At 32.8% G+C, this 144,179-nt stretch overlaps 2 protein-coding genes across 2 annotated transcripts; one reads left to right on the top strand and one right to left on the bottom strand.

Annotated features, from left to right (window-relative positions):
* Positions 1–55,577: 55,577 nt before the first annotated feature.
* LOC134718290 (uncharacterized) lies at positions 55,578–132,567 on the top strand. The gene is made up of 13 exons (XM_063580784.1): positions 55,578–55,595; positions 57,213–57,384; positions 70,046–70,144; positions 70,936–71,015; positions 71,775–71,876; positions 87,217–87,309; positions 97,829–97,904; positions 112,795–113,052; positions 116,427–116,873; positions 118,907–119,046; positions 122,344–123,537; positions 126,739–127,222; positions 128,306–132,567. Exons 1-13 carry the CDS (start codon positions 55,578–55,580, stop codon positions 128,371–128,373), a joined length of 3,231 nt encoding a protein of 1,076 aa, XP_063436854.1. The 3' UTR covers positions 128,374–132,567.
* A 7,366-nt stretch (positions 132,568–139,933) lies between these two features.
* On the bottom strand, positions 139,934–140,809 carry LOC134718289 (uncharacterized protein K02A2.6-like). Its single transcript, XM_063580783.1, has one exon. The coding sequence runs from the start codon at positions 140,807–140,809 to the stop codon at positions 139,934–139,936; it is 876 nt and encodes a 291-aa protein (XP_063436853.1).
* Between the last annotated feature and the right edge of the window lie 3,370 nt (positions 140,810–144,179).

Here is a 144,179-nt window from a genome sequence, read left to right as displayed (position 1 = left end):
CTTTTAAAACAAAAAAATAAGCCGAACAGCAACCTTGATTTTTTTCTCCAGTAAACATCAACTATCTAACCCCCCTTTACACATTGTGCTGACAAAAGTATTGCCGTAGACATTTTTTATTAACTTTTCTGTAATGATGGGGTAGGGTGGGTAGCTGAGGTCAACTTGAAAAAAAAAATACAGGGACTCCAATGTGGTTTTATGCAGAACAATTACCAGAAATCTATGGTAGTTTTTTTTATAATGTGATATGTAATATGTTGTCAAATAATGAAAGCTCGCATCTTAATTATTAGACATAGAAATGAAGAGAAACCGTATGATAACCAATAAAAATCTCTCAGAGACAAACTAACGTTCATTAAGGCAACTAGTATGATGGTCTTGATTCGGGGTTCTTAATTTCTGTATTCTTTGATATTTTAGGCCATATTTCTCTATTCTTTATACTTTACGCCAATTATCCTCTTCTCTTTATATTTTTTAACACCAATATTCTCGTTATTTTATTTATTTCTTGGTCCATTATTTATATTTTTTGTCCACTATTCTCAATTCCATAAACCCCCATCAACGCCCTAGCTCAAGTTAAAGACACCATATAGCCTTCACAAATAAGCAAAACTTATACCGAATAGGCTCCGAATGGCAAACTAATTGAATGCTTATCCCAGTTTGAATTGTGAAATTGCGGAAATTTGTTATTTTATCTATTGATCAAGCAAAATTGTTCGTAAAATACTGGCAGATGGATCTTGGTCATCAATTATAATAATTATTATATATATATTAGTTCAACCTTTTTAAACTTAAAAGTAAAGTTCACGCACCCTTATTGTTCAGATTGTTAAAGATTTTTGCATTCGTCGATATTTCTTCGATTAAAGTAGTATTGATCTGACAACCGCTGTGTATGTATACTTTAACGACCGGGCTAGTTTGTTTGTCAGTTTTAATAGTAGTTACCTCCCTTGTTAGTGTGAGTTTGTCGTTAATCTATGTATTTGTACCATCTTTATATAATATTATATTGTACAATTTAAATTTGTGATTCGTTTAATATTTAAATATAATAATGTATTCTTTATCAAAGATATAAACAAGGTAATTTGAAAGTCTTTGATTACTTTATCACCGTAGTTCAATTCAGAAGTCATGCGATCTATTTTGTCTATATTATCACGGTGGGTATGGTTGTCCTGCGAGAGAACGTACTGTGCTGGTGATTTGGTCCCGACGGGTGCTGGTGGGTCCTGATTCTGTGCTGGTGAGTTTGTTTACATTGTATCAGAACGGCAATAAAACGACTGTTTTGTTGCTTAATTTTTCTCTGATGTGTCATAAGTACCATGCAAAGTATATTACAACAATATTATATTGCAAAAGTCGTGCAAGTTCGTTAAACGGAATTGTCCTGACGCTGTGCTGGTGATCAGAAAAACGGTCCTGGTTCTGTGCTCCTATGTCCTGGTTCTGTGCTTTTATATTTTAGTTAAAAGTGGCATATATTCAAGATCATTGATGCTGTACTGTTATTGACTTATTAGCTGTTGTCTGTTTTCTTAAAATTGACATTGTTGTGAATCTACTTACTGTTATAATGAGAGAAAAAATACCCCTTTTTTTTTTGGTCTGTTAATGGAACCCTTCTTGCCCCCTTTTAAGATAAAAAAATATGTTTACGATTTTCGGGATTACGATCATTTTGCAAGATCACCAAAATACGTTGTAATTTATTCAATACTTATATAAAGTAGATGATGTGGTATGTTTGTTGTCAATGAACAAACTTCCATAAGAAACCAAAGGAAGTATGTGTTAACAACCATACGTCATCGTACGACCTTCAACAATAACCCATAAATAAAAATGGAAAAGGTTTTGCATAAAAATGGAGAGCAAAAATATAGTACTAAGGACTTTCTGAGCGTTTGAATCATGTCTTTAGCAGCTTAGACCACATTTGTTTGTGAACAATTGAGTACTGACTATAAGAATGACAATAGTATTGCGGGTTTGTTTGTTTGGTGTTTTTTTTGGGGGGGTGGGGGGGATAAGTTAGAGCGAGGTTACAGTGAAAGCTTGGAACAGTTTCCCGTAAGATTTAAAAGTTGTATAATTGTAAAAGAAAAATTATCTTATAGCTATTAAGAATCACTTGCTGTAAGATTGTTCCAACACATTTTATTTTGGTCTAAACGGTTATCAGGTATATTTTTTTTCGAAAGTTCGATAGAACACTAAAAATAAAATATGCCTTGATTATAATTGAAAATGAGTAAATGGAAAAAATACCCAACTAAAATACACTTTTATTCTAATATTGGTAATATCACTAAGCTTTTAAGTTTTGTGCGTCAAACACACCATCTCTGTAGAAATGACTCCTTACTAAGATATTTCACTTCATTCATTTTTTTTTCTGCATTTTTTTATATTGTGAATTCATAGAACTATTATATTAAAATGTGGCCTTAATTTATATATTAAGAAAAACTGAATCTAAAGCCAGATATATCAAACATTTTTGTTTCCATCTATCCGTTTTCAGGACTTTAACAATCAACAATAACACGCCTGGAAAGTAAAATGCGTACTCGACTGTCTGTAATCGACCATTTTTAGACACCCCAGGCTCCTAAAAAAACAAGCCGGGGTGGGGTTCAAAGATGCAAATTAAGTACTTATATCAATATTTTATCTTTTCGTGTACGGTTTATGACCCCTCCTCTGGCCTGTCAACTCCGAAATGTGCAAATTGCAATAGTATCAAAACATCACAGACAATGAATAATAGAGATATAATTTTGTACATATATCAAGGGGAAACTTCTTGCAAAGCATTATTATTTATAGTTCATTATTGTATTTAGTAGAAAAGGAGAATTTAGTGAAAATAGAATCACTATTTTTGTAGAAAATTCACAGACCTTTGTACAGAGATTTTTGTTATGTTTAGCATGGGATCAACACAATGGTTCATTTCCGAGTAAAAAAAATCAAAATGTCTATCTACCTTGCACATTTCAGAAAATTCAGATCAGATAACGAAACTGGTTCCAGCAACATTTATAAGCAATTTAAGATTGTGACCCTCACAGTTTCCATTCACCACAAATATTCTCGTTACAACGAATCATTTTAAATACAATAATACGTGTTGCATGCAGCCTTTTGTTTATTTATTAATATATGTATACGGATAAAGTTTTGACAGGCAGCAGGGTCATCAGGGTGAGGAGTCCATGACATCTGAAATAAATGCTAAGCATAGATCTAGAAAGCGACATATAATCATGACATTAAAAAAAGTCTCTTCTTTTCGACTTTTTTCGAACAAATTGACACATAAAATGAATTATATAGTATTGTGGAATTTTTACTTATTTTAGATACTATACATTGTTATCTGATATTGGACGAAAGATGTTGCCCTTTTATGTTATTATGCAATACAAATTCAGATCATTTGAAAACACATATTAAACAGCCAAATGGATGCACAAGAGCTAAAATAGGAGTCATTGATACTGTTGGCAACAATTATCTGGCTAATTTTATTGATTTTGTAACATTTGTTTCAAATATGACCATTTTCTTATCAAAAATCACCAGCACCGTATCAGGACCCACCAGCACAATGACAGGACCCACCAGCACAGTATCAGGACATGAATAAATTGAGAAAATGCTAAATTTTAATAAATTGCAATGTTTTTTCACAAAATTGTTTTGTCGTGTAGTTTGCAGCATAGAAAGCGGACTCTTTGAGCATTTTTGTTTTATTTTTTCAGTTCGAGATTTTCTGAAAATGAGCATTTTTGTGTTACGCTTACTGAAACAGTTTAGAGGGTCATTTTTTTAATGGTTTATATATGAACCCATAAGAAACGAAATTGAAAAATCTCAACTGTTTTCTTTCATTTTTTATGAGTGAAAACGTCAAAAATCATCATTTTCGTCTTTGTTTACATTTTTTCATTGATCACCAGCACCCGTCAGGACCGAATCACCAGCACAGTACGTTCTCTCGCAGGACAACCATACCCACCGTGATTATGTTGAAAGAACACCGCGGTGTTAACATTGGCAATATATTTACTATCAATGACTGAAAAAAGAAAGGAAAACATTTTACATTACAAATCGAGATAGAATTAAAATTAAATACAAAACTCTTCTTTAGTAAAATCCAAAAACGAAAAACGGAAACATTTTTGATTTTCATTTTGGTTTTAGAGGAATCAAAAACAAAAAATGAAAACACTTTCCGTTTTTGTTTTCGAAAAATCAAAAACGAAAAATGAAAATACTACCGTTTTTTGTATTTTGTTTTTGATATTTCAAAATGAAAAACGAATGGACGCAATTATACACGGACCTATTTCCCTCTTGTTGTTCAATTGTAATAGTTAATTAATTGTCAGGCTTATAAATCCAACCCGCTTGTCTGTCAAAGCAACTAAGCTCCACCGTGCACGTGAAATTGAAAATGATTGACGTTACACTCAATAGTCTGTTGCAACAGCAAGGCATACTATTTTCGCATAGTGCAATTAACGCTATATATTTCTCTTAAAATTTTATCATAGAGGGACATTCGTACAGGAAGTATAATAATGCTAAGTAATGGCCTCCGACTAAATATTGCGTATGAATCATATTTATATCACAGGTAAAGTTGTGTCGAAACGGTAGTGAACACGTTTTATAGTGCACAGCATTACATTTGTGTTGGTTTTATTTGCAAAATACTCAACTTTTGATCTCTCATGTGCGTATCAAATATTTAATCTTATAGCTGTTTATTTACAACATTCACAACACATAGTGAAAACTGTTTGCGAACATCTTCTCATGTAATTGATACTATGTAGAAAGTTATGAGTAAAACAATCATTTAAATGTTCACAAGGAAAAGGGTTTTTATTTTCGACTGCTGTTTATATGTCTCGTTCTTCCTTTCAATCCATCCACTAACAGTACCTTTATATTGATGTTTTGGAATATTTGTCAAATAATGTTTCTATGTGTCGCTATAGCTTCACTGGAATATTTAATTCAAAGTGATAAACTATAGAGATTGTCCTTTCCAACAGTGCATAGTAGGAGTTTATACACAGTTGGAAAAATATCCACTTGGTCTTCTATTCTATCCTTATCCAAATCATCACAGTTGGTTAATTCATTTTTGCATTTAGATATATTTTTTTTCATATTCTTCATCTTCTTTTGTCATATCCTTCATTGTCCGTGATACAAGCATTTAACAATAACCCCGCCCTTCATATAAACTTTCAGTATTTACTTTTAGTGACACTGCATTGTGGTCAATTATTTGTTTGAAAATAGGTCTAATATCACATTTTGTTTATTTGTTTGTACTCCTTTAAAAACGCAAAATAATCAATTATGGTAATATTTGTTCAATCGTTCCTACACCAAGTAATTTGTCTCGTGATTTTGTTTTTGTTTCTCAAATTATCAATTATCTCACATGATTTTACAAGATATTTAAAATGTGTAACTGGTTTATCAATTTTTTGGGATGATTTAGTGTTATATTTTGTATCTAGCAGTGACCAAATGTTGTTGAAATCACTTTCTAGGATGACTTGCCCCAGGCCGTATTAATTAAAAAAAATATTTGTATTGTTTTTAAAAAAGCTATATCTTGATATCAATCTGTTTGGAGTATAGTAAAAGGACTTATTGTCCCACTTTAAAAAAAAATAAAGTTATGATTGTCCCACATGAAAAGTTCAGATTGCCTCACATTATTTTATGAAGTAAAATGTTCTTAGATAAACAAGGTAACTGCTGGTTGTTTATCTAAATAAACACAAATTTATTATGGCATATCTAATATTAATTTTATAAAAGAATGTATATAGAAGTTTTTTTCAATCATTAGTATGTGATTAAAAAAAGTATAATATTTCTGATTTATTAATATATCTACAATGTTATTTGTAAAAACAAATGAAAATAGCTCTAAATACCGAATTTCTAATTACTTTATTTGTAAAGTTTTTTTAAATATAGAAATAATGAATGCAATTTAAAAACTAAATGCTCTCAAAAGCCGGTATCGCTCACCTGACTCACTTGGATTTTGAAATCATATAAAATAAGATAACATTTAAGAGGCAATGTCAGAGAGCACCAGGCAGGACTGTTCAACTAAAAAAAAAAATTTGGTCAAACGTATAGTTTACCCTGTCAGTATAACATACTTACTGGGAAAATATATTTTTTTTTTTTAAATTTGTGAATTTGACATTTTTTTTAATGAAATTCAATATAAGGGCTCAAACTGCTAATTTTCATTAAAATGTATAGGGAAAAAGCCAGTTTCTAACTGTTTTCAACGATCCATCATCGGAGAAAAACAATACTTATGACCAAACTACCTATATGGAAGTCTAGTATTATGTTAGTGTAAAAAATAATGAAAATAATAATTTTAGGTATCTTTTGGATTTTTTTCAAAAAATAAGGTAAAAAAATGCTAAAATAAGGAAAATTGAGAATATTGAGAAAAGCCAGTTTCTAACTGTTTTCAATTATCTATCATCGGAGAAAAACAGCATATATGACTAAACTTACTATATGGAAGTCTAGTACTATGTTGGTGTTAAAAATAATAAAAATAAAATTTTTGGTATCTCTTTGATTTTTTTCAAAAAATAAGGTAAAAAAATGCTGAAATAAGGAAAATTGAAAAAAAAACAGTTTCCAACCGTTTTCAATTATTCATTACCAGAGGAAAACACCACTTATGACTAAATTGCCTATATGGAAGTCTAGTTCTATGTTGGTGTAAAACATAATGGAAATAAAACTTTTGGTATCTTTTTTATTTAACAAAAAAAATAAGATAAAAAAAAATGCAAAAATAGAGAAAATGGTAAAATTGAGAAAATTATGCTTTGGCAAACCAAAATGGTATTACATCGATTAAGTTGCAAAATACCATTAACTTTTGCATCTTTATTGTATTTATCATGTTTAAGTGATAGTTTTTTGATGAAAAAAAATAAAGAAAAAAAGTTGCAGTCTTATCACCACTTTGTTCATTTGGTTGCCATAGCAACCATTAAATGTGCACTATACATTTCATGTCCTTTTTTGAACAAATTTTCACCATGAAAGTACTTAGTTGGAAAACGCAAGAACATTTTCATTGAATTGGCATGTAGATCATAAGTCAATGCCACAGTTACCTACAATACAATTTTTGGCTGTACTTTGACCTTTGACTTCAAAGTAAAAAGATGATTTTTGTTTACACTTTTGTGTAGGGTGCATGATTTGTTTGCCCTGTGACAAAATCTTTTGATATTTGGCACATGTGTGCAGCACCTCAAGATAATGTGTAGTGTTCCATGGACCATCATCCCCAAATTTATCCCAACCTTCCTGTTTGGGGTATTGAACCTTCTTACTAAATTTCATAGAAATCCATTCATTAAAACTTAAGTTAATGTCCGGAAACCAATGTGTCTTCAGACGACAACGATGACGACATAATACTATTATATGATCCCAAAAATTGTTTGCGGTCGTATGAAAACTGATTAGATCCTCATTTTTTAACCTAATATATTCTGAACTCCCAACTGGCATGACCATAGATCTTGTCCATTTAATTTTTTTTTGGGTGGGGGGAGGATTTAAAATCATTTTTCCAAGGTCAGCTTTAGTTAGAGGACGGACACAATATGAATACATTAGTATATGCACATATATACTTGATAGTGAAAAAATAAGCATGCTCTTGGTTTTTGAAAAAATCAAATATGATATGAAGAGTGGTTATTTCTTTATTGTAGGCTGTACCTATTACTATAAACTTTTACATTGTATGGTCTCTTAATGCAGAGTTGTCTCAATACAATTATTCTACATCTTCTGATTTTATTGTGTTCCATAGCAGTTTCTTCACAACCTTTGGAAATAGAAGCATTGTTTATCTTCATCACTTGGTTTGTATAAAAGTCAGAATAAGACAACAGATAATTCTTCCCATACGTCACTAGGATTATGACGTAAAGATAACTATGATAAGTACATGTAGCTGTGAAATTGGCAATCATATCAAATCCCCCTGTTTTATAAGATGGATAACTTGGTCTGATTAAATGTGACATATACTTAGCTACAGTGTTAACATAACAATAAGTTTATCATGTTTATTCAATCGATGGATTTTAAACAAGATTCAAATGCATGTACTGCACAAAACAAAAAATAACTAAGGGCATACCACAATGATACTTATATAAAATTTTAATTTTTTTTTGGCGCACATATTTCTAAATAGCACAGAAATATTAACACAATTATATTGAAAAATATAACTTTTGTCTTTTTTTTCCCTTTTAACAGATTTGTTTTAATATACATTGATCCCATTTTCTGTTACTCTGTAATAATTTGGAATTTTTTTAATCAAGTTCAACACATACACATCTTTTTTTTAATTAATATACATGATATAAACCCTTGCTTAACATAAATGACATATATAAATATTTGCCTATAAACACATGAAACATAATAAATATGTAAATAATTTCAGAAGAAATTGAAATATAATTTCAGACATCCAGTAGTATTTTAAAAGATAAAGATCCATAAACAATAAAGTTGGTAGTCTTATAATTGTCCTCTATCAAAATTGTCATTTTCAACATTGATGTCTCTCATTTACTGACGAAACTGCCGAAATATTACCAAAAGTCAAACATATACATAAAAAAACAAATGTTATGTTGGTCACTTTGATGGTGCCAAACTGGTTACATTTTCATGTGTGTTTTTCTTTTAGCTCAGTCACCTGAAAAAAATAAAGGAACAGTTAAGCTATACATTTATACATCAGTTTTTTGCTTGAAAATGTTTTAAATTAATTATATTAAATAAGATGAATTTGAATATTATATATACATGTATTCAAGTACACATATTTGAAGTTGAATATATTTTTTTAGAGGATTTCACATTCAGGACTTCATATACATTTGTAGTGGGAGATTAAAACCCTTCTTGCATATCTGGAGTAAATGGTCTCATTACTTTTTGTCTGTGTGTTATCTGTGTTTTAATTTGTTCAAACATTTTTAAATTAAGGTGACACGGGTCATCTAATAATTGTTTAACAGTTCAATTGTTATGCCTTCTTATTATGATTTGCATTATGTACATGCATGTACTGATGTATAATGTCTAGTATATATACTGGATTTAAGATTCCACATACTTTATCTTATATGGTACTCTATCTAAATAAAGATAAACATGTAAAAAATGTACTTTTAGAGATACTGGTACTCACTTTTGAATTTTCATATAAATGCAGAAGGTTAACTTCAAAATCAAGTTGATCCATTTCTTTAATTAAAGGCTCCTCTACATGTAAGTCTGTCAGCTGATGTATCTTTTATCTGTTTAAAGAAATAACAGCTTATCAGGTGATCAATTATTCTTTAAATTGAATTTGGAAAATTGCATTTAATATCAAATTAGTTATTTTATTATCCTAAAAACCTGTGGAAAATATATAATGATCTGTTAGCATCTTACCATATTAAAACATAGAAAACTTATGCAACCTTTCAAAGTTACAAGACTTTTTTGTATGATTAATTCTATTTTTAAATGGACAGATTAATGTACAAAATGATCTAAATGAACAATTTAGAACATAACGGTAAATTGTGATTTACTTATAACTTTACAAGTTTACTTGATATATTTGAGTCAAACTAACCTTATATGCTCACCATGATCATACATGTACATGTACAAATGTACAATGATGTATCTGTAAATACTAATGACAAGATCTCATGATCAAAATAAGCTATTTTTAATTTTTTTTCAGTTTTGTACTAAAATGTAAAAAGTTTGAAATCCTTGTATCATGTATCAGAGGCAAATTTAGGGGTGGGGGTGCCCTTTTTGGGAAAAAATTTGGTTGCTTATATAGGGAATCATTGAAGCCTGACTGGAGCAGGCCCCCTCATAGGTCAGTCAGTGGGCCCCCACTTTTGAAAATTTCTGGATCCGCCACTGTGTATATTATGTCTAGATTTTGTTTCTAAGGACATGAACATGATGAAGGACAATAAACAACAAATTTATGAAACAAAGGTATTGCCGTCCCAAAAGATCCCATCTAAATAGTGGATTAACAATACAATTATCTAAGATTTGATATACCAGTTTTATTTTTTAAAATAAATATATGCAATAACCACTTTACAATATATGTGTCTTTCGTATGTCATAAGGTCATGTAAAATATAGGTACATTGTATATGTAGCAATCAAAATTACAAAAAAATTAAATTTGACTCTCATAATTTAAAAAGCAACAATTTGCTCCTGCTTTTTAACAAATTAAGCTTACTGTTTACATGTATATCTGACATAAACATATATGACTATCCTGATAACTGTAGGATTGTCTTTTATAAATTGTGACTTGGATGGAGATTTGTATCATTGACACTCATACCACATCTTTTTATACATGTAGCTATCGTCAATGGCAGTCAGCAGGGTTAAAGAACATCAGTTGTTCGACCTGTTAGTCAAATGCGTTTTGTTTAAATATACTTTTCACTTTATAGTCTTTTGTAAAATGTTGTTTGTGCTGTTTTTAGACCCTTCTACAACGAAATTTGTTTGACATGCACACGTATAAAAATTGCGGTTTTTATCCAACGCAATCATAGGTTTGAACGTAGTTTTCAATTTAGACTCGTTTATATTCTACATGTATATATATACAAATGTATTCATTTGTAGTTGCTTACATGTACATGATGTACATGTACATATTAATGATAAACTTAATAAATAAGGTGACATGGTCTGTTGTGTATATGGAGGATACATGTAGTTGTACATGTGGTTTTCTCATTGGCAATCATCATGATCATACAAAATCTTCTTCTTTTGTAACTTTTGAGTCTGATAGTTTGTTTGTTTTTTTATTTTATATTATTATCCTATTCAACAATGTTTAAATAATGTTTGAACATGATGAATAAAATTGTATAAAATTGCATTCAGCACAGATCATAATAAATTTGAAGATAATGATTTCTTTTTGTAACTAAAAATATGGGGGAAAGTGGGGATTTATTGAGATTTTTAAAGAGGCCTCATGATTGTCAGTTGGGAAAACATTGTAATTGGTAAATGACTTCTAGTTTTCAAAATAAAGCAGCATCAAACAACAATGTGTCTAGAAATTTCACACAATAATTTGATTTTAATTCAATTTAATAAAGACATTTTGAAAAGTATATTTAGTAAAATTTATTTAATCTTCTGAATGCTTTGATCTGAGACTTTTTTATACTAGTATAATAGTCCCAGCTTTGATTGATGCCTTTTTGTATCAATTTATCCCAGAAGTAATTTCAAACTTCCATAATTTAAACTATTACCTGTTTCAACTGGTATAAATGTCGCAAAGAATTCTTTAATACATTATAATTATCATCTGCTTCAAAGAGATCCGCCTTTCCAGTTTTCAAGATGCCAAAAATTATGGCATTTAGATCTTTCTTGGTCTTTGGTGTCAGCACTGTCCATGATATATCATGTACTGTTTTAAGGTTCATCATAACCTTTTGGCTAAAATGGCCGTATTTACACCCCAAATTTTACTCTGAGCACAGACTAACCTATACACCTGGAACAGTTTTGAGGGATGGCAGGAACTAGATATATAAATTTTAAATGCATTTTATATTTCAGAAAATTTTCTAGATTTTGCTATCCATTTTTTTTCGTTCCTGCAGAAGGTGCAAAAATTAATTAAGTAGTGAACACGTTTGAGAAGCTCCCCTCATATAATCAATGTTGTGAGTAGTATTGATTTAAATGGACAATAGATGGACAATAGACACCTGTAGACAATAGGTGATTTAACAGGTTTAAACTGTGTAACTGAGTGGACCGTATCAAATGAAACTCGGGTGTTTGTTTATTTTGCTATCTTCTGCAGACTGGAAAAAAATGCACATCAAAATGCATTGAAGTTTTTAATTTTCTGAAACGTAGACTTCATATAACTTTTATATATCTAGTACCTGCCATGCCTTAAAACTTTCCTGGATGTACCAGTTTGTCTGTACTCATAGTAATTTTTGAGGCGTAAACACGGCCATATTTTTCAATTCCTTATGATGAACCTTAAGGTGGGAGCAAACTTCCATTTCCAGCTGAATCATCAAAACTACTCACGGATGGCTTTAAATTCCTCATATTCCACATTTCCAGCAAATAGTACAATAATTTCAGTCTTATAAATAATCCTCCTTCCCGTACAGAATTTGTAACTGCCTTTATTAAACCAATGTGTCTAGGAATAGATCACCCGTACATGTATGCAACAATCTCTTGATGAGGGAAATAAGTTTCCCAACACCACAAAGTTATATACTTTTGTTAAACCATATCAATATGGTCAATTATGTATAAAAATATGCAGCAGAAGTTCATTTTACCAAACAGCTGATTACAACCTTTATGATAAGTAGACGTCAGCGTGTGTTAATTTAGAACCAAGTTATTGCAGAACCGGAAGTAATTCTAGAACAAATTCATGTCTTAATACCATACATATAGATACGGCTACTAAGAACCAAATTGTAAACAACAGGTATAAAACGTTGTTATTGGTTTGGTCGAGAAAGCGTGTTTGTTTATCGGTTTTTAAATTGAAGAGCATCACTTTTGGTATGTCTAAACACCAAAAAGTCGAAAACAAACTGCTGTTTCCCGACAGCTTACTGCATTAGAACATTTACATATCAACAGATACCAGAGATGTTATAATAATTTCCTGCAGTATTCATGGTCACCTTTTAGAATATATATTGTTATATTGTAGGCTGTTTTTGTTGAGAAATTAATACCCATATTTCCCAATATGAGCAGTCAAATTTACTGAAAAATCCAATTCATTTTTGTATACATAATAACCCAATATGACTTTTAAAAATGTCATTTCCCAACAAAACAAGGTGGATACATTACAAAAACACATTTATCTCAAAAAGGTTGTTGAGCAAAATTTCCAAGTTCTGCCTGGTTTTCTCTGGCATTGCCTCTTAACACTTGACCAGTACCTCATTAGGAAAGGAACAGTTATGCTATGTTTGGTTTTATTCAATTCAGTGGTTCTCTAGAGGAAGACTTCTGTATGCATTTCCCATAATGTCCTATGTTAGTGTTGAAGTGTTGGAGTAGTACACTTACGAATTATCTATAAAAATGAGTAGGAAAAGGCTTATATCTCATCAAATGGATACAGAAATACATTTAACAAAACTTGACAGAGTGTACACAACAAAGACAGATCTGAGCGTACTCGCATTTATTGACAGCTCGTTAAAAAAATATGCACCTACATCCAAATTCATCATGTCTGTATTATACTCCATGTTTGTTGTTACTTTAATAGTACAAACTGAAAATTCAGAATTTTTCAGAATGTGACAGGGTTAAAACAGCAATAATTTAAACTCGTATTTTGAATTTTTTGTATAACATGTATAAAGCAAACAGGATTTTTCTCGATATTGCAAAAATCGCATTTTAGTCAAAACTGACAAAATCAATACACACTAATTTCCTGATTTGCTATGTGAAAAATTAAATAGTTATATATTATCATTTTATCATTTTTTTTCATCATATATTTTTATAATTTACATTGATGAGTAACCTTTAATTAACTTCAACATACTATAAAAACAAATTAATCGCTACCAAAACAATTCCCAATTGTCTCACATTTAAACTTCCCAATTGTCCCACAAGCATATTCTCGATTGTCCCACCAAATTTTATGACTTTTTTACCTGTAATTTTAAAAAGTGGGACAATCGGGAAGACAAAATATTAAGTAATGTGTAAATACTTTCATCATTTTCAATATTCATCATAATTACTCTTCCTTCTTAATCTTTATGTTCATCTATGTGTTTAAATATAGTTGTATTTTTTATCCATATTGTCACTTCATGTGAATTGCTTGTCTCATCACTTCTCAAAATATTTTCTTTTAATTCTTTTTATAATGTGAATATAAATTTATTTGTAAAATAGCTTTTTTTTACTGAATTAAATGTCAATTTGATGTTGATTTGACCAGCTTACATTTTACTATATGTTTTTTTTTTCAGGTTGTTGCAGGCCATTGTGATTGACCGTGCTTATATGTAGATTAATTTTGATTTTGGATTACTTGAAAACTCTTGATTGAATATTTTATGTGGTAAGTACAATTTTCTTATCATAATTTTGAAAATATTTTGTATATACAATGTGTCTTTAGAAACTGACATTCAGTTTTTTTTTAATTTTTAAAACTAAGCATTCGGTGTGTAGATCCCAGTATATAACACATTTTGTATTGTAAATGTGTTTGTCCTTATTCACAGTTAAGTAGGATCGCGGGTATAAGATTTTCAGAAAAAAATTAAACATTTTATTTTCATTTCAAATTTTATAAATTACCTTAAGTAGTTGTTACTTTTTCATATGGCACAAAAATAATTCCAAAAAATCAATTCGTGTTGGCCCCAGCTGACTTTTTAAATATAGATATCATTGAAAAAGCTCAAAATTATCTCCCTTTGGTGCAAAAAGGCTATTTTTTGGCATTTGAATTGAAATATCGTTTTTTACTCATCGGTGACCTATATTTTTTATTGTTGTTTTCAAATAAGCTATACATAAACTAAATAATTGTAAAATTTAAGCGATTTCTGTAATAAGTTTCTTCTTTTATTTCGATATTACCTCTTTTTCTCCTATTAGTTCTACAGGAAAAAAGGACTTTTACAATAATGTATGTTTCTTTCGAAGGCAGATTGTGAGCGTAAATTATCGGTATAAAATAAAGTTAATTTATAGAAAAAATAGCGAAATCTTATATTAAATTAAAAAAATGATTTGGACCCGCGAGCCCCCTTAAGTACATTATTTATGTTTGTCCCCAATTACGGTAGAAATATCAATTCTACTAATGAATTCAAAATCGTTAACTTTTTAGCTCACCTGGCCCGAAGGGCCAAGTGAGTTTTTCTCATCACTTGGCGTCCGTCGTCCGTCGTCGTCCGTCGTCGTCGTCGTCGTCCGTCCTCGTCGTCGTCGTCCGTCGTCGTTAACTTTTACAAAAATCTTCTCCTCTGAAACTACTGGGCCAAATCAAACCAAACTTGGCCACAATCATCATTGGGGTATCTAGTTTACAAAATGTGTGGCGTGACCCGGTCAACCAACCAAGATGGCCGCCACGGCTAAAAATAGAACATAGGGGTAAAATGCAGTTTTTGGCTTATAACTCAAAAACCAAAGCATTTAGAGCAAATCTGACATGGATAAAAATGTTTATCAGGTCAAAGATCTATCTGCCCTGAAATTTTCAGAAGAATCGGTCAATCGGTTGTTGGGTTGCTGCCCCTGAATTGGTAATTTTGAAGAAATTTTGCTGTTTTTGGTTATTATCTTGAATATTATTATAGTTAGAGATAAACTGTAAACAGCAATAATGTTCAGCAAATTAAGATCTACAAATAAGTCAAATGACCAAAATGGTCAGTTGACCCGTTTAGGAGTTATTGCCCTTTATAGTCATTTTTTAACCATTTTTCGTTAATTAAAGTAATCTTTTACAAAAATCTTCTCCTCTGAAACTACCTGGGCAAATTAATCCAAACTTGGCCACAATCATCTTTGGGGTATCTAGTTTAAAAAATGTGTGGCGTGACCTGGTCAACCAACCAAGATGGCCGCCACCGCTAAAAATAGAACATAGGGGTAAAATGCAGTTTTTGGCTTATAACTCAAAAACCGAAGCATTTTGAGGAAATATGACAAGGACAAAAATGTTTATCAGGTCAAGAACTATCTGCCCTGAAATTTTCAAATGAATCGGTCAATCGGTTGTTGGGTTGCTGCCCCTGAATTGGTAATTTTGAGGAAATTTTGCTGTTTTTGGTTATTATCTTGAATATTATTATAGATAGAGATAAATTGTAAACAGCAATAATGTTCAGCAAAGAAAGATCTACAAATAAGTCAACATGACCAAAATGATCAGTTGACCCCTTTAGGAGTTATTGCCCTTTATAGTCAATCTTTAACCATTTTTCATAAATCTAAGTAATCTTTTACAAAATCTCCACTGAAACTACTAGGCCACAATCATCTTTGGGGTATTTAGTTTGAAAAATGTGTCCGATGACCTGGCCATTCAACCAAGATGGCCGCCACGGCTAAAAATAGAACATAGGGGTAAAATGTAGTTTTTTGCTTATAACTATGAAACCAAAGCATCTAGAGCAAATCTGACAAGAAGTTAAATTGTTAATCAAGTCAATATCTATCTGCCCTGAATTTTTCAGATGAATTGGACAACTGGTTGTTGGGTTGCTGCCCTCCAATTGGTAATTTTTAAAGAAATTTTGCCGTTTTTGGTTATCTTGAATACTATTATAGATAGCGATAAACTGTAAACAGCAATAATGTTCAGCAAAGTAAGATCTACAAATAAGTTAACATGACCTAAATGGTCAATTGACCCCTTAAGGAGTTATTGCCCTTTATAGTCAATTTTTAACAATTTTCATTAATTTGGTAAATTTATGTAATTTTTTACCAAATATAGTTCTCTGTTACTAATGGGCAAAGTTCATGATAGATATAATTGTAAGAAGCAAAATCGTTCAGTAAAGTAAGAACTTCAAACACATCACCATCACCAAAATACAATTTTGTCATGAATCCATTTGTGTCCTTTGTTTAATATGCACATGGACCAAGGTGAGCGACACGGGCTCTTTAGAGCCTCTAGTTTTTCAGATCTACTTCCTCTTCCGGTCTTGTTTGCATGAGACTTTAAATACAATGTATATTTATAAAAAAAATAATAACTTAAATAACGTCACAACTAAATTCCTAACAACAGAACCAATATCGGAAACGTTACGGTATTTCCGTTTCTTTTATCAACATGTTCGATTTAAAACAAATTAATACAGACTTCGTCTCCATTCACAGGTAATGCCTGCCTCATATTAGCATTTCTGTTTAATATGATATTTAACATTCAACCTGTATTTGATGAATGATGTATGTGTTACACTCGTTCGGGATTATTTTATCAGATTAAATAAACAACAATGAAAAATACTTATCAGTAGACCTTTTCGTAAGATCCAAGGATTTTGATAATAAAATAAACGAGAATGTGATCACACTACCTACCACCAGATAACATATGTCTCTGGTGGTAACAGATATTAAAATATCCATGCTTCCTCCGCCTCATTTTTAGCTCACCTGGCCTAAAATTGTCGTCCGTCGTCTTTCGTCCGTCGTCCTTCGTCCGTCGTCGTCCGTCGTCGTTAACTTTAAAAAAATCTTCTCCTCTAAAACTACTGGGCCAAATTAAACCAAACTTGGCCATAATCATTATTGATGTATCTAGTTTAAAATTTGTGAAATGCAGTTTTTGGCTTATAACTCAAAAACCAAACCATTTAGAGCAAATCTGACTCTGGGTAAAATTGTTTATCAGGTCAAGATATGTCTGCCCTGAAATTTTCAGATGAATCAGACAACCCATTGATGGGTTGCTGCCCCTAAATTCGTAATTTTAAGGAAATTTTACTTTATTTGGTCATTATCTTGAATATTATTATAGATGGAGATAAACTGTAAACAGCAATAATGTTCAGCAAAGTAAGATTTACAAATAAGTCAACATGACCAAAATGATCAGTTGACCCCTTTAGGAGTTATTGCCCTTTATAGTCAATCTTTAACCATTTTTCATAAATCTAAGTAATCTTTTACAAAATCTCCACTGAAACTACTAGGCCACAATCATCTTTGGGGTATTTAGTTTGAAAAATGTGTCCGATGACCTGGCCATTCAACCAAGATGGCCGCCACGGCTAAAAATAGAACATAGGGGTAAAATGTAGTTTTTTGCTTATAACTATGAAACCAAAGCATCTAGAGCAAATCTGACAAGAAGTTAAATTGTTAATCAAGTCAATATCTATCTGCCCTGAATTTTTCAGATGAATTGGACAACTGGTTGTTGGGTTGCTGCCCTCCAATTGGTAATTTTTAAAGAAATTTTGCCGTTTTTGGTTATCTTGAATACTATTATAGATAGCGATAAACTGTAAACAGCAATAATGTTCAGCAAAGTAAGATCTACAAATAAGTTAACATGACCTAAATGGTCAATTGACCCCTTAAGGAGTTATTGCCCTTTATAGTCAATTTTTAACAATTTTCATTAATTTGGTAAATTTATGTAATTTTTTACCAAATATAGTTCTCTGTTACTAATGGGCAAAGTTCATGATAGATATAATTGTAAGAAGCAAAATCGTTCAGTAAAGTAAGAACTTCAAACACATCACCATCACCAAAATACAATTTTGTCATGAATCCATTTGTGTCCTTTGTTTAATATGCACATGGACCAAGGTGAGCGACACGGGCTCTTTAGAGCCTCTAGTTTTTCAGATCTACTTCCTCTTCCGGTCTTGTTTGCATGAGACTTTAAATACAATGTATATTTATAAAAAAAATAATAACTTAAATAACGTCACAACTAAATTCCTAACAACAGAACCAATATCGGAAACGTTACGGTATTTCCGTTTCTTTTATCAACATGTTCGATTTAAAACAAATTAATACAGACTTCGTCTCCATTCACAGGTAATGCCTGCCTCATATTAGCATTTCTGTTTAATATGATATTTAACATTCAACCTGTATTTGATGAATGATGTATGTGTTACACTCGTTCGGGATTATTTTATCAGATTAAATAAACAACAATGAAAAATACTTATCAGTAGACCTTTTCGTAAGATCCAAGGATTTTGATAATAAAATAAACGAGAATGTGATCACACTACCTACCACCAGATAACATATGTCTCTGGTGGTAACAGATATTAAAATATCCATGCTTCCTCCGCCTCATTTTTAGCTCACCTGGCCTAAAATTGTCGTCCGTCGTCTTTCGTCCGTCGTCCTTCGTCCGTCGTCGTCCGTCGTCGTTAACTTTAAAAAAATCTTCTCCTCTAAAACTACTGGGCCAAATTAAACCAAACTTGGCCATAATCATTATTGATGTATCTAGTTTAAAATTTGTGAAATGCAGTTTTTGGCTTATAACTCAAAAACCAAACCATTTAGAGCAAATCTGACTCTGGGTAAAATTGTTTATCAGGTCAAGATATGTCTGCCCTGAAATTTTCAGATGAATCAGACAACCCATTGATGGGTTGCTGCCCCTAAATTCGTAATTTTAAGGAAATTTTACTTTATTTGGTCATTATCTTGAATATTATTATAGATGGAGATAAACTGTAAACAGCAATAATGTTCAGCAAAGTAAGATTTACAAATAAGTCAAATGACCAACATGGTCAGTTGACCTCTTTAGGAGTTATTGCCCTTTATAGTCAATTTTTAACCATTTTTCGTAAATCTTAGTGATTTTTAACTTAAATAACGTCACAACTAAATCCCTAACAATAGAACCAATATCGGAAACGTTAATTTTGATAATAAAATAAACGAAAATGTGATCACACTACCTACCACCAGATAACATATGTCTCTGCTGGTAACAGATATAAAAATGTCAATGCTTCCTCCGCCTCATTTTTAGCTCACCTGGCCTAAAATTGTCGTCCGTCGTCCTTCGTCCGTCGTCGTCCGTCGTCGTTAACTTTAAAAAAAAAATGTCTCCTCTAAAACTACTGGGCTAAATTAAACCAAACTTGGCCACAATCATCATTGATGTATCTAGTTTAAAATTTGTGTTTTTTGACCCGGCCAACCAAACAAAGAAAAAAATAGAACTTTGGGGTAAAATAAAGTTTTTGGCTTATAACTCAAAAACCAAAGCATTTAGAGCAAATCTGATTCTGGGTAAAATGGTTTATCAGGTCAAGTTCTATCTGCCCTGACATTTTCAGATGAATCAGACAACCCATTGTTGGGTTGCTGCCACTAAATTGGTAATTTTAAGGAAATTTTACTGTTTTTGGATATCTTATCTTTGAATATTATTATAGATGGAGATAAACTGTAAACAGCAATAATGTTTAGCAAAGTAAGTTTACTCCCTGTCCGATTTGCTCTAAATGCTTTGGTTTTTAAGTTAAAAATCACCAAGATTTAAAACTGTAAACAGCAACAAGGTCAGTTGACCTCTTTAGGAGTTGTTGCCCTTTATAGTCAATTTTTTACCATTTTTCGTAAATCTTAGTGATTTTTAACTTAAAAACCAAAGCATTTAGAGCAAATCGGACAGGGAGTAAACTTGTTAATCAGGTCAAGATCTATCTGCAATGAAATTTTCAGATGGATCGGACAACCCACTGTTAGGTTGCTGCCCCTGAATTGGTCATTTTAAGGAAATTTTGCCTTTTTTTGTTATTATCTTGAATTTATTATAGATAGAGATAAACTGTAAACAGCAACAAGGTACAGCAAAGTAAGACCTAAAAATAAGTGAACATGACCAAAATGGCCAATTAACCCCCTAAGGAGTTATTGCCCTTTATAGTCAGTTTTTAACAATTTTCATAAAATTTGTAAATTTGAACTAACATTTTCCACTGAAACTACTAGTCCAAGTTCAATATAGATAGATATAATTGTAAGCAGCAAGAACATTCAGTAAAGTAAGATGTACAAACACATCACCATCATCAAAACACAATTTTGTCATGAATTCAAATGCGTCCTTTGTATAATATTCACATAGACCAAGGTGAGCGACACAAGCTCTTTAGAACCTTTAGTTAGACTTATACCTCGAATTTAACATACACGGTCATCTCAGTACCAGAATCTATGACAAACGAGACGATTTTAATTTTGAAATTATCAATCTCCCCCACCTAAGTAGCAATATACCAACTTCACCTGCATATGAGATATATATACATTTCCCAATTTATTCGGTATTCAAGAGCTTGCAGCTGCTAATCAGACTTTCTAAAACGTCAGCAGTGTCTGAGCCGAAAGTTGATGAACCAGTGGTATGTCAAAGAACGTCTCGTCCTTTTTCTAAAAAAAAATTCATTGGAAGATACCATGACCTTGTTGATAAATATTCCGTATCAACCGCACAAAAAATACACGAGTGTCTTGAAGTATAGATTCTGGATACTGACGTTGTTTATCATCTTAATAACGTGTTATAGTATTCTTTAACTGTTTAGTTTATTTTGGTGATATCTATTTGACGTGCCGTCATTGTGTTATTGTGCTATGATAACTATTTGTATTCTTGTCTTTCATTTTTTTGTGTGCTTTGCCTATGTGTATTTTTGTGTTTCTTTGTTACATATGTGTAGGTTTTTTTAGTGATTAAGAATATACCACAATATTGACTGTTTTACCCCTGTTTTGACATTTGTACCTATTATGTCTGTTTGTTTTGTTCACACATCGTTGTTAATATAATGGAATTTTTGCGACTGTCATACAAATGAGAGGTTTAGCTAGCTATAAAACCAGGTTTAATCCACCACTTTCTACATTAGAAAATGCCTTTAAATTCTAATTCGTAAACTCAAACGAACATAAAATAGCCACAAACTCTTACATGGGAGACGCCACTTGCAGAGACAAGTGCTCTCGAATAATCACCTGAGTTCACTCGTGGATGAAACCAATATCCCAATCGAACCGACCTTACTATAATTAACCAAACACGTGTTAACTATAAACAAACAACTTTACATGTTCGATTTTGTACAACTTTGATAAAAACATGTACCAAGTCAGGAATATGACAGTTCTTATACATTCGTCTGAGCTTTTGATTTCGCCATTTGATGCTTTCTTTTTTGAGTTTGTCTCGGAGTTTTTTGTAATTTTACTTTTTTCAAAAACCTTATGGCATCTCAGAAAGCATAGACGTGCACATTTTAAAATCACCATTACTGCAAATGTATTGACTGTTATGTTCTGAACTTGATGAAGGGAAAACCCTTCCAAGAGGGCAATACAGGTTAATATAATTGTTTACTGTTCCTAGCTTTCTAAACATGTATAAACATTTTGGCTTTAATTTGGCCTTTAATTTGTACTATATCTACTTCATCATTGTAACATAATGATTGCGGTTTAACAGATTGCCACAGTATTTTCGCTACACATTATCCCTACACATTTTTACATGCCACAGTTAGCATGGTTAGGTTTGAATTTTGGCACCTGTTGATTTATCAAATACGACAGTTAGTCTGTCACATGTATGCCCTTAAAATGAAGATTAGAGAATAACGGGCAAAAAATGAAGATTAGAGAAATTCGTGGTCTATTTTTTTGAAGATTAGAGAAAAAAGGGGTTAACTTTTTAAAGACTAGAGAAAAAAGGGGTGAAAAATAAATATCAACAGAATAACAGACCCCCCCCTATTCAGACCCTCTTATATAGAAATAGCACTGTATCCCCTGTTTCTATAAGTTTAATAAATATCTAATTCTTATATATAGATATAAGATTGTGTTCAGATCAAGTAACAAGAAAGTAACTGAAAATTTTCGAAGCCTTTACCGGGAGATAATTGATCATAATTTCTTAGCAAACAGAGGATTTGACGTATCATGCGGAAGTAAAAATTTCTGCATTTCCCACACAGGGCTGAGGCACTCGTCTCCCAACAAGAAAAGTGCACATGACTGCATGCATGTGTTCGTTTACAAGTTGAAATAGTAAAAAACAAATATACTATTCTACAAAAAAAACATTTCCAATTGACTTTCTAAAACTACATGTGTCACAAAGTTAACGAAGGAAATTGTAACTCTTTGTACTGAATTACATGCATGTGTGATAGATCCGTGTTTTATTCGCTTGGCTTTATAATAATTAATAACTATATATACATGTATCTGATCTAATTTTCTATTATTTAAACTACATCTATACATTTACGCTACAAATCTACAACTTTCAGATTATGGCTTCACGTGCTGTTCTCATCTCAGGCTTAAGTCATGAATATTTATTAGCTATGTAGGCGCAAGGCCATGATTTGTATAGTCTATAGTCACTATACAAATCCTTGGTAGGCGTGTCAAAATCGTATCATACGCGATAATGACCAGCCAGTGCACACTGTAATGATTTCATTAACCAGTATCAAACAGATAGATATGAGGTGAATCAGTTTGTAGGCACGGCACCACTCCCCCCAATTCCAGACCCTCACTGATGTGAATCAGTTTGTAGATACGACACCCTTCCCCTCAATTCCAGACCCTCACTGAGGTGACAAAGGAAAAGATCCTCCTGTTCGGGTAATGGTAGCATTCAGTCAATATATTCATTGGCAAATTTATGTGAATCAATTTGCTCCATTTGACTATTTTTTTTATAGACACTGGCATTCATGAATAAAACAACGAAATTTTGTCAAATCATTTTAAGACAACTCGGCCCAGTGTTTAAGACAATCAAATAAAACAAATGTTTGGACGTTTTTATACTAAACATCTCTATATATACCGTGAACAATTATTTATTATTTATTTGGCGATCAAACGGGCCCGAGGCCGCGTCTTACGTCCTGTACGCCCCCTTTTCCCCCTTAGAATCAACTACTGAGACGCTTTCTTAAATGGGACCAATCAGTGTTTCACAATGTTCCGAAGTGTCAATGTTCCAATCAGTTTTTCAACCTGGTCAGATCTTTCAATCTAATCCGAGTTTCTTTAAAACTGGTCCGAGTTTTCCTGGTCCGACTTGTCCCAATCCCGTCATTCACAAAGCTTCCTGTTCTCGGAATTTATACAAAACTACGGATTTTTAACCAAGAAGATGTCATTTCAATGACTTGAAAGGGTAGGTTTTAAATATTTATGTTATTTCTGAATCACGTGAAGAAATGACATAGACCCTAATGATTTTATCTCATTTTAAAAATATTAATTTACATTTTGAACACAAGAACAGGTCGATGGACACATTTCCGGGTTTCCATATCTCTTCTTCTTTGCATTTGGACGAAACTTTATAAATGATGACTGAGAAGAAATTTTCAATTGAAGATTTAACTGAGTATTTTTATTTTATTCAAGGTTAAAGTATTTATGAAACCAAATTTGAAAGTTGACAGTAAACATGGTAAAACTTGGTGCGTTGCATTTGAACTGTTGAAGAGTTTTTAGACGCCAGGCGGAGTTATCTGCCTTTAACAAATACATTTGTCGTTATCTATAATACTAAAATTACGAGGTCCAATTTGTCAGCCGTCATCACGTAAAAACGACGAATCAAAGAATTCAACTTTATATATAACTAATATAGTACAAAAGTGTAGATTAAAAATTACACCACTCCAGGCACTTTTGTTTTCCACGTAATTAATATTGCCAATAATTAAAAAGTTCCGGGTCGAGTCCGATACCGATACCAATAGTATATTCACCTGTTACCTATTACCTTATCTGTACGTTCCACATCTGACAGGCGCACCAACAAACGGTGTATTCAGGATTAATATTCTATATACACGGGTCATAATCACAGGGTTGAAACTCCTAAATAGTCAAATTGTTACTTATTGTAGTATTTTAATCAGTAAGAATTTCTAAGATAACAATACGAATACTAAAAATCTGGATTAAAAATAAGGCGTATAGGTACAGTTTTCAATTTGTTAGCGGGCATGACGTAAAACAGCGAATCAAAGAATTCAACTTTATTTATAACTAGTATAGGACAAGGATGTTGATTAAAAAATACTCCATTCCAGGACATTTTGTTTTCCAAATAATTAATATTAGTAATACCAATAATTGATAAGTTCCAGTTCGACGGGTTCAAACAGAAAGATTTGAAAGCAGAGAAAACTGTGTATCTTATAATCGGCATGACTTTATCAGATGACAATACTAATACTAAAATAAGGCTTGCGCATAGTTTTATACTTTAATCCGGCGATATCACGGGTGTGTTCTAGTGTTTTTGAAACACATGAACCGTAAGCCATGTTTTAGGGGTTCAGTGCCACTGAAACAGTAAAATAAACAAAATCAAATAATTATACCCTCAAAATTTGCAGCTATCATGATGTATACATGCATCTTATTGTGATTATCAACCATCCTCCAATCCCCCCCCCTTTTCTTTTTCTTTTTTTTCTTTTACGTAGAAGCCCATTTCCCCTTGAAGTTCAGTCCTGTACATTTTAATTTAAAAATGCAATCCTTCTTATAAGCAAACGTCTGAAATAGTTTTTCTTTATAATCGAAGAATAGAAATTCTTTCCTGCAAAAATCTGCTCCAATTCATGGGTTTTCTGAAATAAATTGACGAACAATGTGTTAAAATACTATATTAACAGCATAATGTTCGTGTGAATGCATAGAACGATAATAGTTAACCTGTAAAATATATAAAAGGAATCAAGAAAAAAAGTTCCCCTCATGCCTTAGGTGCGGTCCACTTGATTGAGAAATAAAATTACATGACGTAGAAATTGCTCCTAAATTCGTAAATATTGCTGATTTCCTGTCTGTAATCAAAGGAGTCGATTTTGGCCTTAAATTTCAAGTTCATCTGACAAAAGATTTTAGACACTTTTTAAACACTAAAGTGTATATCAGTTGATTCAATAAGTTTATGTGAAAGACTTTAACTGATTTACTCATTAAAAACTCTCTGATTCTAGCTAAAATATGAAAAATCTATCAAATATGCCCAAAAATGTCACTTTTCAGATGGTTTTTGTCAAAAATGAAAGTCATGAAAGTGGCCACATCCGTATTCAACCACAACCTTTAGATATGTTATGTATTATCATACAATACAACTTACATTTCAATATTAAGAATGAACACGAATGCGGCCACATTCATTTAAGACGGAAACCGTCTATAATTTAACTAAAATGCTAAAATTGTGAACATTTCAGTAATTTAGCATGACTTTATGATGCTAGTACCCAATATATGTGCATTGTACATGTATTGTCGAAAACAGCCCATATTTATGTTACAGTAGCAGAAGCATTTTACTTTCCAATGAATAACTAATATATAAAAAAGAAGATGTGGTATGATTGCCAATGAGACAACTATCCACAAAAGACCAAAATGACACAGACATTAACAACTATAGGTCACCGTAAGGCCTTCAACAATGAGCAAAGCCCATACCGCATAGTCAGCTTTAAAAGGCCCCAATAAGTCGATGTAAAACATTACAAACGAGAAAACTATAGACCTTATTTATGTAAAAAAAATGAACGAAAAACGAATACGTAACACATACACAAACGACAACCACTGAATTACAGGCTCCTGACTTGGGACAGGCACATACATAAATAATGTGGCGGGGTTAAACATGTTAGCGGGATCCCAACCCTCCCCCTAACCTGGGACAGTGGTATAACAGTACAACATAAGAACGAACTATAAAAATCAGTTGAAAAAGGCTTAACTCATCAGATGGACAAAAATTCAAGTGGACGTAAAAGTAAACATTTTAACAATTTTGTAAAACTGCTATATTTTTGGGCCAAAAGGGGGCCATACTGAACCTACTCCTTTGTAAACATGCATTAAAATATAATTATGTGCTCCAGTAAACAATGTTTACGTAAGATGCATGCATGATCCATCATCAATGACCTGTAAATCATAAAACCAATATATAGTGTAAACAATGTTTACGTAAGATGCATGCATGATCCATCATCAATGACCTGTAAATCATAAAAACAATATATAGTGTAAACAATGTTTACGTAAGATGCATGCATGATCCATCATCAATGACCTGTAAATCATAAAAACAATATATAGTGTAAACAATGTTTACGTAAGATGCATGATCCATCATCAATGACCTGTAAATCATAAAACCAATATATAGTGATCGTGTTTCTCCGATCAATACACATGTGCTCTGTTCAACATTCTCCCTGAATAGAAATTAATATTATAACTCCAGACATATATATTTGACTGTCACGTGACTCCAAAACAACCTCCTGCACGGGGACCTAAAACATTCCATATCCAAATATAAAAAATGAAACTTCCATGACAAAATGTTACTTAATTTTTTCTTCCAAGTTCAAACAAAATGCACACACAACACGTAAAAGAGAACATGAACTACAGGCTCCAATATACATGATAGAAAATAGAGTAAATTAAAAAAAAAAATAAGATGTAAGGACTTTTATTCATAGGATATCCTGACGCGGTCCGCTTGGGAGTGCAGGATGTATAAGTACGCAGCCACGTCGTCGGTCAGAATATTTACTTTAAGTCCTAGGCCTTGCTAAGAGAGAGGGAGTGCCATGTAGACTTTAAACCAATCAATCCACTTACCTATCAATCAATCAACTAACCAACCAACCAACCAACCAACCAACTATCAATAAATCTGTGTAATACAGGGGGCAAGATCACATTTGTTTCTATTTTTGCTTGTTCAAAGTGACCCTATCCCATAGTGGATCAGTCAACCAACCAAGCAACCAACCAACCAACCAATCAATCAATTAAAAAAAATCAATTATTCAGGTGGGGAAAGACTGTTAAAATGGTGGATTTGAAATTAAAAAAAAAAATTAATTAAATGCAAAAAATAAAAATATGTGAATAATAAAACTATTTTAACAAATTAAATACATTTACTTGAAATAAATGTTTTATAGGGGATAAACTAATGCCGATTACAACTGGGACAAGTTCTTCTGTATTTTCACTTAATTGACGAAGTAGTTTGAAAGATAAATACTTTTCTTATTGTTTACGAAAAATTATTAATAAGTAGTCAATACATTAGTGTTGAAATTTAAACAAATACAGTCGAAATGCTGGGGCTTTACTTGACCGCTAAGAAAACAACGTGTCTAAGGTTGACAGATCATAATTAATCCTAATAAAAACAATGTTGGCAATTTCAGTTCATAAGTAATCCCTATAACAAAAGTTACCCGGGTCTCAATAAAATATAGTCACATTGTTTTGAACTTTTCTAAATTTATTTCGTATTTACACCTACATTTCAATATGGCAGCAATAGCTGTGAAAGGGCTTACTTTTATAGTTCTGATTGTGGAATCTATTGTACACGAAGTCATATGCTTGTGCCACCTGAAGACCATTACTAAGCAAAAAATAAAACTGATTTTAAGACAAATATTGCACATAAAAATAGGAGTAAGCAATTTTATAGGAACAGTATAATTTTTGAGCCCTGCATGTGATTTCCGTTTGTAATGAGAACATGGAGAAGGAGATTTATATTCCACTTTTCACTTTAAAAAGTGACTATAAAAATAGGCCTATCCAACCTATAACCTATAAATATGATGATCCAACAAACCGAACTCGCGTATCTCTTTTCAATCAATAGTTTTAAGAAATTTTATGAATCATACTTGTTTTCACAGCGTCCCCACGCTATTATCATCCTGAAAAAATTCAACATTTAGATGTCATTTTTACACTTAACATGCTTAACATGCTTAAGGCGGGATATGGTGATTAATAACAACTGTCAAAGATTGAGATATCTTTTATCATTATAGTAAGCGTGTTTACATTCAGGATTATCATTTCGAATAACTATAAAAAATAAAAAAAACAAATTACAAATATTATACTTTCAAGACGCACTTCGCTCCGAGGGAGGTACCTACTCAACGGAATCAGTACCTCCCTCGGAGCGAAGCCAGTTGAATATTGGTACGGGATGGCCAATGGGGTGTTGTCCAATTTGGAAATGAACTGACATTTTATGAGCTACATTTTGTACTTCCATCATTTCTACATTATTACCACTAGAAACTTCTATAAGGACCACTACACAGACGTGCAAGAATAGCAGATAACCACATCGTTAATAACTTTATTGACTAACTCTCTCTTTTAACTAAACTAGATTCTTATTTTACTTTCACTTTCACTTTCTATTTATATCTATAACGTCGTCATAACAACCTCTATTGTTCAGGCAAACCGCACAACCGCAAAATTTGTACTTCACTGTTTGATTTCATGTATAATATTGTCCTGAAGACGCCACGCTTGTTGGCGAAACATGTCGACCACAATAAATTAATCACCATGCGGTAATTGATGGGTGTTGTTGTCTTTAATATCGTTTATTTTAAATAATAGTGCGAGTGGGGCATCCTTGTACTATGGACACATTCTTGTTTCATCAGCAACTAGGCCGACCTTGCCCTGTGGAATGTTTCTTTCCGGGACACTATACATTTTCCTTTCTGCTTTTCCCGGTCGTATTTGGCATTTTGGTGGCATATCCTGAGCCACCCAGAATTATTTGTTCTATTTTTAGCTCACCTGTCCCGAAGGGACAAGTGAGCTTATGCCATCACTTGGCATCCGTCGTTGTCCGTCGTCTGTCGTCTGTTGTCGTCTGTCGTAGTCTGTCGTCGTAAACTATTTCAAGAATCTTCTCCTCTGAAACTACTGGGCCAAATACTTTCAAACTTTAACTGAATGTTCCTTAGGGTATCTAATTTATAAATTGTATCCGAAGTTTTGATCTATCAACAAACATGGTCGCCAATGCCATTGCTAAAAATAGAACATAGGGGTCAAATGCAGTTTTTGGCTTATAACTCAAAAACCAAAGCATTTAGAGCAAATCTGACATGAGGTAATATTGTTTATCAGGTCAAGATCTATCTGCCCTGAAATTTTCAGATGAATCAGACAACCCGTTGTTGGGTTGCTGCCCCTGAATTGGTAATTTTAAGGAAATTTTGCTGTTTTTGGTTATTATCTTGAATATTATTATAGATAGAGATAAACTGTAAACAGAAATAATGTTCAGCAAAGTAAGATTTACAAATATGTCAACATGACGGAAATGGTCAGTTTACCCTTTTAGGAGTTATTGCCCTTTATAGTCAATTTTTAACCATTTTTCGTAAATCTTAGTAATCTTTTACAAAAATCTTCTCCTCTGAAACTACTAGGCAAAATACTTCCAAACTTTAACTGAATGTTCCTTAGGGTATCTAGTTTGTAAATTGTATCCGAAGTTATGATCTATCAACAAACATGGTCGCCATTGCTAAAAGTAGAACATAGGGGTCAAATGCAGTTTTTGGCTTATAACTCAAAAACCAAAGCATTTAGAGCAAATCTGACATGGGGTTATATTGTTTATCAGGTCTAGATCTATCTGCCCTGAAATTTTCAGATGAATCAGACAACCTGTTGTTGGGTTGCTGCCCCTGAATTGATAATTTTAAGGAAATTTTGCTGTTTTTGGTTATTATCTTGAATATTATTATAGATAGAGATAAACTGTAAACAGCAATAATGTTCAGCAAAGTAAGATTTACAAATAAGTCAACATGACGGAAACGGTCAGTTGACCCCTTTAGGAGTTATTGCCCTTTATAGTCAATTTTTAACCATTTTTCGTAAATCGTAGAAATCTTTTACAAAAATCTTCTCCTCTGAAACTACTGGGCCAAATACTTCCAAACTTTAACTGAATGTTCCTTAGGTTATCTAGTTTGTAAATTGTATCCGAAGTTATGATCTATCAACAAACATGGTCGCCATTGCTAAAAATAGAACATAAGGGTCAAATGCAGTTTTTGGCTTATAGCTCAAAAACCAAAGCATTTAGAGCAAATCTGACATTGGGTAATATTATTTATCAGGTCAAAATCGATCTGCCCTGAAATTTTCAGATGAATCAGACAACCTGTTGTTGGGTTGCTGCCCCTGAATTGATAATTTTAAGGAAATTTTGCTGTTTTTGTTTATTATCTTGAATATAATTATAGATAGAAATAAACTGTAAACAGCAATAATGTTCAGCAAAGTAAGATCTTCAATTTAGTCAATTTGACCAAAATTGTCAATTGACCCCTTAAGGAGTTATTGCCCTTTAAAGACTTTTTTCACAATTTGTTCATCATGTTGACTTACTTTAAAAAATCTTCTCCTTTGAAACTGCTGTATCAATTTCAGCCAAACTTAGGCTAAATGAGTTTCAGAGTACCTAGTATAAATTTTATATTTTATTTCCTTGTATGTCAAGAAACATAGCTACTATGGCTAAAATAGAACATAGGACAAAATGATTATTTTTTTGGCTTTTGAAGAAAAAAGGACGATCCAAAAAACATTTAAATAAATTGAAAAGCCAAAATAATCAATGATGAGAGATTTAACCAAAAGAATTAAGGTGAGCGATTCAGGCTCTTGAGAGCCTCTTGTTTAAATATGTACAACAGGACCTGTACAAACCAGTTCAAATTCTTGGAATCCCAGATTGCGTAATTGAATTTGATTGGCTAAGATAGAATAATGCTGAAGAGATTTTGCACTTTCTATTTTGGAAACGCCAAGAATTTTTTGTTACTAGTACGTCTGGCATATTGGGTTAAAACTTTTGATTGCCACGGGTGTAAATGCTCTAGTCCCGGGCGTCGGCTAGTGGATATTTTTAACTGCTGTTTTACTTTTTAGCTCACCTGGCCCGAAGGGCCAAGTGAGCTTATGCCATCACTTGGCGTCCGTCGTCGTCCGTCGTCTGTCGTCGTCCGTCGTCTGTCGTCTGTCGTCGTAAACTATTTCAAGAATCTTCTCCTCTGAAACTACTGGGCCAAATACTTCCAAACTTTAACTGAATGTTCCTTAGGGTATCTAGTCTATAAATTGTATCCGAAGTTTTGATCTATCAACAAACATGGTCGCAATTGCTAAAAATAGAACATAGGGGTCAAATGCAGTTTTTGGCTTATAACTAAAAAACCAAAGCATTTAGAGCAAATCTGACAAGGGTTGACACTGTTTATCAGATCAAGATCTATCTGCCCTGAAATTTTCATATGAATCAGACAACGCGTTGTTGGGTTGCTGCCCCTGAATTGGTAATTTTAAGGAAATTTTGCTGTTTTTGGTTATTATCTTGAATATTATTATAGATAGAGATAAACTGTAAACAGCAATAATGTTCAGCAAAGTAAGATTTACAAATAAGTCAGCATGAAGGAAATGGTCAGTTTACCCTTTTAGGAGTTATTGCCCTTTATAGTCAATTTTTAACCATTTTTCGTAAATCTTAGTTATCTTTTACAAAAATCTTCTCCTCTGAAACTACTGGACCAAATACTTCCAAACTTTAACTGAATGTTCCTTAGGGTATCTAGTTTATAAATTGTATCCGAAGTTTTGATCTATCAACAAACATGGTCGCCATTGCTAAAAATAGAACATAGGGGTCAAATGCAGTGTTTGGCTTATAACTCAAAAACCAAAGCATTTAGAGCAAATCTGATAGGGGAAATATTGTTTATCAGGTCAAGATCTATCTGCCTTCAAATTTTCAGATGAATCAGACAACCCATTGTTGGGTTGCTGCCCCTGAATTGATAATTTTAAGGAAATTTTGCTGTTTTTGGCTATTATCTTGAATATTATTATACATATGTAGATAGAGATAAACTGTAAACAGCAATAATGTTCAGCAAAGTAAGATTTACAAATAAGTCAATATGACAGAAATGGTCAGTTGACCCCTTTAGGAGTTATTTCCCATTATAGTCAATTTTTAACCATTTTTCGTAAATCTTGAAATCTTTTACAAAAATCTTCTCCTCTGAAACTACTGGGCCAAATACTTCCAAACTTTAACTGAATGTTCCTTAGGTTATCTAGTTTGTAAATTGTATCTAAAGTTTTGATCTATCAACAAACATGGTTGCCATTGCTAAAAATAAAACATAGGGGTCAAATGCAGTTTTTGGCTTATAACTCAAAAACCAAAGCATTTAGAGCAAATCTGACATGGGGTAATATTATTTATCAGGTCAAAATCGATCTGCCCTGAAATTTTCAGATGAATCAGACAACCTGTTGTTGGGTTGCTGCCCCTGAATTGATAATTTTAAGGAAATTTTGCTGTTTTTGTTTATTATCTTGAATATAATTATAGATAGAAATAAACTGTAAACAGCAATAATGTTCAGCAAAGTAAGATCTTCAATTTAGTCAATTTGACCAAAATTGTCAATTGACCCCTTAAGGAGTTATTGCCCTTTAAAGACTTTTTTCACAATTTGTTCATCATGTTGACTTACTTTAAAAAATCTTCTCCTTTGAAACTGCTGTATCAATTTCAGCCAAACTTAGGCTAAATGAGTTTCAGAGTACCTAGTATAAATTTTATATTTTATTTCCTTGTATGTCAAGAAACATAGCTACTATGGCTAAAATAGAACATAGGACAAAATGATTATTTTTTTTGGCTTTTGAAGAAAAAAGGACGATCCAAAAAACATTTAAATAAATTGAAAAGCCAAAATAATCAATGATGAGAGATTTAACCAAAAGAATTAAGGTGAGCGATTCAGGCTCTTGAGAGCCTCTTGTTTAAATATGTACAACAGGACCTGTACAAACCAGTTCAAATTCTTGGAATCCCAGATTGCGTAATTGAATTTGATTGGCTAAGATAGAATAATGCTGAAGAGATTTTCCACTTTCTATTTTGGAAACGCCAAGAATTTTTTGTTACTAGTACGTCTGGCATATTGGGTTAAAAATTTTGATTGCCACGGGTGTAAATGCTCTAGTCCCGGGCGTCGGCTAGTGGATATTTTTAACTGCTGTTTTACTTTTTAGCTCACCTGGCCCGAAGGGCCAAGTGAGCTTATGCCATCACTTGGCGTCCGTCGTCGTCCGTCGTCTGTCGTCGTCCGTCTTCTGTCGTCTGTCGTCGTAAACTATTTCAAGAGTCTTCTCCTCTGAAACTACTGGGCCAAATACTTCCAAACTTTAACTGAATGTTCCTTAGGGTATCTAGTCTATAAATTGTATCCGAAGTTTTGATCTATCAACAAACATGGTCGCAATTGCTAAAAATAGAACATAGGGGTCAAATGCAGTTTTTGGCTTATAACTAAAAAACCAAAGCATTTAGAGCAAATCTGACAAGGGTTGACACTGTTTATCAGATCAAGATCTATCTGCCCTGAAATTTTCATATGAATCAGACAACGCGTTGTTGGGTTGCTGCCCCTGAATTGGTAATTTTAAGGAAATTTTGCTGTTTTTGGTTATTATCTTGAATATTATTATAGATAGAGATAAACTGTAAACAGCAATAATGTTCAGCAAAGTAAGATTTACAAATAAGTCAGCATGAAGGAAATGGTCAGTTTACCCTTTTAGGAGTTATTGCCCTTTATAGTCAATTTTTAACCATTTTTCGTAAATCTTAGTTATCTTTTACAAAAATCTTCTCCTCTGAAACTACTGGACCAAATACTTCCAGACTTTAACTGAATGTTCCTTAGGGTATCTAGTTTATAAATTGTATCCGAAGTTTTGATCTATCAACAAACATGGTCGCCATTGCTAAAAATAGAACATAGGGGTCAAATGCAGTGTTTGGCTTATAACTCAAAAACCAAAGCATTTAGAGCAAATCTGATAGGGGAAATATTGTTTATCAGGTCAAGATCTATCTGCCTTAAAATTTTCAGATGAATCAGACAACCCATTGTTGGGTTGCTGCCCCTGAATTGATAATTTTAAGGAAATTTTGCTGTTTTTGGCTATTATCTTGAATATTATTATACATATGTAGATAGAGATAAACTGTAAACAGCAATAATGTTCAGCAAAGTAAGATTTACAAATAAGTCAATATGACAGAAATGGTCAGTTGACCCCTTTAGGAGTTATTTCCCATTATAGTCAATTTTTAACCATTTTTCGTAAATCTTAGTAATCTTTTACAAAAATCTTCTCCTCTGAAACTACTGGGCCAAATACTTCCAAACTTTAACTGAATGTTCCTTAGGTTATCTAGTTTGTAAATTGTATCTAAAGTTTTGATCTATCAACAAACATGGTTGCCATTGCTAAAAATAAAACATAGGGGTCAAATGCAGTTTTTGGCTTATAACTCAAAAAACAAAGCATTTAGAGCAAATCTGACATGGGGTAAAATTGTTGATCAGGTCAAGATCTATCTGCCCTGAAATTTTCAGATGAATCAGACAACCTGTTGTTTGGGTTGCTGCCCCTGAATTGATAATTTTAAGGAAATTTTGCTGTTTTTGTTTATTATCTTGAATATTATTATAGATAGAGATAAACTGTAAATAGCAATAATGTTCAGCAAAGTAAGATCTACAAATAAGTCAATTTGACCAAATTTGTCAATTGACCCCTTAAGGAGTTATTTCCCTTTAAAGACTTTTTTCACAATTTGTTCATCATGTTGACTTACTTTAAAAAATCTTCTCCTTTGAAACTGCTGTATCAATTGCAGCCAAACTTAGGCTAAATGAGTTTCAGAGTATCTAGTATAAATTTTATATTTTATTTCCATGTATGTCAAGAAACATAGCTCCTATGGCTAAAATAGAACATAGGAGAAAATGATAATTTTTTTTGGCTTTTGAAGAAAATAGGACGATCCAAAGAACATTTAAATAAATTGAAAAGCCAAAATAATCATTGATGAGAGATTTAACCAAAAGAATTAAGGTGAGCGATTCAGGCTCTTGAGAGCCTCTTGTTATACTTTATACTTTATTATATTATATATATTACATGTAAAAAATGTATTAGGCCTAGGTTGAAAAACGAAAACAGTTATGGTTCTTTCTGTTTCCCTTCATTTGCCACTTTAAAAAAATCTGAACTCCTGGTTTTCTTTTGTAAATTTCTTTTACCTCGAAATTTTCCTATTTTGTCTCTATGAAGATTCATTTATGGAAAATGTGTAACTATAAATGGATTAAAAGATTAAATGAATAACAAAAAGTGTACATCTGCTCTTAGCAACAGTGTAAACATTCTGATCAGGATCTTTTAAGTTCTTGCATGTGATTTTAAACGCTGCAATGAAACAGGCTATGAGTAAGAGATCTTTTCTTAGGTGTTGTGTACCCCTTTAAGGAGTAATTGCCCTTCAAAGTCAATTTTTTACAATTTTTATACAACCGCAAACAAAAATTTTGCGTCATTTAATGGTATCATGTTGTCGTCTGCGTCGTCGTCGTCGTCCGAAGACACATTTAGTTTCAGGGACGATTCCAGGTGTTTTCAAATGGGTCCTTTGAACTTCAAATTGGGAATGTTTATCCCAATTGGGAATTTTTATGCATAAGATCTAAGACGAAATAATATCATTTTCCTGTAAAAGCGGAAAATGTAAATTAAGTTTAACATGTACACTGATTTAAGAAGTTGTAACATTTTGAATAATTATGGATGGGCTACTGATTATGATATATATGATTCTGAGCTCATAGATATGATCACCAGATTACTTGAAAGTTATTGGATTGAGACCAGGGAAGTTGTATTACATGAATATCATTGCACATGATACACTATCATCTTAGCTATGGTAACCTAGGTCTTTTACATGTACAAAAATATCTATACCAGCTAACATAAATCGTTGGCAAGCCGTTTTGTATTTATTCAAATCTCAAGATATCTCATTTACTATATAAGATATCTTCTATAATTTCATTTATATAAGATGTCTTATGTATTATATAAAATATCTTATATTTTATTATATAAGATATCTCATAAAGTTTATAAGATATCTTATATACGTTATATATGAGATATCTTATAAATATATTTTAGACAAGACATCTTTTATAATTTACAAGATATTTTATATAGTTTATAAGATATCTTATATAGTTTATAAGATATCGTATATAGTTTATAAGATATCCTATATAGTTTATAAGATATCGTATATAGTTAATAATATATCTTATATAGTTGATATCTCATATAGTTTATAAGATACATGTATCTTCAGGGATGATTTCACTATATAGTTAAGGGCCGCTTAGCGGCCCTTAAATTGGTCAGCGGCCCCCAAAAAAATTATGTGAATATAAATTCCCAATTCAGGAAAATAAAATAAAGATTGGTATTGCCATAAAAATTTCCGTCACTGATTACGGTAACTATAATTTTTCATAGTTTGTAGTCAAAACGTGGTAAAATCCGGATAACATAAGAATGTTGACTACAATCGCATTTTATTAACAACGATTTAATTATGTCAACATGAGGTAAACAATTTTAGCAGCTGGTTTCAATTGATTAAAATATTATGGCAGTATTAGATCTCGTATAAGTAGATCGCTCAGCAGGTTGATCAAAAACATGCTTTTTGACAAACAGGTGTCAAAGCAGACATCGACGAAGAGCAAATTAAAATTTTTGTATAGCATTGATGAATAAATTTTAATGGGCGCCGATCTCGTAAAAGCAGATCGCCCGTTATGTTTTTGTTGAAAAAAATGTTGATGATAGACCATTCATGAAATGAGCCCCCCTCCCTGAAATACGATGTCTTTATTATGGAACTGTTTCAAAAGATATAAAAATGATCCAAATAATTTTAAAGTTCACTGGTTCAATTGCTTTAAATATCTTATTAATTGAAGTAATTAACTTTTGTAATTGTTTTTCTTAATTCGACAATTGGCCAGTTCAATCTGAAATCCATTTAAAATCAAGGTAGGTTTATACAGACATTGACAGATGATCTGTTGAAAAAAATACCCAATGGATGATTTTTTTCAGTGGTGAATATGGCAGTTGTTTTGCTATATAATCTAACCTCAAGATATATCATAAACTTTATAAGATATCGTATATAATAGTTCATTAGATATCTTATATAGTTTGTAAGATATCTTATATAGTTCATGAGATATCTTATATAATGTATGAGATATCTTAAATAGTTTATAAGATATCTCAAATAATTATCTTATACAGATGATATGTTGAAAAAAAAATACCCAATGGATGATTTTTTTCAGTGGTTAATATGGCAGTAGTTTTGCTATATAATATAACCTCAAGATATATCATAAACTTTATAAGATATCGTATATAAAAGTTCATTAGATATCTTATTTAGTTTGTAAGATATCTTATATAGTTCATGAGATATCTTATATAATGTATGAGATATCTTAAATAGTTTATAAGATATCTCAAATAATTTTCTTTATCAGATATCTTAAAAATTATGTAAGATACCTTATAAACTATATGATATACATGTATCTTATAAACTATATAAGATATCTTATATAAAGTATATTTATAAGATATTTCATATAATTTATAAGATATCTTATATAATTTTCTAAATATGATATCCACTTAACTATATAAGATATCTTATATGAAAAATATTTATAAGATATTTCATATACTTTATAAGATATCTTATAAAGTTTTAAAACTTTCTTAAATATATAAGATATCTTATTAAATATATAAGATATCTCATATAATATATGATAGCTTTTAAAAATGAATTATATAAGATATCTCATATATATTAAATGATATCTCTTATATATTATATAGGATATCTTATATAAATCTTATATATTATATAAGATATCTTATATATTATGAGATAATTTGAAATTTGAATAAATAGCTAAACGGCTGGCCATAGGTTTATATTTGCTGGTATATTTGTTTTTGTAATAGGCCTCGTTAACCAAAGTTAAGATGATAGTGCACCATGTGCAATGATACTCATGTATTACAACTTCCCTGGTCTCAATCCAATAACTTCTTCAATCAGTGTACACATGTACAGGTGAAACTAAATAATACATTTTCCCTTTTTACAGGAAAATGATATTATTTTGTCTAAGATTTTATCGGCATAAAAAAATCCCAATTGGGATAACAATTCCCAATTTGATATTCAAGGGACCCATTTGAAAACACCTGGAATCATCCCTGATCTTATATAGTTTATGGGATATCTTATAAAGAAAATAATATAAGATATATCTTATAAACTTATTAACTATATAAGATATCTTAATATAAACTTTATAAGATATCTTATCAACTTTATATTTAATAAGATATCTTATATATATACTTTATAAGATATCAACTAAAGTTATTAAGATATCTTATATATATACTTTATAAGATATCAACTAAAGTTATTAAGATATCTTATATATATACTTTATAAGATATCAACTAAAGTTATTAAGATATCTTATTAATATATTTCATATAAGATTTCTTATATAGTTTTGAAGATATCTTTAAGATATCTTATAAACAATATAAGATATCTTATAAACTTTATAGTTTATCAGATATTTTATATTGTTTATAAGACATGTAATATAATTTATAAGATATCCCTTATATTTAAAAAATTATTTTGAAAATAGTAAATTTCATAAACTTTATAAGGTATCTTATATAATCTATAAGGTATTTTATATAATATCTTATAAACTATACAAGATATCTTATAATGTGTATAAGATATCTTAAAGTTAAATTAAAAAGCAAAACAGCTTGCCATATAAACCACTGAAAAAAATCATTTATTTGGTATTTTTTTCAACAGGTCATCTTTATAAATTTACTTTGATTAAAATGGAATTCTAATTCAACTGACCCATTGTCGTATTCAGAAAAGCAATAAAAAAGTGTATATACTTAATTGATAAGATACTTTAAGCAATTGACCAACATTATTTTTCAAAAACGCTCAAACTTTTGTCTTTTTTAGGAAATATAGCAAAATGCTCTATTTTACAAAAGAAGTTTTCATCAAGTTATATAACCAGCTCTGCTGGGCGATCTGCTTTTACGACATCGGCGCCCATTAAAATGTATTCATCAATGTTATATCAAAAATTGAATTTGCTCTTAGCCGAGGTCTGCTTTGACACCCATTTTGACAAAAAGCATGTTTTTTATCAACCCGCTTGTCGATCGTCTTTTACAAGATCAAATACTCCCATAATATTTTAATCAATTGAATCCTGCTGCTAAAACTGTTTACCACATGTTGACATAATCAAATCTTTGTTAAGGTTCCATTAAAGTCAAAACATAAGAAACTTCATTAACATCTAAACTTTGCCTATATTTTTCAACCTATAAAGAATATAAAGTCCCAAACTTTTCCGGAAATTTAATTTTTTTTTTTTTTCATGAATTGGGAATTTATATTCACAAATATTTGTTTGGGGCCGCTGGCCGATTTTAGGGCCGCCAAGCGGCCCTAAACTATTTAGTGGAATCATCCCTGCAGTTTCCGGATAATAACTTTTGTTTTAGTGAATGGATCTCTATAGTTTTACCAGAAGGTTCAATACCACTAAAGGAAGTTTGGGATTGATTTTGGGGGTTTTGGTCCCAGGAGTTTAGGAATTAGGGCCAAAAAGGGGCCCCAAAATAAGCAGTTTTGTAGTTTTCAAACAATAACTTGTGTTCAGATTACACTTCTTGTAAATTATGTATAAAGAAATATCAGGTTTTGGACTAATTACAAAAAAAAGGGAGGTGGAAGTATTTTTTTTTTTTTTTCCAAATTTCTCAAATTCCAAATCTTTAAAGTTTGAAGAAGAAATCTTTAATTGCACAATATTGCGCAATATATTTGTAAGATCTTGACATTTGTTTTGTGTCAAAAACTAATATTATGTCAAAAATTTGATCACAACCCAAATTTGGAGCTGTATCAAGGTTGAATGTTGTGTCCATACTTGCCCCAACTGTTCGGGGTTCAACCTCTGCGGTCGTATAAAGCTGTACCCTGCGGAGCAGCTGGTTCGTAAATTTTTGTAATCTTTTACAAACTCCTGAAACTACTGGACCAAATTTAATCAAACTTGGCCACAATCATCATTAGGGTATCTAGTTTAAAAAATATGTCCGATGACCCAGCCTGGCAACCAACATGGCCCGCATGGCTAAAAATAGAAGATAGGGGTAAAATGCTGTTTTTGGCTTATATCTCTTAAACTAAAGTATTTAGAGCAAATCTGACATGGGGTAAAAATGTTTTAGATCGATCTGCCCTGAAATTTTCAGACGAATCAGACAACCTATTGTTGGGTTGCTGCCCCTGAAGTGGTAATTTTAAGGAAATTTTGCAGTTTTTGATTATTATCATGATTATCTTAAATATTATTATAAAAAATGATAGATAGAGATAAACTGTACACAGCAATAATGTTCAGCAAAGTACGATCTACAAACAAGTCAATATGACAAAAATTGACAATTGACCCCTTATTAAAGGAGTTATTGCCCTTTATAGTCAATTTTTAACAATTTTTTTGGTTAACTTTTTCAATCTTTTTCACAAATCTTCTCCACTTAATCATGTTAATCTACTGAGCCAAATAGAATTAAACTTAGCGACAATTTTCAATGGGGTATCATGATAGGAAAATGTATCTGCTGACCCTGCCATCCAACCAACATGGCCACCATGGCTAAAGATAGAACATAGGGATTTACTATAGAAGTCTAAGGGAAAATTGTAAAAAAAATAAATTCAAATGGTCACAATAGAGAACTTATTTAAATAATAATAAGGGGTCTTCAGTAACTTTTGTTATCCAAGTTACTGAGATGCCCTGCTTTTAACTTAACTACCATGTACTGGGCCAAATTAAACCAAACTTGGCCTCAATCATTATTAGGATATTTTATACTATTTATTATGATTTAACATGTTTAAACCTTATTTTACATGATTTCAAAAACCACAGTAGATACAGGTGAGAGAAACACGCTCTTGAAAGCCTCTAGTTCAGGTTTTAATTGTTGAATAGTCTTTGTCCTAAATATGTATTTTCAACCCTTCCCCATAGGCTTCAAATTTAATAATGCATGTCATGCATGTGTAGATCATTACATGGTAATCACATTTTAAACCTTTGTACCAGATCACTTTATGTAATCTCTTTCCCGCCATTTTAAGGCTTGTGCATTTCGCAGGCTGTTGTAAATTGATGTCAGCAACACAATTTAATTAGCACGTCTAGTATATCAAATGGTCGTCCCCTTAGACAAATGTCATTATCAAAATAAATTTCATCTAGGCTATATGTTATTAAATTTTAATAATGTATCACTAATCATAGATGTGGGTGATTGGTTTTTATCTTTTTGAAGATTTGAATTAGTTGTGATAACAATGTTAATCAATTGTTTAACAAAAACACTGTAATATAACAAATAGACAGGTACATGTATGTGAACCATAGTCTTCACTCTTCGAATTACAGAATTCCCAGTATCTAGCCCCCTCCTTTACTCTAGCAATCTGAAACATGAATTAGATATCACGTGCCTGTCTTGTGTACACGTACATACCACTAAATACACACCTGCATTCAAGAAATTTCGATTAAATAAGTACACAATGTTCTTTATAAAATCTGTTTTACGAGGGAACTGTATGACCTTCACTGTACATGCTGTATAGTCAGCGAATTTTATTGGCATTCCATTCTTGAAATTACATTTTATAATATTGGACCCAGGATTTTGTTGGTTTTTTTTACAGGTTAAAATCTGTCTATAAATAAAATCTTTGTATTTTTGCCAGACGCGCGTTTCTTCTACAAAAGACTCATCAGTGACACTCAAACAAAACAAAAGTTAAAAAGGCCAAATAAAGTACGATGTTGAAGACCATTGAGCATGTTGAGGACCAAAACTTCCTAAAAGTTTTGCCAAATACAGCTAAGGTCATGAAGGTAATCCTGAGGTACAATGAGGTAGAAAAGCCTAAGTATTTCAAAAATTCAAAGTTTTGTAAACACTTATTATTATGACCATATCAATGATAATTTACATGTTTAACATTTTATATAAATCTTTATTTGCAGATTCTTATCAGACTAATTAACTGGTGGCAGATAGGGTAATAATGTATGTAATATAAAGTGGCATTAAAGCCATGAAGACAAACTATACAATAACATGCTGAAGTTGCAATAAGAGTTTGACGAAGGCCCACATGTAATCCCTTATTGACAATTGCAGAACTCTGGCAAACAGATTTCACATCGGGTATTTAACATGTTTAATCATATTGATAATTATACAGAAGCTTTACTTAGACAAGTTTCTTTCAAAACAACAATTATAAGGCAAAGTGTACACAATTAACTACTCCACAGAATTGTGTATGCCCGGCCGTAACGGAGGGGGCATTAAGTTTTACCCTTGTCTGTCTGTACGTACGTACGTCCGTACGTCCCAAAGTTTGTTTCCGTTCTCTTACTTTAGTTTGCCTTAACAAATGTTATGAAACTTATACACAATGCTTGTTACCACAAAACACAAATCAAGTTTGAATTTTGGTGGCGTTTTCTAACCGTTCTAGAGTTATGCCCCTTTACAAATGGAAAAATTGCTGAATTTTCATTTCCGTTCTCTTACTTTAGTTTGCCTCAATCAAATGCTTATTACTACAAAACACAGATCAAGTTTGAATTTTGGTGGTGTTGCTTTAACCGTTATAGAGTTGTGCCCCTTTACAAATGGAAAAATTGCTGAACGTTTCCTTTCTCTAACAAGTTAGCCTCAACCAGATGTTATGAAACTTATACACCATGCTTTTTACCACAAAATACAGTTATTCCCCTTTATAACGTTATATGATATGCAAGCGGGGCATCATCTATGTGCCATTGACACATTCCCCATTTATTTAACTATCACATGTTTGGATTTGGCTTGTAAAAATACACCAGAAAATGAAATAAAAAAGGGGTTAACTGTTTTCTTTTTTGAAACACGAGATTTTGAAAATAACAATATAACATGCCAAAAATAAATAGATTATATATAAGGGAAACTGATGAAATTTGGCAAGAGTTTTTACATGGTCGTTATTCTATTTTATTTATCCATAAAGTTTTTACATGGTCGTTATTCTATGTTATTAATCCACAAAGTTTTTACATGGTCGTTATTCTATTTTATCAATCCACAGAGTTTTTACATGGTCGTTATTCTATTTAATTTATCCACGGAGTTTTTACATGGTCGTTATTCTATTTTATTAATCCACAGAGTTTTTACATGGTCGTTATTCTGTTTCATCAATCCACAGAGTTTTTTCAAACATTGGTTTATTATGTATATGATTCAAAATAGAACAACAAATGGATTGATGTAAAGGAAGTCCTTAGCAACCCTGATTGTTTTCAAGGTATATCCTGTGGAATTTAACCTTTAACGAATACTGTTAAATTGATTAGAAAGTTAGCTGACTTAAATTTTAAATGAATACTTTTGCTGCCCAAAAAATGCAAATTTGCATAATAAATGTACTGCAAGTGATAACAAGAAAATTACTGTTGGCTTCCAATAGTCAATTTCAATCATCATTTTACAGTCAGGGGACTTTTTTAAATGAGTGATTTTTTAAATCACTGATTGATTCAAGTAACATTGTGTCCACAAATGTTGGAAGTAAGAGTTGTCTTTCTTTAATAATCACTTATTTAAGTAGTACAAATAAATCACTAGACTTAGTGATTTAATTTTATTGTAGCTTTAAATGTACAATACTAATGATCCAGGGACTAATTATGTTGTAAAATTATCAGAACTAACATCTGTGTTGATAAGATGACTGGTCATGTCAGGTGATGACCTTGTTCTGAATCTGGGATAATGACATGAAAAATCACTTGTTTAAAAAATTGAAAACAACATGTTCAATAATTTCATGCGTCCGGAGGGCTTTTCTGGATTTACCTTCATCAGGAACACTCAGAGCCAAACATTTGAAATCCAAGGATGTATAAGTACCGAAACAGTTGAAGAGCTATATGACAAATAATACCTAAAACAAATAGCCAAATTCATCTAAGGTCAACTTTGCCTGAGTGAGTTTAAACCTTAGTTTCTTTGTAATCTCGAAATTTGTAAACGGATAATTTTAGAAAGGTTTGTTATAAATCATGTCAGTACCGAAGTTTAAATATCATACCTCTATTTTCTTCAAAAAAATCACTTCTTTAAGTATTATAATTTTAATAACCCTCACTAATTTCAACACCCCCTGAACAGTAAAATTTTATTACATAATCTGTAAGATGAAACCTTGAATTGAGTATACCTATCAGTTAACCATTATTTGTTCCACATGCACAGCTGATAAATTGCGTATTATTTTGAATATGTTTTTTACTGTAATGAGGTCAAATGTAGAACCCCCTTTAACAAACTAACAAAACAGAACCGATCAAACTTTCAATAATTTTCATGATTAGATTTTTTTGTTCATGTTGTTTCTTTTACATTGTTGTAGTTAATGCCCCTTAAAAATATTTCTCTTTAATTACAACTCTTGTGTACAAACATGATAAAATGTTGTGTTTTTCTTTCACAGGATATAATGGCAAGTTGGGATAAGGTAAGATTTTCTTCTTTAAAGTCAATGGTCATGTGACCTATGTCATGTGACCTATGTTGTCTATAAATTGTACATAAAGACACAGGAGTGTAGTATTCTCAGAGTCAGTCAGAGGGAGAATAGGAGAAATTAAATTGACTACAGTGAACAGAATTTCAATATACAAAATTATCGCTATTTTACGAAATTTTCCCTTTGATCTTACTAACTGATAATTTCCTTTCTCAGCACTGTAGAGTGATACCAAAAATTATCGCTAGACACTAAGGGCGCACCTGCCAATGCAATTGTGTTTTTCTTTTACAAGATATATAATGGCAAGTTGGAATAAGGTAAGATTTTCTTCTTAAAAATCAATGGTCATGTGACTTATGATGTCTATAAAATGTACATAAAGATACAGACGTGCAGTATTCTCAGATTCAGTCAGTGTCATGTGACCTATGTCATGTGACCTATGTTGTCTATAAATTGTACATAAAGATACAGGAGTAGTATTCTCAGAGTCAGTCACTGTCATGTGACCTATGTCATGTGACCTGTGCTGTCTATAAATTGTACATAAAGATACAGGAGTGTAGTATTCTAAGAGTCAGTCAGAGGGAGAATAGGGGAAATTAAATTGACTACAGTGAACAGAATTTCAATATACAAAATTATCGCTATTTTACGAAATTTTCCTTTGATCTTACTTACTGATAATTTCCTTTCTCAGTACTGTAGAGTGGTACCAAAAATTATCGCTAGAAACTAAGGGCGCACATGCCATTGTCAATGAAATTGTGTTTTTCTTTTTCAAGATTTAAAAGCAAGTTGGAATAAGGTAAGATTTTCTTCTTAAAAATCAATGGTCATGTGACCTATGTTGTCTATAAACTGTACATAAAGATACAGACGTGTAGTATTCTCAGTCAGTCAGTGTCATGTGACCTATGTCATGTGACCTACATGTATATCGTCTATAAACTGTACATAAAGATACAGGCGTGCAGTATTTTCAGAGTCAGTTAGTGTCATGTGACCTATGTTGTCTATAAATTGTACATAAAGATACAGGAGTAGTATTCTCAGAGTCAGTCACTGTCATGTGACCTATGTCATATGACCTATGTTGTCTATAAAATGTACATAAAGATACAGGCGTGCAGTATTCTCAGATTCAGTCAGTGTCATGTGACCTATGTCATGTGACCTACATGTATATCGTCTATAAACTGTACATAAAGATACAGCCGTGCAGTATTTTCAGAGTCAGTTAGTGTCATGTGACCTATGTTGTCTATAAACTGTACATACAAGATACAAGTGTGTTAAATAAGTATTCTAAGAGTCAGTCAGTGTCACGTGACCTATGTCATGTGACCTATGTTGTCTATAAACTACATAAAGATACAGACGTGCAGTTTTCTTAGTCAGTCAGTGTCATGTGACCTATGTCATGTGATCTTAGTCATATGACCTATGTCATATGACCTATGTCATGCGACCTATGTCATGCGACCTATGTCATGTGACCTATGTTGTCTATAAACTGTACATAAAGATACAGGAGTGCAGTATTCTCAGGGGAGAACAGGAGAAATCAACATTACTACAGTGAACAGAATTCCAAAGGGAAATAACTAATTTTTTTAAACATTTTTAAAAGACATTGTATAAATGATAAATGACATTTTATGTTTTTTCTCTCCTTTCTTTGGTCAAATGTTGGTAAATTGTTTGAAGAATTTTCTGAATGTTATATGTATAATTTTATGAAGTGAACTCCTCTAATTAGATAGTAATCTATTTTTATTAAAGGATATATTTCATTACATTTAAAGTTGTTGGCATGGATAGAGAATTTGCAGATCTATATAAGTTTGTGTCACTTGACAGCCTCTTGTTCTTATTGTTGAAGACCGTACCATTGCCTATAATTGCTTACATCCACTTCATTTGAACTTAAGTGGATTATTGTCTCATTGGAAATCATATCTCCTTATTTTTATAAATATACAATGATTTCATTTTCTTTTACAGGATATAATGGCAAGTTGGGATGAGGTAAGTTTTTCTTCCTAAAATTCATTGTCATGTGACCTATATCATGTGACCTATGTTGTTTATAAACTGTATATAAAGATACAGGTGTGCAGTATTCTCAGGGGGGAGAACAGGAGAAATCAAAATGACTACAGTGAACAGAATTTCAATATACAAAATTCCAGGAGACAAAAAAAAAGAAACGTAAGATATTGTAGGACATTCACAAGAGTGATACCAAAAATGCACGTGCCATTATCAATGACATTGTGTTTTTCTTTTTCAAGATATATATATAAAATGGCAAGTTGGAATAAGGTAAGAGTTTCTTCTTAAAAATCAATGGGCATGTGACTTATGTTGTCTATAAACTGTACATAAAGATACAGGCGTGCAGTATTCTCAGAGTCAGTGTCATGTGACCTATGTCATGTGACCTATGTCATGTGACCTATGTTGTCTATAAACTGTACATAAAGATACAGGAGTGCAGTATTCTCAGGGGAGAACAGGAGAAATCAGTAATGTTACAGTGAACAGAATCACAAAGGGAAATAACTAATTTTTTAAAACATTTTCAATTGACATTGTATAAGGGATAAATGACATTTTAAGTTTTTTTCTTGTTTCTTTGGTCAAATGTTGGTAAATTGTTTGAAGAATTTTCTGAATGTTATACATATATAATTTTATGAAGTGAACTCCTCTAATTAGATAATAATCTATTTTTATTAAAGGATATATTTCATTACATTTAAAGTTGTTGGCATGGAGAAGTTGCAGATCTATATTAGTTTGTGTCCGTTGACAAATATACAATGATTTTATTTTCTTTTACAGGATATAAGTGCAAGTTCGGATGAGGTAAGTTTTTCTTCTTAAAAGTCATGTGACCTATGTCATGTGACCCATGTTGTCTATAAACTGTACAGAAAGATACAGACGTGCAGTATATTCAGATTCAGTCAGTGTCATGTTTGAGATACAGCAGGTTGGATTTTTTTAATTTGAATTTATTTTCTTTCTAAAATGTAAGCAAAATGTGTACATCATTTTTACAGTATCTATTTAAACAAGAGTAACTTTGTTATAAAGTTTATCTAATTTGCTTGTATACGGTGGAATGTAATAAAAGGACATGGTTAGAGGATAATCAAAATACCGATTTTATCAATTTCAATATTTAATAGTAATGTGACATCATGATTACAACATTAATTAATGTATTTATCATAAAATTACAACTCCTGTATACAAACATATTTAACCCCTCCTCATTCTTTATGTGCCTCTCCCATGTCGGGAGCTTGTTGTTCAGTGGCTATCACTGGTTCTTGTCTGTCATATTTGTTTTTCGTAAATAGATTTGTTATAAATTAGGCTTAAGTTTTCTCAATTGAATTGTTTCATATTTTTTCATGTTGGGGCCTTTATAGCTGACTATACAGTATGGGTTTTTAACCAGATTTTTGAAGTAAAAATCAGTTATCGATTTTTGGATGTACAGCTGTCGTGCGGGCAGGCGGCTGCTAATTAGTGTCCATTCATTTACAAGAAAACGCTTTAAAGATTTTTTTTCAAATTTAGATATGTTGTTTCCTGTGACTAAATGAAGGTCAAGGTCAATTTTCATGATTTTAGCTTTTCTTGATGTTCAGTTATAGCCCTTTCCCAAGAATTCAATTTTTGATGGTTTAATTCATTTCTGTACAAAGGGAAATAACTATTTTTTTTAAAGATTTTTAAAAGACATTGTTTAAATGATAAATGACATTTTATGTGTTTTTCTCGTTTCTCTGGTCAAATGTTGGTAAATTGTTTGAAGAATTTTATGGTAGGTTTGTTTTTTATTCTTTATAAACTTATTTTCTGAATGTTACATATATAATTTTATGAAGTGAACTCCTCTAATTAGATAATAATCTATTTTTATTAAAGGATATATTTCATTACATTTAAAGTTGTTGGCATGGATAGAAAAGTTGCAGATTTATATTAGTTTGTGACAAATGAAAGAAAAAAATTGAACCTATTAATTATATTTGATTATAATTTGACAATAGATATAACATTGTGTTACATCATATCTAATTTTAGAGAACTATTTTTAGTGATTAAATCATATCTAATGTTAGAGAACTATGTTCTACCATATTTCTGTTCAAAGGGAAATAACTAAAACTTATTCAATGAACAAGTAACAAGTCGAGAACTCTAAATTTCCTGACGTCAGAATAAATTTGCATAGTAATTTTCAAAACACAAGGCCCAAATGGCCTTGAAAAACTGACCAATCGACTCAATGAACTACAATGCATTGTGGGCTACTACGAGTTTACTACAACTCGACATGCTCGAAAACACGTGGAATTATTGAAAAAAACTGTCAACTAATATAGAGTCTGGGACTCTCAAAATAAATGTTTTTGTTCTGCGAATATGTTCATTGTAAGATATATAACATAATCTTCAATTTGCATGATTGAAAAAGTATTGCTTACGAGCTTCACTGTTCGACTTTAATTTCTTTCTTGCCTTGTAAAAGAAGTTAAGTAGGTTTTTGTCGAGCCTGCAACTTTTGTTGCAGAAAGCTCGACATAAGGATAGTGATCCGGCGGCGGCGGCGTTAGCGAACTTCTTAAAAGCTTTATATTTTAGCAGGTGAAAGACCTGGATGCTTCATACTTTGTATATATATGCCTCATGTTACGAAGTTTCCGTCAGTCACATGTCCAATGTCCTTGACCTCATTTTCATGGTTCAGTGACCACTTGAAAAAAAAGTTCAGATTTTTTGTAATGTTGAATTCTCTCATATTATAAGTATTTGGTATGTGCGTACCTTGCAAGGTCCTCATGCCCATCAGACAGTTTTCACTTGACCTTGACCTCATTTCATGGATCAGTGAACAAGGTTAAGTTTTGGTGGTCAAGTCCATATTTCAGATACTATAAGCAATAGGGCTAGTATATTCGGTGCATGGAAGGACTGTAAGGTGTACATGTCTAACTGGCAGGTGTCATCTGACCTTGACCTCATTTTCATGGTTCAGTGGTTATAGTTAAGTTTTTGTGTTTTGGTCTGTTGTTCTCATACTTTATGCAATAGGTGTACTATATTTGTTGTATGGAATGATTGTAAGGTGTACATGTCTAGCGGCAAATGTCATCAGACCTTGACCTCATTTTCATGGTTCAGTGGTCAAAGTTAAGTTTTTGAGTTTTGGTCTTTTTATCTAATATTATATGCCAAAGGTCAACTATATTTGGTGTATGGAAATATTTTATGATCTGTATGTCAGTCCAGCAGGTTTCATTTGACCATGACCTCAATTTCACGGTTCATTGCACAATGTTTTTAGTTTTTGTGTTTTGGTCTATTTTTCTTAAACTATAACTATAAGTAATAGGTCAACTATATTTGTTGTATGGAAGCATTGTTAGCTGTACATGTCTGCCAGACATGGTTCATCTGACCTTGACCATATTTTCATGGTTCATTGGTCTTTGTTTAGCTATCTTGGTTAATGTTAAGTTGATGTGACAGTTGTAATAAAGCTTTATATTTAGGACTATCAACATAATATCAATGATTAGTAAAGAAGGCGAGACAATTCAGCGTGTGCACTCTTGTTTTCCATTGTTATGCATTGTACCTGTGCAATAATTTCACGACGTGAAACCGTGAAATTTCGTATGAAGTGATTACTGTCAAGTATGAAATGTAATCTCTTTAAAACATATAAAATGTCATTCCAAAAACAGTTCTGCCTCAAAAAACACAAAAACTGCCACAGAAACACTTCTATATGTACTGGATGTGTAAACTTTTTATCAGGATCTGAACATCATAATATTCAGTATGCTAAAAATAAGTGTTATTAAAGCTCGGACGGTAAATAGCTTAACATATTTTGTAGTTTCATCACTCGATGCATAACATTGAGAATGGAAATTCGGAATGTGTCAAAGAGACAACAACCCGACTATAGAACAGACAACAGCAGAGTCTGTCATAGGTATTTTTATCTTTCGGCTGCTGTCCTGTGCAATATCTCCGATTATATAAATCCTCTGGATCATAGTGGGTGCAATATTACCTATAAAGTTAGAAATACGACGATGAGGTATGAGTGCCAATTGAGACATCTTTCCATTCAATACACAATCTAGTAAAGTAAGCAATCATAGGTTCGTTGCTGAAAAGTAAGCTATAAAGGGACCAAAAATTATTTGTGTAAAATAACATAAAAAAAACGGCCTTATTTTATATACAAAAATAGAAATTTTTATATCCAATGCATAAAAGAAATATAGTAGGTTTAGGTGTAACGGTGCAATTTTCACAAAACATATCAAAACATATCAAATTTCCCACTTTGTCGAACATAAACATGGATAACATCATTAATGATTTTATTAAGATTGACAAATGTTCGAGTCCGAGTCTGTTTAAAATTAAAAAAAAATCTAATATCTCCATTTGAAAAAAGATCTTAGCAAAGACGAAAACCATATGAAACAACAGTTGTTTTCCACTACCGTCAGAGCAAAGGGAACAGTTTGAAAGTGGCAAATACTGAAATATGTCAAAAATCAATACTTTTTGTAAACACTGTCATGTATGTAAATACTTTATAATGGAAACCCGGACTTCTGAGGGATGTTTATATACAAAAATAAGGAGATGGGGTATGATTGCCAAAAGGGACAACTATCCACTTAAGCACAAATAAAGTGGATGTAAGTAATGATAGGCAACTGTAATGCCTTCAACAATGAGAAAACTCCATACCGTATAGTCGGCTATTAATGGCCACGATTGATGATTATACGCTATTGTCTCTTAAAGACAAATATATAAACACATTTTGTCCTCGATTTAAATTACTTTTTAAACATAAAAGTAGGTGCAATATATATTTTTAAACCCAAAAAGTTTAGTGACCCCATCAGATACTTGACAAACTCTTAGTCTTCGTCTTTTGTATGAACACAAAATTCATGGATCACACATTTCTCTTTAACTATCTATACGAAAGTTTCTGCACTCATGAATTTTAGCATCGGCTGTCATGGCTGTAATCGACGGCTAACTTTACACTTGTATGTTTGTCTGATGTGTAGTGTAATTGTGTTTTTCACTGTTGTTTCGTTGCTGTCTGGTGGACAAATACATGAATTCTGCATGTCATCATCAAACACGTGCATAGCTATATATCTGGTAAATCAAACACTTTTTCTTCGCAAAGAGAGAACTCATCATTAATCTGAGCATGGAACGAATACTTTATATCACGAACTATAAATGTGGATACAAAAAATGAAAAACTAAGCGAAATTGTTAATCCCGCATTGCACGACAAAATGTGTTGTATTTAAGTAAGTATCACATGTTCTTGGTTGATTGTAAACACGTAGTAGTCCATAATGCATTGTTGCTCATTTAGTGGATTGGTAAAAAAACCAGGTAACAATAAATTGCGTCACACGTAAATAAACAATTACACGTGCGAGAACATAAATATGCTAATTCATGCATTTCCATATAAGGTAGTGTTCCTGACCTGAGTAATGATAACATCAAAATTTCTTTTTGACTTTTTTTTAAAGTCATGTGTGTTATGAAGGTAGATGTCACAGTTGTTATGTGGTAATTTCTTTTTTGCTGTGTGTGTTAATGTTTATTTTTTTACATGATCCTGTTTGTGTTTCAGATTTGCAAATATCATTTTCATTAATAATTAAAAATGTAGTTTCAATAAATTTTAGGGAGGAAGCTTGATGGTTCGTGGCATTCCCTCTTAATTAGAAAATAATCTATTATAAATATTCAATCAGAATCCCAATTCAGAGCTGTTTTAAGCTTAAATGTTGTGTCCATACTTGTTCAACTGTTCAGGGTTCGACCTCAGGGATGATTCCGCTATACAGTTTAGGGCCGCTTAGCGGCCCTTAAGACAGCTAGCGGCCCCCAAAAATGTTTGTGAATATAAATTCCCAATTCAGGAAAATAAAATAAAAATTGTTTTTTCCGTGAGAGTTTCCGTCACCGATTACGGCAACTATATTTTTTCAGTTTGTCGTCAAAACGTAGCCGCCGGATTCAATTGATTAAAATGTTATGGGAGTAATTTATCTCGTAAAAGAAGATCGCTCAGCAGGTTTATCAAAAACATTTTTTTGGGGACAAAATGGGTGTCAAAGCAGACCTCAGCAAAGAGCAAATTCAAATTTTGATACATTGATGTATAATTTTTATTGGGCGCCGATCTCGTAAAAGCGAACTGCCCAGCAGATTCGGTTATGTAATTTGATTAAAAATTGTTTTGTAAAAGAAATTATTTTATATTTTGCTCTATTTCCTCAAAAGACAAAATTTGAACGTTTTGGAAAATAATGTTGATTATAGACCATTCATGAAATCCATTTGAAACAAGGTGAGTTTATAGAGATGATCTGTTGAAAAAATACCCAATGGATGATTTTTTTCAGTGATTAGTATGGCAAGCCGTTTTGCTATTTAATCTAATTCAAAACTTTATAAGATATCTTATATAATAGTCCATTATATTTCTTATATAGTTTGTAAAATATCTTATATAGTTTATAAGATATCTTATATAGTTTATAAGATATCTTATATAGTTCATGAGATATCTTACATAAATTATGAGATATCTTATATAGTTTATAAGATATCTCATAATTTTCTTTATCAGATATCTTCAAATTATTTAAGCTATCTTATAAACTATGTGATATATCTTATAAACTATATAAGAAATCTTATATCAAGTATATTTATAAGATATCTTATATATTATGTAATATATCTTATAATCGATATTAAATATCTTCTTTATTATATAAGATATCTCATAAAAAAGATTATTTAAGATATCTTATATATGATATAAGATATATTATTATAAGATATATTATTAGAGATATCGTATATAAATTATAAGATATTTCATATAATTTATAAGATATCTTATATAATTTTCGTAATATGATATCCAATAAACTATACAAGATATCTTATATAAAAATATAAGATACTTCATAGTCTTTATGAGATATCTTATAAATTTTAGAAGATAACTTATAAAGTATATAAGATATCTATATAAGTATAAAGTATATAAGATAACTTATAAAGTATATAACATATCTTATAAAGTATATAAGATATCTTATAAAGTATATAAGATATATTATAAAGAATATAGCATATCTTATAAAGTATATAAGATATCTTATAAGTATATAATATATCTTATTATTTGTATATAAGACATCTAAGTATAAAGTATATAAGATATATCTTATAAAGTAATAAGATACATGTATCTTATAAAGTGTATAAGATATCTTATAAAGTATATAAGATATCTTATAAAGTATATAAGATATCTTATAAAGTATATAAGATATATTATGAAGTATATAAGATATCTATTAAAGTTTTTAAACTTTATTAGATATCTTATTAAATATATATGATATCTCATATAATATAAGAAATATCATATAATATATGATATATGATATAGTATATAAGATAGCTTTTAAAAATGAAATAATATAAGTTATTTTATATATTGAATGAGATATCTTATATATTATAAAAGATATCTTATAAAAATCTTATATATGATATAATATATCTTATATATTATGAGATAATTTGAAATTCGAATCAATAGCCAAACTGCTTGCCATAGGTTTATGTTTGCTGGTATATATGTTTTTGTAATAGGCCTCGTTTACCAAAGTTAAGATGATAGTGCATCATGTGCAATGATGATCATGTATTACAACTTCCCTGGTCTGAATCCAATAACTTCTTTAATCAGTGTACATGGTGAAACTTTAAAATATACATTTCCGTTTTTACAAGAAAAGGATATTATTTTTTCTTAGATTGTATGCATAAAAAAATCCCAATTGGGATAAAAATTCCCAATTTGATGTTCAAGGGACCCATTTGAAAACACCTGAAATCATCCCTGGACCTATGCAGGAAAATCTGGTTTGCTGTCACTTGACAGCCTCTTGTTCTTATTGTTGAAGGCCGTACCGTTGCCTATAATTGCTTACATCCACTTCATTTGAACTTAAGTTCATAGTTGTCTCATTGGTAATCATATCTCCTTATTTCTATAAATATACAATGATTTCATTTTCTTTTACAGGATATAATGGCAAGTTGGGATGAGGTAAGTTTTTCTTCTTAAAAGTCATTGTCATGTGACCTATGCCATGTGTCCCATGTTGTCTATAAACTGTACATAAAGATACAGGTGTGTAGTATTCTCAGAGTCAGTCAGTGTCATGTGACCTATAAAATGTGTCATGTGATCTATGTTGTCTACAAACTGTACATAAAGAAACAGGCATGCAGTATTCTCAGTCAGTCAGTCATGTGACATATGTCATGTGACTTATGTTGTCTATAAAATGTACATAAAGATACAGGTGTGTAATATTCTCAGAGTCAGTCAGTGTCATGTGACCTATGTCATGTGACCTATGTTATAAAGATACAGGTGTGCAGTATTCTCAGGGGGAGAACAGGAGAAATCAAAATGACTACAGTGAACAGAATTTCAATATACAAAATTCCAGGAGACAAAAAAAAAGAAACATAAGATATTGTAGGACATTCACAACTCTTTATGTCGAAGAAAATCTGACAACGCCATGGAACAAAATGAAAAACAATCAAAATTCAACGGTCTACATTAGTCATTTCAGTGCCATTTATCAGTCAGAGCTCAGACATAAACAAGTCGATTTTTGTTTTTGACTAAAAAATAAGTCGAAACATGTATTTATTTTAAAAATGTAGTTCAATTTTAGACTTATCTAAGTCAGAAAACGACAGACTTGTTTAGGTCTATTTATGTTGGTGAAAAAACTTAATGTTACTTTGTGGCCAAACTACACCACCTATGACAGCAAAAACCTGTATGAGAGTTCACAACGACTTGAGTTATCTATATTTAATTATCTAATTGACCATCCTTACTAAACACAGATGTTTTACCTCATTAAGTGTGATTCCAGGTGGTTGCATTGTAAGGTTAATTAACATTATCTCTGATTTTTTAGACTCGCATTCATATTTTTCTTAAGAAGAAAAAGCATTGTCTTTCAATGTTGTCTTTATTTGATTTAGATGCATGACCTTTTTATAAATATGCGTGGGTCTTGAAGTTAACTAATTTTGATAACTTATCGACTTGTAGGAGTCGATATTTGGAACTTTTTGATTCTGGTCGATTATTTCTTGCTTAACAATATTTGACTTATTCAAGTCATATTTTGTCTTACATTAAAGGGAGACAAATCCTAAAACTTACAAATTTAGACCATTATGAGTCAAAAGCAGATTCAGACTTATTTATGTCTGAGCTCTGACTGTTTATAGCTGACTATGCCATATGGGCTTTGATCATTGTTGAAGGCTGTACAGTGACCTATAGTTGTTATTTTCTGTGTCATTTTGTCTATTTTGTAGAATTGACTCATTGGCAATCATACCACAATTTCTTTTTATATTCAAAACATTACATAAAAAAGTAAATATCGAGCAACACAAACCTCAACAAAAACTTAGGCTGATCTCAAAACTGATGCATAATACAATTGTCTACAGACTTTTCTAAAAAAAAACTGAATTTATACACAACATTTCACTCCTTCTTGGTAATCACTGTATTTGGTATAAACTGTTGAAACTGTAAAAATGTAGCTTGTTAAATTCAATTATTACATTTATGATACATTTGTATGTTCTAGAGGAAAATGTAAAAGCTTTGTTTTGCTTACAGAAACTTCTTACAGCTGCAGAGTATGGGGATATAAAAGAGGTAGAATTATGTGTAAAGAACAGAGCTAACTTGGAATGTAGAGATAAAGTAAAATGTTTAACACATTTACAGATATTTATTATATATAGTACACATAATGTGGATCAGTTAAACACTGCCCTTGTTAGTGTTAGTGATTCAGTGTACAATCTATTTATTGCAAATACTCTTGTCTTCAAAATATTAAGAAACATAGTATTATGATATATTGTGATTAACTTTATTACACTGATGAATATCACTCCAGTTTGTATGTCTGATACTTCTAAACTGTATACAATTGAAATATTGATTTACTTTATTACACGTAACATAGTATTCTACACAAAAAACATTACTTTGGTTCCAAAAAAATCTTGCATGACCATGACTTGAGACATGACACCTGACCATAAAACTTTCATTGACCACTCCTGTTCTAAACATGACATGTTACCCCTGATTGTACAACATTCATTAACCACTTCTGTACTGAACATTACATGTGACACCTGATCATAAAACCTGCATTTACCACGCTTGAACTGGACATGACATGTGACCCCTGATCAAACCACATACATTTACCTCTCCTGTACTGAATATGACATGTGACACCTGATCATACAACCTGCATTTACCACTCTTATACTGAACATGACATATGACACCTGATCCTACAACATGCATTTACCACTCCTGTACAGAACATGACATGTGACACCTGATCATACAACATGCATTTACCACTCCTGTACAGAACATGACATGTGGCACCTGATCATACAACATGCATGTACCACTATTGTACTGAACATGACTTGTAACACCTGATTATACAACATTCATTTATCACTCCTGTACTGAACATGACATGTGACACCTGATCATACAACATGCATTTACCACTCCTGTGCAGAACATGACATGTGACACCTGACTATACAACATTCATTTATCACTCCTGTACTGAACATGACATGTGACACCTGATCTTACAACATGCATTTACCACTCCAAAACTGAACATGACATGTGACACCTGATCATACAAAATGCATTTACTACTATTGTACTGAACATGACACGTGACACCTGATTATACAACATACATTTATCACTCCAGTACTAAACATGACATGTGACACCTGATCATACAACATGCATGTACCACTATTGTACTGAACATGACTTGTAACACCTGATTATACAACATTCATTTATCACTCCTTTACTGAACATGACATGTGACACCTGATCTTACAACATGCATTTACCACTCCAAAACTGAACATGACATGTGACACCTGATCATACAACATGCATTTACTACTATTGTACTGAACATGACACGTGACACCTGATTATACAACATACATTTATCACTCCAGTACTAAACATGACATGTGACACCTGATCATACAACATGCATGTACCACTATTGTATTGAACATGACATGTGACACCTAATTATACAACATACATTTACCACTCCAGTACTGAACATGACATGTGACACCTGATCATACAACATGCATTTACCACTCCTGTGCAGAACATGACATGTGACACCTGATTATACAACATTCATTTACCACTCCAGTACAAAACATGACATGTGACACCTGATCATACAACATGCATGTACCACTATTGTACTGAACATGACATGTAACACCTGATTATACAACATACATTTACCACTCCAGTACTGAACATGACATGTGACACCTGATCATACAACATGCATTTACCACTCCTGTACAGAACATGACATGTGACACCTGATCATACACCATGCATTTACCATTCCAGTACTAAACATGATATGTAACACCAGATCATACCACATACATTCATCCCTACAGTACTAAACATGATATGTAACACCTGATTATACAACATTCATTAATCACTCCTGTACTGAACATGACCTGTGACCCCTGATCATACACCATGCATTTAACACTCCAGTACTGAACATGACTTGTGCCATCTGATCATACAACTTTCATTTACCACTCTTGTACTGAACATGACATGTGACACCTGATCATACAACATTGCTTTACCACTCTTGTACTGAACATGACATGTGACACCTACATGGTGTCACTCTTAAACTCAACACCAACATGTGACATAGCAATGACACTCTTATACTCAACATCAACATGTCACTTAGCAATGACACTCTTATAGTCAACACTAACATGTGACATCGCAATGACACTCTTATAGACAACACCAACATGTGACATAGCAATGACACTCTTTACCTCAACACCAACATGTGACATGGCAATGACCCTCTTAAAGTCAACACCAGCATGCGACATAGCAATGACATTCTTATACTCAACACCAACATGTGACATAACAATGACACTCTTATACTCAACACCAACATGTGACATAGCAATGATACTCTTTACCTCAACACTAACATGTGACATAGCAATGACATTATTATACTCAACACCAACATGTGACATAACAATGACACTCTTATATTCAACACCAACATATGACATAGCAATGACACTCTTTACCTCAACACCAACATGTGACATAGCAATGACATTCTTATACTCAACACCAACATGTGACATAGCAATGACATTCTTATACTCAAAACCAACATATGACATAGCAATGACATTCTTTACCTCAACACCAACAGTTGACATGGCAATTACTCAACACCAACATGTGACATAGCAATGACACTCTTTACCTCAAAACCAACAGTTGACATGGCAATGACACTCTTATACTCAACACCAACATGTGACATAACAATGACACTCTTATACTCAACACCAACATGTTACATAGCATTGACACTCTTATACTCAACACCAACATGTGACGTAGCAATGACATTCTTATACTCAACACCAACATGTGACATAGCAATGACACTTTTCACCTCAACACCAACATGTGACATGGCAATGACACTCTTATACTCAACACCAACATGTGACATAACAATGACACTCTTATACTCAACACCAACATGTGACATAGCAATGACAAGCTTATACTCAACACCAACATGTGACATAACAATGACACTCTTATACTCAACACCAACATGTGACGTAGCAATGACACTCAAATAGTCAACACCAACATGTTACATAACACTCTTATAGTCAACACTAACATGACACTTAGCAATGACACTCTTATACTCAACACCAACATGTGACAGAGCAATGACACTCTTTACCTCAACACCAACATGTGACATAGCAATGACACTCTTATAGTCAACACCAACATGTGACATAACAATGACACTCTTATACTCAACACCAACATGTGACGTAGCAATGACACTCTTATAGTCAACACAAACATGTGACATAACAATGACACTCTTATACTCAACACCAACATGTGACGTAGCAATGACACTCAAATAGTCAACACCAACATGTTACATAACAATGACATTCTTATACTCAACACCAACATGTGACATAGCAATGCCATTCTTTACCTCAACACCAACAGTTGACATGGCAATTACTCAACACCAACATGTGACATAGCAATGACACTCTTTACCTCAACACCAACAGTTGACATGGCAATGCTACTCTTATACTCAACACCAACATGTGACATAACAATGACACTCTTATACTCAACACCAACATGTTACATAGCAATGACACTCTTATACTCAACACCAACATGTGACATAGCAATGACATTCTTATACTCAACACCAACATGTGACATAACAATGACATTCTTATACTCAACATCAACATGTGACATAGCAATGACACTGTTTACCTCAACATCAACATGTGACATAGCAATGACATTCTTATAGTCAACACCAACATGTGACATAACAATGACACTCTTATACTCAACACCAACATGTTACATAGCAATGACACTCTTATACTCAACACCAACATGTGACATAGCAATGACATTCTTATACTCAACACCAACATGTGACATAACAATGACATTCTTATACTCAACATCAACATGTGACATAGCAATGACACTGTTTACCTCAACATCAACATGTGACTTAGCAATGACATTCTTATACTCAACACTAACATGTGACATCGCAATGACACTCTTATAGACAACACCAACATGTGACATAGCAATGACACTCTTTACCTCAACACCAACATGTGACATGGCAATGACCCTCTTAAAGTCAACACCAGCATGTGACATAGCAATGACACTCTTATACTCAACACCAACATGTGACATAACAATGACACTCTTATACTCAACACCAACATGTGACATAGCAATGATACTCTTTACCTCAACACTAACATGTGACATAGCAATGACATTATTATACTCAACACCAACATGTGACATAACAATGACACTCTTATATTCAACACCAACATATGACATAGCAATGACACTCTTTACCTCAATACCAACATGTGACATAGCAATGACATTCTTATACTCAACACCAACATGTGACATATCAATGACACTCTTTACCTCAACACCAACATGTGACATATCAATGACACTCTTATAGTCAGCACCAACATATGACATAGCAATAACATTCTTTACCTCAAAACCAACAGTTGACTTGGCAATTACTCAACACCAACATGTGACATAGCAATGACACTCTTGACCTCAAAACCAACAGTTGACATGGCAATGACACTCTTATACTCAACACCAACATGTGACATAGCAATGACATTCTTATACTCAACACCAACATGTGACATAGCAATGACACTCTTATAGTCAACACCAACATGTGACATAACAATGACACTCTTTACCTCAACACCAACATGTGACATATCAATGACATTCTTATACTCAACACCAACATGTGACATAGCAATGACACTCTTATACTCAACACCAACATGTGACATAGCAATGACACTCTTATACTAAACACCAACATGTGACATAGCAATGACACTCTTATAGTCAACACCAACATGTGACATAACAATGACATTCTTATACTCAACATCAACATGTGACATAGCAATGACACTCTTATAGTCAACACCAACATGTGACATAACAATGACATTCTTATACTCAACATCAACATGTGACATAGCAATGACACTGTTTACCTCAACACCAACATGTGACATAACAATGACATTCTTATACTCAACACCAACATGTGACATAACAATGACATTCTTATACTCAACACCAACATGTGACGTAGCAATGACATTCTTATACTTAACACCAACATGTGACATAGCAATGACACTCTTATACTCAACACCAACATGTGACGTAGCAATGACATTCTTATACTCAACACTAACATGTGACATAACAATGACATTCTTTTACTCAACACCAACATGTGACATAGCAATGACACTCTTATACTCAACACCAACATGTGACATAACAATGACACTCTTATACTCAACACCAACATATGACATAGCAATGACATTCTTATACTCAACACCAACATGTGACATAACAATGACATTCTTATACTCAACACCAACATGTGACATAACAATGACATTCTTTTACTCAACACCAACAGGTGACATAGCAATGACACTCTTATACTCAACACCAACATGTGACATAACAATGACACTCTTATACTCAACACCAACATGTGACATAGCAATGACATTCTTATACTCAACACCAACATGTGACATAACAATGACATTCTTATACTCAACATCAACATGTGACATAGCAATGACACTGTTTACCTCAACACCAACATGTGACATAGCAATGACATTCTTATACTCAACACCAACATGTGACATAGCAATTACACTCTTATACTCAACACCAGCATGTGGCATAGCAATGACACTCTTATAGTCAACACCAACATGTGACATAACAATGACACTCTTATAGTCAACACCAACATGTGACATAGCAATTACACTCTTATAGTCAACACCAACATGTGACATAGCAATGACATTCTTATAGTCAACACCAACATGTGACATAGCAATGACATTCTTATAGTCAACACCAACATGTGACATAGCAATGACACTCTTATAGTCAACACCAACATGTGACATAGCAATGACATTCTTATAGTCAACACCAACATGTGACATAACAATGACACTCTTATAGTCAACACCAACATGTGACATAGCAATGACATTCTTATAGTCAACACCAACATGTGACATAGCAATGACACTCTTATAGTCAACACCAACATGTGACATAGCAATTACACTCTTATAGTCAACACCAACATGTGACATAGCAATGACATTCTTATAGTCAACACCAACATGTGACATAGCAATGACATTCTTATAGTCAACATCAACATGTGACATAGCAATGACATTCTTATACTCAACACCAATATGTGACGTAACAATGACATTCTTATACTCAACACCAACATGTGACGTGGCAATGACACTCTTATACTCAACACCAATATGTGACGTAACAATGACATTCTTATACTCAACACCAACATGTGACATAGCAATGACACTTTTTACCTCAACACCAACATGTGACATAGCAATGACACTCTTATAGTCAACACCAACATGTGACATAACAATGACACTCTTATACTCAACACCAACATGTGACGTAGCAATGACACTCTTATAGTCAACACCAACATGTGACATAACAATGACACTCTTATACTCAACACCAACATGTGACGTAGCAATGACACTCAAATAGTCAACACCAACATGTTACATAACAATGACATTCTTATACTCAACACCAACATGTGACATAGCAATGCCATTCTTTACCTCAACACCAACAGTTGACATGGCAATTACTCAACACCAACATGTGACATAGCAATGACACTCTTTACCTCAACACCAACAGTTGACATGGCAATGCTACTCTTATAGTCAACACCAACATGTGACATAACAATGACACTCTTATACTCAACACCAACATGTTACATAGCAATGACACTCTTATACTCAACACCAACATGTGACATAGCAATGACATTTTTATACTCAACACCAACATGTGACATAACAATGACATTCTTATACTCAACATCAACATGTGACATAGCAATGACACTGTTTACCTCAACACCAACATGTGACATAGCAATGACATTCTTATATTCAACACCAACATGTGACATAACAATGACACGCTTATACTCAACACCAACATGTGACATAACAATGACACGCTTATACTCAACACCAACATGTGACATAACAATGACACTCTTATACTCATTACCAACATGTGACATAGCAATGACACTCTTATACTCAACACCAACATGTGACATAACAATGACAAGCTTATACTCAACACCAACATGTGACATAACAATGACACGCTTATACTCAACACCAACATGTGACATAACAATGACAAGCTTATACTCAACACCAACATGTGACATAACAATGACACGCTTATACTCAACACCAACATGTGACATAACAATGACACTCTTATAGTCAACACCAACATGTGACATAGCAATGACAAGCTTATACTCAACACCAACATGTGACGTAGCAATGACACTCTTATAGTCAACACCAACATGTGACATAGCAATGACAAGCTTATACTCAACACCAACATGTGACATAGCAATGGCACTCTTTACCTCAACACCAACATGTGACATAGCAATGACACTCTTATAGTCAACACCAACATGTGACATAACAATGACATTCTTATAGTCAACACCAACATGTGACATAGCAATGACACTCTTATACTCAACACCAACATGTGACATAGCAATGACACTCTTATAGTCAACACCAACATGTGACATAGCAATGACACTCTTATAGTCAACACCAACATGTGACATAGCAATGACACTTTTATAGTCAACACCAACATATGACATAACAATGACAAGCTTATACTCAACACCAACATGTGACATAACAATGACACGCTTATACTCAACACCAACATGTGACATAACAATGACAAGCTTATACTCAACACCAACATGTGACATAACAATGACAAGCTTATACTCAACACCAACATGTGACATAACAATGACACGCTTATACTCAACACCAACATGTGACATAACAATGACACTCTTATACTCAACACCAACATGTGACATAGCAATGACATGCTTATACTCAACACCAACATGTGACATAACAATGACACTCTTTACCTCAACACCAACATGTGACATAGCAATGACATTCTTATACTCAACACCAACATGTGACATAACAATGACACTCTTTACCTTAACACCAGCTTGTGACACATCAATGACACCCTTTACCTCAACACCAACATGTGACATAGCAATGACACTCTTATACTCAACACCAGCATGGGACGTAGCAGTGACACTCTTATAGTCAACACTAACATGTGACATAGCAATGACACTCTTATAGTCAACACCAACATGTGACGTAGCAGTGACACTCTTATACTCAACACCAACATGTGACTTAGCAATGACATTATTACACTCATCACAAACAAGTTACAGATCACACTTATAGGCAATGCAAACTTGAAAAAAATACAAACATGGCTTATTGCAGTTTTTCACTTATACTCACCACAAACATACACCATTGCTATATTACCCTTATACTCACCACAAACATACACCATTGCTATATTACCCTTATACTCACCACAAACATACACCATTGCTATATTACCCTTATACTCACCACAAACATACACCATTGCTATATTACCCTTATACTCACCACAAACATACACCATTGCTATATTACCCTTATACTCACCACAAACATACACCATTGCTACATTACCCTTATACTCATCACAAACATACACCATTGCTATATTACCCTTATACTCATCACAAACATACACCATTGCTATATTACCCTTATACTCACCACAAACATACACCATTGCTACATCACCCTGATACTCACCACAAACATACACCATTGCTACATTACCCTTATACTCACCACAAACTTACACCATTGCTATATTACCCTTATACTCACCACAAACATACACCATTGCTACAATACCCTTATACTCACCACAAACATACACCATTGCTACATTACCCTTATACTCACCACAAACATACACCATTGCTATATTACCCTTATACTCACCACAAACATACACCATTGCTATATTACCCTTATACTCATCACAAACATACACCATTGCTATATTACCCTTATACACATCACAAACATACACCATTGCTATATTACCCTTATACTCACCACAAACATTCACCATTGCTATATTACCCTTATACTCACCACAAACATACACCATTGTTATATTACCCTTATACTCACCACAAACATACACCATTGCTATAATACCCTTATACTCAACACAAACATACACCATTGCTATATTACCCTTATACTCCCCACAAACATACACCATTGCTATATTACCCTTATACTCATCACAAACATACACCATTGCTATATTACCCTTATACTCACCACAAACATACACCATTGCTATATTACCCTTATACTCATCACAAACATACACCATTGCTATATTACCCTTATACTCATCACAAACATACACCATTGCTATATTACCCTTATACACACCACAAACATACACCATTGCTATATTACCCTTATACACACCACAAACATACACCATTGCTATATTACCCTTATACACATCACACACATACACCATTGCTATATTACCCTTATACACACCACAAACATACACCATTGCTATATTACCCTTATACTCATCACAAACATACACCATTGCTATATTACCCTTAAACTTACCACAAACATACACCATTGCTATATTACCCTTATACTCACAACAAACATACACCATTTCTATATTACCCTTAAACTTACCACAAACATACACCATTGCTATATTACCCTTACACTCACAACAAACATACACCATTGCTATATAACCCTTATACTCACAACAAACATACACCATTGCTATATTACCCTTATACTCATCACAAACATACACCATTGCTATATTACCCTTATACACACCACAAACATACACCATTGCTATATTACCTTTATACTCACCACACACATACACCATTGCTCTATTACCCTTATACTCACAACAAACATACACCTTTGCTATATTACCCTTATACTCATCACAAACATACACCATTGCTATATTACCCTTATACTCATCACAAACATACACCATTGCTATATTACCCTTATACACACCACAAACATACACCATTGCTATATTACCCTTATACACATCACAAACATACACCATTGCTATATTACCCTTATACACACCACAAACATACACCATTGCTATATTACCCTTATACTCATCACAAACATACACCATTGCTATATTACCCTTATACTCATCACAAACATACACCATTGCTATATTACCCTTATACTCATCACAAACATACACCATTGCTATATTACCCTTATACTCATCACAAACATACACCATTGCTATATTACCCTTATACACACCACAAACATACACCATTGCTATATTACCCTTATACTCATCACAAACATACACCATTGCTATATTACCCTTATACTCACCACAAACATACACCATTGCTATATTACCCTTATACTCAACACAAACATACACCATTGCTATATTACCCTTATACTCACCACAAACATACACCATTGCTATATTACCCTTAAACTTACCACAAACATACACCATTGCTATATTACCCTTATACTCACAACAAACATACACCATTGCTATATTACCCTTAAACTTACCACAAACATACACCATTGTTATATTACCCTTATACTCATCACAAACATACACCATTGCTATATTACCCTTAAACTTACCACAAACATACACCATTGCTATATTACCCTTATACTCACAACAAACATACACCATTGCTATATTACCCTTAAACTTACCACAAACATACACCATTGCTATATTACCCTTATACTCACAACAAACATACACCATTGCTATATAACCCTTATACTCACCACAAACATACACCATTGCTATATTACCCTTATACTCAGCACAAACATACACCATTGCTATATTACCCTTATACTCATCACAAACATACACCATTGCTATATTACCCTTATACTCATCACAAACATACACCATTGCTATATTACCCTTAAACTCACCACAAACATACACCATTGCTATATTACCCTTATACTCACAACAAACATACACCATTGCTATATAACCCTTATACTCACCACAAACATACACCATTGTTATATTACCCTTATACTCAGCACAAACATACACCATTGCTATATCACCCTTATACTCACCACAAACATACACCATTGCTATCTTACCCTTATACTCACCACAAACATACACCATTGCTATATCACCCTTATACTTACCACAAACATACACCATTGCTATATCACCCTTATACTCACCACAAACATACACCATTGCTATATTTCCCTTATACTCACCACAAACATACACCATTGCTATATCACCCTTATACTCACCACAAACATACACCATTGCTATATTACCCTTATACTCACCACAAACATACACCATTGCTATATCACCCTTATACTTACCACAAACATACACCATTGCTATATCACCCTTATACTCACCACAAACATACACCATTGCTATATCACCCTTATACTCACCACAAACATACACCATTGCTATATTACCCTTATACTCACCACAAACATACACCATTGCTATATCACCCTTATACTTACCACAAACATACACCATTGCTATAAAACCCTGATACTCACCACAAACATACACCATTGCTATAAAACCCTGATACTCACCACAAACATACACCATTGCTATAAAACCCTGATACTCACCACAAACATACACCATTTTTATATTACCCTTATACTCACCACAAACATACACCATTGCTGTATTACCCCATATACTCACCACAAACATACACCATTGGTATATTACCCTTATACTCACAACAACACATATGATATGAAGCAGCTGGTAGACACCCAACATTTTACACGGTAATACCACTAAATATTTTATAAGCTTTGATCATTATTTTGAATCAACACAAAATACTGTTAATCAGACAAGTTTAATGGACAGCACATATTTGTTAGTAACATTTTTGTCGTAACACATAACTGAATCAGATAGCTAAGGTTTTATTTTGTTTCCTGATGAAAAATTATTTTGTTAACATCTGATTTTAATGAGAAGTTGATGAGAACAAGTTGTGTTAACATCTTTAGTTAGATAATACTAATTCTACAGATCTAATGTAAAATCTCTTTTAAGAATAACAAATATTTGACAGAATTATATAAAGTGGGGTCTTATTTTTCTTGTCTCTTCGCACTGAATCAGAAAATATAACTTGTTTTGATGTTTCTTGAAAAAAATATTTTTTTTAAAAACTGTTGATCATTCTATGTAATCATTGTTAATCAGACAGGTTTTATGGACAACAGATATTTATTAGAATTATATAAAGTGGGGTCTCATTTTAATTGTCTTGTCCAGCTGAGTCCATTGATATAAATATTGTTTATGTTTCTAGAAAAAAGTTTTTTTTAACCTGACAGTTCTGATGGAAGTTCTGACATCTCACAATAAAACATGTTGTTTATTTGTTGTTTATGTAGAATATAAATACAAGTGTGACTGGTCATTTTATTCAGTTTTGACCACTGATTCATGTGATATATATTTTGTTTATATTTATTACACAACATTGTCCAGTTTATGACACAAGTTTTGATGTCTGTTATATGTTGATATTACAGTATGGATGGACACCATTAATGTTGGCGGCTGGGGACGGACACCTGGAGGTCGTGACTTACCTCTTCACTCACGGCAGTCAGTTAGACACTACAGACCTGGTAATGATAGATATAATCACCTTACTCTGACCAAACATCACTTTATACAGAATCTACACAAAATCATGTTATTAATCAGACAGGTTTAATGGACAACAAATATTTATTAGAATTATATAAAGTGGGGTCTCATTTTATTCGTAACACAGAACTGAATCAGATAGTAAAGGTTTTATTTTGTTTCTTGACAAAAAATTATTTTGTTAACATCTGATTTTAATGAGAAGTTGATGAGAACGAGTTGTGTTAACATCTTTAGTTAGATAATATTAATTCTACAGATCTAATGTTAAACATCTTTTAAAAATAACAAATACTTGACAGAATTATATAAAGTAGGTTCTCATTTTTCTTGTCTCTTCGTACTGAATCAGAAAATATAACTCGTTTTAATGTTTCTTGAAAAAAAGTTTTTTTTTTAACTTTGATCATTCTACGTAATCATTGTTAATCAGACAGATTTAATGGACAACACATATTTGATAGAATTATATAAAGTGGGGTCTCATTTTAATTGTCTTGTCCAGCTGAGTCCATTGATATAAATATTGTTTATGTTTCTAGAAAAAAGTTTTTTTTTAACCGGACATTTCTGATGGAAGTTCTGACATCTCACAATAAAACATGTTGTTTATTTGTTGTTTATGTAGAATATAAATAAAAGTGTGACTGGTCATTTTCTTCAGTTTTGACCACTGATTCATGTGATATATATTTTGTTTATATTTATTACACAACATTGTCCAGTTTATGACACAAGTTTTGATGTCTGTTATATGTTGATATTACAGATTGGATTGACACCATTAATGTGGGCGGCTGTGTACGGACACCCGGAGGTGGTGAATTGCCTGGTCACTCACGGCAGTCAGTTAGACGCTACAGACAACGTAATGATAGATATAATGACCTTACTCTGACCAAACATCACTTTATACAGAATCTACACAAAATCATGTTGTTAAACAGACAGGTTTAATGGACAACAAATATTTGTTAGAATTATATAAAGTGGGGTCTCATTTTATTCGTAACACAGAACTGAATCAGATAGTTAAGGTTTTATTTTGTTTCCTGATGAAAAATCATTTTGTAAACATCTGATTTTAATGAGAAGTTGATGAGAAAAAGTTGTGTTAACTTCTTTAGTCAGATAAATCTTATGTGAAACATCTTTTAAAAATAACAAATACTTGACAGAATGATATAAAGTGGGGTCTTATTTTTCTTGTCTCTTCGTACTGAATCAGAAAATATAACTCGTTTGAATGTTTCTTGAAAAAAGTTTTTTTTTCAAATTTGATCATTCTACTGAATCAACATAAAATCATGTTGTTAATCATACATGTTAAATGGACAACAAATACTTGTGAGACTTATATAAAGTGAGGGTTGCTATTATTTGACTTGTTACACTTATATAATTAAGAGTTTACTATTTTTTTACTTGTTTTGTTTCACTGAATCAGAAAATATGCATTGAATTTATATCTTAATCTACCATTTAATAGTTTATACACAAATACAATTGGATATTTTCTTACCCGATGTTATATTTCTTACATTTGGTAAATTGTTTGACTCCTCTCATGATTTTGTTATCACACACCATTAACATATATTGTTATAGGATGGACTAACAGCTTTACATTATGCTGCTGGGAATGTACAGATTGATACAACAAAATGTTTAATAGATCAAGGATGCAGTCCTTGGGTGAAATCAAAACAGGTAACATTCAGTTTTATTCTTATTAGATAGATAGATATTTTATTCTCTAAAAAATAAATACAAGTCAACAGAGAAAGTACAATTACAATATAAATACAAATACAATAGTCATGATAGTTGAGGGTAAACAGCTGCAGATAAAATATAATAAAGTACAACTTTTAAGTTTATGATGAAATACCTGTATAATAAACAGGTTAAACTAAATATGAAGAAATCAGTCTGTGCGTTACTTTTACATGAAGGGACTAACCTTTTTGTTATTACACTTAATGAATGAACACAGTTTTCTTAAGGAGGCTCACGGGTATAAGATTTTCAGAAAAAAATTAAACAATAATTTTTCATTACAAATTTCATTTATTACCTTAAGTAGTTATTACTTTATTATTATGGTACAAGAATCATTCCAAAAAATCAATTCTTGTTGGCCTCAGGTGACTTTTAAAATGTAGATATTATTGATAAAGCTCCAAATTATCTGCCATTGGTGCAAAAATGCCATTTTAAACCGGATTTTTGTGACAAAAATGTCGGTTATTGATTTGGGGATGTACGGCGGGCGGGCGGTTGGGCAATCGGGTGGGCGGGCTGCAATCAAATGTTGTCCATGCATTAACTCATGAACCGTTCAACCAAAGCTTTTAAAATTTTAATATGTTGTTACTGACAACTAAATGAAGGTCAAGTTCAATAATGGCGATTTTGACTTTTACCGTTCAGGAGTTATGGTTCTTGAAAGATTGAAAAATGGAGTTTCCAGTCATGTCCGTGCATTTACGCATGAACTGTTCTTCCAAAGCTTCCCAAATTTTAATATGTTGTTACTGATGACAAAATGGAGGTCAAGTTTAATTATGACGATTTTGACTTTTACCGTTCAGGAGTTATGGTTCTTGAAAGATTGAAAAATGGTGTTTCCAGTGGTGTCCGTGCATTTTCTCATGAACCATTCAACCAAAGCTTTTGAAATTTTTATATGTTGTTACTGATGACAAAATATAGGTCAAGTTCAATAATGACCATTTCATCACACTCCACCAACACACCTAACACCAATCCTACACTACTGACACAACTACCATCTCATTATACTCCACCAACACACCTAACACCAATCCTACACTACTGATACAACTACCATCTCATCACACATCACCAACACACCTAACACCAATCCTACATTACTGACACTACAACCATCTCATCATACTCTACCAACACATCAAACACCAATCCTACATTACTGACACAACTACCATCTCATCATACTCTGCCAACACACCTTACACTAATCCTACACTACTGACACAACTACCATCTCATACTCTACAAACACATCTAACACCAATCCTACATTACTGACACAACTATCATCTCATCATACTCTACCAACACACCCTACACCAATCCTACACTACTGATACAACAACAATCTCATCATACATCACCATCACACATAACACCAATCCTACATTTCTGACACAACTACCATATCATCATACTCCACCAAAACACCTAACACCAATCCTACATTACTGATACAACTACCATCTCATCATACTCCGCCAACACACCTAACACCAATCCTACATTACTGACACAACTACCATCTCATTATACTCTACCAACACACCTAACACCAATCCTACACTACTGACACAACTACCATCTCATCATACTCTACCAAAAAACCTAACACAATTCCTACATTACTGACACAACTACCATCTCATCATACTCCACAAAAAAACATAACACAAATCCTACATTACTGACACAACTACTATCTCATCATACTTTACCAACTCAACTTACACCAATCCTACATTACTGACACAACTACCATCTCATCATACTTTGCCTATTCACCGTACACTAATCCTACACTACTGACACAACTACCATCTCATCACACTCCACCAACACACCTAACACCAATCCTACACTACTGACACAACTACCATCTCATCATACTCCACCAACACACCTAACACCAATCCTACACTACTGACACAACTACCATCTCATCATACATCACCAACACACCTAACACCAATCCTACACTACTGACACAACTACCATCTCATCATACTCTACCAACTCAACTTACACCAATCCTACATTACTGACACAACTACAATCTCATCATACTCCACCAAAAAACCTAACACAAATCCTACATTACTGACACAACTACCATCTCATCATACTCTACCAACTCAACTTACACCAATCCTACATTACTGACACAACTACCATCTAATCATACTCTGCCAACACACCTTACATTAATCCTACACTACTGACACAACTACCATGTCATACTCTACAAACACATCTAACACCAATCCTACATTACTGACACAACTATCATCTCATCATACTCTACCAACACACCCTACACCAATCCTACACTTCTGATTCAACAACCATCTCATCATACATCACCAACACACTTAACACCAATCCTACATTACTGACACAACTACCATCTCATCATACTCCACCAAGACACCTAACACCAATCCTACATTACTGATACAACTACTATCTCATCATACTCCGCCAACACACCTAACACCAATCCTACATTACTGACACAACTACCATCTCATTATACTCTACCAACACATCTAACACCAATCCTACATTACTGATACAACTACCATCTCATCATACTCCACCAACACACCTAACACCAATCCTACACTACTGACACAACTACCATCTCATCATACTCCAACAACACACCTAACACCAATCCCACACTACTGACACAACAACCATCTCATGATACTCTACCAACACACCCTACATCAATCATATACCACTAATACAACTACCATCTCATCACACTCCATCAACACACCTAACACCAATCCTACATTACTGACACCACTACCATCTCATCATACTCAGGGATGATTCTACTATATAATTTAGGGCCGCTGAGCGGCCCTCAATTCCGCCAGCAGCCCCAAACAATTGTGTGAAAATAAATTCCCAATAAGAATTTTTTTTAAAAACATTTTTTTTTCTGGAACTGTTTCCGTCACGCATTTCATGGATTTAGGCAATTACAATTTTCCCCATTTGTCTTCAAAGTGTTTTAAATTCCGAATAAGAATGATGTAAACAAAAGATTGCTTAGATAAGGTATGTTATCATAATTATGTGGTTATCTGAGACGTTTGTCAGTACCTTATTTCTCGTAAAAGCAGACCTTTAAATGAAATATGCTTTTACGAGATCAAATACTCCAATAGCATTTTCTTTAATTAAATTGAAGAAAATGCTATGGAAGTATTTGATCTCGTTAAAGTATATCGATAATAGAGGCTTTTTGTCAAAATGTGTCACGTGAAAGCGGACATCAACAGGGAGTAAAACTTATAAATTTAATGGGCGCCAATCTCGTAAATTCAGATCTCTCAACAGAACCTATAATATGTTTATAAAAAATATAAATCAATATTTCTGCCTTGCTCTCAAATCAAAAGTCCCAGAGAGGGGGATTTAGGGGGCCGCCCCCCCCCCTTTTTTGGGTAAAAATTTGGTTGCTTGTATAGGGAATCACTGAAGCTTAACTGGAGCGGGTCCCCTACTAGGTCAGTAAGTGGGCCCCCACTTATGAACATTTCTGGATCTGCCACTGAGTCCGTCTGTCTGAGCATTTTTGAAAATACATCATTGTACAATGTACATGTTGATAGATCATTCATGATTAAATAGTATATCCACACATTATGGAACAGGTGAAACTTGATACAATTTACGTTTTTACAGTAAAATAATAGTATTTCATCATAGAATTTATGCGGAAAAAAATTCCCAATATGGAGAAAATTCACAATTTTGATGGTCAAGGGACCCATTTGAAAACAACTGGAATCATCCCTGAATACTCCACAAAGACAACTAACACCAATCCCACCACTAGTAACCCGTATTTAACTTGATCGGACAAAAACGTGTTAACGCTGTTTAAATGAAATTAATCGTCATTTGATAAAGATTGACAAAAATTAAAAATCATTTTTAATTTATTTCAATGTATATCAAATCATTTTAATGCCAGTCAAATAGCTTCGCTTGCAGTCGTTCAATTTAAATCAAGTTGGTGGTAAGTTACGTCAAACAAATAGGCCACGCCCCCGTTAAACTATTTCAAACTGGTATCAATTCGTTTTAAACCGTGTTGCGACCCGAGCTTTTAACAGGTTAATCACTCAAGCAAAACAACATCGATGTATCTTTCGTTTATTTGTTTCAAACTTTATCGACTTAAAATTATATATAAATGCGTGTATTCTTATTAAAGTAATATACTTCACAATTTAAACAACTGAATGATCAATACACGTAACATATAAGGAATGTAAATAAAAAAATTATAAAATATTGATGCACGGTTTAAAAAAATCAAAACTTATGAATCTGTTAAAAATAAAATAGTTAGATGTTTAACATATTTTTGATTTGCCCAAATGCAGTAGATCTTTATCTCACATATTCGTTTCAAAACTCGCTGAGTGCTATGAAAACTTGTGACATGTAAGTAACGTATGGTCCATTGCAATGTCTTACGAAACTTTAGGTATTCCTGTATATTTCCTTTTCTCAGTTTCTGTCTTACTATAGTGTACTCGTTAATTAAATATAGACACGGAAATTAAAGTAACTTACAAAAATTATTTATTTTTCACATAGTTTAAATCGACGTATCTTATAGTTTCGGTCAACAACAAATATTCCCTAGCTGCATATTGACATATGAAATAGCTTGTAATAAAAACAATGATGTGTTAAATAATAAAATTAATGAACATAATGTTGACATTTGTTGAGTCTTGCACACAACATTGTAAATGAAGGAACAGCTCAATAAACTTTTAAAACTGTGTCAAATTGTAATATCGGTCACTGACGCGAAACGGGCGTTAATTGTGGAAAAGTACACACTACGAAAATTGTGAATTGTGGTTCCGATCTGTAAAGGTATTATTGTGCTGTCATGCACCGTGACTTACAACAAGTCTTGCTATAAATGAACATATATTCTGTTTATTTGAGATCAATTTTAGTCTGCGATAACGATGGGTTGGTTGATTTAAGTTTTACGACCTTGACTTGCTCTAAGTCGACATTCTCTTACGTCTAATGCATTTAAAAAAAAAACCGTATATTTACGTTCAGGGCATATAATATAAGTCTACCTACAAAATTAAAATAAACAAGAATGGAAAAGAAACAATCATGCACTGTTGCTTTGATATATTTTTTATTAACTATATTTAAGGGGTAATGTCTAAAAAAAAACTAACTGTCGTACAAATAAAATATTTCATCTAGGTGCTTTCGTTGAAGTTCGCGTTACATATCAAAATGAATGTCATTGGTCGGAACTTTTGCAAACTTTCAATCATGGTGTTCTCATCGAGGTCCGCGTTCATTTTTCAATTCAATACACAATATTTCATCTAGGTGCTTTCGTTGAGGTTCGCGTTATTTAGTAAATGAATTTCATTGGTCGGAACATTTGAACACTTTCAATCCAGGTGTTCTCATCGAGGTCCGCGTTCGTGATTCAATTCAATACACAATATGAAGTCCGATATGGTAAAAAAAAATATTTTAAACTCTACGATGTCCGAGTGAATAAATAGAATTTAGAAAATAAAACACTTTTACGATTCTTCAAACACAATACAAATACTATCCTTTTCGCTGATGAATAATTATTACTATGATTTGTATACTATTCAATTTGGGAACAGTATACCTTACAATATATATGTTCCTGATTTGATTTATTCCTCGAGAAAATAAATTTGATTTATTCACTTAAATCAATAATTGATCAACTTGAACTTTGAAAAAGTTACAATTATATACCTTTTCACGTCCTTTAATTTAAGGTAATTTAATCCAAAAAACTAAATAAAATTAATTGTATTATTTAATTTAGATTCTTTATTTCTCATAAAACCAAGTTAACGGTAAAAAGAAAGATATTTTTACATACAATATTAACATACAGATTTTGCGTATGACAATTTGCACAACTTGAAACGAGCAACAAGAATGAGCGATTGGTGATCAGACTTGAGAACATACTTTTATTTATATATGATTCAAATTAATTTACACAAAATTTTCAAAACACAATATTTTTTTAAATAAATAAAGTGCCCAATTTCGAAACATTTACTCTGCTTACATAGTTAGGTTTAAGAAAAGGTCTTCTACTTTCTGTTAGAGTTGTGCAGTTTAGAATATAGTGAAATATATCAACCAATCTCTTGAGAGTTACAAAGTACATAGTACCTTTCCTGTCTCATAATTCTACGCCATCTACCGGTTTCTATAGGTAACCGATGATTTTCAGTTCTAAACCTTCATAACGTTATCTTATCTTTATAACGTAATACGTCTAAATATTCTTCAAATTCAAAGTTTTCTTTAAACAGTTTTAAACATAATACTTTTGGAGAATATTCCATTTCTGATTTCCAAGTCTACTGAAAATGATAAAACAATCTGTTTGATAGTTTGGATTAAAACTATAGTTACTCTGATTTAACCAAATATTTTAAAATCCATATTTTTTCAAGATATTTTTTATAAAAATCAACCAATCGAAAGTATAAATCTGTATTACCAAAGTCTATATAAACTATAGGTATACAATTATATCAACAGCAATAATATATATAATACATACATAAACACAGACTATGTGACAGCAGAAGGTGTTGTAGAATAAACAAACATTATTTTAACATTTCGGATCTAAGCTCAAAAGATCTCAATGTAAATTTACCTAAATTACACAATTCTTTTACATTATTAGTACTCATCAGTTAAATAAATTTGTACATCGACGGTTTTTTCCAATAAAATGGCTTCATATAAATTGTTCTAAAACCTTGAAAACGTGGACATTTGAGGATGAAATGAAACTCATCATCTGTATCATTTTTACAAAAAGTACATATTCTATTATTTCTTGCTATACCATAAAATCTTCCACTTCTATAGCTAAGAAAATCCACCATCTACGTTGAGTTTATAAATATATCTATATAGTTTACTATCAGAACTGTTTACAATGTTAGACCAAAAAATATACCATACGGTGTTCCACATATACTGACATAGGATAAGCGCCTAGCTCTCCATAAACCATAAAGCTAGGGTTGATTCTTTTCAAGTTTAACTTTCTAATGCATCAATAAAACTAAATCTCCAAATTTCACAGCCAAATAGCAATATATAGGCCTTAAAATCTTATCAGAAAGATCGTACTGACATTTAATTACTGGTAGATTAACTAAAATATTTGCTTCGTTTTTTTATTAATCAATCGATAAATTGAAGATCTGAATGCAATAAAAACATAAATAAAGAAAATATTTGTTTAACGCCATTATCTTTGACTATCCTACAGGTATACTAGCCAGGAGACTGTACAATGGCGGATCCAGGTTTTGTTCTGTAGATAAGAACTCCCGTTTGTTTGACGAAATTATTTTTCGATTGGGACATATCCCCAGTGATCAGTGGTTGTCGTTTTTGTATATATTTTTCTATACGTGTTGTACATCAATCAGGCCGATAGTTTTCTTGTTTGAATTGTTTGAATTCATATTTGTAATTTTGGGAAATGATATAAACGTTTATGCGGTTAGGTTTTTGCTCGTTGTTGAAGGCTGTACGGTGATCTAATTCATTGGCAAGTACACCACATCTTCTTACATTTATTCGTTAAATCATGTAGATCTTCATCAAGCCTAAATAAATAAATGATTTTGAAAATGTACTTATTGTAACTATACAACTTTTAATTCCAAATAATTATGTTTATCTAACATAGAATTATTATCAGCGGAGACATATATACACCAATTCTAAATTGGTTTAAAAAACAGACACATTATAATTGTCACATGAATATGTAATAGTGTGTTTTTATGTAAAAAAAATCTGTGAATATCTACCACCACTGTTACGGCCATAAGAGATCAGCTGTTCTCGCGAGCTTTGAATAAACAAATCCAAACCAAAACAAGTACATAAAATGCATATTTTTAATCACAATCTTAATATAGAAACACTTAAATTGTGATACACATTTTTATGAATAATTCAATTTTATTAAATCTTTGTCAATCAGGCATGTACAGCAGCATCAAGGGATTGTAAATATACAATTCCTAATATACAATTCCTTGGCAGTATGACTTTGTATTCTTCTATATTGTGACCTTATTTGAACTAAAAGAAAAAGAAGAAGAAGAAGTCTGGAATTATCGCTATCTGTTCGACGGTCTAAAGATTACAGTGTGTTATCCATCTAGGTGTTCTCGTTGAGGTCTGCGTTCTAAATCTAAAGCATTTCATTGGTCAGTAGATTTGCAATCTTTCAATCCAAGATGTTCTCAATGTAGTCCGCGTTCATGTTTCAATAGGATAAACTATATTGTAAGTTTTCGAACCGAGTTAACAAAGTAGATTTTTTTTATCCGAAAAAGACGGATTTTCTACATGTTTTACAATAAATTTGTACAACGATTGATTATTGCTAAATGCATCAAATTGTCGAAAGTACGAATATAGAAAAATCACAGATTTATATTAAAACTAGAACGTTCAAGAACAGTTAAAGAAATCATCACAATTTTTTTATTGTTAGTTATTTTGTACAAATATAACTATAATGCGAACCCGAAGTTGTAATAAAATTAACGGTACCAATTTTCTTGCACCAGATGTGCATTTCGACAAAACATGTCTCTTCAAAATAGCACGTGAAATCGCAACTAAGCGTGAATTCTTTGGAAAAGCGACGGAATACCTATTGTCAATTTCAAGTTCTGTTTCGACATCAATGTAATATATGTCACTGGACGTTAAAATTCAATCCTTAATTTCGTCTTCGTCAAATAGTGCTGTTGGTTTCTTTTTATTAACATTACATACTAGTATACATGAATACACCCCAAGTTATTCCCATGTAAAGTCATTTACTAGATATTTAGTGCAAAGTAAATTTTAAAGAGAAATTTAAGTCGTATTAGTTCGATAATGCTTCAAAATAAATATAAACTGAGGATACATGTATAACTGCCATATTCCGAATTCCCGACATTCATTTATGTAAATGAAGAAAAGATAACTATGATCGGTATCTGTGTGAATCTACGACTCAATCAAGCTTCATACAGAATATGAATTTTCTTGAATATGATTGCCAATGGAATAAACCATGCAGGAGATTAAACTAGCCCAATTAATTTGTGTGTGAACTATAACAACTGAAATCGTAATTATGCTGTAGTGTACGCTGGTGGTTTCTGTAATATGAAGGCGTATGGCAACCATTCTACCATACTTAGTTCAAAATTTTAAAGTACACCACAACCCTTTTCTTTGTCCATAATACGCTCAGGAACATATTTCTTACTATTGTGCATGGATTGGTAGTAAATGCAACTTTTTAACTGTAGTCCATTTGATATCAAAGTATCATACTACTACTGAGGCTATCGTGCAATACCCCCACTCCGCATTCATAATAGTTTAAACATACATAGTTTAAATTTTAGATCCTTCCTTTATGGTTTAGTTCAACCTGCAACACATTTTATTTAATGTTATCAATGGTAAACATGTAAAATGAAACAATAACTTACTGTAATACTAAAATATATATATGTTGTATGGTCATACAAACCGAAATCACTACTAGACTAGGTGTTGACACGCTCAAATTAACAAAATTGTGTTTCAAAAAACCAATGCACAAAATTGATATCATAGGATTTAGTTAAACATTTAAACCAGTTCAAGGAATGTATTACTTGACAAGAACAATTAAAATGTAGGACAAATTCGGCTTACCATACCCAACTATATCAGTCCTATTCAGGACCGATAACTCTGTCGATAGATATTATCGGGTAAACAATATTGTTAAAACCAGACCAATCGTATTATACGTCTCTGTTGGAATGTATACAATAACTATTTTCTTTTTACACAATTTAAACTTTATATCGATGCATTGCCTAGATTTAGCTTTACTGAATATTGAATTAAAAAATAAATAACAGTAAAATCATATTCAATGATCGAAATTCATTTAAATTAAAATTTGAATCAGAATATTTCTTTGAAATAATTATAGAAACATATAAATATTTGAGCGCCTTTTAAGCAAAAAATATTTTTTTAAAGAATTTTTCATGATATTCATATTTTCCTAAAGTTTATTATGAAATATGCTTCTTCTGATATGACTCGGGAAGGAGAAGATTTTTATTTGTACATTTATGAAAACTTTTGTATATTACAAAATTTAAACTCTGGTAATACATGTATACACACTGACAGGATGTTGAATGTCACCTGGTTGCTTTTGCCTGCACGTCTACCTGACAATATATTATGATGTAACATTATAACCCAAGTTAGATTTCACCTGTTCGGTCAAGGAATGAAATTTTGAAGGTATAGAATATTTATCTATTATAACTGGACATAATTTTCTTTTTCTTAGGATGAAAACATTTTTTTTTTCAAAGGAATGTATACATATATTTCTACAGAAAGATAAAATAGACAGAAAACTTGAAAAACATCTTTAAAAAACGAAGAGAATTTTGTTTTATAATAGATATTGTAAACTATTTTTCTGGTAGCAGTATATACATATATCTCCTGGATGAATATCTGTCAAAATAAATGTTCCCGCGTGTTACACTTAATATATTTTTTTTTATTAAGAAATTTTGAAATCAATGATATCGAAATATCACTATAGGAAAATAACAGAATCATCAGAGATTCTTTATACAAAATTAAATATAATCTAGGAAAGTCTTACTATAGAAATCATTGATTTGATGCAACATCTTCTAATCATTTGATACATCAGCCGCCATTTTGAAAAATCTCGGAAAATTCCCTTTTTTAAATCGATGTTTGACCGAATTTGACCTGAAATTAAACTGTTTTAAGTACTATTTTTCGCCAGCTATATGTTTGAATATACTTAATCGATTTGCAAAGTTTGTGTTTAATTTACAGAATTTCTTTATTTATTGTAAAAGTAGACATGGGTATCGGTAATTTAGCATTGAGTCAACGGAGAAATGACGAGAAAAAGTGCATGTTTTACGATTCCGATTTGACCGAATTTAATCAAAAATTAAACTGTTAGGACCAATATTGTTTGATAGAAATATGTTTGAATATCAAGGATTGATTTGCAAAAGTAAGAAAACGGGTCAGGTTTATGAGAAAATTAAACTTTATTGAAGCATATATGCATTTTATATGGGGAAATATAATACAAAATGGCGGCTATTATACGTCACAAAAGTCACGTGATGTCTAACTTAGTTGGATATGAACACGTACTTTGTTCAAATAATAGTACCAAACATGTGACAAAATGACGGGTATGTAACAGAAGTATCGCAATCACTGATGGATTGGTGGATAGCTACTGTTTGTTCAACGTTCAGTGACAAGTATCTCATGTGCATATTACAATACCAAACAATTTGATAGGAAGACAAGCCTTTGTTTCAACTTTGTTTTAAAATTTCCAACATAAGGCTGTTACGGCCCAGATCAATGTTCTTAAGCATCACATATTTTTCTTTCATCTTATTGTTAGCTTTCTTAAATAAATATTTACATATTATAGACTATATTTTTTATTATTTCTTTTTTGTTCAATTTCAGTTTAAAATTCTTTTTTTTTACCATATTGGACTTCTTATTGTGTATTGAATTGAAACACGAACGCGGACCTCGATGAGAACACCTGGATTGAAAGTTTGCAAATGTTCCGACCAATGAAATTCGTTTTACTATGTAACGCGAACTTCAACGAAAGCACCTAGATGAAATATTGTGTATTGAATTGACAAATGAACGCGGACCTCAATGAGAACACCTGGATTGAAAGTTTGCAAACGTTCCGACCAATGACATTCATTTTGATATGTAACGCGAACTTCAACGAAAGCACCTCGATAAATTATTTTTTTGTACGACAATTAGTTTTTAATTTGGACATTACCGCTAAAATATAGTTAATAAAAATTATCAGAGCAACAGTGCATAATTGTTTCTTTTCCATTCTTGTTTATTTTAATAATGTTTATGTTGATTTCAATTTGGTAGGTAGACTTATATAATATGCCCTTAACGTAAATAAAATGCATTAGACGTAAGAGAATGTCGACTTAGAGCAAGTCAAGGTCGTAAAACTTAAATCAACCAACCCATCGTTATCGCAGACTGAAATTTATCTCATATATACCGAATATATTTTTATTTATAGCAAGACTTTTTGTACGTCACGGTGAATGACAGCACAATAATCCCTTTACAGAATCGGAACCACAATTCACAATTACCGTAATGTGCTGCTTGTCCGCAATTAACGCCCGTTTCGCGTCAGTGACCGATATTACAATTTGACACAGTTTTAAAAGTTTTTTGAGCTGTTCCTTTATTTGCAATGTTGTGCAAGACTTAACTGTTTATTAAATTCAACAAATGTTAACATTATGTTCATTCATTTTATTATTTAACACAACATTGTTTTTATTACAAGCTATTTCATATATCAATATACAGCTAGGGAATATTTGTTGTTGACCGAAACTATAAGATACATCGATTTAAACTATGTGAAAAATAAATAATTTTTGTAAGATACTTTAATTTCCGTGTCTATATTTAATTAACGAGTACACTATAGTAAGACAGAAAAAAAAAAACGGAAATATACAGGAATACTTAAAGTTTGTAAGTCATTGCAATGGACCATACGTTACTTACATTCACAACTTTTCATAGCACTCAGCAAGTTTTGAAACGAATATGTGAGATAAAGATCTACTGCATTCGGGCAAATTAAAAATATGTTAAACATCTAACTATTTTATTTTTAACAGATTCACAAGTTTTGAATTTTTTAAACCGTGCACCAATATTTTATTGTTTTTATTTAAATTCCTTATATGTTACGTGTATTGATCATTCATTTGTTTAAATTGTGAAGTATATTACTTTAAAAAGAATACACGCATTTATATATACAAGTCGATAAAGTTTGAAACAAATAAACGAAAGATACATCGATGTTGTTTTGCTTGAGTGATTTACCTGTTAAAAGCTCGGGTCGCAACACGGTTTAAAACGAATTGATACCAGTTTGAAATAGTTTAACGGGGGCGTGGCCTATTTGTTTGACGTAACTTACCGCCAACTTGAAATAAATTGAACAACCGCAAGCGAAGCTATTTGACTGGCATTAAAATGATTTGATATGCATTGAAATAAATTAAAAATGATTTTTAATTTTTGTCAATCTTTATCAAATGGCGATTAATTTCATTTAAACAGCGTTAACACGTTTTTGTCCGATCAAGTTAAATTCGGGTTACTAGTGCACACTACTGACACAACAACCATCTCATGATACTCTATCAACACACCCTACATCAATCATATACTACTGACACAACTATCATCTCATCATACTCCACCAACACACCTAACACAAATCCTACATTACTGACACAACTACCATCTCATCATACTCATGATACTCTACCAACTCACCTAACACCAATCCTACATTACTGACACTACAACCATCTCATCATGCTCTACCAACACATCTAACACGAATCCAACATTAGTGACACAACTACCATCTCATCATACTCTGCCAACACACTTAACACCAATCCTACACTACTGACACAACTACCATCTCATACTCTACAAACACATCTCACACCATTCCTACATTACTGACACTACAACCATCTCATCATACTCTACTAATACACCCTACACCAATCCTACACTACTGATACAACAACCATCTCATCATACATCACCAACACACTTAACACCAATCCTACATTACTGTCACAACTACCATCTCATCATACTCCACTTACACACCTAAAACCAATCCTACATTACTGACACAACTACCATCTCATCATTATCCACCAACACACCTAACACTAATCCTACATTACTGACACAACTACCATCTCATCATACTCCACCAACACACCTAACACTAATCTTACACTACTGACAACATAACCATCTCATCATACTCCACCAACACACCTAACACCAATCCTACACTACTGACACAACTACCATCTCATCATACTTTATCAACACACCCTAAACCAATCCTACACTACTGATACAACTACCATCTCAGCATACTCCACCAACACTCCTAACTCCAATCCTACATTACTGGCACAACTACCATCTCATCATACTGCACCAACACACCTGACACCAATCCTACATTACTGACACAACTACCATCTCATCATACTCCACAAACACACTTAACACCAATCATACACTACTGACACAACTACCATCTCATCATACTCCACCAACACACCTAACACCAATCTTACATTACTGACACAACTGCCATCTCATCATGCTCCACCAACACACCTAACACGAATCCTAAACTACTTACAAAACTACCATCTAATCATACTCCAGCAACACATCTTACTTCCATCTAATCACATTCCACTAATGCACCTCACACCAATCATACACTATTTAACAAAACTACCATCTAATCATACTCCAACAACACACTTTACTACCATCTAATCACATTTCACCAACAGATCTTACACCAATCATACACTGTTTACAAAAGTACCATCTAATCACATTCTACCAATACACCTTACACCAATTATACACTATTAACAAAACTACCATCTAATCATACTCCAACAACACACTTTACTACCATCTAATCACATTCCACCAACACACCCTACACCAATCATACACTTTTATCAAAACTACCATCTAAGCATACTCTGGCAACACATTTTACACCAATCATACACTACTAACAAAACTACCATTTAATTATACTCCAGCAACACATCTTACACCAATCATACACTATTAACAAAACTACCATTTGATTATACTCCAGCAACACATATAACTACCATCTTATCACATTTCACCCACACACCCTACACCAATCATTCAATAATTTCTTTAACAGCAAAATCTCAAATATTATTCATTGATCTCTTTATAATGTTACTTCATATTTGTTGTTGGTTGAGGTTCACTGGTTTTTATTTCAAGTATATATAAATAAGACAACATTCTGCATTGTATAGGTAAAATTAATGCAACAGTTACCTATTATTTAATGTTTTACAGTTTTTGAAATAAAAAATATATATGTGTATAATTAATGAAAGATTATTTGATTGTATTTCAGGGTAAGACTCCTTATGATCTGGTAAAAATAGACAGCCTTAAGGATGATGAAGAGAAAAAAAGGAAAAAGGAAGAAGTGATGGACTTCCTTAAGGTAAATAGTCTTGTCTTACTTTAAAAGATATTTACAGATTATGAGAGACAAAACAGACTTGGTACAAAGAAATTACAATTAAACAGTTGACTGTAGTTTTCAATGTCATTGTAGTAATTTTTTAGTTGACAGTTCCAAACTTGTTGCCTAATACATGAATATACATGTTGGCATATGTGAAAGACTAATGTTTAAAATCTGTGTTCTCATCTGTTGGATGTCTCTTATTTTAAGTTCACCTGGCCCAAAGGGCCAAGTGAGCTTTTCCCATCACTTGGCGTCCGGCGTCGTTAACTTTTACAAAAAGCTTCTCCTCTGAAACTAATGGGCCAAATTTAACTAAACTTGGCCACAATCATCATTGGGTATCTAGTTTAAAAATTGTGTCCGGTAACCCGCCAAACCAACCAAGATAGCCGCCATGGCTAAAAATAGAACATAGGGGCAAAATGCAGTTTTTGGCTTATAACTCAAAAACCAAAGCATTTAGAGCAAATCTGACATGGGGTAAAATTGTTTATCAGGTTAAGATCTATCTGCGCTGAAATTTTCAAATGAATCAGACAACCCGTTGTTGGGTTGCTGCCCCTAAATTGGTAATTTAAAGGAAATCTAACTGTTTTTGGTTGTTATCTTGAATATTATTATAGATAGAGATAAACTGTAAACTGCAATAATGTTCAGCAGAGTAAGATTTACAAATAAGTCAACATGACCAAAATGGTCAGTTGACCCCTTTAGGTATTATTGCCCTTTATAGTCAATTTTTAACCATTTTTCGTAAATTTTCGTATTCTTTTACAAAAATCTTCTCCTCTGAAACTACTCGGCCAAATTTAACCAAACTTGGCCACAATCATCATTGGGGTATTTTGTTCAAAAATTGTGTCCAGTGACCCGCCAAACCAACCAAGATGGCCGCCATGGCTAAAAATAGAACATTGGGGCAAAATGCAGTTTTTGGCTTATAACTCATAAACCTAAGCATTTAGAGCAAATCTAACATGGGGGTAAAATTGTTTATCAGGTTAAGTTCTATCTGCGCTGAAATTTTCAGATGAATGGGACAACCCGTTGTTGGGTTGCTGCCCCTAAATTGGTAATTTTAAGGAAATTTAACTGTTTTTGGTTGTTATCTTGAATATTATTATAGATAGAGATAAACTGTAAACTGCAATAATGTTCAGCAGAGTAAGATTTACAAATAAGTCAACATGACCAAAATGGTCAGTTGACCCCTTTAGGAGTTATTGCCCTTTATAGTCAATTTTTAACCATTTTTCTAAAATTTTAGTAATCTTTTACAAAAATCTTCTCCTCTGAAACTACTCGGCTAAATTTAACCAAACTTGGCCACAATCATCATTGGGGTATCCAGTTTAAAAATTGTGTCCCAAACCAACCAAGATGGCCGCCATGGCTAAAAATAGAACAATGGGGTAAAATGCAGTTTTAGGCTTATTACTAAAAAACCAAAGCATTTAGAGCAAATCTGACAGGGGTTAAATTGTTTATCAAGTCAAGATCTATCTGCCCTGAAATTTTCAGATGAATTGGACAATCTGTTGTTTGGTTGCTGCCCCTAGATTGATAATTTTAAGGACATTTTACTGTTTTTATACGACCGCAAATTTTGAAAAAAATTTCGTCGTATATTGCTATCACTTTGGCGTCGTCGTCGTCGTTGTCGTCGTCCGAATACTTTTAGTTTTCGCACTCTAACTTTAGTAAAAGTGAACAGAAATCTATGAAATTTTAACACAAGGTTTATGACCATAAAAGGAAGGTTGGTATTGATTTTGGGAGTTTTGGTCCCAACATTTTAGGAATTAGGGGCCAAAAAGGGCCCAAATAAGCATTTTCTTGGTTTTCGCACTATAACTTTAGTTTAAGTTAATAGAAATCTATGAAATTTTGACACAAGGTTGATGACCACAAAAGAAAGGTTGGGATTGATTTTGGGAGTTTTGGTTTCAACAGTTTAGGAATTAGGGGCCAAAAAAGGGCCCAAATAAGCATTATTCTGGGTTTTCGCACAATAACTTTAGTTTAAGTCAATAGAAATCAATGAAATTTAAACATAATGTTTATGACCACAAAAGGAAGATTGGTATTGATTTTGGGAGTTTAGGTCCCAACAGTTTAGGAATTAGGGGCCAAAAAGGGACCCAAATAAGCATTTTTCTTGGTTTTCGCACCATAACGTTAGTATAGGTAAATAGAAATCTATGAAATTTAAACACAAGGTTAATGACCTTGAAAGGAAAGTTGGTATTGATTTTGGGAGTTTTGGTCCCAACAGTTTAGGAAAAAGGGGCCCAAAGGGTCCAAAATTAAACTTTGTTTGATTTCATCAAAATTGAATAATTGGGGTTCTTTGATATGCTGAATCTAACTGTGTATGTAGATTCTTAACTTTTGATCCCGTTTTCAAATTGGTCTACATTAAGGTCCAAAGGGTCCAAAATTAAACTTAGTTTGATTTCAACAAAAATTGAATCCTTGGGGTTCTTTGATATGCTGAATCTAAAAATTAACTTAGATTTTTGATTATTGGCCCAGTTTTCAAGTTGGCCCAAATCGGGGTCCAAAATTAAACGTTTTTGATTTCATCAAAAATTGAATAAATGGGGTTCTTTGATATGCCAAATCTAACTGTGTATGTAGATTCTTCATTTTTGGTCCCGTTTTCAAATTGGCCTACATTAAGGTCCAAAGAGTCCAAAATTAAACTAAGTTTGATTTTAACAAAAATTAAATTCTTGGGCCTCTTTGATATGCTGAATCTAAACATGTACTTAGATTTTTGATTATGGGCCCAGTTTTCAAGTTGGTCCAAATCAGGATCTAAAATTATTGTATTAAGTATTGTGGAATAGCAAGTCTTTTCAATTGCACAGTATTGTGCAATGGCAAGAAATATCTAATTTCACAATATTGTGAAATAGCAAATTTTTTTTTAATTAGAGTTATCTTTCTTTGTCCAAAATAGTAAGCAAGAAATATCTTATTGCAAGAATTTTTTTTAATTGGAGTTATCTTTCTTTGTCCACAATCAACTTAAATCTTTGTTATATACAATATACAATGTATATTCACTTTTTACTACCAACTGATAAATTTAATTAATCTTTACCATTCAGTGATAACAAGCAGTTTTTTTACATTTTATTTACAGTTTATTTTATGATTTATTTAAATGAGTAGTTATTGTTGCAAACTCCATTAGAATATTTTAATTGAGATTAGTTTTGGAATAAGGGAAAGGGGGATGTGATTTAAAAATTGGGTTCAATTTTTCTAATTTGAAATTTCATAAATAAAAAGAAAATTTCTTCAAACATTATTTTGAGAGGATTAATATTGAACAGCATATTGAATTGCTCTAAGAGAAAACAAAAATTTTAAGTTCATTAGAACACATTCATTCTGTGTCAGAAACCTATGCTGTGTCAACTATTTAATCACAATCCAAATTTAGAGCTGAATCCAGCTTGTATGTTGTGTCCATACTTGCCCCAACCATTCAGGGTTCAACCTCTGCGGTCGTATAAAGCTACGCCCTGCGAAGCATCTGGTTGGTTTTTATCTTGAATATTAATATAGATAGAGATAAACTGTAAACAGCAATAATGTTCAGCAGAGTAAGATTTACAAATAAGTCATAACGACCGAAATGATCAGTTGACCCCTTTAGGAGTTATTGCCCTTTATAGTATATTTTTAACCATTTTTCGTAAATCTTAGTAATTTTTTACAAAAATCTTCTCCTCTGAAACTACTGGGCCAAATTAATCCAAACTTAGCCACAATCATCTTTGGGGTATTAAGTTAAAAAAAATGGGTGGCGTGACCCTGCCAACCAACCAAGATGGCCGCCATGGCTAAAAATAGAACATAGGGGTAAAATGTAGATTTTGGCTTATTACTCTAAAACCAAAGCATTTAGAGCAAATCTAACATGGGGTAAAATGATCTATTAGGTCAAGATCTATCTGCCCTGAAATTTTCAGACAAAACAGACAACCTGTTGTTGGGTTGCTGCCCCAGAATTAGTAATTTTAAGGACATTTTTGCAGTTTTTAACCGGATTTTTGTGACAAAAATGTCGGTTATTGATTTGGGGATGTACGGCGGGCGGGCGGGCGGGCGGTTGGATAATCAGGTGGGAGGGCGGTCGGTTATCAAATGGTGTCCGTGCATTAACTCATGAACCGTATAACCAAAGCTTTTAAAATTTTAATATGTTGTTACTGACATCTAAATGAAGGTCAAGTTCAATAATGGCGATTTTGACTTTTACCGTTCAGGAGTTATGGTTCTTGAAAGATTAAAAAAGGAGTTTCCAGTGGTGTCTGTGCAATTACGCATGAACTGTTCAACCAAAGCTTTCCAAATTTTAATATGTTGTTACTGATGACAAAATGGAGGTCAAGTTCAATAATGACTATTTTGACTTTTACCGTTCAGGAGTTATGGTTCTTGAAAGATTGAAAAATGGAGTTTCCAGTCGTGTCCGTGCATTTACGCATGAACTGTTCTACCAAAGCTTCCCAAATTTTAATATGTTGTTACTGATGACAAAATGGATGTCAAGTTCAATAATGACGATTTTGACTTTTACAGTTCAGGAGTTATGGTTCTTGAAAGATTAAAAATGGAGTTACCAGTTGTGTCCGTGCATTTAAATATGAACTGTTCTACCAAAGCTTCCCAAATTTTAATATGTTGTTACTGATGACAAAAATGAGGTCAAGTTTAATAATGACGATTTTGACTTTTACAGTTCAGGAGTTATGGTTCTTGAAAAATTAAAAATGGAGTTACCAGTTGTGTCCGTGCATTTAAATATGAACTGTTCTACCAAAGCTTCCCAAATTTTAATATGTTGTTACTGATGACAAAAATGAGGTCAAGTTTAATAATGACGATTTTGACTTTTACTGTTCAGGAGTTATGATTCTTGAAAGATTGAAAAATGGTGTTTCCAGTCGTGTCCGTGCATTTTCTCATGAACAATTCAACCAAAGCTTTTGATTTTTTTTTATGTTGTTATTGATGACAAAATAGAGGTCAAGTTCAATAATGACGATTTTGACTTTTACTGTTCAGGAGTAATGGTTCTTGAAAGATCGTAAAATGGCGTTTCCATTCACGTTGTTGAATGTACTCATGAACCATTCAATCTAAACTTTTCAAATTTTAATATGTTGATACTGATGACAAAATAGAGGTCAAATTTGATATTGACGATTTTCACTTTCACCATTTATCAGTAATGGTTCTTGTGATTTTGCCAGGACACAAATAAATGTTAATAAATCCGGTTTGCTGTCGTTGTGACAGCCTCTTGTTGGTTATTATCTTGAATATTATAATAGATAGAGATAAACTGTAAACAGCAATAATGTTCAGCAAAGTAAGATCTACAAATAAGTCAACATGACCAAAATTTCAGTTTACCCCTTAAGTAGTTATTGCCCTTTATAGTCATTTTTATGCCCCATCTACGGTAGTTCGTCCGTCCATCTGTCTGTTCGTCCGTCCGTCTGTCCCATGTCAGGTTAAAGTTTTTGGTCGAGGTAGTTTTTGATGAAGTTGAAGTCCAATCGACTTCAAACTTTGTACACATGTTCCCTATGATATGATCTTTCAAATTTTAATGCCAAATTAGAGTGTTTACCCCAATTTCACGGTCCATTGAACATAGAAAATGATAGTGCGAGTGGGGCATTCGTGTACTGTAGACACATTCTTGTTTAACAAATTTTCATAAATTTTTGTAAATTTTTAGAATATATTTTCCACTGTAATTACTGGGCCAAGTTCATTATAGATAGAGATAATTGTAGCAAGAAGAATGTCCAGTATGCTAGATCTACAAACACATCATGATCACCAAAACACAATTTTGTCATGAATTTATCTGTGTCCATTGTGTAATATGCACATAGACCAAGGTGAGCGACACAAGCTCTCGAGAGCCTCTAGTTTTATACACCAGTCAAAATTTTGACGAGACATATTATGGTATACAAATGTCCGGTGTCTGTCTGTCTGTCCGGCATACACATGTCGCACCATAACTTGAGAACGCCTTATTTAAATTTCATGAAACTTAATATAGTTGTTTCTTATGATGGTCAAATGATTTGTATACTTTTTGGTAAAAATAAGATTTAAACTTTATGAGTTACGGCACTTTGTAACTAAAACAGTGGTGTGATTCTTTTTCACATGTCGCACCGTATCTCAAAAACGATTCTTGATTATTGCTTGATTATTGCTTAAAACTTTACACACTTCTTAGTTACATTATAATCTGTTTATCACTTTTTGGTGATGATTAAAAATTTCATTTTTGAGTTATTGAGTATTTTGTAAAAAAGGGGGAGTTTTTTTTTACATGTTGCGCCGTATCTCAAAAATAATTTATGATTATTACTTAAAACTTTACACACCTCTTTGTTATATTAATCTAAAGATCTGTATACTTTTTGAGTATTTTGTAAAAAGGATCTGTTGTAAATAGACTATTTTCATATTACTGACTTTTGACTCCGGATATATGTTCCATTTTTGTCTCGCCTGTGACGAAAGTCACAGAGTGAGACATAGGTATTACTATCTGGCGGCGGCGTTAACTATTTGTATAAAACTTTATATTTCAGAAGGTAGAAGACCTGGATGCTTCATACTTTGTATACAGATACCTTATGTTAGGAAGTTTCCGTCTGTCATATGTCCATTGTCCTTGACCTCATTTTCATGGTTCAGTGACTGCTTGAAAAAAAATTGGATTTTTTGTTATGTGAATTTCTCACTTATGAGTAAAAGGATAACTATATTTGGTATATGGGTTCCTTGCAATGTCCACATGTCCGTCAGATAGGGTTCACATGACCTCCACCTCATTTCATGGATCAGTGATCAAGGTTAAAGTTATGTGATTAGGTCCGTTTCTCGGATACTCTAAGCAGTAGGTCATCTATGTATGGTGTATAGAATGATTGTAAGGGGTACATATCAGTCTGGCAGGTTTCATCTGACCTTGACCTCATTTTCACAGTTCATTGGTTAATGTTAAGTTTTTGTGTTTTGGTCTGTTTTTCTAATACTATAAGCAATAGGTCAACAATATTTTGTGTATGGATTAATGATTGTAAGGTGTACATGTCTGTCTGGCAGGTGTCATTTGTCCTTGACCTCATTTTCATGGTTCATTGGTCAATGTTAAGTTTTTGTGTTATGGTCTGTTTTTCTAATACTATAAGCAATAAATCAACTATATCTGGTGTATGGAATGATTGCAAGGTCTACATGTCTGTCTGGCAGGTGTCATTACTTGACCTCATTTTCATGGTTCATTGGTCAATGTTAAGTTTTCATGGTTTGGTCTTTTTCTTGTGTACTATAAGCAATAGGTCAACTATGTTTGGTGTATGGAATGATTGAAAAGTGTATATGTCTGTCTGGCAGGGTTCATTTGACCTTGACCTCCTTTTCATGATTCGTTGGTCAGTGTTTAGTTTTCCTGTTTAAGTCTGCTTCTTAGATACTATAAGCAATAAGGTCAACTTTATTTGATGCATGGAATGATTGTAAGGTGTACATGTCTGTCTGACTTGGTTTATATGACCTTGACCTCATTTTCATGGATCATTAATAATTTTAAGTTTATGTGATACTTGTAGTGAAACTTTATCTTTAGGACTATCAACATAAAACCAATCATGGTTAGTAAAGCAGGCGAGACATTTCAGCGGGTGCACTCTTGTCAGAAATATTCCGTGTTACTTTTCTAAAAACCATATATACTTATATTGGGTAAATGCCCCCCAGACTAGGCAAGTTAGTCGGGGGTCAAGAGACCTTTTGTCTATAATTTTGAAAACCATTATAAAGAGAAAATCTGACAAGAGCTAAAATATTCAGGATGTTGAGCTCTGCCAATTGTCTATACTTGTCAAAACCATCAGATGACTTCTTGTAGGATTTATTGCCCTCAAATGACAAATTTAACCATTTTTTTTGTTTTTGCCTACTATCTTGAAAACTATAATAGATACAGCGGTGAAGATGATGAACAAGACAAGTTCTACAGATAGGTCAACATGGTCAAAATTGTCTATAGACTCCTTATTAGAGTTATTGCCCTTCGCTGATGATTTTGACCAATCTTTCCGTTTTTTGCCTTCTATCTTAAAACTATATTAGACAGATAGAAAATTAGCTAGACAAAAATGATCAGCGAAACAAAATCTACAATGAAGACAATATGGAGGAAATGGTTAGACGACTCCTTTTTGGAGTTATTGCCCTTAAAAGACGATTTTCACTTATTTTTGTGTTTTGTCATAAATGATAGAAAATTATAATAGATAAATATACACTTTAAATCACAAAATGATCAGCAAGTCAAGATCTACTAACAATTCAAATTTTGCCGATATAGTTAAGTAGAATGACTCTTTATAGGAGTGATTGCCCTTAAATGAGGATTTTGTTTATCTTCTTTTGTGTTTTGAGCAAAAACTAAAGAAGTTAGAGAGAAACTAAATAGGCTAAATGATAAGCAATACAAGATCATATAAACTGATTTTTGTCGTGAGTTCTATTCTTGTCTACAATGTTGGAGAGTGTCCATTGTTGAATATTCACATAGACCAAGGTGAGCGACACAGGCTCTTTAGAGACTCTAGTTAAAAGTTATCTAGTAAATAAAATCTAGTTAATCCTGCAGCCATATTAATTTTTATGCAAGGAGAAGTATTTATATATTAATCGAAATTCTCAAAACAGAAAGAGTTGTTCAACATGTTCAACAAGAAAAAAAAGATATAAATATATATATCTGTCATTTGTGAATAGATGTCTTATTGGCAGTCTTACCCCAGATGTCTATAGTTTTATACCATATTCATTATACATGTATTAGAATATTATTATTAGTATATTAGTAAAACTTTATAAAACAAATTCTCTTAATAATACAATAAATATGTCTCCTGTCTTACACACTTGATAATATATAAATTAATGCATAAATATGTTGTCTAAATTTTTTCTTCACTGTAAAAAGACACTTTAAATATCACTATTTTGAACTAAATGTGCATACACACTTATTCAAAATGGTGGAAATTATAATGCAATGTACTTACCAAAAGATGTTTCCATAAATATTTGTTAAAACATCAATCTTCCTTAATCCAAAAGTCATGCCATCAGAAGAATACATTGCACTATTCAATGTCTATACAGTTATTAGTAAACATCCATTGTAAAATTCTTATTGTATTCATGATAGCTAGAAGACATCTTTGCTTGCCATGTGCATGCTCAAGCCCAGTTCAAATTTTAACTTTGTTTGAGGTTTTTTAGGGTGACAGGTGTGATCCCTTTAACATTTGCCCATAATGATAACTATTAATTACCAAAATCTTGAATATTTGATATATCTTATAATAAAAAAATACTGTTTGTTTTTTTTATTTTTATGTTATGAGTTATACTTAAGTAAATACCTGTAGAAAAATGTATAAAAACATATGCTTCCCTTAATTTTGCCTCAAACTCTGTGTACATTTACAATAAAATTTCCTGTCTTCTTGTACTTTACACATGTACACAGAGATAAATTGAAAACAGATGGGGCACATAACATTTATATCACCAGCTCATATTTCTAATTGCTCAACTTTTGCTCAACTTTTGCTCAACTACATGAAAAGTTAAACCAAAGATCAATTTGGTCAACTTTTCTTCAACTACAAAAAAAATCAAAGTCTAAATGCTCAACTTTTGCTCAACTATATGAAAACCAAAGATCAATTGCTCAACTCTTCCTCAACTTAAAGGCCAGGTTCAGTTGAGGGCCAGTTGAGCGACATCTATCAAACATACAGTGCTTGGCAAGGTTTGAGTTGAGCTATAAAATTGAGAATGGAAATGGGGAATGTGTCAAAGAGACAACAACCCAACCATAGAGCAGACAACAGCAGAAGGTCACCAACAGGTCTTCAATGCAACGAGAAATTCACGCACCCGGAGGTGTCCTTCAGCTGGCCCCTAGACAAATATATACTAGTTCAGTGATAATGAACACCATACTTAACTCCAAATTGTACACAAGAAACTAAAAGTTAAAATAATACAAGACTAACAAAGGCCAGAGGCTCCTGACTCGGGACAGGCGCAAAAATGCGGCGGGGTTAAACATGTTTGTGAGATCTCAACCCTCCCCCTATACCTCTAGCCAATGCAGAAAGGTAAAGGCATAACAATACGCATTAAAATTCAGTTCAAGAGACGTTCGAGTCTGATGTCAGAAGATGTAACCAAAGAAAGCTGCTCAACACCTAGCCCTCAACTATTCTTCTTAAAACAGCTAGCCCTCAACTGTCCTCCACATAGCCCTCAACTAGCCCTCAACTTTTTTTTTTCTGTAGGGGTATTAAACTATTTGACAAGTTTTCACATGTGACATGATAGTCTATAGCATATTTTTCTTTTGTAGACTGTCATGTCAAAGACATCCCAAGAAGTAACTCCTGACACCCATTTACAGGAACCTGCAGCACTACTAGTTGAAGGTAATTATCTAATGTAAATTATTCAGATACCGACTGAAAACATTTATAATTACTTGTTTCTAATAAACGGATATTTGTTGTCCCAAGTACATCCATACTTTTCTGAGAGTATTGCCACAGTGGGATATAGCTGATCTGCTTAAGACAAGTACATGGATGTTTTATGTTCTGCCTACAATAGTAGAGGGTCATGATGTTTTCTTGTTTGTGCGTCTCTCCCAGTTATTTGAAATAAATATGTAGTTTGTGATCACATCAACTTGAAACTTAGTTAATATATATATAACTCAAGCAATTGAATATTTGATAAAAATTACGAATGGAAACGGGGAATGCTTCAAAGGAACTTCAACCGAACTTCAACCAGATCAAAAAGCATAAAACAGCCCAAGGCCTCCCATCGGTCTCTAACACAGCGAGAAAATCCCACACCTAGAGGCTGCTTCAGCTGGCCCCTAAACTTTAATGTATACAAGCATGTTTGCGCCTGTCCCCAGTCAGGAGCCTCTGGCCTTTGTTAGTATTGTATTATTTTAATTTTAATTTCTTGTGTACAATTTGGAAATTAGTATGGCGTTCATTATCACTGAACTAGTATATATTTGTTAAGGGGCCAGCTGAAAGACACCTCTGTGTGTGGGAATTTCTCGCTACATTGAAGACCTATTGGTGACCTTCTGCTGTTGTTTTTTCTATGGTGGTTGTTGTCTCTTTGACACATTCCCCATTTCCATTAAAGTTCAGTGAAAATGGACATCTCACTAAAATAAAATATCAGTATTCACAAAGTGTAGAATAATAAAATGAATTAAATAGATGGACAGGATATCACGCAATTACGTATTGAAGGGTTTCTTTGCAAGTACAAACTGATGGACGCCACTGGTGGATCAATAATTGTTCTCATGGACGTTTGTTGAGATTTGTGCTCTATCTGCAATTTTATGTTTAATGTTTTTAATGGACTTGTGTCTGTCTTTTCATGTTGACTCTAATGCTAATAAGGGGAAGTTGAAATGCTGAAAACCAGCCATCAGCTCAACTGGATTATACAGAATAAGTAGTTGTTTGGCATATTGATACATTGACACTTGGACGGATAGACACATTGACCAGTTGACCTATTAAAAAATTGACATATTGATTAATTGACATATTAAAACATTGACAGATTATCATCTCAAAATTGAGGTATCAAAAGAGGATCAAATTCAAACATTGACACAAAGACATATGGACACATTGACCAGTTGACAAATTAACACATTGACATATTTATACATTGACAGTTCTAAAGCTTTTTACACATCAACGCCTTGAGAGATCTACACATTGACACATTGACAGATCAACACTTCAACAGACTCATATACTGACACATTGATGTATCCACACTTCGACAGATCAACACAATAACAGACTCGTATATGCATCGACACATCAGGCCTCTACAATAACTTTTGTTCAACTTGTCCAGTAGGACAAGTACATACCAAAACTTACTTGTCTGAATGAAATTCTTACTTGTCCAAATTTTTTTTAACCCAAAATAACCTTTTTACATTTTAAGTTGATTAAAGGAACAAAACGAATTTAAATAATAGAATAGAATTTGATGAATTTCTTTTGAAATACTTTTCAAAAATATGAGTCAAGTACAACTGAATCTAGTCATGTCACAGGACTTAGGTTCTAGTTTTCACCAATGCCAGTCTCATCAGAATCTAAACATTAGGCACCATCTGATAGGCCTGTACACTCATCATTGCTCATTGGAATTGTATCCTGGTTTTTAGCTCACCTGGCCCAAAGGGCCAAGTGAGCTTTTCTCATCACTTTGCGTCCGGCCTCTGTCGTCGTCGTCCGTCGTCGTCTTCCGTCGTCGTCGTCCTGCGTTAACTTTTACCAAAAATCTTCTCTGAAACTACTAGGCCAAATTAAACCAAACTTGGCCACAATCATCAGTGGGGTATCTAGTTTAAAAATTGTGTCCGGTGACCCGGTCAACCAACCAAGATGGCCGCCATGGCTAAAAATAGAACATAGGGGTAAAATGCAGTTTTTGGCTTATAACTCAAAAACCAAAGCATTTAGAGCAATTCTGACATGGAGTAAAATTGTTTATCAGGTCAAGATCTATCTGCCCTGAAAATTTCAGATGAATCGAACAACCTGTTGTTGGGTTGCTACCCCTAAATTGGTAATTTTAAGGAAATTTTGCTGTTTTTGGTTATTATCTTGAAAAATATTATAGATAGAGATAAACTGTAAACAGCAATAATGTTCAGCAAAATAAGATTTACAAATAAGTCAAATTACCGAAATGGTCAAATGACCCCTTTAGGAGTTATTGCCCTTTATAGTCAATTTTTAACCATTTTTCGTAAATCATAGTTATCTTTTACAAAAATCTTCTCCTCTGAAACTACCGCGCCATATTAAACCAAACTTGGCCACAATCATCATTGGGGTATCTAGTTTAAAAATTGTGTCCGTTGACCTGGTCAACCTACCAAGATGGCTGCCATGGCTAAAAATAGAACATGGGATGAAATGCAGTTTTTGGCTTATAACTCAAAAACAAAAGCATTAAGAGCAAAACTGGCATGGGTTAAATTGTTTATCAGGTCAAGATCTATCTGCCCTGAAAATTTCAGACGAATCGATAGTCAATTTTTAACAATTTTCATAAAATTTGTAAATATTTACTAACACTTTTAACTGAAACTACTGGGCCAATCATTATAGATGGGGATATATGTACGCAGCAAGAATGTTCAGTAAAGTTAGATCTACAAACATATCACCATCACCAAAACACAATTTTGTCACGAATCCATCTGTGTCCTTTGTTGAATATTCACATATACAAATGTACCAAGGTGAGCGACACAGGCTCTTTAGAGCCTCTAGTTTTAGTTGAAAAAAGTTTTATTCAAATGCAATCAATAAAAAGAAGATGAGGTCTGATTGCCAATGAGAAAACTCATATGGTATTTATTAAATAAGAACATAATAAGGTAAGAAAATGAGATACTGATTTGTCTTGGTCCCAAATTGTCTCCTGTCTTGCCAAACTGTCTATCAACCATGTCTTCTAAATATGTGTCTTACGGTGCCAAACTGTCTTAAACTTCCAGCTAAACCTGTCCAGGTGACGAACTGTACTATAAAGTTGCCTTATCTATAAAGCGCAGCATTGATTCGGATCAGTAAGACTGGTTTCCGAGAATAGTATACTTTTGACCTGTTAAAAAGTACCTGACAAAGAACCAGTTAAAAATTATGGATTGCAAGTCGAAGCAAAAGATTTTGCATTTGAATAGACAGAATACAGAAACCACTTGACAGAAACATGTCAAATTAATATTTGTTTTGTTTGTTTGTTGCTTATAATTATACTTTGTTCATTAAAGTTGGATGAAGTTTATTTTCTGCAGAATAATTGTACTTGTCCCAACGGACAAGCTTGATACAGCTTCTACTTGTCCGACCTTTTTTCCCTCTGGTACCGGACAATTGGACAAGCATTATTGTCGAGGTCTGCACATTCCTATATTGACACACTGACAGATTAACACTTTTACAAATTCATACATCAGCACATTGAAATATCGAAAAACTGACAGATCAACACGAAACAGACTCATCAATTGGCTTATTGCTACACTGACAAATCAACACATAAACATATTCATACATCAACACATTGTCATATCGATACACTGACAAAACAACACTTAAACATATTCATTCATCAACACATTACCATATTGACACACTGACAGATAAGAAAAAATAACAGACTCATATATCGACTCATTGACATATTAAAACTCTGACATATCAACACATCAACTGACTCATACATCAACATTTGATATATCAACACATTAACAGATCAACACATTAACAGACTCACACATCAACACATATACATATTGACACATCAACATATCAACACATTAACATACTAAAACATCTACACATTGATACATCGACACACTGACAAATCTACCCATAAACACTCATACATCAAAACACTGACAGATCTACATATAACAAGACTCATACATCAACACAATGACATATTGATACCTTGAGAGACCTAAAAATCAATGCATTGCCATATAAACACACTGACAGATTAACACATTGACAGATTAACACATTAACATGATCAAACATTAATACACTGATATATCAATACATTAACACTCATACATCGACACATACACATATTGACACACTGACAGATTAACACATTAACAGACTCACACATCAACACATAAACATATTGTCACACTAACAGATTTAACACATCAACACATTGACATATTGATACACTGACAGATCAAAGAGGGACGGAAGATACCAAAGGGATAGTCAAACTCATAAATCTAAAACAAACTGACAACGCCATGGCTAAAAATGAAAAAGACAAACAGAAAAACAATAGTACACATGACACAACATAGAAAACTAAGGAATGAACAACACGAACCCCTCCAAAAACTAGGGATGATCTGTCAAAATATTAACAGACTGGTACATCAACCCATTGACATTTTGACACACTGGCAACTCAACATATAAACACACTCAAACATTAACAAGTTGACATATTGACACACTGACAAATCAACAAATAAACAGACCCATACATCAGCACATTTACATATTGACACATTGACAAACTTAACACATTAAATGATTCACACTGACAGATCAACATATTAAAAGACTCGTACATCAACACAATGACATATTGAACAGACACATTGACATATTGACACACTGACAGATCAACATATTACCAGACTCCCACTTCAACAAATTGACATATCGACACACTGACAAATCAACACTTTAACACACAATTGTCATCACACTGATAGATCAACACATTGACAGGCTCAAACATCAACACATTGACATATTGACACACTGACAGATCAACATATTACCAGACTCCCACTTCAATTATTTGACATATCGACACACTGACAAATCAACACTTTAACACACATTTGTCATCACACTGATAGATCAACACATTGACAGGCTCAAACATCAACACATTGACATCTTGACACACTTACATATCAACATATAACCAGATTCATACATCAACACATTGACATATTGACATACTTACATATCAACATATAACCAGACTCAAACATCAACACATTGACATATTGACACACTTACATATCAGCATATAACCAGATTCATACATTAACACATTGACATCTTGACACACTTACATATCAACATATAACCAGATTCATACATTAAAACATTGACATCTTGACACACTTACATATCAACATATAACCTAATTCATACATCAACACATTGACATATTGAAACATTGACAGATCAACACTTTAGCACACATACATCATCACGCTAATAGATCAACACATTGATAGTCTCAAATATCAGCACATTGACATAATGACACACTGACATATCAACACATTCCCTGACTCAAACATCAGCACATTGACATAATGACACACTGACATATTAACACATTCCCTGACTCAAACATCAACACATTGACATATTGACACACTGAATATCAACATCTAACCAGACTCAAACATAAATACATTGACAGATGAACACATTAACAGACTCATACATTGACACATTGACAGATCTACACATTAACAGACTAAAATATTCACACCTCGCCAGGATCATACATCAAAACATATAGACACTCTTGACATATTGAACCACAAACATAAATCTGTACTATTACTCTTTTCTGTAATACAACATTTTTTTTGAAAAGGAAGTAAGAGTTATCTCCCATTTGGTACTACAAATAATAACATTTATTGAAGAAAACCATTATCTTGTTGGTTTTTCTCTTTCTTTTAAAGACTAATAGTGTTAAGAGTAAAACAATCAACAACAACAAATTTATCAAATTGAAGTTATTATGTTAATTGTTTGCTTGACAATGAAAGATCAAATAAAATAATATAGATAACTTGGACTATTAAATTAAAAGAAATGTCACTGATTTCCATTTGTTTCCATCATATGTTTGCGATTCATAATATTTTAACAAATGTTAACCAACAAAAAATATCAAAAAGAAAAAAGACGTTTTAAATTGAAATTTTAGGGGGACTTTTCTTCAGAATCCAGGTTAAATAAAAACTCAGCTATTGGTCATTTCAAGACAAATATGCTATCTGCTATTTTAGGATTATTCAAATCTTACTACATATTTGCTTGATTTTATTTAAAAAACAAAGTAAACAACAACATTCAAAAATATAAATTTCTTTGTACATATTTAATGTCACAAATCAAAGCAAGTTTTTAATAATAGCATTAGCAGAATTAAAACACTTTACAATCTTCTATATGATTAGCTATATAAAACCAATAAGAATGTCTTTGTTTAGATAACTTCAATAAAATCAAAACAATATCCAACCGCTACCCCAAATATGTTTGTGTTTATATATTGGCATTTTCAGGTATGCCTTTGCTCAATATTTTTTTTCAAAGAAAAGATAAACTGATTAATGCAATAAATAGTCAAATTTTTACCTTTTCTAGGGATTGGGTAATAAAGGTTAAAAAGTTATGCTACTTACATTTGCAAAATAAACTACTGCCAAATTGAAAGAAGTTTTAATGTAATTTAAATTTGAATAAATTTCAGATTTAAAGATCTTTTAATATAAATTAAATTTCAATAAATTTCAAATTTAAAGAATTTTAAATATAAATCAAATTTGAATAATTATGTGATTTAATTACATGTAAATTCAAATAAATTTCTTGTTTATGACTTATTTAAATTAGAACTTCCATCAAATTTAATGCAATTTAAAGTCAATATAAATCCTGTATAGCTGATGTACTTACAAAACAATAGTGCAAATGAAAAATAAAGAAAAGGCAGAATTTGTCTTTGAAAAGGGATGTAGGAGATTTATTTTTACTTTAACCCAAATATCTGGTTTGGAAATATCTAATAACTGTAAACTAACTTATTTTCGCGGATACTTTATTTCGCGTTTAACCCTTTCTTGACCACTTCACGGCTTTTTAATTTCGTGATTTTCCAATTTACTTGATGAAGTTTAATAAGGAAAGATCCAAGGTTTACATTTTAGCGACGATTTATATTCGCATTATTTTTCAACTCGCAAAAGTCGCGAAAATAAATCGCTCGCGCAAATAAGTTGGTTTACAGTAAATAAAAAACAAAAATTAGGCAAAACAGGAAATTTCAATGATTATAACTTTGTAGCTACTGAACACATAAAATTGATCCTCCAACTTTTCTGATCCACATTTACAAACTATAAGAGTTGAAAGGCATGGATTGCTGCTCTGTTTATTTACAGCAAAATAGTATTTGTGGTTTCAAATGGCAATGTGCAAATGTATAATTTGTCAGTAACATTGAAGACTGTATCTTTTAAGATGAAACTTAAACTCTAATTCAAAGAATACACTTCATTCATTTGCAAAGCTCAATACTATTTTGAAAGTATGCCCTTACCTATATGTAAAGAATGACAATGCATCTGAATTTATAAAAATATTAATTAATAATATCCCTTGCTAGCGTTATTCATTGTTATTTGTCAATTTAAAAACTTAAAAAAAACCAATAAAAAACACATAACATTATTTACATGATTAACATAATTGTTAAATTCAAAAACAATCGAACATTAATTAAAATGTTATGGGATTTCATTCCAAATGCTGTATGTAAGAATAACATATAAGGTGTAATGTAATATTTTAAATATGTACAATTGAATAAAATAGCACACAAATAAACTTTTATCAACAAATTTATGTAATGTCATGCAAAAATTATCAATATTGAATGTACTTGGACAATTCAAGAAAATGATAAGTTTATATGTTTATAAATATATTTGGTGTATTTACTGTCTCCTGATTATTTAAAAGTTTAGTTTTATTTTCAATGTTTACAAATTTTATGGCGACACACCCACTCTGACGTTGTGTATTAATTTTAATACATCAACATATATGTACATTGTTATTTATAATATATATATAAGTAATATAAAAAGTTCTTTGAGCCTTATTTTTGATAGAAATTTATTTATAATGAATGGCAATAACTTATTTTGATTTTATTGAACCATAAAATTAATTTTCAACTATTCACATTTTACATAATCCTCTTGGCAGTCTAGAAAATGACTTTAGTTTATCCATGTAAGATTTAAAAATCTTGTGACAGTCAACATGGTCAAACCCGAAGTCTTGTGATCAGGCGAGTACTGTATAAATTTTCCTGTGATCATTTTTAGTCCTCCTACAAAATACAACTACTTCCGTTTTAGATAATTTGCATAAAACAGTGAAGGATAAGTCTAAAGAGTCTCAAATGATTCATGTAGAATCTAGGGAGAGAATGACCCTATGAACTATGAACCAACCAATCACAAGCGGTTTTGAGTTTTCCTGCTTTAAACCGGTTGTTGTTGTATTTTGTAGGAGGACTTAAACGATAACATGAAAATTTATTGACAAATCTTGTGTATTGGGGGTAAGGGGTACTCTAAGGGTAAATACAATGCATATCATCTGAGAGATAAACTTTTCATGAATCGAATGGTGTATAAAAATTTGAGACTGAATTGACAGAGAAATAAGAGTTTTAAGCGGAGAGGTGAACAAAAGTAGTTGGGTACCTTCTCGTAAATATACGTGGATAGTGGGTCTTCCAATTGATAGACACAAGTGCCTCTGGTTTGATGCGTGCACAACAGTGACGTCTAGCTGATTCGGCGCGATCACTGTCTTACAAAGGACGAGTTTGAATATTGTACTGTGTTTTACTTGGTGGAATGTCAATACACTCACAGTTACAGTTATTCTTTACTTGCTTCCACAATAATTGTTGCATGGTATTCTTTGAAATTTCTCGGCAGTTATAGTTCTCTTCGGACATGCTTTTTTCAGAAATTCGTCTGGTTGAATAGCGTATATCAGCCCCTCAACTTCTTTTTACATAAATACTAACTTTGGCTTCAACGCCTTGTTCGTCCTTGTCTGGAGAACTTGTTGTAGTTCCAGTTTGGCAAGCATTTTGGAGACTTATCCATCCACTTTTAACTTGTAATCTCTAGTGATAAATTTTGCCGTTTGACATGTTTTTTTATTTTGTGACCGGGTAGGGGTCTCATACTATGGCTCCATATTATATTATGAGATCATTTCCTAAAGGTCTAGTTCATTATCCAATCTGACACAAATTTCAATAACTGGAATACCACCCAAGTTAAATATATGGTGAACCGCTATAACAGCATAATTACTTGGAATTGTGTTTAATACCATGATGGTTCAATGGAGATATACATTTTACATGAAAGATTGTGGTTAAGTGTAAAATAAAAACAAAACTAGCTTACTATGATAAATGGTTAAAGAATGCATATCAAATTATATGGGTCATGGGCAGAGTTATAAAATATCAATATGGCAGAGAAGTGGTTTCAAGTTTCATATAAAGGGACCTGACTGACATGAAATAAAAAATCAAAAGAGTATCCCTATTTGTCTAATCTTCAAGGTGAAATAAAACAAGTATAACAATATTATGCTATTGTGTAAATCTACAGAAATAGAATTGCTTCAAGTAACAGAAATTACTATGTCACTAGTAACTTATTTAATGTTATGTGGGTAATTAGGGCCCCGCCTTTTAGGCGGGTCGCCCTATAGTGATCAGTCTGTCCGTCCGTCCGTCCGTAAACACTTTAACTTTGTGTCCGCTCCATATCTAGAGAACCAACTTCCTAGGTCAAAGGTCATGGTCAAAAACTTTGGTTTCAGTTGACAACCCCGTGTCCTGTGGTGAAGATCGTGTCCGCTCCATATCTAGATAACCATTATGATTTTATACTTAATACTTAACATGTTTATTAACCAACACCAGAGGGTGTGTCATGATGTTTGTACAACTTCTTAGGTCAAAGGTCAAGGTCAAAAACTTTGGTTTCAGTTGACAACCCCGTGTCCTGTGGTGAAGATCGTTTCCGTTCCATATCTAGATAACCGTTATGATTTCAAAGTTTATACTTGACATCCATTTTAACCACCACCAGAGGGCGTGTCATGATGTATGTACAACTTCCTAGGTCAAAGGTCAAGGTAAAAAAAAACTTTGGTTTCAGTTGACAACCCCGTGTCCTGTGGTGAAGATCGTGTCTGCTCTATATCTTGAGAACCGTTATGATTTCAAATATTATACTTGACATCCATTTTTACCAACACCAGAGGGTGTGTCATGATGTATGTACAACTTCCTAGGTCAAAGGTCTGTCTGTCTGTTGGTCTGTCCATCGCTAACAAATTTGATCCACACTATATTTTGAGAGGACAGTTGTTATTATTTCATACTTTATACCTGACAAACATTTTCAACTTAACATATATATTAACCAACACCAGAGAATGTGTCATAATGTATGCATCCTCTTTGACACATTCCCCATTTCTATTCTCAATTTTATCCTAGGTCAAAGGTCAGTCCGTCGGTCTGTCCATCCGTTCATTGTTCTTAACAAATTGTGTCCGCTCTACCTCTCGAGAACAGTTAATATTTCATACTTTATACTTGACCGTCTGTCTGTCGGTTTGAATATTGACCATTTGTTAATCAATTCTGGTGTCATTGTTTCTCAACAGATGCTTGCAGGATCTCCTTACAGTGATCATTTCCAAATTTTTGCTGATTTACAATTGTAAACAATTTTGTATAAATTTTATTACAAAATTTTCCTGATAGAAATAATTTGCTTCTTTGTGTTATATTTTTCTTAAATTAAAATCATATATTTTTCAAAAAGTTGCAGCCCCTCATCAAATTTTGTTAACATTTAATTAGCATTCTTTTTTGGAGGGTCATAATATATTAAAGGCATAATTCTAAAAATATGTGACAAATAGCTAATGAGCATCACCTAGATTATTATTACTGTTTGCAAGATCTCCTTACAGTGATCATTTCCAAGTTTTTGCTGATCTTCAATTGTAAACTAATTAAGCAATATTGTGTATAAGTTTTTTTACAAATTTTATTCCACAGTTTTCCTGATAGAAATAATTTGCTTCTTTGTGTTATATTTTTCTTAAAGTAAAATCCAAATTTCAAAAAGTTGAAGCCCCTCAGCAATTTTTCATTTTTTAACATTTAATTGGCATTCTTTTTTGGTGGGTCATAATATATTGAAGGCATAATTCTAAAAATATGTGACAAATATCAATTGTGCAGCACCTTTAAACATATTGTTCAAACATCAATCCATATATCCAGAAGTCACCTTAGAGTAGTCGACAATGAGTTCACAGCATGCAGTCATATCACTATTATACTATGAAAGTAATTTGAGAATATTTATCAGTTTTAACTTAAAATCTAAGAATAAAACCACACATGAGACTATGTAATAACTTCAAATAATGCTTCATATCAGATTATCCATTCAACTTATTTACCCCACATTATTGACAGCGGGGCCCACAGAGATGGCTCCCATCTCAATGGTAAAATTGAGAATGGAAATGGGGAATGTGTCAAAGAGACAACAACCCGACCAAAATAAAAAAAACCAAAAACAAAAACAAAAACACAACAGCAGAAGGTCACCAATGGTCACTCAATGGTATCTAGTTAGTCCTATAACATATGACCTCGGGAGCATTATTTCAAAAACTATTTCTATTTACTGTTCTGATAAAAAAAAATTACTATCAATGTGTCACACTTCGCATTCAAAAAACGTTTAACATTGATTAAGAATGCGAAGTCATATGTAATAGGACTAGTGGGGTATAAAAGCCTTATTGTTACAACAGGCTCTTCATAATCATTTGGTTTGAAAAGATACTAGTAGTCTGTATTCTTGATTTAGAAAAATGTAATCGCAAGAAAAAAAATACACAAAACTTAGAATACTTTAGATAATTCAGGTAGTCTTTATTGAGTATGTACAAAAGAACAGCCAGTAGTCATTGGATAGTGTAGATCATTTAAATAGTCTTGACCCATTTATTAGTACAAAAGAACATCTAGTTATCATTGGATATTGTAGATCAATCCAGTATTATTGACATATTTATTTGTACAAAAAACAGCCAGTAGTCATTGGTTACTGTAGATCATTCAGTTAGTCTTGACCTATTTATTTGTACAAAAAAAACCAGCCAGGTGTCATTGGATACTGTAGATCATTCAGGTAGTCTTGACTCTTGACCTGTTCATTTGTATTAAAAAAAAAACGTCAGTTGTCAACTTCACTTCACACACACATATACGAATATCAATTATATGCTTACGAGATATGTTGCAATGTTAAACTTATTACGGTATGTGAAAATCAAGACTTCCATAAAAAATATCCCAATATTAGAGGCAGTGGCGTCATTTTTCCTCAGAGCTCTTTGATTAAGTTGATTGGTCATTATCTTAACTTCATTAACAATTATCCTGACCTAAAACTTTAACCAAAACTTGAACCTGAAGCAGAACAGATGAAAAGATAAACAAACAAAAGCATGGATCATTAAACATGAAGCCCCTCTACTATTGTAGGCTGGCTTAACAATTTATTACAACTATCACATTTTGTAATTTATTCATGCACATTTAAAAAATTTATTGATTTGTATCAGTTTAGTTTTTCAATTATATTTAAAAACTAACTCCTACTATCATTGTTTGGTCTTATTGTGTAGAATATTTACAACTTTTATCATTTGACTTGTGATCCCCACAGGGGTTCAGTCTTATATTTTGGCGAGTGTTTGATGTGTCTATGGGCCACAATGGAGGTCTTAATTTAAGAAGCACACCCTTTTCCCCCCAAGAGAGATTGTTATTGGAATAGCTCATTATTGATTTTGCTGTCTTTATCAATTTCAATATAAATCACAATATAAGGTACAGCTATTTTGTTTTCTTTTGACATATAAGAAGTATTTGTAAATAGTACATTCAGCTGTATACAATATAACCAACAAAAACAATCTGAAACTGGATTACTGCCCTTTTAACTAATTCTACTTAATACACAATTATATTGATTTTTTGTTGTTGTTTTTTTTCCTGCAATTATTTTGTGACACTTTAGTAAAATGCGTATGAATTCAATCCCCCATGACTCTATTCATGCTATTTGTTAGATGTCTCTACTCTCATTGGCAATCACACATAATCTCCTTATAAATTTATTTTTGCAGGCCTCATCTATCAGTATTTTCCATAAAATATATAAAACAATAAAAAGCTAGCACAATCATGAATTGTGGTCGTATATTGGTATCACGTCCTCGTCGTCCGAAATGTTTGGCACTCGTACGGTCTGGACCGTATACATATACTCGTACGGTCCGACCATACGCGTATGGTTGGACCGTATGAGTATATAAGAGTATGGTCAAGTACGAGCTGACCATACATGTGATTGGATCATTTGGGTTATATTTAAACAATTATCACAATCTTTATTTTTTGGTTTACAAATTGTTACTATTACAATGAGATGGATAAACTGAACAGACGAACAATTGAAATAAAACCTTGTCTTAATTGTAAATCTGAATTCTATTGTGGTACACTCGCCCAAGGTGACACTTGCTACAACAGTTGTTATATTTGTTTACATTTGAAAATGTACATGTTTGCAGTTTATGCATGTTCCTTTGTATTTGCATTATTTTGTAAAGTTGATAAACATTCTATGACAACTGTCCTCTCATATTACGTTTACTTCAGACATTTTCGATATAGTGATCATAATTCATTTAATATATAACTGATCGGCATACTAAGTACAAGATAAACAGAGTTGATTAGCGTGATTTTTTTTAAAATAGTTAGAATATTAAGTTTCTATTTCAAGTACAATTGAACTTGTTTTATATTAATTTGAGAGTTAAGTTATATTTATCTGTAATATGTATTTGTATCTAATAAACTTGACCAACTTCTTAATATTAGTCCCACCGTACGCATACGCCCGTACGCGTATGAGTATTTTAAAAAAGTATGCATACGGTCCAAATACTCGTAAGGTCTGGAACATAACCACAAAAGGATGGTGATTAATTTTCGTGGTTATGGTCCGAATAATTTAGGAATTAGGGGCCAAAAAAAGGGGACCAAATAAGCATTTTAATTTCTAGTTTTCAGACAAAAATAACTTGTGGATTGGTGTATGGATCTCTCAGACATTGTACAACAAGTTTCCATACACCAAAGGGATGGTTAGGATTGGCTTTTTTTCCATACATTGCTTTAAAATTATGTATACAGAAATTTTGTATTGTCTTCAGGTGATTAGCTGTCAGTTTATTTTAAGAGGATCCAAATACAACTGCTGATTAAAGATATTATACTTTTAGACATGATTAGGTAGTATTTAAAAGGAAAACTATGGTTGCAAACTTAATTGGAAACTTGAATTATTATTTATTTGGGAAAAAGGGAGAGGGAGGGGAGTTGAAAAAAAATGGGAGGGGGGGGTAAAAAAGAAATAGCAGATTTCAGAAGTTAAAAAGAAAAATTGGCCAAAAAAAAAAGGGATGGGTTGAGAAAAAAATGTTTGCCAAAAAAAGTTTTTTTTTGTTTTTTTTTGTGGGGGGGGGGGGTGCAATTATATAGCAAAGTGTATTGCACAAAAGCAAATCATAAAGGCAACAGTAGGATTATCGCTGTTCGAAATTCATAAATCGATTGAGAAGGCCCTAGTATGAGCCGTATGTCTCAGACCTAATATGTATAAATCAGTAGACGAGTATTACCTCTTCCTAATGACTTTTAAGAATCAACATTTATTTATTTACATTTCAGACAGCAAAATACCAGAACAAATCAAAAAGATGGATCATGAGTCGATTGACATTTATCTGAACGCCCTTGAATCGGGTTCAGAACGAAGACGGGATATAAATTTAATAATTGTTGGAAAGAAATCTGTTGGAAAGACTTCCTTAGTACGAAGATTGTTTGGGGAGGAGTTACAAAGCGTAAAAAGCACAAATGGTATAGAAATTCATCGGCGGAGATGTCGAATAAATCTAAGTAACTGTGAATGGAATAAAGTGTTAGGTAAATATGCGATTTTTTTCTCACTCTCGTTTTACATGTTTTATTTATTGCAAAGTTATCATAGAAAAACTAAAACATAGTAAACATAATTCAAGATTTTTTTCAAGTTCTGTGTATGCTGTTTTTATGTATTTACTTTTTTTTATTTTTTTTTTTCAATTCTTGGAAACACATTTTCGTATTTGGCACAACTTTTGGGAATTTTGGGTCCTTAATGCTCTTCAACTTTGTATTTGTTTGGCTTTTTAACTATTTTGATCTGAGCGTCACTGCTGAGTCTTATGTAGACGAAACGCGCATCTGGCGTATAAAATTATAATCCTGGTACTTTTGATAACTATTTACACCACTGGGTCGATGCCACTGCTGGTGGACGTTCCGTCCCGAGGGTATCACCAGCCCAGTAGTCAGCACTGCGATGTTGACATGAATATCAATTATATTGTCATTTTTATAAATCTTCTGTTTACAAAACTTTTGAATTTTTTGAAAAACTAAGGATTTTCTTACCCCAGGAGTAGATTACCTTAGCCATATTTGGCACAACTTTTGGGAATTTTGGGTCCTCAATGCTCTTCAACTTTGTATTTGTTTGGCTTTTTAACTATTTTGATCTGAGCGTCACTGATGAGTCTTCGGTAAACGAAACGCGCGTCTGGCATATAAAATTATAATCCAGGTACTTTTGATAACTATTTACACCACTGGGTCGATGCCACTGCTGGTGGACGTTTCGTCCCCGAGGGTATCACCAGCCCAGTAGTCAACACTTCGGTGTTGACATGAATATCAATTATATGGTCATTTCTATAAATTTTCTGTTTACAAAACTTTTGATTTTTTTGAAAAACTAAGGATTTTCTTACCCCAGGAGTAGATTACCTTAGCCGTAGTTGGCACAAATTTTTGGAATTTTGGGTCCTCAATGCTCTACAACTTTGTATTTGTTTGGCTTTTTAACTATTTTGATCTGAGCGTCACTGATGAGTCTTATGTAGACGAAACGCGCGTCTGGCGTATAAAATTATAATCCTGGTACTTTTGATAACTATTTGCTAGACCCTAGTATGAACCGTATGTTTCAGACCTAATATGAATATTCAATATTAAATTAATGGAATTAAAGATTGGCATGTTGGAAAATACAGACTAATGATCTCTACTACATTATCGCAAAATATTTTTATTTGCAAAAATGACTTTGCTTATGTAAACTTATCCTCACATCCGTTTTATTATATGTAAAAATGTTTGTTTTCTTTTATATTATACTGTTTTCTAGAGTACTCTTTTATACTTGAGACTTAAAAAGCTGTGTAATTAGGATTTTTTTCAATAGATTTTTAGTGCCTGCATTTCATGTTTATATGATCTTCAACGTCTTATTAAATGTCCGATGGATGTCTAATCAGATGGATGTTTAATCAGATGGATGTCTAATCAGATGGAAGTCTAATCAGATGGATGTCTAATCAGATGGATGTCTAATCAGATGTCTAATCAGATGGATGTCTAATCATATGTCTAATCAGGTGGATGTCTAATCGAATGTCTAATCAGATGGATGTCTAATCAGATGGATGTCTAATCAGATGGATGTCTAATCAGATGTCTAATCAGATGTATGTCTAATCAGATGGATGTCTAATCGGATGAATGTCTAATCAGATGGATGTGTAATCAGATGGATGTCTAATCAGACGGATGTCTAATCAGATGGATGTGTAATCAGATGGATGTCTAATCAGATGGATGTCTTATCAGATGGATGTCTAATCAGACGGATGTCTAATCAGATGTCTAATCAGATGTATGTCTAATCAGATGGATGTCTTATCAGATGGATGTCTAATCAGATGGATGTCTAATCAGATGGATGTCTAATCAGATGGATGTCTAAGCAGATGTCTAATCAGATGTATGTCTAATCAGATGGATGTCTAATCAGATGGATATCTAATCAGATGGATGTCTAATCAGATGTCTAATCAGATGGAAGTCTTATCAGATGGATGTCTAATCAGACGGATGTCTAATCAGATGTCTAATCAGATGTATGTCTAATCAGATGGATGTCTTATCAGATGGATGTCTAATCAGATGGATGTCTAATCAGATGGATGTCTAATCAGATGGATGTCTAATCAGATGTCTAATCAGATGTATGTCTAATCAGATGGATGTCTAATCAGATGAATGTCTAATCAGATGGATGTCCAATTAGATGGATGTGTAATCAGATGGATGTCTAATCAGACGGATGTCTAATCAGATGGATGTGTAATCAGATGGATGTCTATTCAGATGGATGTCTTATCAGATGGATGTCTAATCAGACGGATGTCTAATCAGATGTCTAATCAGATGTATGTCTAATCAGATGGATGTCTAATCAGATGGATGTCTAATCAGATGGATATCTAATCAGATGGATGTCTAATCAGATGGATGTCTTATCAGATGGATGTCTATTCAGATGGATGTCTAATCAGATGGATGTCTAATCAGATGGATGTCTAATCAGATGTATGTCTAATCAGATGGATGTCTAATCAGATGAATGTCTAATCAGACGGATGTCTAATCAGATGGATGTCTAATCAGATGTCTAATCAGATGTATGTCTAATCAGATGGATGTCTCATCAGATGGATGTCTTATCAGATGGATGTCTAATCAGATGGATGTCTAATCAGATGGATGTCTAATCAGATGGATGTCTAATCAGATGGATATCTTATCAGATGGATGTCTAATCAGATGGATGTCTAATCAGATTGATGTCTAATCAGATGGATGTCTAATCAGATGGATGTCTTATCAGATGGATGTCTAATCAGTTGGATGTCAAATCAGATGGATGTCTAATCAGATAGATGTCTAATCAGATGGATGTGTAATCAGATGGATGTCTAATCAGATGGATGTCTGGATTGAGTGTTGTATAAACCCTTTGGCAATTTAATCCTTTAGCAAAAACTTTATTTCTACTGTAATTTTATTATTTCAATTACTGCGATAGTTGTGACTGTAAAGTTTTTATATGAAAATAAAATTTTATTGATATCTATATTTTTTAAATGCAGATACCCTTATTCGTTTAATGTGTTTAAGCTTTGATTTTGCTATTTGAATATGGACTTTCCGTTTTGAATTTTCCTTAGAGTTCGGTAATTTTGTTAATTTACTTTTTTCTTGATAATGACCTGTTGCCTTAACATATTATTATTAACAAGTTTAGATTCTGAGAAAGGGGTGGACATGGTTTTCTTTATTGTTTCTTTATTGTATAACATATGAAATCGGTGAAGTTTAATCATAACTTCCATAGATTTCTCCTATACCATGAACACTTTTTAATATTTTTTTTGTAGATACAGGATTAGTGAAAGAAGCAAGTATCAACAATAGAATATTGCAGTCAATTGTCAAAGAGTTGCATCAAGATAAAGAAAAATCAAAGCATGACATATTGGAGATATCTTCATCAGATCAGATATCAACAGATGATAATAAGGGCAAAATCACAAAAAATATTGAACATGACGAAGAACCTCAACCCAATCATGCCAAAATGAATTATCAGTTTGCTTATCCGGAGATTACAGAATCGCCGTTGTCTAAACTGGCAAAGGATGAGCTGTTAAGTATAATCAGATCTGCTGTAGACTTACAAGACGAAGACGGCTATGCAAATTTAACAGTGTGGGATTTTGCTGGTGACATTGAGTATTACAACACACATCAAACGTTTTTGAATTCAGAAGCAATTTTTCTTGTAGTAGCAAATTTACATGACATAGATGACACAGTATCCTACGGTTTGTAAAGTCAAGATATAATTATATTAAACCTAGATACGATTTATTCTTGATGTTCAGTTCATATAAAAACAATGAAACTAAACATTTAAGACAGCAAATTTTAATACGTGGCTTTTTTGTTAAATGATTTTTATTATTTGCTCTAAACGACACTACTTTTCGTGTTTCATTGATTATAGCCAATTGTTCTTTCATTTTCTATGTAGCAACATTCTAGCAGTGTCTTCCCATGAAGTATATATCTCCAAATTAATACAATATTCTAGGACTTGTATTTCCTATCATGATGTCCTTATAAGAAGGTTGCTGCTCACAAAAAAGCTATCAAGCCAAGTGTCAAAGAGGTGCAGTTGAAATTATCCCTTCTAAAAATTTACAGACGCCATCAATAGTTGGTTTAACATCATTGAATATCAGTTTTAAAGATGATGACGGATATGTTCCAAAAGTCGTAACTACAATCCTGCCACTTTTTGCCTACCGAATAATACTTATCACAAGGTTTTTAAATACACGAACAACACGACGTGTGCATATGTAGAGTAGAATCTTCCCTGAGTGTATGAAATCATCCCCGGTTTTTGGTTGGGTTTTCTGTTGCTCAGTCTTAAGTTCTCTACGTTGTGTTTTGAATATTTTTGATTGTCGTTTTAGTCTTTGGCGTTCTTTGTCATGTCTTTGTCAGTTTTTTTTCTTCTTATGATTATAAATGTTCATTTGGTTTATTTCCCCTCTCATTTACACGTAAAATCGTGTAATATACGTGTAGCTAACCTATTTTATATAGTGCTTACAAAGATATCACCACAAATGTTGTCTTCGTCTTATCTCATACAAACATCCTTTGTTATACGACCGCAAATATCTTGCGTTGTCCGAAGACATTTGATTTCCAAACAATAGCTTACATATTAGTGATTGGTTCTTGATGAAATGTTACCACAAGGTTTCATATAAACAAATGAAGGTTGGGAATGATTTTTGGGGCAATGGTCTGAACTGTTATGAAAAACGGAACCAAAACAAAACTTTTCTAATACAAATGTGTCAATTGTTCATCTCTTGACCATATTCAATGGGATTTAATTCAAAGGCTAGAACACGGTGGGTTCTTTATTATGCTAAATGTAACCATATCTTTAGATTTTGGATATTTTGCCCCGTGTTTAAATTGATCCACATTGAGGACCTATGGGTCCAAATTAATTTAGTTTGATTTTAACAACATTGTGTTCAATGGTGTGTTTTTATATGCTTAATCTAACTATGCAGAACTTCATGGTAGGTTTGTTTATAATTTTGGAAAAAAATAATTTTTAGAAAGCTTTATACATATGTGTCAAATATTTAATCAGAATCCAAATTCAGATCTGTATCAAGCTTGAATGAATGAAGTGTCGATTTTCGCCCAAACTGTTTAGGGTTCGACATCTTCGCTCTTATCAAGCTGCGCCCCGCAATGCGTTTTATTAATGTATAGCGTTTTGCTTTCTGTACATGGAAAATTTACGGACTCCATCATCAAATTGGCTTTATTACCACAGATTACCATAGACATGTTCCATTTGTAGTTACCAGAATATCGTTCTATTTACGTCGACTCTGACCTACAAGTGAGACTTATCGCCGAATTTGTACCTACCACAAACAACAAGACGGGTGATAAATGTGATATAGGATCTGCTGCGTACCCTTCTTGAGCACCTCGATTCAACCCTGATTTATGCAAGGTTCATTTAGTTCTTTCGATTGTGTTCTATATAATGTTGTGCATACTTTTGTCTATTCTTTGGTTTTTTTTTATCTGCCCGATCGTTATCGCTTTCTTTTTTACTGATGAATTTTGATTTGTCCGTGTGTAACTTTCGCCTCTTTATAAACACTGATTTAAATAGTTATATTTTTTACTTGCAATATTATAACAGTCATTATATATTTTTTTATTGAATGAAGTAATTATATTCTTCAGACACATTTCAAGTGCAGTCATCCACCGAAATATTTAAATTTTAATTTGTCTTTCATCACAGGCACATTTAATTTCTGGATGGATACAATACATTGTTATGGAAGCATAAACGACAAAACTGAAGCTGTATTGCTCGAAGGAGCTCACAACATTCTAGATCCACCAGTTATTGCTATTGGTACACACAAGGATAAATTTCAGGTATTTGTATCAAAGTAACAATGGAGTAGACATGTTAATTAAGTCTCTGTTTATAAAAACTTGACGACTGAATTTGCGCCTTTGAAAATATTTAGGTAATGTTAATTTGTGTTCGTACAAAAACGGTATTCTAGTTAAGTTTAGACTATGGACATTGGATATAATTCACCAATGTATCGGATCAAAAAGATACAATGAGATCAAGTGTGCCACGACGTCTTACACGTCTAACTGTTTGTTTATGAATAACTGATTCAATGTTACGTTAGAGCTCAGTTTAAATAGAAACTAGGGAAATTGTTTCAGTCTAGATTGTATAATATCTTTTTCATTTTACTGTACGAATATGTACCTTTGTCATATTGGTAACAATGTATATCTTTTTCTGTCCTGACATTCATGCTCGCCAATGCTGATTGTCGTTTTAATACGACCGCAACAATTGAAAATTTTGTGGTCGTATATTGGTATCACGTTTGCGTCGTTGTCGTCCGAAGACTTTTGGTTTTCGCACTATAACTTTAGTTTAAGTGAATAGAAATCTATGAAATTTAAACACAAGGTTTATGACAACAAAGGGAAGGTTGGATTGATTATGGAAGTTTTGGTCCCAACAGTTTAAGAATTAGGGGCCAAAAAGGGCCCAAATGAGCATTTTCTTGGTTTTCGCACTATAACTTTAGTTTAAATAGAAATCTATGAAATTTTGACACAAGGTTTATGACCACATAAGGAAGGTTGGGATTGATTTTGGGAGTTTTGGTTCCAACTGTTAAGGAATTAGGGACCAAAGGGCCCAAACAAGCATTATTCTTGATTTTCTGCACGATAACTTTGGTATAAGTAAATAGAAATCAATGAAATTTAAACACAAGGTTTGTGAACACAAAAGTAAGGTAAGGTATGGGCTTTGTTCATTGTTGAAGGTCGTACAGTTACCTATAGTTGTCATTTTAGTCTTATGTGGATAGTTGTCTTATTGGCAATTATACCACATCTTCTTTTTTATAAGGATTGATTTTGGGAGTTAAGATCCCAACAGTTTAGGAATTAGGGGCAAAAATAGTGAAAGATTGTGTGGAAGTGTAGTATAGAGAGTGAAAAAGTCAAAACTGGCAACCAAATCAACAGAACCACCAAAAGCACGTAATTTATCTAAAAAATCTGAAGAATCTTTTAAACTCTAAAATGGTCAATTCCTCCACTGTTTTCATATGATATTACAAAAATTAATGAAATGTTCTTTGATAATAGTTAAGAAACTCGTCAGAAAGATTAGTAGTAGATCACTTACAAGAGGCCGAAATGAAACGATATTTTACCGTTTTTATGTAGTTTAGGTAACCAATACATAGTGGGAACCTTCAAATGTCTCGAGGAGGCTTTAAGCTGTGCTGTGGTAGTGACATAGTTATTTAGTATATGACTCTATTTGGAGCGTACGGCCTTGAATGAAGTTGAAGGCAAATTTCATTCTTAATGATTTCCGTGTAGTATTTACTTCATACCACCACCACATTGCTGGATGCTTTTTCGACTAATATGTACACAAAAAGTTTTGATAGACCTTAAATTTTGTTTTTAGTCCAAGAAAAGGGGCGTATTACTTACACTTTTATTTATTTAAAACAAAAAATTGAAGGGTGATTTGCGAATATAAACAATATTCATACATTTATTTAAATCAAGTGACTTTTTGTCAGAATACTTCCGTTTACAACAATTTTTAAAATAGGATTATAGAGCATCTTTAATAGCCTGAGGACACTGTTCTCAATTTATTTTCGACCGTGGACGATATTTTGGTCCTTTTGTCAGAAACTTTATAACCTCTCGGTCTTAAACAATGTTGGGGTCATGACCATAGGAACCACATCTAAACTTCGATGAGTCATATTCTATATTTGAATGAATGGTCTTCTGTTATGTAGTAGCGTCCGTAGGTTTCGATCACTCGATATTACCTTTAAAAATCTTTACAGTAGAGAACGGTGATCCAAATATTTCATTTTAACTCGAACGTTTCTAATGCCTATACATTGACACATAGTAAAGAAAACTAGTGTTTAACAAGTCAATAATATTTGAAACAGGTTTATCAACATTTCCTTATTTGTCAAAATTATTATTATTCAAGTCACTGGACAGAACGGATTTATGTTCACCATCAATTTGATTTTTACAATTACTATATACACTTTTTATACGACCGCAAACAAATAATTTTTTTTTGGTCGTATATTGGTATCACGTTGGCATCGTCGTCAGCGTCCGAAGACTTTTGGTTTTCGCACTATAACTTTAGTATAAGTGAATAGAAGTCTATGAAATTTAAACACAAGGTTTATGACCATAAAAGGAAGGTTGGGATTTATTTAGGAAATTTTGGTCCCAACAGTTTGGGAATTAGGGGCCAAAAAGAAAGAAAAAAAAGTTTAAGTTCTTAGACCACATTCATTATGTGTCATGTATTTAATCTTAATCCAAATTCAGAGCTGTATCAAGTTTGAATGTTGTTTTCATACTTCCCCAAATGTTCAGGGTTCGACCTCTGCGGTCATTTAAAGCTGCGCTCTGCGGAGCATCTGGTTTCTCTTAGCATGTTTTTGTGTCTGCTAATTTCAATAAGTAGTGTTTTAGCACTCATTCTTAATTTTGTCAACTTCCGTTCTTAAATAGTAACAAACTTTACTCCAGTGTTCGATTCTTTATGAATATAAAAAATAAAAACTATCATTAAAAACCCAACAGTATACAGAACACAATATTCATAGGAAAATTAAAACTGAGCAACATGAACCCCTCTGAAAAATGGTGATTATTCTCAGATGCCCTTGGTGGGTTAACAGATGAAAAACCCATACCATATAGCCGGCTTAAAAAAAACATCCCGATTGGAAACATGAAACAATTCAATGCGAAAACTAACAATCTAAATTATATCATAACAATTTACGAAAGCCAGAGTATTTAAACATCCGCTCTAGAAAAAAGACACAGAAAAGTACAGATATGAGAATAGTAATAGTTACTGACAGCCAAAAACATCTCCAGTCTTCACGCTGACTGGCAGCCCTGGCAGCCCAGGCTAGTAGAATTAATTGCACTCAGGCCTGTAAAAATCATATCTACAGGCCAACAGAATCTAACTAAAAAAAAATAAAAAATCAGCTCTGGGCCTGTAGATTTAATACTTCATCGTGAAGACTGCATCTCATAAGAAATCATGTATCTACGACTGTTTAAGTTAAATGATAATGAAATAATACAATAACACTGTTTTTGTTTTTGCGAAAGGACGAAGAACAATGCAGAAAACGTCTCGAATCCTACACTGATAAAATATTTAAAGATTCCAAGCTTCACCTGAGATCAATTCACCTGATATCCAACACAGAGGATGAAGAAGATGCTTTTGGAAAATTGAGGAATGACATATTTGCCACAGCAAAGAGTAGCACAAATTGGAATCGAGAATACCCTGTTAAATTTATTCAGATGGAAAAAGCCATCAACTCTGAACTAACGATCGGAAAACAAATAATTTCTTTTGAAAGAGTAAAAGAACTAGGTGAGAAAATACCACTTCCGATAACTGATGACAAGGAGCTTCATCTCTTTCTCAGGTATCAACATGAAATAGGTAACGTGATATTTTTTGAAGACATTCCGTCATACATCATACTTGATCCCCAATGGTTAGCAAATGCCTTTACATGCATTGTTACAGCCCAGCAGTTTCAACTGGAATTAACACACTTACAATGGAACAACTTCAAACAAACGGGAAAGATGGATCCTAAGCTATTGGAAGAAATATTCAAGAAACAAACAGCAGACATGAGGATTCATAAAGAGCATATACTGGAAGTAATCGAAAAGTTTGACATTATCATCTATCCATTGCTACTGACGGGAAGTGGAAATGTACAAAGGGAGCATAGTGTTTTTTACGTTCCATGCATGCTTCAAACATTAAAAATTAAGGATATTGATGTATTGTTTAACGTTCCAAATGCTAGCAAATCTACATGTTTGTGTTTTGTCTTTAGTTTTTTACCGCCGTATCTAATCAGCAATCTGATTGTCTCTTGTCTACGAGAATATCCTCTAGCAGTGGTAAAGGGCGAGATAGGCCTCTTCAAGGATTGTTGTGTATTCAATATTGACAGAACTGGCTGTGCAAAATTTGTATTAGCAAAGAGTAGTCATATGATTCAGCTGCAAGTATGGCAATGGGATGAAGTAGATACAGAGGTTAACCAAGCTGTTTTAAAAATTGTCGAAAGAGAAATCAACAGAATTATCAACACGCGATACAAGTTGAAAACGGTATCTTTCGAGAAAAAATGGAAGTGTGAGACTACCAGTTTCTCCTTTGACACAGGATTCCATGAATTTGATCAAGTACATGATGGGAAAAAATATTATTGCGAAGAACATGCGACAACTCATAAATATAAAGACTATTGGTCTGGTGAGAAATCAAAGGTAATGTTTCTATTTGCTTTAGATTATTTTCATTTAGATTATTCCTTTGATGTGTTTGCTTATGTCAGTATCAGTGTGGACTGGTTGTGATAAAAAAAGTATTTGGTCCATTCCCAATTGATATGCGCGACTGTACCACGTATTGATCTACTATCAGTTCCATTTACAAAATCGCGCTTGATTTTGTTTTCTTCAAAGAAATGCACGTGTTGTTTTGTTTATTAAACGCTTGTCATTTTGTATCTTACTTTTTTGTATCAGTAAAGATAGTTGAGTTTTTAAGATCGACTTTGTCTAATTCGTTATCAAAGTTCCAGGATTATAATTGAGTACGCCAGACGCGCGTTTCGTCTACCTAAGACTAATCAGTGACATTCATGTCAAAATATTTATAAAGCCGAACAAGTACAAAGTTGAAGAGCATTAAGGATCCAAAATTCCAAAAAGTTGTGCCAAATATGACTAAGGTAATCTATGCCTGGGATAAGAACATCCTTAGTTTTTTTTAAATGTGTCAAATAAAGGCAACAGTAGTATACCGCTGTTCGAAAGTCATAGATCTATAGCGAGAAAACAGATCCGTGTTACAAACTAAAACTGAGGTAACCACATCAACTTTAAGTGGAAAACAACGAAACTTTGGTTCTACAGGAAATGTACGCAAAACCCGACCAACTTCAAACATTTGCGTAATCCACACTATAACTTATAATTTAAAGCTCACCTAACCGTCTTCCGATCAGAGACAGAGTTTTCATTTATAAACTTGAATATTAAAAAGTCTTGTGTTGTTCTTATGTGTCTTCTTTTTATACGACCGCAACCAATTTTTGGGATCGTATAATGGTATGATGTCTTCGTCAGCATCGTCTGCGTCGTCGTCCGAAGACACATTGGTTTCCGGATAACAACTTTAGTTAAAGTGAATAGATCTACATGAAATTTTTTCAGAAGGTTCAATACTACATAAGTAAGGTTGGGATTGATTTTGGGGATGATGGTCCTAAGTGATTAGGAATTAGCATTTTTCTAGTTTCAGGATAATAACTTGTGTAAACGTATGTCAACTGCTCTGAAATCACACCACAATGTTTAAAACACAAGAAGAAGGTTTGGATTCATATTAGAGGTTATGGGGCCAAAGTTTAGGAATTAAGGTCCAAAAAGGGGTCAAAACAAGCATTTTTTCTAGTTTCAAGACATAACGTATGTGTAATTGCATGGATCTCTCAGAAATTATATCACAATGTACCAAATAACAAAGGGGAGGTTGGGTTAATTGCCCAAAATATGTAGGAATTAGGGGCCAAAAAAAGGGCCAAAAAGAAGCATGATTCTAGTTCCAAACAATCATGACAAAAACACAGGATTGAGTTTAAGGGTTATTGCTCCAAGGGGGTTTCAAAAAGTTTGGGGGTGGGGATTTTTTGTTTACCTTTTAAGGGCTTTCTTTTTTTCAAAATTTTTGTTGGAACTTTGACTACAATAATTTTGTGACAGAAACCTATATTATGTCAAAAATTTGATCACAATTCAAATTCAGACAGAATCAAGCTTGAATATTGTGACCAAATTTGTCCCAACTGTTCAGGGTTCAACCACTGGGGTCGTATAAAAGCGGCGCCCTGCGGAGCACCTGGTTCTGTTTGTTTAGAAGGATTTGTTCAAACTCTTAATTCACTATTGAGGGTTATAATTCATATTCAGACGCAACACATAAAAAGTGACCAAAAGGTTATCGCATGAGACATGTGAGAGAAGCTAATAACATGCACACTTTTTAAATTTTTTGTGGGACATTCGTATAAAATAAAGGTTGCATTGTAAATATATAAATAGCTTTTCATAGATCAAAGAACAATGTGCAAAAAAATACAGGTTACCCTGGGGTCTTCATCGATTCATATTTCTGTTCCGGGTTGAAAAACAAATAACATGACACGAAAAAATATCACGTAAAGCAAAAGTAAAACAATTGAGTAATATCTATTTATATCTATTTATATCTATTTATATCTATTTATATCTATTTATATCTATTTATATCTATTTATATCTATTTAAATGTTTGAAATCATAAATGAACTTTCAGATAATTTACAGCCATCCTACAGGCTCCACGCCCACACCTGACATTTTTTGAAGTGCCTCCTGTTTAAGCATGTTAAGTGCTTTCCTAAAATGAATGTGATCGTCTACAGGATTAACGCTGTATAAAGAAAATATTAATGTGATTTTAAAGAAAATTATCCCTCCTATTTTACTTGTTTATGATCGTATTATACTATGCTATCTGAAAAATAGAGAAATGTTACTAACCGGTATGTTGCTATTATATTCTGAGTTGTTTTACGTATATGTAAATATCTATCTTTGTCGAACAACATACTACGTAGCTAGTTCATTTAAGAAAATGCTCGACTGTAAAACTATTGCAGTATGGAAATACTTCTAGTATATCTATGAAATGCACTTTCTAAATACAGCTGTGTCTGAAAACACGCCTCTTTTGGGGAGAAATTGAATATTCATAGAAAATTAATTTTGTTTGCATACGGGTTCCCAGTTATGTTCTCTGTGTTCCATATCGCAGAGACAGAACTTGGGAATGTTACCAGTCAATAAACATGTGCATATTCTTTAAATTGAAATCTGTGGTAACCTTTCATTCGAGGTAGGGGTAGTTAGGAAAATTAGTGCAAGTTTAAACTCTGAGAAGTTCAGGTCATATAAACGTTAAAAATATGCCGCACAGCCCTAATATTTGACCTTTGAAAAAAATGTGGTGCAAATGAACTTTCAATTCTAGAATAAGATTTTTTTCAAAACTTCATAGTAAAAGCGGAACAGTTTTAGTAGTAAAAGGAGTTCATATGGGACATTGCATTGTCAATATTTACAGAAATGCAAAATATAAGAACATTGTGCTTTGTACAAATCTTGCATGCTTGTAATGATATATATTTATATCTTTTTTTTATAGTTTTTTAATTAGTTAAATAAATTTAACGCAATTTTGAATATTCTGACGTCAACATGAATTTTATGGCTTTATGGCTAGCATTAATTCTGTATTCTATCCTTTTTCATTGTCCCGGTGTATTTTCTGCCTTGACTATATTTTTAGGTCTACCTACCTGTTCATAGATGGCAATTATATATCATGAGTTTTTACCATTACATATTTCTTTGATATTATAGGCTCCCCGTAGAATAAGTAATGATCAACAGAATTTCGTCCGAATGTCAATGATAGTTCTAGAGGTATTATCAGGCGTTTTATATGATCGCTTATACATAGATACAAAGACTGGCGAAATACTTGATCGCGATAAGTTGGACATAACAGAAATGTGTAAGAAATATTGTGCTTTAAAGATAAACTTTCCAAGTAAAGGCTTTAGGAAAATAGAAAAGGTGGACGACATTCCTACCAATGAAGATACCATTGGTGACGACATTCAACGGATACGTGTGATCAGAAATGAAATGCAGCATTCTTCTGTCTTTGCATTAGATGACACACGATACCAAACACTTATCACTATAGTTCATGATATGCTAACTAGATTTGATCAGCGTAACAATCCAGCAGGTGAATCCTATGTTAAACGATTAGACGAAATCAGGAAAATGGAATTAGAGACAAGGAGTTTTGAAGAGATAAAAGAACGAATGAAAGCAGGTAACTGCAGTGATATTTTTTTTCATGTTTGAAGTACAGGAACAATCCTGAATCTTGGAAGGCTGATAGCACCACACACACATAGAAATCGATGGAAAACAGTAAAAAATCAATACAAAAAACAGCAAAAAGTAAAATCACAAAAATACTGAACTCAGAGGAAAATCAATTTGGAAAGTCCATAATCACATGGCAAAATCAAAAAACAAAACGCATCAAAAACGAATGAACAAGAACTGTCATATTCCTGACTTGGTACAGGCATTTTCAAATGTAGCAAATGGTGGATTAAACCTAGTTCTATAGCGCTAACCCTCTCACTTTAATAACAGTCTCATCAAATTCCGTTACATTTACATGATGCGTAACCAATGCTTTGAAGCCAACAAAAAAAACACCTTTCCCTTCGGTGTCGTCAGATGATATAACACTTTTTAAAAACTATTGGAAAAATGCTTGTTTTATACAGAAAAAAAAAATAGGAATGCAAGTATGCAAAACCAAATATATCAACCCTGAATTTAGATCACCTGACCATTTGTATGCACGATGTGCTTGTTATTTTTGTGACATTTTGTATAATATATCATCCAATGAAGAAAGTGTCCATTACAATACCTCCTAATCAAAACAAATGTTCGTAAACAGCTATTAGATATATCAAGACTTTAAAATGTAAAAGTGAAAACAAATCGATATTTACGACTTGCGTTTTATACCTTGTTGATCTATTTCACATATTTTAAATTATTGTATTGTATCTTTCGACGTAAATATGCTACACACATGTATATTATGTATACGATTTAAATATAGTACAACCTCATTTAGATGCATACAACATATGACAACATCCGGAAAAATCAAACACATACTTAAACCAAGTCTGCATCATCAATTCAAACTTAAAACGAAAAATGATACATACAACAAATCATCTGGATAAAGCGACAACAACTAAGTTATTCTTCATGTTAAGATACACGAATCTTACTCTAATTAGGTACATTATATTACCTAAGTATCGGATGTAAACACGTTTTGCACATGATTTTTTGACAGAATGTCTTTTAAATTTTTCAGGATTGATAGAAAAGATTCATGCAGTTGTCGATAGTGTGGTATCTGATGCTTTGAACGATATTTGTTAATTCATTTTTGTATTCACCATTTGCAGTCAATGGTATAAATATTGAATATGTGAAAAATTCGCATATTAGAAAAATGTAATGAACTACTCAAACTATAATTTACTAATTAAATTGACAAAAATGTCAATGGCAAACAATACATATAAACAAGAAGATGTGGTTTGGAAACTCTCCATTCGAGTCCCAATGTAATACAAGTTAACTATAGATCAAATTACGAAGCCGCGGCGGAGACCAATCAGTAAACTACAAATTCTAGTGTAAAACCATTCATACAGGACGACCGAGGTCTTATTACAGAGAAACACATATGAACAAAACCAACAAACCACATCTGTTGAACAATAGGTTACTGACTTAGGACAAGCGCATACAAATGCAGAATGTGTTTGATATATTAACTAATATTTCAAGATAAGTTAAAACATAGTTGTTAATTATAAAGTTAAATCATCAATATGTTTTATCATTAAAAGAAAGCTTCGTGTCGAAAGTTGTGAATTCAAGGATCTATGACATAACTATGTACTAAGTGTAATATAAATACCATTTTATACTTGAATGTAAAATATATAATGAAATGCAAGAATAGTAAATTAAAAAGTATTATTAAAGAAATCTATCTAAAAAACTAAAGAGAATTAGAGGCTAATATTGTTCGGGGAAATATCCTTTTGGGTAAAACTGTCTAATTGTCAATTGGAGTTATCTTTCTATGTCCAGATTAGTAGTTGCATCAACTTAAAACACTATTTTATGCAATGTACAATGTATCTTCACTTTTAATACTATTAAAACAATATTTACCATTTAGTTATAACAAGCACTTTATTTTGCATTTTAATATTTTCTGATGTATTTACATGAGTTGTTATTGTTGCAAACTCCATTAGAGATTTGAATTGAGATCAGTTTTGGAAAAAGAGAAAGGAGGATTTGAACAAAAAATAGGGGGGGAGGTTAATTTTTTCTCATTTCAGATGTCATAAATAAATAGAAAATTTCTTCAAACATTTTTTTGAGATGAATAATTTCAACAGCATAGTGAATTGCTCAACGGCAAACAAAATATTCTAAGTTTATAAGACCACATTCATTCTGTGTCAGAAACCTATGCTGTGTCAACTATTTAATCACAATCCAAATTTAGAGCTGAATCCAGCTTGAATGTTTTGTCCATACTTGCCCCAACCGTTCAGGGTTCAACCTCTGCGGTCGTATAAAGCTGCGCCGTGTGGAGCATCTGCTTTATATTTGTCCTGTCCAGTGCTATAAATCAAATTTTACGTAACATTTCATTGCATATAAGAAAAAAACATCACTGGAAGTTAACCAATCAAATGTTCACCTCTTTTAACATGTGTGCAAGCTTTAGTAACCATGTAACCTTTAGTTTCAAAAATATTCTATAGAAACCCCAAATTAAAAAAATTCGGTCCTATGAAATACCCAAGATAAATGTCTACGACCCAGAAAATTTTTACTACAATGAAATTAGGATAAATTACTGTCAAATTCAGGGGAATATATTTTTATAACGTTTTTCGTATGCACGTAGATGTGACGTATTATGATTTGGTGGTATTAAACCTGAAGTAGTGTCGACTTCGGTCGATTACGACTATTATTCTTATTCTTTTTAATAGGATACCGTCCTTCTAAACAGAAAAAGCTGTAGTTCTCCATAATTATATTTCTGTGAATATATGCTCATATGAGTTGTGAAAAATGTGGGTCACATTTTTAGAACAGTTCATTAAAGAATGAGTGTCTAGCTGGCTAGTTTTGCCATTTTCATAAGGTGAGAGTACTGATATAATACCAGTTAGACACCATTTTAAGCAATAATTTCAATGTCCAACATTCTTAACATATTGAGCAAACTACTTACATCAGTTTTACATAATTAATCAATGAATCAATCAAAATTGTGTCATTTCAACGCAAAGTATATTGATTATCGATTACACAATTTTACTTGATTGAATGATTGATTGTTATTTGCTTAACGTACGGTGGCAAATGTTTCATGAATGTTCAGGACGAAAACAAAATAACAATGAATACAACTACAGCTCCTGTAATAGAAGCCGTCTGGGATTAAGGGAAGTGAAATTTACCTGTAAAGGTGTGTATGATACTGGTAAAGATGGTTTACAAACAATAACAACAATTTATTCAACTAAACATAGATTAAGGGATTAAGGTCAGTGAAATTTAGACAGCCACTGGAAATTACCTGTATAGGTGTGTATGATACTGGTAAGATGATTTATGAACAATAAAATAACAATGTATTCCACTATACTTTCGACGAAGACTTTGTAAAAAACAAGATCATTATTCATATTTATTTATATAATTATCATTAGATTGCATTCTTTCTTAGCAGTGATCGATAAAGATTAAAATCGTTGTTCCCTCCAACTTTTCTAACTTTTTTGTTGAATGACTACGTGGAAATTCCGCGAAATTATCAAGTCTGAAACTGCCTTTTATCTCACCTGGCCAAAAAGACCAAATTTACTGGGCTACAACCATCATTCGGGTATCTAGTTTAAAAAATAAAAGTTTCCGATGACCCAACCAAGATGGCCGAAATGGCTAAACTAGTTTAATGGGTAGTAAAATACAAGGTTAGACTATTAATTTGAGAACCGTTATAAAAAGAGAAAATCTGACAAGAACTGTTCAGAATGTTAAGCTTTATCAATTGTCACAACTGTCAGACGACTTCCGTTAGAAGTTGTTGCACTTAAAACAATGATAAATGTTTCCATTTGTTTGTCATGTTTTTTTTTTATCTTGAAAACTATAAAAGATAGAGAGAAACTTTAAATAGCAAAAATGATATGTACGACATGTTCTACAAATAATTCTAAAAAGGTCAAAATTGTCAGTCGACTCCTTATTCGAGTTATCTTAAAAGTCATAAGAGATAGACAAATGATAGATAGAAATTGAAATAAGCGAAAATTATCTAAAGTCTAGCACTGGAGATGCAAAGTCTAGTGCTATAGATATACATGCATAATGCATCCGTTCTATCAATTTTACTAGCCGTTGGGTTATCTTTTTTTTCAAGTATTTGAAAGTGTTTGAGATAATATCAAGTATCAAAAACGTTCGTCGACGCAACTCCCAGCATATGTTGGGCCTGTTCAAAATCAGGCTATGTACACCATGTGTTTGTTGGTGTTTTACCTTAATATTTTTAAAATTGTGCATGATTTTGCCTTCGAACCTTTCTAATTGAGTGTCACTGATACTTTTTGGTAAACGAACGAACACAATGGCGTACACAATGATAAGCCTGGATTCTTTTACGAGTTGTTTTTCTGTGTAACATGTCTGTTTTTTTATTCAAGAGAAATCGAGTTTGTAAATTCAAAATGTCATTTTTTATTGGCTGTTCTACTAAATGTAATTTTTTATTTCATCACCAATATCAATATTTGTTAGTTATTCATTATACCCCCGCTTTAAAAAAGGGGGGGGGGGGGTATACTGTTTTACCTCTGTCTGTCCTTCCGTCAGTCCGTCCGTCCAATGAATATTTTTGTCGAATTTTTCTCAGGAACTACAATACAAGGATTTCTGAAATTTGGTTTCAGGGTTTATCTAAGTCAGCTATACCGTGTGATGAGTTTTCAGATTGATCACTCGACAACTTCCTGTTTACCGAACACTTGTATGATTTTACATATGATAGCCAAGTTAAAAAATTTCGTCACATTTTTCTCAGGAACTACAATACAAGGATTTCTGAAATTTGGTTTCAGGATTTATATAAGTCAGCTATACCGTGTGATGCGTTTTCAGATTCATCACTCGACAACTTCCTGTTTACTGAACACTTGCATATTTTTACACTATTAATATTATCCACTTGCGGCGGGGGTATCATCAGTGAGCAGTAGCTCGCAGTTTCACTTGTTTTGTTCAACTGATTCGTTTATTCATTTATCAGCTAGTTTTGTTGGTACTGTGTGAACATGTGAATGTTTATATATTCTATAATATTGTTAGAAAAGATGTTGCAACAGTTATAAAAATACCATAATAATAATATTATACATAATATATTTCTTCTTGTATTTAATCATTCCAAACGTGTAAATAAAAGTCCTTAGCTAGATTTAGTGACTATACACATATCTTGAAAAATTAAGATTTACAAATTTAAAATGTCATGATACCATTGTATTTTTTTTTGTTTTTTGTTTTGTTATTTTATCACTATTTGTTTAAGTAGTGTCTTCTACTTATTTATATCTGTATGAACTTTTGATGAGTACTTATGTAAAATAAAAATATATAAATGTTCTTGTTCTAATTTATTGGCCAACAAATCACAGCAACATCGACACGTTGAACCTAACAGGACAACCTATCACAGCAACATCGACACTTTGAACCTGATAGGCCAACATATCACAACAACATCGACACGTTGAACCTGACATACCAACCAATCACAACAACATCGACACGTTGAACCTGACAGGCCAACCTATCATATCAACATCGACACGTTGAACCTGACAGACAAATCTATCACAGCAACATCGACACGTTGAACCTGACAGACCAACCAATCACAACAGCATCGACACGTTGAACCTGACAGACCAACATATCACAGCAACATCGACACGTTGAACCTGACAGGACAACCTATCACAACAACATCGACACGTTGAATCTGACAGACAACCTATCACAGCAACATTGACACGTTAGACCTGACAGGCCAACCTATCACAGCAACATCGACACGTTGAACCTGACAGACCAACCAATCACAACAACATCGACACGTTGAACCTGACAGACCAACCTATCACAGCAACATCGACATGTTGAACCTGACAGACCAACCAATCACAACAACATTGACACGTTGAACCTAACAGGCCAACCTATCACAACAACATCGACACGTTGAATCTGACGGGCCAACCTATTACGGCAATATCGACACGTTGAACCTGACAGACCAACCAATCACAACAACATTGACGCGTTGAACCTGACAGGCCAACCTATCAAAGCAACATCGACACGTTGAACCTGAAAGGCCAACCATACACAACAACATTGACACGTTGAACCTGACAGGCCAACTTATCACAGCAACATCGACACCTTGAAGCTGACAGGCCAACCTAGCACAGCAACATCGACACGTTGAACCTGACAGGCCAACCAATCACAACAACATTGACACGTTGAACCTGAAAGGCCAACCAATCACAACATCGACACGTTAAACCTGACAGGCTAACCTATCACAGCAACATCGACACTAAAAAGCAGCATATTCGTACATATAAAATAATGAGTAAAATGTAAAATAACATACATACCGAACTGAAAGGGAAATTCGAATCGGAAAGTTCCTTATCAAGTTGCAAAATTCAAAGCTCAGGCACTTTTAAAAAACGATGGAAAACAACTGTCATATATTCGTACTTGGTACATGCATTTCCTTATGAAATAATGGTGGATTAAACCTGGCTTTATAGCTAGCTTAACCTTTCACTTGTTTGAATTACGCTTAAAATTCCATTATATTGACAACAATGTGTTAACAAAACAAACAGACATAATAGGTAAAAAGGTCAAAAATAGGGGTACAGCAGTCCACAATGTGTTATATTCTTATTCACCTTAAAAACAAAAGATGTCAAAATCGAAAAAAAAAACAATTTCTGTGCAAATGATCGATTTCCAGTAATACATAGGTGAAAGATACCAAAGGCATATTCAAACTCATAAAGTCAGAGACAATCTGACAAAGACATGGCTAAGAAAAGATGACAAAAAGTCAAACAACAGAATACAAAACACAACATAGAAAACAAGACTGAGCAGCACAAAGCAAATACAGTGAAAGGAATGAACTTTGATTGAAAATCTCTTTTTTTATATGTAAGGTTAAATTGCATTTTTATGCCCCCGCTGAAGCGGAGTGGGCATTAAGTTTTACCCTTGTACGTGTGTACATCCGTACGTTCGTACATCCCTAAATTGGTTTCCGTTCTCTTACTTTAGTTTGCCTCTATCAAATGTTATGAAACTTATACACAATGCTCATTACCACAAAACACAGATCAAGTTTGAATTTCTGTGGAGTCACGTCGACAGTTCTAGAATTATACCCCTTTAAAAAAATGAAAGAATTGCAGATTTTGTATACGCCCGTTTACGAGACGAATTCCGGTATACCGTTGTACGTCTGCCCTTCTGTCCGTCCATCGTCAACATATCATGGCTGACATTAACTCAAAAACGCTTTAACCAATTTGCATAAAACGTTTGTGAATTGTTTATATCTATTGACGTGAGCTCCCTATCGTTTTTATAAATTCTAGATTTTATGTTTCCGAGTTATTGGGTTTTATTCATTAAAAAAAGGGGGAGTTTCCAGTTTTCGGACAATAACTCAAGAATGCTTTCACTGTGACCAACTTGCAAGAAATGTTGGTTAATTTGTTATATCTACTGACATGATCTCCCTTTTAATTTTTATAAATTTTAGATTTTAGGTTTCCAAGTTACGTGGTTTTATTCATAAAAAAGGGGGATTTTCCAGTTTTCGGAAAATAACCTAAAAAATGCTTTCAGCAGTTCTCATGAAACTTTAATGAATTGTTAATATCTTTTGATGTAAGCTCCCTTTAGAAGTTTATAAATTGTAGTTATTTATAGTCTGACAACATATTTACTCAGAAATCTTTAATTGAATATAAATTCAATTCATATGATATAAATTTCAAGTTGTTTGACTACATTTATTCAGATACCTATAAGATGTCAAATATTTAATTACAATCCAAATTCAGACCTGTATCAAGCTTGAATATCGTGTCTATTTTTGCCCCAACTGTTCAGGGGTTGACCTCTGTGGGCGTATGCTGCGCTCAGCGAAGCAGTTTACTCGTTTCTTTTCTCTAACTTTAGTTTGTTTTAACCAAATGTTATGAAACTCATAAACAAGGGTTATTACCACAAAATACAGATCAAATTAGAATTTTGGTTTGCGTCACTTTTACTGTTCTAGAGCTATCCTCCTTCACAAATGGAAAAAAAATGCTATATTTTTGGTTTCCGTTCATTACTTTAGTTTGCTTTAACCAGATGTTCTGAAACTTATACACACTACATATTACCACAACACTCATATCAAGTACAATTTTGGGTAGCGTCACTTTTATCGTTCTACTTTATATGACATGCAAGCGGGAGCATCATCTGTGTCCCATGGACACATTCCCCATTTAGTTAGAAAGGTTTAGTAAAATGTTCTTGAAAAAGGGTAGCTTGTACATAATTGACAAAAATATTCCACATGGAATAACCTGAGTAACTCACATACATCATGTTTAACAGTAAGATTTCAATCATCGATTTCATTTGGAGTTTTGATAAATTCACATTTTAGGATCATACGAAACATGGTAGTGATATATCCCGGCTACAATACAAGAAATAACAGTTATCTATTTTCCCTTTTTGGAGTCACAAATATGACACATGCATAGAAATTTTACAAGTATTTCTCCAAAGGTTGGCTTTCTATGGCCTCTCTCCCCTTCTAATAACCCTTGATCTGCCCTGACCCTCATGAATGCTTGCATCTCCTCTATATCAATGAATTCGAAATTAAGCAAAGTGTATCGAAAATGTATTGATTTTCTGCAGGCTTCTTCTTTTTGCAACCTCCCCCTATGGTTAGAAGCACATGAATTGCTTGATTATTCACAGGGGGCTTATATTACTCGGTCGAAAATAGTTAAAATCACTTTGGCATAAAACGCAATTGCGTATTTAAAAGACGATTGGCTTATATTACACAGAAGATAATAAAAGTTATTCACTTTGTTATAACGTTTTACTCCGAATTTTCCAATAGTTTAAAATCTAAAATGTTCCTGATTGACTTTATGACGATAGTAAAACCGTGGGATTTTCTTTTCTTCCTGTAAGTATGAATTATAATTGTTGTTTTTGTTGCAAGTAGTTTACATGTATTACAGTTATAGGAATTTTTCTTAATTTCTTGTGAGTCTGGGTTATAATTGTTGAGGTTGGCTTGTAGTTTATTGCAGTTGTAGGATTTTTTCTTTTCTTCTTGTGAGTTTTGGTTATAATTGTTGTTGTTGTTGTTGTTGTTTCCTGTAGTTTATAACTGTTTAGGGATTTTCTTTTATTCTTGTGCGTATGGGTTATAATATGTTGTTGTTGTTGCCTGGAATGTATTACTGTTGTAGGGAGTTTTTGTTCTTCTTGTGAGTTTGGGTTATAAGTGTTGAGGTTGTTGCTTGTAGTTTATTACAGTTGTAGGAATTTTTCTTTTCTTTTTGTGAGTTTGGGTTTTAAATGTTGTTGTTGCTTGTAGTTTATTACAGTTGTAGGAATTTTCTTTTCTTCCTAATGTGGTGCAAGTTATAATTTTTTTTTATGAAATTCGTGTTGTTTTTTCATTGATTTTAGTACGGAGATCACCGCTTATGTCAAATTCGAGGTATAAGTCTGAAAAGGAGACAGAGGAAGCCGTGTCTGTTTTTTTTTTTAAGTTTCCAGTTCAGAAAACGAAGAAATATAATCCTCCAAACCAGACTTGGGGTCAATTACATTTGAATGTAATTAATTAAATTGCACATTACATGGAATCGAAACATATCATAAGGTAAGAAGTGATTTAGATTACCTTCATTTAGATCTAGTTTATATTTTTAAAATCTTAATGGTGTTGATAGTTTATTTATTTTAATTTTAACTTTTTTAACTTTTTTAGACTATATTTTGTATATAAGAAAAAGAGAAGCATTAAATACATTGACATTCGTATTGGGAATAATATACTACAACAAACAAATTGTAGATTTGATATTACAAACCGTTTTCTAATTTATAAAGTTTGGTTACTTGTCGAATTTAAACTCTTTTCTTGAAATGTGTATTTTTATATTGACATTGGTATATAAACTATCTATATTGAAATGAGTCAACAATTATATGTTGATTTCTATAAGTAATGGTATGTAAGGCTTCTTGTCACACCCATTATAAGCAAATTATAGTTCTTTTATTAAGTATTTCGTGAACTGGTCGGGTAACTCAAACTTAAGATAATTTTGTGAACTCTTTCAGCGTTTTGTGTTGAACTAGTAATATGTATTTCCCTTTACTATGTCACAGAATGTGTGTTCGGTCAATCTTTTAAAATATCAAGTGAAACTTACCACAAATCCCGCCAGGACATAACAGATCCTCTACAAATAAATACACAAATAAATATCATGCAATTTAAACACATTCACAAAGTGCATTTTATTCTTGTAAATGGTAAATGCGTGTTTGAAATATCATGTAATTTCCTTTATTTCAAGAGTATTCAATTATTTGTATTTTAATACCCGTTGATTTCCACTGAAAAGTTGTACTAATAATACTCGCATGTTGGTATTTTTAAGGTAGATCATCGGTATATATTTCCCAAGATAGAATTTTCGTTTACTATGCCAAAATGATAATTTAACTATGTTCTTGTCATAAATATAATAAAAAGGTCACCGTGCTAATTTTTAAACTATGAGTCGTTCTGAATTGCCTAACTTTGGTTTGAGTGATCAAGAAAAAACACATTTTTGTGCATAGAAAAAAATCTATGAGATAGATTTTTGAAATATATTGTTAGAAGATAGATGTTATGATATGTTTTAAGAAAATAAAAAGGAAAGATGGTCAGTAATGGTTTTAGCGAACTAGTTTTTTTGCTACAAGTAAACGTTAGAAAATTGTGTAAATTTTTACTAAAAGAGTTATCTCCTCTTAAATTGCTCAGTTGACAACATTGTTTTTAAAATACAAATGTTTGGTATATTTGAATATATCAGCAAGTTTTCTTCATATAAAAAACCAGTTTAGCCAATAAAAATGCACATCTGTCTACAAATTAGCAGATTAAGGCAAATAACAAGACTGATTGTATATTGCTATAGTACGATCCTAGATGTCGGTATACAATAAAAGAGGGACGAAAGATGTCGGTATACAATAAAAGAGGGACGAAAGATGTCGGTATACAATAAAAGAGGGACGAAAGATGTCGGTATACAATAAAAGAGGGACGAAAGATGTCGGTATACAATAAAAGAGGGACGAAAGATGTCGGTATACAATAAAAGAGGGACGAAAGATGTCGGTATACAATAAATATACCTCAAAATCAGATATACATTATTTTCACAAATAATATGATTAACATCTGACAGTGCACTGGTATGCACAATGCGATGATTTCTTCAAGAAACAAATCAAGACGGTCAATTGTGTTTAAGTTAATCTTCTTCGTTTTCAGTGCAATAACATGGAAAATGTAAACTATATTAAATAAGAACAATGTCTATTTATTCGCACATGTCTTTAATGTAGAACAATGACCACGGTCATCTGTAATGAAACATAAAACATTATAAGCAATAATAGGCACAGTTCAGTCCATAGTTATAAGTAGCAAATGTACATAAGCAATTATAACCCTCTATCTTCCCTTAAGTTTTTGGTTCCTGTAATGTTCCATTAAAGGTGGCAAATACTTGTACACTGTAATATGACTAAGATGATATCACTCTAATCTCCGTTAGTTGAAATGCGAACTGAAAATTTAAAATGTCAATGTCATGATTGTTAATCCATACTATAATCTGAATGCCAGGCAGGTGGTCTACTAGCACGACTAGATTTACGTTGTGGAGTAATTTCTGTCGGAGTAATAATCAAAGGGGGAGTGTTGGTGGTCGGCTGTGTTCCTTTGTTCACTAGTGGCGTTTCTGTGAATTCCAAACGACGGCGCTCATGATGTGTGTTTTCAACTGTAGGACTTTTGAATGAAGAAAGTCCTGTCTTGGGCGTTTCCGGAATGTGAAGTTTTTGCTCGCTAGGCAAATCTTGTGAATAGGTGAATTCTGGTGTAGAGCTGTCCTTGGAGTCTGAAGTTGTCTGACCAAGTGGATAATGCTTTTCACGAGTAGAATCTTTAGGAGTGTCCATTAATGTATCAGACGTCAGTTGTGGTACTTGTTTGGTGTCCAATGATGACGGGACAGGTACATTCTTTTTAAAAAGGTCATCTTGTATGGTCTTTGTTGTTTTGATGCCCTTGACAGGAACATACTTTCTGAGAAATTTCCTGTTGCGCAAAGTTACTCTTCCAGAGCCATCATTCAACCTTCACAGCATATTGATCCAATTGGCGGACTTCAATGATGATGCCAGTTTTGTCCCATTTGAGTGGGTAATGCCCTATTTGGTTTTGAATACGCACACAATCGCCAGTTGCAAGTTGAGGCAATCTTTTGGTATGTTCTGATAAGCGTTCACCCTGTTTGATGTGGCGGTTTCTTAAAGCTTCTTCACGGGCATCTAACGTTTCCCTCCAATTATTGTGAGGAGAATATCTTCCTGTTGGAATCGGAATGAAATCCCTGATTGGATGACCAAAGACGCACATTGTAGGGGAAAGTTCTGTGTCTCTATCAGGTGTATTTATTTACTGAAGCATGGCCCGTTGGAATGCATCCGTGTCGAGATCACCTTTAGGACCAGTGTTGTCAGCAATCATGCGTTTGACGGTTTTTACTCCAACTTCCGCCCTGCAATTGCTATGAGGGAAGGACACTGACGATAAGCGATGGTGTACACCCCAGTCACGAAGAAACTGTCTTGTAGCAGTAGATGTAAATTCAGGACCACCGTCAGATGCTAGTTCGTCGGGAATTCCAAAAGTGACAAATGTGCGTCGAAGACAGGTTATGAGTCCGGCTGCTCCATTTGATGATCTTTCAACAATTGGCCAGTTTGAGTATCGATCAACTATGACCAGGTAACAACTCCCTTTGTATTGAAAAAAATCAGAACAAACACATTGAAACGGGCTGTCTGGTGACATTAGAGGTGTAGGTGGAGCACTCGGATTAGAATGTGCTATCCGATTACAATGGTTGCATCCGGCTCTTTGTGCTGAAATAGCAGGGGTAATACGTGGCCAAAAAACTGATGACTCTGCTCTAGAAATCATTATTGTTACTCCTTGGTGAGCTGCGTGTAAAGCAGACAACACTTCATCTCGGAGGCTGGGGGGAATGACGATGCTGTCCTTGTATATTATAACACCATCAATAGTGTAAAGATGTTCACGGAATTGGAAGTATTCCCGTAATTGCAGAGGAAATTCATGACGAAATTCAGGTGTACCAGACTCAATTAAGTTGATAAGTTCATTCATATTGTCGTCAATTGCTGTAGCGGTACGAACTCTGTCCCAATTGACAGATTTGACTGCAAGCGAATCAAGCGATGATACGGCTGATATAAATACATTGTTATCTATTTCAGTAGCATCCAATTCTGAATCTTGATGATGCATGTCTGATAAAAAAGATGTAGCAAGGTGGCAACGACAGTGTACTATTCTTGATGGCTGCTATGTCATTTAAGATAATACGTTTTTCAGGATCCCCAGTTGGGTGACACCGTCAGCAGCATAATGTTTGACTCCTGGTATATGAATCATCCGGAAACGATATCTGAGTGTTTTCTCTTTCAAATTGCGAAGGCGTGAATTCGAGATGTCTTCTAAAGATCTGTCAATGAATATTTTCAGGAGTGGTTTATGGTCAACTGTTATAATGAGATCGTCGCATCCCAGTACAAAATACCTCTCTTTGTCCAAAGCGTCGACGACGGCTAGCGCTTCGCCTTCTACTGGCGCATAACGGGATTCAGCTGGATGTGTAAATCTACTCCCGACAAGAGTTATTCGCCATCCTGTGTTACAACAGAATGGTTCACTTCCTTTGCAATGTTTCTGAAATAGCCAGAAGCCGATACCAGTTTTTGACCAATCTGTAGCAAGACATGTCGGTTTACTTTTATCAAAGATGCGAACACCCTCTTCTTTTTCGCTTATAATATCAGCTTTCGATTCCTCGAACAGTATGTTGATGTGTTCATCCCAGAAAAATGGTGTTCCTTGTTTCAATAATTGCCTGAAGGGAAGCATCTGATCAGCCATGATGAAGGCGTAGGAGACTTGATTAACAAGACCAAACCATGAACGTACATCCGTGATATTTCTAGGTGTTGGGAAATCTAGGATCGCCTTAAGGTATTTCATGCAAGGACGGACAGTGTTGGACGTGATCTCAAATCCAGCGAATTCTACAATATCTTGACCGAATATGAACCTCTCAGGATTGAGAGTGATGCCATGACGATCACAGATGTCGAGCCATTGTACAGCTTGAAAAAAACTTTCCTCAATTGAATCAGCCCATAGGAGGACGTCATCGACACATTTGGTTTTGTTTGGAATATCGGCAACAATTTCATCATAGTGTCTTGTATAGGCGTCGCATGAAGCTATGTAACCTTGCGGAGCCGTCTTGTAACGATATCTGCCCCAGGGTGTAATGAAGGTAGTCAGATGGCGATCTTCTTCAGGAATTGGTACACTATAATAACCGTTCCAGGCGTCAAAAACTGCTTTCTTCTTTCCAATCGGTACTGATCTAGCTAGGTGAAAAGGTGAAGGCGTATGGTGTGTTTCACGTGTTGCATGCACATTAAGGGGTTGAATATCAACAGTGCGACGTGGTTTTTCATTTTTCTTAGCACATACGACCATTCTATGGCACCATGTGACAGGTTCCCCAACTGGAACAGGTTCCAATATACCAAGTCGGACGTCTTGATCAAGACCAGCTTTGACTTCCTCTTTCCAGTGGATTGGTACTGGAACTGGAGTGTGATGAGCCACAGGTTCAGCTTCGGGATCCACCATCAATCGCATTGGTGGTCCATCCATCAGTGGCAATGGCTGGTGATCACATGTATTGAAAGTACTAGATTTATAATAGTCCATGAGAAATTGTTTTATTTTTTCAAGGTTGTCTTCAGTTGCTGCATAAGGTAAGTTCTTTGGCATTGGAGGTGGCAGCTTCCGTTGAGGACAGTTACATGTGGTGTCTACGCTGTTAACACTTCCGGTGTTGTTTGTGATGTTGTGAGGGTTTACAGTACCGAGAGTTTGTTGCGTATCGTCAATTTCACCAATTGTTGGGAAGCTGTCGGAGATCATTCGAAGAGCAATGCAAGCTTCTCTGCTGATAAATAGCTTATCAGAGTTGTCAGTAACATATGTCATTTGTCTCGTTTCGACATGTCTGCATTGATCATCTTTGCATGAAATGCGGAGTATGGTTGCACCAAGGATTTTGATACCTTTGTTGTTGGCAGCATGCATTTTCATATTGACCGGGATTACTTCATTCTGATTTATTCCTAGACGATGGATGACCTTGATACCGGCTAGTGTCAAGTCCTTGCGTAGCTGTTCATCGCAGCATTCTAGAAGCTGAACTACCTTGTCACGGCCGGCAATTTTCGTTGCTTCAACATAATCGGACCACCGTGATTCAAAATATGCCCATTCCTCACTAGTTTCAGCTGTTGATATAACCGGTCTTTTTACTTTTTCTACTTTCGCTGCTGTGACTGGTCCCGGAGCGTGTGTTGTACTATGAACAGTGTTGAGTACAGCTACGATTGCTCCATCAAGATCGTTAGTGACATAATCACATCCAGGTATTGGACACTGTACTGCAGGCATTGTCGTATAAGTGTTGTTCCTCACAGGTCTTCAGTAATTACTGGCCGTGGTCATAAATAAGAACAATGTCTATTTATTCACACATGCCTTTAATGTAGAACAATGACTACGGTCATCTGTAATGAAACATAAAACATTATAAGCAATAATAGTTCAGTCCATAGTTATAAGTAGCAAATGTACATAAGCAATTATAACCCTCTATGTATTACCAATTGAATGCTTCTTTTTGTAACTTCATTGGGATGTAAAAGCGTTGAGCGAAGTACATTTTGTATGAAGCGCGGATGCGCTTTATTTAAATAATGCGTGCACGGTCAAAGCTTTAACACTCCTATGAATGTACAAAAATAAGCATTCAATACTTTAGTTATAATTATTTTTTTAGACAGGATCATGAAAACACGATTTTATCAGGTTTATATTTAATTTACCTGTGCACTTTATTGTTGGACCTCGTGTCATCATGAATGATAAATTTTATTGTGTAATACAGTTGATTAAAGAATCATGCGTGATTGCAGTGTAGTAATTATTTGAGATGTAAAATGTAAAATATATATAACATATTAAATGTGAAATAATTACTGTTGCAATTGTCTGTACCACAACACTTGGTTATTGAGGTAGGCGAATTAATAAACAAACGACGCCGCACAGCATGGGGATTATTCAAGAACTTACACGTCTGAAATATAACAAATATTTAAGAACTCACAAGTCTGATGAACAACAAAAAAAAGAAATTTCCAAGCTTCGTTGAAAATGCATGATTTTGTATATTTTGGGTGATAAAGAATTGTCGTTTTACTTTTTAGTGTCATGTGTCTCTTTTTTGTTTGATATTTCTTTCATTTCTGTTTCTTAGAATTGTGATGCATCGTTTTAATTATTGTTCTTTTCTTTTTTTTTTTTTTTTTAACTTTTTCTTGTTTTTATCCTTTTTTATTTACTGAGCACAAAGTTGGAAACAAGAATGAATGCAAAAAAAACCATAACTTGTTATAAAAACAAATAAACAAGTACTACAAGTAAAGTTATAATTATATACAAATAAATTTAAGTGTGACTCAAACAGGTAAATATTTCTGTTTTATAGAAATGTAAAATAAATGTCAATCTTACC

This window comes from Mytilus trossulus, chromosome 5 (assembly GCF_036588685.1).
Source record: "Mytilus trossulus isolate FHL-02 chromosome 5, PNRI_Mtr1.1.1.hap1, whole genome shotgun sequence".
Lineage (NCBI taxonomy): Eukaryota > Metazoa > Mollusca > Bivalvia > Mytilida > Mytilidae > Mytilus > Mytilus trossulus.
Note: the sequence above shows the minus strand (reverse complement) of the source record. Positions and strands in the feature narration are given on the sequence as shown.

Coding starts and splice junctions, on each gene's coding strand:
- LOC134718290 (XM_063580784.1), top strand. Junction 57,385..70,045: donor CACTGCCCTTGTTAGTGTTA/GTGATTCAGTGT, acceptor TTGATATTACAG/TATGGATGGACACCATTAAT. Junction 71,877..87,216: donor CTTGGGTGAAATCAAAACAG/GTAACATTCAGT, acceptor ATTGTATTTCAG/GGTAAGACTCCTTATGATCT.
- LOC134718289 (XM_063580783.1), bottom strand. CDS start 140,809: ATGCATCATCAAGATTCAGAATTGGATGCTACTGAAATAGATAACAAT.